This window comes from Ovis canadensis, chromosome 2 (genome assembly GCF_042477335.2).
Source record: "Ovis canadensis isolate MfBH-ARS-UI-01 breed Bighorn chromosome 2, ARS-UI_OviCan_v2, whole genome shotgun sequence".
Classification (NCBI taxonomy): domain Eukaryota; kingdom Metazoa; phylum Chordata; class Mammalia; order Artiodactyla; family Bovidae; genus Ovis; species Ovis canadensis.
Window position 1 is genome coordinate 211,372,774 of NC_091246.1, and position 144,179 is coordinate 211,516,952.

The window sequence follows — 144,179 nt, forward strand, 5'->3', positions numbered from 1 at the left end:
TCTAATCACAGGAATATATGAAATAAAATAACGTGATATATATTTTCGCTGCCAAAATATTTAATAGTAACAATCCTTAAATGAATGCGTCCTGTGTGATAGCCAGTGAAATGAGCACATTACTTACATTGCTTCATGAGACCCAAATAGAGCCCCATTTTATTTTAAAAAGAAAGTGCTCAACTTAACTCAGTTTCTCAGAATCAGGAAGCTGATGGGGAGCCAAGTATGTCAGCATCAGCTTTCTGTTTCTTCAGTTTAGTCATTAACTGAATGCTGGGGACAGTGGTGTACGGCGGCAATTCACATTTGAAATGTTTCAAGTGCTAAACGCCCTTGGACTGTTCAAGGAGTGGAAGTGAATGGGTTAAAATAGGACAGGATGGTGTAGCAGTAGGATCCCTGGGAAGTAGTAAGAACTCATGACAGCTCTTACATTAGGTGGGTTCAAGCATGGCACCACATGGCTGGTTCCTTGGTGGCCAAAGGGAAAAATTGACTAGGAAGGACTGAATTGGGCAATTGACAGCGGAAGTAGTGGAGAGGGCATTGAAAAGCTCCATGGGGTACTGACTGGTCCCAAGAGTCTAAAGAGGTCAGATGTGGTCGTGAGAAAATGACAGGCCAGGAATGTGAGAAGTCAAGGGGAAGGATCAAAAACCGGGAACAAAAAGCTCAAAAGTAAGAAGGCAAGAAGGCAGAATCCGTATGACACAAGATCAAGAGAACCCTAGATTAAAAACCTGGGCAATCAGACACTGGGATCAAGGCAAAGGGTCAGAGACTAACTATGGGGCGCCCAAATGAGAACGTAACTTGCTGGGAATTTGACTTTCTGAGGACAACCCTGCCCAGAGCCAGATTCTCAGAACACAGACACCTAATCTGATGGTGGAGGCAATTTTGTCTACCTAGCTACCTAGAAAGGGGAGAGAAGATAATTCTTTGCAGGAATAAGAAAAGACCAGCTCAATATTTCTTTGAGCCAGCTGGCTTGGCTTGTCCCTTCAGGCCCGTTCTTCCTTCTCTTCTCCATATTTCTGACAAATGCTTTTCTGAAAAATGCCTCAACTGACCAAGTTCAGTTTATTGCTTCCTAATTCTCCCTTCAGTAACCCTCAAGCTCAGCCCCCACCACCAACAAACCAGAATATCATGTGCCTTGCCCCGTGTTTCTCAAATGTCGCCAGTTCCCTATTCTGCTTTTCCTTTTCTCAGTGGCATTGTCTGGGATGGCTTTTTCCAGTTATATCACCTAGAAAAATACCTACTCATCTGCAAGTTCCAACCCAAATGTCACATCTTCTTGGTAGCTTTTCCAGACCTCCCCACCTCTCAGGAAGAATTAATTCCATCCTCTCTGTAGCCTCAGTGCTTCTTACATAGAACTTTCATAAAGGATTTATATGACTCCTCATTTACACTTAGGATAAGGACAAAACTTCTCTGTATGGCTTTCAAGTTCTTGTATAGGTCCCATCCCCCTCACCAATCTTGTACCCCACTGCCTCCCATGGCTCCCTGACCTTGATGGGGCTATTTTTTCTGCTAAGAAGGCTCTTTTCACCTCTCTTTGCCTAGTTAATCCCCAGTATTCTTTTAGATCTCACCTGGGTAGAGCATTCCCTGACTTCTGACTCAATTAAATACCCCACGGCAGGTTCTTAGAGCTCCCAGGCCTCACTTTCATTGCCCTGTAACAGAGGCAGTTCTAGAATTGCTTCTGTAATTATTTCGGTCAGCTTCCTCCCCCATGTACCACATATATCAGGACTTGAAGAAATGTATCTGTTGTTGTAGGCCTGTATTTCCTGGTGTCCAGCCCAATGCCTGGCTCAGAGTTAGCAGAGTGCAAAGTGGTCAATTAACACACTCATGTCATATTTTTTAGCTTGTGGGTCTTCCCTCTGCAGATACAGAGCTCCTGGGAGCCAGGGCTGTAACTCTCAGTCCCTCAGACCCTCAGTGTGTGTCACAGTACCTGCCACAAGGTAAATGCTCGGTTCATGTGTTTTGTTATTATATTGTATTCCATTTCAATGTCAAATCTGACCAGCAATTGTGGTTCTTTGATCATAAAGGTGGCAAGATAGGAAACCATCCATGAGGAAAGCATCTTCCCATGGCCATGTCTTTATTTATATAAATTTCTTTCAGTCATCCCACAGCCACAGTCAATCCTAAAGGAAATCAACTGTGATATTCATTGGAAGGACTGATGCTGAAGCTGAAGATCCAATACTTTGGCCACTTGATGTGAAGAGCCGACTCATTGGAAAAGACCCTGATGCTAGGAAAGATTGAGGGCAGGAAGAGAAGGGGGCAACAGAAGATGAGATGGTTGGATGGCATCACTGACTCAATGAATTTGAGTTTGAGCCAACTTTGAGATATAGCGAAGGACAGGGAAGCCTGGCATGCTGCCGTTCATGAGGTCAAAAAGAGTTGGACATGACTGAGCTACTGAACAACAACCACTATAGTTTTCCCTCACTGACAGCACTCTTCCATTCCTGATGCCCTGGTTATCCATGCAGAATTCTTGGGGGGTGGCTTTTTCTTCTTTTCTTGAACTCCAACTCTTAGACTTTCTCTCCTGGTAATTTTATTTCTGCATCTCGCACTCTTGCACCCCAGTCTTGTGCTGCACCACAAGGACCATGATTTGCTTTCTTCATTCTGCCAATTTAACTCTGCTCTCATCCTCCCACACAGATTTTCTTCCAGAAGCAAGGTGACAGCGTGAAGGGAGTACCAGAAAAGTAAAAATAAAGATAGTGTGCCTCCACTCAAAGCAAAAGAATTATGAAGGCAGGTGTAGGAGGAATCGTTTTTTTTTTTAAAGAGGAAGGTGGGCAACTTGTGATTTTATTTCTGGTCTAAAGCAAGAGGAAAGAAATGGGTGCAATTAAACTTTCTGATACTTAAGTGGTAAAATGCGACATGAATGGTTTGCCTTTTGATCTTGGTGACCTAGTTCTGAATGAAGGCATGGGCTGAGACCAGGGATCAGCTCGAGGAAAACCAAGGCTGTGGCAGGAGACGACAGGCTCAGCAGAGGAGTTGGGAGGGGCTCCTGGAACACACTTGGTTTTGCCAGGGACAGAGTTTGAGTGATCTCTGCCCTTTATTCAGTGTTTAACCTAACATCTGGAATGTAGATATTTGGTGAATAAATGACGCTGTCTTACAGGTTGGAATTTCTTGTGATACTTTTAAGGACAAAAAAGAATTTCAGAGGTTAAAAAAGAGAGTGTAAAAGTCACTGGATTAAGGGCTTTGTAACGCTCGCTGTGCTTTGAAGACAATTTCCTCTATGAAATGTAGTGCCAGTCTTTTGCATGCGGGTATGCTCAGTCATGTCTGACTCTTTGCGGCTCTGTGGACTGCAGCCCGCCAGGCGCCTCTGTCCATGGGATTCTTCAGGCAAGAGTACAGAAGTGGGTTGCCATGCTCTCCTCCAGGGGGATCTTCCTGACCCAGGGAACAAACCTATGCTTTACATCTCCTGCCTTGGAAGTGGGTTCTTTACTGCTTGAGCCATCATCAGGGAAGCTGTCAGTTATTTAAAAATAAGCAATATAACAGACTTAAGGCCAAAATATCCTATCCCATTATGCAAGATACATTTTCTCCATTTGAAAAATCATATTCTGTAAAATATTCATAAAAAACCTTAAAGTGTAAAATCACTGGGCACTTAACTTTGATACATAATCCATTGTCCTGCTTTTGCCTTCAATTCCTTTTGACTTTAACCTCTCAAGAGGTTTCAGGAACCTCATGAACCTCATAGCTGCTCTACCTGAGAAACACTTGCAAGCTCAGCATTTTGTGCTAAATCAACAGCATCTTGCTCATGCAACTCTAGAAATCTCTCTTCAGAACTTTCCGTGATGAACCAGTTTAGGTTGCTGAGGTCAGCAGTCTAGGTTTTCAGGTTTCTTTTTAAGCACAGTTGAATTACAAAGTTGTTTTAACTTCTGCTGTATAGCAAAGTGATTCAAATATATATATAAAATGTACATATGTGTGTATATATGTTCTTTTTCATATTCTTTTCCATTATGGTTTCTTACAGAATATTGCATACAGTTGCCCATGCTGTACAGTACACCTTACTGTTTATGCATTTTATATATAATAGTTTGAATCTACTAACCCCAAACTTCCAATCCATCCTTCCCCTACTCCCCTCCTCCTTGGCAATCAAATCTGTCCCCTTTGTGCTTGAGTCTGTCTCTGTTTTGTAGACAGGTTCATTTGTTTCATACTTTAGATTCCACTTATAAATGATATCATATGGTATTTCTTTTTTTTCTTTCTGACTTATTTCACTTAATATGATAATCTCTAGTTGCATCCATATTGGTGCAAATGGCAGTATTTCATTCTTTTTATGTCTGAGTTGTTATTCAGTAGTGCAGTTGTGTCCGACTCTTTGTGACCCCACGACTCTTTGTGGCTCCATGGACTGCAGCACACCAGGCTTCCCTGTCCTTCATCATTGTCTGGAGCTTGCTCAAACTCACTTCCATTGAGTCTTTGTCCTCTGTTGTCCACTTCTCCTCCTGCCTTCAATCTTTCCCAGCATCAGGGTCTTTTCTAATGAGTTAGCTCTTTGCATCAGGTGGCCAAAGTATTGGAGCTTCAGCTTCAGCAACAGTCCTTCCAATGAATAGTCAGCCTTCCAATGACTGGCTAGTAGTATTCCATTATATATACAGCATTTCTTCATATGTATATATTCCATGAAGGTAATTCCATTATATATATATATATATATATATAAAACACATTCCATTATATATATATATATATATATATATATGGGCTTCCCTGGTGGCTCAGATGGTAAAGAATCTGCCTGCAATGCAGGAGACCCAAGTTCAGTTCCTGGTTTAGAAAGAAAGATCCCCTGGAGAAGGGAATAGCTACCCACACCAATATTCTTACCTGGAGAATTCCATGGACAGAGAAGCCTGGGGAGCTATAGTCCACGGGGTCACAAAGACTTGGACATGACTGACTTACTAAACACACACATACACATGTGTGTGTATATATATACACACACACACATATATATCTTGCATCTTTATCCATTCATCTGTCAATTGACAGGTTGCTTCGTGTCCTGCAGGTTTACTGTGAATAGTGCCACTGTGAACATAGGGGTGCATGTATATTTTGAATTGTAGTTTTGTCTGGATATATACCCAGGATTGGGGTTACTGGATCATATGACAACTCATTTTTTAGTTTTTGAGAAATCCCCATACTGTTTTCCATAGGTGCTGCATCAATTTACACTCCCGCCAACAGTGTAGGAAGGTTTCCTCTTCTCCACACGTTTTCCAGCATTTGTAATCTGTGGACTTTTAAATGACAGGCATTCTGACCAGTGTGAGGTAGTATCTGATTGTTTCGATTTACATTTTTCTAGTTGTTAGCTATGTTGAGCATCTTTTCATGTGCCTGTTGGCCATCTGTATGTCTCTTTTGGAGAAACTTCTGTTTAGTCTTTCTGCCCATTTTTTGATTGGGTTGTTTGTTTGTTTTTTATTGTTGATTTGTACTAGCTGTTTGTATATTTTGGAAATTAAGCCCTTGTTGGTTGCATCATTTGCAAACATTTTCTCTCAGTCCATAGGTTATCTTTTCATTTCTTCATGATTCCCTTTGCCATACAGAAGCTTATAAGTTTGATTATGTCCCATTTGTTTATTTCTGCTTTGTTTCCTTGGAAGACTGTCTAGGTCATCAGTGAGATCATATATATGACCGGAAGAGCAGTTAATCTTATAGGCTTCTCCTGAGACAATCAATGAGCTATGGCAAGCAGGCGAAGAAATTTCTTCAGTGACTCATCTAAGCCAGTCCGCTAATACCCCTGAAAGCTCTGTCAGTGACACAGGGCAGCCACCAACTTTGCACCTGAAATTCTTTGTATCAGAGAACTGCAGCCCATTTCTAGGAGACGAGACATGGGCAAGATTGCCCATGTCTGCTTTCCCTCTCTGCCTATCGTGACTTGTTGCAGAGGTATATTCTGTTGTCAGATCCTCTACAGAACCACCTGATGGTAGATTCCACAGGACCATGGTGTTCTGTTTGCCAACAAGATTAGTGATCAACCTTCTCCAAGTCTGGACAGAGATCCACAAGCTCTCTGCTGCTGTGATAGGACTCAGGCTCTATGAGACCACAAACCTTTTTAAGATTCCAAAGTGCTCCTCTTCAGAAAGAATCTGTGTCTCACGGCTCTTTCAGCTGTTATCCACTGCTGTAATGCTAGCATGGTAGCAAGATGAGGACAACGGGGTGTATTCTACATTCTTCTAATCAAATCTCAGTCTTTCAGTGAGTTCGTGTCTTGAAATTGTGACTTTCACAAGTGTTTCTGCAGAGGTCTAGTTTTTATTTCCTGGCATCCCCCTCCTTTCCAATCCAGTGCCTTGGAGCTCTAACCTCTTTGACTTTGTGTTTTTCTTTCTTTAGGTGAAACAGGAAGGCTCCAGGGGATTGGGAGGGGAGGAATGCTTTTTCCCCAGGGGGTGGGGTGGGGGGGGGGATAAGGCTCTGGCACAGTCTTTCCCTTAGAGAGTGCCTCTGCTATGGAGAACCTTCTGGTGTGTTTCATAATGACTCTTCCCCTCCCCAAAGCCTACAGGGTATTTTTCTCAGATCTTCATTATGAGGATCTAGCACTTTTGCCTGGAAAATCCCACGGACGGAGGAACCTGGTAGGCTGCAGTCCATGGGATTGCTAAGAGTCGGGCACGATTGAGCGACTTCACTTTCACTTTTCACTTTAATGCACTGGAGAAGGAAATGGCAACCCACTCCAGTGTTCTTGCCTGGAGAATCCCAGGGACAGAGGAGCCTAGAGGGCTGCCGTCTATGAGGTCGCACAGAGTCGGGCACAACTGAAGTGACTTAGCAGTAGCAGTAGTGGGGTTCCTGGAAGAAAAACTCATCAAGGTGCAGGGCCCCCCTCTAAGACCATGACTCCTGGGAATTTCTCACTCTCACATTACTCCACACTCAGCCTCTAGCAATCCATCGTTTAAGTGTTCTACCAGTTTATGGAGGCTTCCCAGCTGGCTCAGTGGTAAAGAATCCACCTGCCAAGCAGGAGATACAGGTTCAATCCCTGGGGCGGGAAGATACCCTGAAGAAGGAAATGACACCCTATGGTGCCCGACTGGTACCCAGTATTCTTGCCTGGACAGAAGAGCCTGATGGGTTACAATCCATGGGGCTGCAAAAGAGTCAGACATGACTTAACAACTAAACACAACAACAACCAGTTTATGGCTCCAGAAGCGTCTGTTCTTGGCTGATAGAAAAGATCATGACTGTGTGTCTCTGAACGCCCCCATCTCTCCAGATTTCAGGATGGCAGTTTCCCTGCAACCTAAGCTCCCTGCAACAGCCAAGAAAAGTCACTGATTTTTAATTTGTACAGATTTTTGTCATAAGAGTAGTAGTAATGATTTCCAAACTTTGTACATGTTGAGGCCAGAAGCCACAAGTGAATTCCTATTGTGAGTTCCTTCTTGCCCCCCTCAACCCTTTGCTCCTTTCTTATTACCAAACAGAAGGAAGAAAAAGTACATGGCCAGAGCCTTCATACCCTGTGATAGTGACTTATTGGGTCGTGGAACGCTGACACTTTGGTGGAGGCAGTCAAATGTTGCTTCTCAGCTCATCATTCTGTCCTCACCAGGCATAAGTCAACTCATCAATCTCTGAAGTTCCCTTCAGCACTTGCTAAGTCACATCACTTATTAATGAGTTAAACCATTTTTTACTATAGTACCAGTTCTGTCTAATGATAATTTACCTCCAAATCACTCCTCTCTCTCCCCTTTCACCATAATCTTCAGTTTGGTAAATTTCTCTGCCATTTTTGTTAATACACAGTTGTAGGCTTATAAAGAAATACAGCAGCACAGACCACAGAAGGAGCAAATCTGAATGTTTTACCTTCATAATCGTTCAGAGAGGTATTTATGACTTGAGAGCATTTGGAAAGGATGATGTTTGGGGTGCTCTGAAATGATCTGAAAGATATGCCAATCATACTCAAAGGTTTATTCAGTCCTTAGACTATATGCAGATGCCCTCTCTCATGTTTCATTCAAATGCTTTATTAGGATGTACAGTTTTTGAAGGAGCAATCTATTGGCAATGTATTGGTGGAAAGGAAAGGTAAAATCAGATTTAAATGTACTGCAGATGAAACGCAGTCTTAATCACCGTAGACTTGTCAATTAACTACAGCAGTTGAAGTGAAACTGTGTGTGTGTGTGTGTGATTTGAGCACTATCCTATTGATGTGTTCAAAGCTCATTTGCTTGGGTGCATGGGACTTAATTTTTTTCAAATCTCTGAGGTCATGTAGTTTGATGGCTAATATAGTTTTCAACTTCTTTGAATGCTGGAAGAATGTGAAAGGAAGTGGAAGAAACCCTTTTTTTTTGGTATTTTTAAGCCTTGGCTCTTCCTGCTCCCCTCTTTTTTATTTAAAAGGTTAATTTTAATAATTTTCAAGGATTTTTTGAGGGTCTGGGTAAAAATGAAGTTTGAAATGCTAAACTATCATGAGCAGAGGAACAGGTTAAAATTATTGTGGCTGTTTCATGCTGGTATATTTCATATGGAGAAGCAAATACTGCTCAGGTTTCTTTATTTGCCACAAAGTGATAAGTTGAATTATATCCATGCTGATAATAATTTGAACTAACATACAGCTCGAGTGAGTGAGTGAAGTCGTTCAGTCGTGTCCGATTCTTTGTGATCCCAGGGACTGTAGCCTACCAGGCTCCTCCCTCCATGGGATTCTCCAGGCAAGAGTGCTGGAGTGGGTTGCCATTTCCTTCTCCAGGGGATCTTCCCGACCCAAGTATCGAACCCGGGTCTCCAGCATTCCAGGCAGATGCTTTAACCTATAATTAGAAGCCCTCTTCTAGCTTACTATATGAGAAGTAGTTACATCTTAAACTAGGATGTGAGGGTTGCCAGCTGTCCTCCTTCAAACACATGCTATAAAGTGACAGACATCATAGAACTTTTGGATTCCCCATTGCAAGCCATTGGATGGGCCTGTGAGTTATAGTGTGCTCAGTCACTCAGTCATGTCTGATTCTTTGCGGCCCCGTGGACTGTAGCCCACCAAGATCCTCTGCCCATGGAATTTTCCAGGCAAGAATACTGGAGTGGGGTGCTATTTCGTACTCCAGGGAATCTTCTCACCCAGGGATTAAACCTGTATCTCTTGCATCTCTTGCGTTGGCAGGTGGATTCTTTACCACTAGTGCCACCTGGAAAACCTCTGTGAGCTATAGTGTGACTTATGAGTAAATTGTATTATACGGATGATGCTCTTTAATTGTACCCCTATCTAACCACTGAATTTTCTGCCTTCCTGGTGAGTGTTTGCCTTTTCCATTAGACCATGAAAGTGGTTTGGGCTCAAGGATGAACAAGAACAATGGCTTGTATAGAGTTGAATTCATAAATGTTCTTGGCAAAACAAGGGAAAGATAGAGGTGATTGGATGTGATGCTCCATGTTACTCACGTTTATCATGAAAACATGAGGTTGGTAATCTTGGCTGTGGGGGTGGAAGAAGAAGCCCACCAGGGCAGAGAAGATAGACTCTACCAAGTTTCCCTCCAGAAACTACCTGTCATGATAGAAAGCATTAATTCTGATATTCAGGACTAATAGAGTCTAAGTTTAAAAATTCTTGTTGTGCTTGAACTGGGGTAAATTGCTCCTTAACTGCAGCCATACTGGAGAAGCTATGAATCTCCCATGTATATCCACTTGGAGGCATCCCATAAATGCCATAACCATTCACAGCAGACAGGCAGTGGACTCAAGTTAGGGCTTTCCTGGTGGCTCAGTGGTTAAGAAGCCACCTGCCAATGCAGGAGACACAGGTTCGATCCCTGCGTAAGGAAGATTCCCTGGAAAAGGAAATGGCAACCCACTCTAGTATTCTTGCCTGGAGAATCCCATGGATGGAGGAGCCTAGCCAGCTTACAGTCCAAGAGTTTACAAGCTTAGGTCTCAAATTGGAGGTCAGCTTGTCTCCTCTCAACTAATTAAGCTCTTCCCAAGCATATTCTGTTCTTGAGAGTGTCTGACTTCTAGCTGCTGCCAACTGTGGCAATTCCTCCAGTGACCTCATCTGAGAAAGAACATGTTTCCTCAACAGCATTAGCTTCTGACTGTCTTTGTTAATGTCTTGCATGTCTCTGGGTAAACACGTATCTCATCTCCATGCAGAAGTAGACTGGCCTTCCGCTGGGTGTGGGAGACATCTTGGTCACCCCTTCAAAATCCTCTTAGTTTCAGCCAGTGCTGTGGAGGCTTTGACCACCTTCAAGGAGTCTAGACTGGACAGCCCTGTTCTTTGGGCCTATGCCAAGTAATTCTCTCATTTTTTTTTTTCCCATTGAGGCCTCTCTGATTTTGCAGCATGGAAGTCTCAGAGACTGGCTCTGCATTCCTGAATATTTATACTGGAAATTCAGGGCATGCATGAGGTCAGTCTTGGCAACTAAGGGACAGGTGCTTTGATAGATGTTTCTCCCTTGAGCCCCTGGATAGAGTCTGTCACATTCATGAGGAACTTCATATGGTCTTGGCACGATCAAACACCAATTATCCTTAGCCAATTTAATGGCATGTCCTCACACTGGCTTTCTTTCCCTGTTTCACTCTCTCTGCCTTGCACTTCGGCTTCCTGAGGTTACATTCAGAAAGACTTACCTGCAAACAAGCCTTTCATTCAGACTTTGCGTGCGTGCATGCTAAGACACTTCAGTTGTGTCCGACTCTTTGTGACACTGTGGGCTATGGCCCTCAAGGCTTCTCTGTCCATGGGATTCTCCAGGCAAGAAGGCTGGAGTGGGTTGCCGTGCCCTCCTCCAGAGGAAACTCTACTTTCAGGGAAAGCCAAGGTCATATGCACTGATACAAGGATTTAAATTGGGGTTTTTAAGTCTCATAACAAAATGTCAGCATTGCCACTTTTGCCTCATCTATTTTCCAGAGGATAAAGATCTCCTTTCAATCTCACTGGGTTGTCTGTCATAGAACCCTTGTGAAAATCTTCTGAAAGAAATAACCTACAAGAGGTGGTTGAGAGAAAATAACCTTTATGATGACTGTATCAGGATCCTGAGGGAAAACAGATGGCACACTCACATCTCAATAATGTGAATAACTCAAGGATGGCTTATAGACAAAGGGGCTCATTCCAAAGGTGTGTTTAGGATGGAGCAAAATCAGTAGGAACCCGGGCTTAGCAGCTGACATTATCCTTGGGGTAGGGTTGCCAGATAAAATACAGGATGCTCTGTTAAATTTGAAATTCAGATAAACAATAAAGGTAGGTATGATCCCCAGTATTGCATATTGCAGTATATATTTGTTTATCTGACATTCACATTTAACTGACCAACCTATATTTGTCTTTGTTAAATATAGCATCCTTTTTTTGAACTCAAGGGAAGAGAGAACATTTGAGAGCCTGCAAGAGCCATGTAGAGCAGACTATTCTGGGAGGAGGACTAAGGTTTGATTTAGGGATTCAGGCAACTCAAGCAAGCTCACAGGAAGGAAACTGGAGAATAAACACTATGGTCTTAATCTTTCATCTTCCTCTGATCTTCGGCCAGGACTCACCACTGGCTGAACCCAACCAGTGAACCAGATAATAGGGGAGACTGACTGAGCATGGACAGGCAGGTCAACCTCTGAGGGCACTGGGCTGGGTGGAAAGGGTGGCTTGAATGTCTGGAGGGGCAAGTGGGAGAGATCCAGCTCCGTGGCCATTCCTCCTGCTCTCAGTGGACCTTCTCCAAGCGTTACCTCTCATCCAAGTGAAATCTCAGACAGCGACCTCCCTAGACCGGGAACCAAGCTGATTATAACTATTCCTTCCTCTCAGCTCCTCTTTTTCATGATTCTTCTCCCTTTGTCTCAATAGTGATGGTTTCATTAATTCTGTGCTTTTTATTATACAAAGACAAGTCTTTTTGAAGATTATGTGGGTGCATGGCCACTAAGTCGCTTCAGTCATGTCCTATCTTTGTGACCTTATAGACTGTAGCCCGCCAGGCTCTTCTGTCCATGGGATTCTCCAGGCAAGAATACTGGAGTGGATTGCCATGCCCTCCTCCAGGGGATCCTCCAGGGGATCTTCCCGACCCAGGGATTGAGCCTACATCTCTTAAGTTTACTGCATTGACGGCAGATTCTATACCCTAGTGCCACCTGGGACGCCCGAGGATGTGGTATGAATAATAAAAATAGTTTCTTCACTATTGGAACTCTTCTAACCCAAAGGATCTGCCCTGTGTCATCATTCTGCAGGTTCTATTTCCCTTTAATACTTTAACTTTAATCCTTGTTGTTGCCTGTATATTTTGATTGCAGATCATATGCAAGATCAGGTCTTGAACATTTGTAAACGATACACGGAGAGCCACCTGAAAATGTTCATGTTTGAAATGACCTTTCTAGTCTATAGCTTCCTCTGCATGGAGCATGTGGTGGTTCTACTCATGGCATGATTCAGAACCATTAGCATAAAGTTAATTTTCTAACTAGGAAATTTCACTTTGCTCCCTTATTATGCTTCTGAATATTTTCTTTATTACTGTCACAAGCACTGATATTTGCCTGTTTTTCAGGGTTGTTTTCATGAAAAAACAATGTTTTAGTCATACCGTGGGGGAGTTACTGTCTGAACAGAGGGCAGCAAAGTGGTATGGAGGCAGATGCCAGAGTCCCCACCTAGACAAATGACTCATTCCTGTTTAGAAGACATGATTCAAAATTTACACTTTAGAACATTTAAAAATAATAACAGGCTGAGGAACTTCCCAGGGCACTTTTCAATTGTTGAAATTGACTGTGAGATACTAAAATGTCAGTTATCCTTTATAAGATCGACAGTTTGTGAAGTACTTACTATGTACAGGTTTCTAGTCTGAGTACTTCGCATCTCATTTCATTTGGTGCCCACAGCAACCCCCTGAGTTAGGTGGCATTCTGACCCCCATTTCATAAGCATGGAAACTAAGATGCTGAGAAGTTAAGTAACCTGCCAAAGGCCCATAGCCAGTATAATAAGAACATTGCTCCTTGTTCCTTTTTCACATACAAGAAGCCTAACAGGAGGTAGACGTGAGTTGTCACGGTAGTTCCTCAGTGATTTCAGAGACTCCAGATCTAAAATGTCTGTATATCATCTAAGCATAGCACTTCTAGTTCATGGTCCAAAATGGCTGCTGAAGTTCCAGCCATCACATACACATACAAGACAATCCAGAAGGAGGACAAAAGCCATAGGGCAAAAAATAAGCCACCTACCTTACTTAAATCTGGGCTAAAATTTAGCCCCAGGCCACATACTATATCTATGGCTTCACATAGCTACTAAGGTGGCTTGAAGAATTAATCTTTTATTCTAGATGATGATAGGCCTAGATAAAAATTTGTAGTGTTCTATGCAAGGAGAAATAGAACAGATATGGGGGTGAGCAACCCCTCTCTTTGCCATAGTGGTTGACTGGGTATAAACCCTGATGATCTGACTGTAGAGGAGCCCCATTCCTTACAGTGCTATTTATAATACGCCAAAACTCCTTGCCCTGGTGTTTCCTTCAGTAAAGCATTCTTTTCTGCTTTCAGTGTCTTATATCAATCATAAAGACTAACTTCTCAGCTGAATAGGAGTTCAGCGAGGGCTTGGGATAGGGGCTGGGAGAATAAGAAGCTGGAAGCCTAAGCATGTGGATTAACCACAGACCTGAAAGAGCTGCCTAGATATGTCTTTGTAGGAAAATACCCTTACATCCCAGCCACAGTAGACCTTAAAGAAACCACACATATTAAGGCCTATCATCTTTCCATCTTCATTTATATTAATCGTTTCCTTAAATAAACAAATTCTCAAAAGAAAATATAACATGCAGAAATTTCACAAAACCCATGCTGGTAACAGTAATGAAAATTCTATCAGCAAAAGAACATTTGATTAATCATATACATGCATGATTTTTCTCTTATACCATCTGTTTAGAAGATGAAAAATGTATTCTGCTGGTAGTTTGGCATGAAGTATATTTATAGAAAGATTTTATTTATAGTCTGCCAGTGGATTCTGAGCCTGCCATGACATAGCTTTCAGAACTAGGTATGCTGAAATGTTCAAATATTAATGCCAACAACATTCTTATCATTAAAACATGAAAGTTAAAATGTTTTCATGTTTGGTTCATATTTTGGAGTCTGTGGCTGCAGACTGAGCAATCTATTTGGGACTCAGTTTAAAAAGTATTAAAATAGCATTCTTTAGCCTTGGTTAGTCTCTGTGATTGATGGCATTTAAATGATTCTGGTTAACCAATTTTATTTTCTGGCTATCCAGCATTAAGAAACATAAGGCTTATCTCAAAAAATATTTCCATGGAATGGAATATATACATGTAATCAGCAATTTTGAGTGATGAAGATACCACATTATAGGGACTGCAAAGTAATCAAGTCAATGGAGAGATGTTGAAAATTGAAATGTTGGATCTTTGTCTTTGTGAGAAGCAGAGAGACGATTAAAATGTAATACTGGAATCTCTTTAAAAAAAAAAAACCTGCATGAGGATGTGACATTCACATCCTCATTCACACGCATATTGCATGGGTTAAAACTGCAATTGCACTTGATTGCACTTGAAATTTCAACGATGCCTTTGTAAGCTAATGAACCCACTGAAGGCAAAAGACAACTGTGTTGATTTTGTGGGTTATGCTTATAAGAAACAGGCAGGGCAGGTAGAGGTGGGAAACGTCCACTTTTGCTATGCTTGACCTCTCACATCTCAGTATGTATTCATCTTCTGCACATCTGACTCATCCTGTGAGTTAGTACAAAAATGGGAGGTGGTGGTCCTGTTGTCTTGGGCACCTGCCTCAAGTGTCACTGATACATAGCAAAACTACCACCAAGTAGGCTTTTTGTGGTCTATATTCTTTTGAAACATTTTTATACTAACCCACAGAACATTTCTTATTATCAATAAAACCTGGTCTTTTCAAGCAATAAGCCTAAGGGACAAATAATACATTCACAAATAATAGTATGAAGGAAATATGTTTTATTTATTTATCTTTACCGAGTAATTTATTTTCAGAACACTAATGTAAATGTAATACACTGAACAATGAGGCAACATCATTTAAGTTCATTGTGAACAGGATTCAATCAAGTTTGGCTTCAATCAAAATATATTTTAGGTCTGTCTTTCTTTTCCTATTTCTTTATTTTTTTAAATTGAGGGAAATAAACTTTAAGCTGTATTCAAACTCAACCAGTTTCAACCTCCAGAAGATTTAAGGCAGATCCATATAGGCTTCTGGAAAAAAATAATAATAATAAATTTTGCCTTATTTAAAATGGGGGAAAAATCTTATTCATGGAAAGACACTTCTCTAAGAATTCTGAATTGCATTAATAAAATAATCAACATCCTGTGCCACTTGAATGGAACAACATGTACAGTTCTCCAGGTATTTATCTATATAATCTGGTAGGAAAGGAAATTCTGACAGATTTAAAGAGGGATTCCTTCTGGCCCTGTTAGGAAAAGAGCCTAATGATAGAGACAAGCATAGGAGGCGTGGCCATTGGCAATGTCAAGGACTCCTCTAGGAATCTCAGTAGCAGGACCCCGGAGCCCATGTTGCCACAGGTCCTGCCAGGACAGAGGTGGACTTGTCTTGGTGAGTGCTGTGGGAAACACTTGATCCTCTTGTCTGATCTTGTTCAGATTTAAAGGGATAAACATTTTGTCCCTGCAGGGTCCTTCCCTGGACAAATATCTCCCCATGAGCACAGTGCCCAGGAGGTCAGCTTAGGCTAAAAACTTAGTTCTTTGTTTTGCTTGCTAAGATATTTGCAAAAGAGCCAGAGATGAGATGATCAATAGAGACAGTGATAGATATCTACTGAATACAGTCATATCTGGGACCCCAGGCTGAGCATTTCATAATGTTACCTCATTTAATCCTCACAACCACTCACCGTGGGATGTTTGAGGGGAATTTTTGGTCCAAAATAGGGGCAGATGCCTTTCAGTTTCCAAGTGTTAATAAGTTCTTTTTATGTGACAGTGGGCAGGAGGTTCAGAATTTTGAGACAAATAATAGAGTCACAAGGGTTTTTCAGAGCAAGCTTCCTTTATTTTGACTTGAGGTCATATTACATAATGATCAGACACTCCATGACCTGGGTTTTCAGCTTTCTGATACAGATATCTTTCCTTAAATGATGATGGTTTCCAAGGCTCTGATTGAGATATATGTCTGTCACTACCTCCTCTACCTCTAAAACCTGTTCTCTCAGAGGTAGATGAGGCAAAAGCATGTTGGTCCACAAAAAAAGTACAGTGTATAAAACATAGTCACAGTTTCTTTTGGGCTGACCCGCTTCCCTGTGACATCTAAGACTCACACTGGTGAAATCAGGGTGTAATTTCTCATTTGGGGCGAACTGAGAGGTTGTTCCAGAGCAGCAGGGATGCAAAACCATGGCAATTCAGAACAAAGCTAAAGAATGCCCTATGCCACCCTATGGTCTATTCTAGTTCCCTTATTTTATTTTAATATTGTTTTACTGAAATGTAATGGTTCAAGCCCTGCTTTTCTCCAGATCGTTTTGTAAATTTGATGTGTCCCAGGATGTAGAAATAATTATTACATAGCAAATGACCAAAAAGTAGCCTTGACCCAGGTTCCTTAGCATAGGAAGAGCCTCTGACCATGCCTGTTTTACAGATGAGGAGATGAGGCCAGAAAGCTTAAAGCAACCTGGGTGAAATGTAAATAATTAAAAAGTGGCAGAGGAGGAAATTAGAACTCAGATTATATAATTTTAAAGCAGGTTCTTTGATCTACTAGAATATATGGTCTCTTGGAAGCCAACATGCTTGCATCTTTGTCTTGACCAGTCCTAAGATAATAAAAAATTAGTGACAAGAAATATGTACAGGTGGCTCTAAGCCTGCAATTGTGCTAAGGATTTGGGTAGAGGGAAAATTCATTCTACAGGATTAGACTAGAACCCCAGGGAGTTTGTTGCTAACACACTATTGAAACAAATCAGGTAAACGCTCTGAGTCTCTTCAATTGTCTGGAATGGTTCATTAGCCAGTTAATTTTCTTTCAAGAAAACTCCTAAAAGGATTTTTTTTTTAAAATTTGGAGGTTGAAGGTGGAGATGGTAATTAAACATATTATTCGTCCTCTATAAAAAATATTCTCTAAGCCCATGCTCCTGGAATCAAAATTAGGCAGAAAATTTGACTGTGTTCAAAGAGTTGTGAGACAAAGGATTAAGAACTTGTCAAAAGTGAGTAGCAAGGAAAGAGTAACATTACTGAATTTTCATGGTTAGATTAAACCAGAGTACGAACCAGGGAAGAAGGGCGAAATAGATGGAGACTTTTGAGATTTGTGATTCACAAGTTAGGGTAGAAGGGGATTGATGGTCAATATTCTGTCAGAGTGACGGTGTGGATTTAATCATATAAAATTGTTCTTGACCATGAACTATATGAAAGTCAGGGAAACACTGCTTCATCAAAATGGCATTACCTTGGAAAACACACGGTAGATAAAGGAGCAGCAGCAAAGCAGGCCATATTTATAAACATCAGGATATGTGAATTTGTGCTGAGAAAAACTGCAAAAAGTTTGTTGGCCACCTTCTTGGCCAAAACCCAATTGTCCTTTGAGGTAGATTCAACTTGAAGCACCAAGCTATCTAAATATTCTTTTCTCAGTTTCCCCGCCATTCCCTTCACTTCTTTATCCTCTGCCTTTTCCCTTCTTCCTCAAGAGGGCACCAACACCCCGTCCTTGGAAAAGGAGCCGCTACCTGTGGGTTTCACATTGAACCTTAAAAACATCTCTCTACAGGAAAGAACCTGGTTACAGACCAATAAACCGATAACGAGACTTCCTATTTTAGTTTCAAATATCTCTAAAAACACATTGCATTTTGTTTAAATCCAGACTGATCATTAAACACAAAAAGCTAGCATGTTTGGGAGAGGAAATCTGTGGGACTGTTCATGGTCTCAAAATGAAAGAGACAAAGTTCAGCTGAACCCCAACCGTTACACAGGCCTGTGCATTCACAGTTGCAGGATATTTTTCTTCTGTCTTAGTGGGAGCATGAAAAGAGACCTTATTTTGTATGTGAGGCTGGGGTACACACAAGCAAGCACACAGTAGCAACAAGCAGTCTTTGTTAAAATTCAGGCAGTGGACATGCCAGAGGTTTGCCAGAGAAAGCTTAATGTTCCTCTGTTAAACACACAACAGGCATTTTTATCTTGGTCAAGGAATATTCTATAGAGTGTATCACACCTGTAAACCTGGTAAATTCTTTCAATAAGCACTTTCACACATAATAACATGCTTCTTTTTTTTCCTAATGCTTATTAAATCTAGGGTTGAGTGGTAAAATCCATAAGTAGCACGATATTGTATTCTGTTTTCTGTACTTATCTGAGTGATGTGAAGCATTGTTACCTGTAGTTTTGTTTTTTTTAAAGGTTTTGGTGCCAGTGACCATGTGGTAGGAATCACTATTTATAAAGCTTATTTGCATAGAGTTTACTGCTTTGATCAAATAAAATTTACAATAATTTAAATCTAACATTTAACAATACACATAACTGTTATTGTGCTACAAGTTCATTAGGCATAAATGGTAAGCAGTTTACATAATTAATCTTCTCTTATGTAGGTTTTGTATCTTTGGATTTTGGTAGAGTCAGATTTTGATATTTTGCTCCTCATTCTGCTTTGGCTCTGGTTATTGATATAAGGTCACTACCAATGCTATCACTTTTCTCTAAAATCCTGCCTTTCTCCATATCTCCTTTCTTTTGTCTTTTTCCTCTTCTGCTTGTTCTCTTTTTCTTTATCACAGTAACAGTCAGGGTCTTTAGTGTTCCCATCATCTTTCCTTGCACACTGTCATATTCTGATATCACTCGTCGAAGAGCAAGGCTTTGGATTTGACTCTGAATATTGAGGATCCTTGGTCCCAGATCCTCCATCCTCTTGTGCCCAGGGGTGAGGTTCTCAGGAATTTGTTTGTCTGCCAGTACTTAGTCACTGGGATAATCTGTATTAATTCCCTGGGGGTACCATAATTATCACAATCTTAGCAGCTTAAAACATTCTCTTGTAGTTTCACCGGCTAGAGGTCCAAAACTGAAGTCACAGCAGGGCCATTCTCTCTCTGAAGGCCCTAGAACAGCTTCTTCCTAGCTTGCAACAAGATTGCCAGCAATCCTGATCCCCACCTTGGCTCTCATCACTCCAGTCTCCCCTCCATTGTCACATGGTGTTTTCCCTGTTTGTCTCTGTCTGACACAGTCCTATTGGATTTACAAACCCCCTAACCTAGGATGCCCCTTCATGGATCACTGCCTTGTCATGGCAAAGCTTGTCATAGCTCAATGAAGCTATGAGCCATGCCATGTAGGGCCACCCAAGATCAAACCAGTCAATCTTAAGGGAGCTCAACCCTGAATTTCACTGGAAGGACTGGTGCTGAAGCATCAGTATTTTGCTCATCTGATGTGAATAGACAACTCATTTGGAAAAGCCCCTGATGCTGGGAAAGATCAGAGGCAGGAAAAGAGGTCATCAGAGCCTGAGATGGCTGGACGGCATCACCGATGCAATGAACATGAACTTGTGCAAACTCTGGGAGTTGGTCAAGGACAGGGAGGCCTGGTGTGCTGCAGTCCAGGGGGTTGCAAAGAGTTAGACATGACTGGGTGACTGAACAACAATAGCAGCAACCCAGGATGACCTCATCTTAACTTGATTACATCGGCAAAGCCTCAGTTGCCAAATAAGGTCATATTCAGAGGTTCTGGGTAGACTTGAACTTTGGGGGGGACACTGGTTTAGCACATCACATGCCCCCATCCTATTCCACACCCTTCCTGAAGGGTCTTTGATCTGCTTTCCTCTTCTTCTCCCCATTCGATTTGCTGCCATGTTTCTACACCCAATCAGTATTTCATATGTATTAATAAAATACCTATTTATTAAAAGAATAATGTTCCAGAAGCATGCTCTCCAGGAGGCTTGAAGCTATGATAGTTTTAAGGTCTGAGACTATTGATTTCTTGAACAGGTGAGTGGATCATGATATTACCACTGCGTGGACAGAGCAGAACCTAAGCCAATGAGGAACCCCAGGAGAATGGGGGAAATGTGGGGATGGGGGATGAATAGTTGGGCATCTTAGAGCAGAAAGGTGAAAGGAAAACAGTTGACTTCAAGGAGGTGGGGAGAGAAGACAAGTCAGGGTCACAGGGACACAATTCTCAATCCAGAGATGATGGAAATTGCGCGGTAGGAGACAGCATGAGACAGAGCTCTTACCCATTTCTTCGTACTCACTGTTTTCCCCTCTGAGGAAAATCTCAACTAAATTAAAAGCAACTAACTTCTCATTTCTTTTAATAGGAAAGAAAAAACTATTAAAAGTCAAATATGACCAGGACAATTAAATCAGATGGAACTGGGTAGAAAGACATGCACTAACGGTGGTTCCTTTACATTTCTGTCTCAGAATACAATCAAACGTGCAGTGGCTAGAATAGATGGCAGACCCTGATGGAAGAACGGGGGAATGAAGAGGAAGCTGGGGGCTTTGCGGTTTCTTGAGAGTCTGCCCTGCTTATCTCTATTTCTGCAGGGGCAGGAACAGAAGAAGTGTTTCATATTTAGAGCAGCTGGGCTGACCTACACCTCAGCAGGTGTTTCCTGTGGAAAGGTCTTGCGGATAATTATTACCAAATCATACAGCCAGTGTGGCAAAACTCATGGGTGACATACTGATGATGTCACTGAATAATTATCATTTTTGTTTCTAAGGGCTTAAAACTGCATTCATGCTGGTGGTCACAGATGACCTTCAAATGACATAAGTCAGGTGATGAAAAGAAAATGCTACTAAGTCATATTTTAAGACCAGAGCAGAAATTTTAGCCAACTGGATACTCTGGGCAGGGCTCAAGGTGACATTCAGCCAGCTTTCATAGACTCAGAGGTTGTTAGAGCAGAATAAGCCTGAGATTTCTCCTGATCCAGCCCCCTCTTTAACCGCTGAGGAAACAGAGGCTTAGAGAGAGGAAGTGATTTGTCCAAAACTCCCACAGGTACTACAAGGCAAAGCCTGGACTCAGACCTGGTCTCCTGAGACAAATGCTTCTTCCACTCCACTGTGCTGCAGAATTTTCACAGCCCTCTGAAGATCAGGTTAGCTTCCATGCTGCCAGAAGGATAGAGGCCTTCGGATATATTCAAGCCAAGGCAACATATAAACTCAAAAAGAAAATGAAAATAAGAAAATTAGCTTATTTCTTTATCACACATTTACTGTGCTCTGATTCTGTGGCAGACATTACATCCAGCCGCTGCTGCTGCTGCTAAGTTGCTTCAGTCGTGTCCGACTCTGTGCAACCCCCCAGACGGCAGCCCACCAGGCTCCCCCGTCCCTGGGATTCTCCAGGCAAGAACACTGGAGTGGGTTGCCATTTCCTTCTCCAATGCATGAAAGTGAAAAGTGAAAGTGAAGTCACTCAGTCAAGTCTGACTCTTCGTGACCCCATGGACTGCAGCCTACCAGGCTCCTCCGTCCATGGGATTTTCCAGGCAAGAGTACTGGAGTGGGGTGCCATTACATCCAGCACTCAACCATTATTGGAGCTTCTGATCCAAAGACATACAGTGCACTATTGAGGACACCATTTCAATTTTGATCACCATTCTTGCTTTTAGCATTATTTTATTAAATTCAACAAAATATATTTTACAGGTCCAATTGTCCTCAAATAAATACTTTCTTATTTGATAGCAGTGAATAAAAAGAAGGCAAGGGTAGTTGGTGTTGGTAAGGACACTGATGTTAGGTTGTAAAGCCCAAGGTTGATGCGACAGATTCTAGAAGTCAAAAGTGGGATGAAAGTTACATTTGATCACTTGTTGATATGGGCACATGTGGGTACATAATCTCTGCAACACACTCCACCCTAGCCTCATGTTCCCTTAGAGAAAGATACATATATGGACTAAAAGGTAAATGCTACTCATCACCCCTTCAACTGTCTATTTCGTCTTTCTGCCTCCAGCTCTGAGTTATGGGTTTGTTGTTGAACAGGAGAACAAGTTGATCAGTTAAAACATTGATGCTGACCTAGCATAGCAGAGCTGAATTTTATGTGTTTTCTTCTCAACTTATGGCTTCATTGCTTAGAGTTTCTATCTTTCCCCAACAAGATAACAAAGTCCTGTACATTCTTCCTTTAAATTAGCTGAAAAGCTTTTCTTGGTCTCTGTGTCTACTGTTGCAACCATAGATCAAGCCATCATCTCCACGATGAAAGAGAATTTAGTGATCTCCCTGTTCCAGATTTTGTTTATGCAGGAATCTTTGGACACAGTGATGTCTTTATAAAACATCACTGTAATTATATCATTGTCTAGGCAGTCATGTCCTGAATGCCACCCCAAATTGGATTGCCTCCATGATTAGAAATGAGCTAAAAATGGGTTGAATATTTGAATCATAGTATCATTTGGTCTCAAGATTCTACAGTGGCCTTCCCTTGTTGTTTGGATCAACCAGAATCTAAGCATTCATCTAAGCATACTTCTACATAATTTTATTCTACTGTGCTCTCCTTGGAAGAAAAGCTATGACAAACCTAGACAACATATTAAAAAGCAGAGACATCATTTTACCAACAAAGTCCGTCTAGTCAAAGCAATGGTTTTTCCAGTAGTCACGTATAGATATGAGAGTTGGACCATAAAGAAGGCTGAATGCCGAAGAATTGATGCTTTTGAACTGTGGTGTTGGAGAAGACTCCTGAGAGTCCCTTTGACAGCAAGGAGATCAAACCAGTCAGTCCTAAAGGAAATCAACCCTGAATATTCATTGGAAGGATTGACACTGAAACTGAACCTCCACTACTCTCGCCACCTGATACGAAGAGCCAGCTCATTAGAAGAGACCCTGATGCTCAAGATTGAAGGCAGGAGGAGAAGGGGACGACAGAGGATGAGATGGTTGGATGGCACCACTGACTCAATGGACATGAGTTTGAGCAAGCTCTGGGAGATAATGAAGGACAGGGACATCTGGCGTGCCGCAGTCCATGGAGTTGTAGAATTGGACACGACTTAGCAACTGAACAACAACAATGCTCTCCTTAATCTTCTCTTCCTATCAGATTGGCCACCAAGTCGATTCACCTCCACCTATATGCTATTTTTTTTAATGGATTTTTGCTTTTGATTATATGGTTCTTGCCCCTCATAATACTCTGGAGAAAGAAATGGCAAACCACTCCAGTATCCTTGCCTGGAAAATCCCATGGACAGAGGAGCCTGGTGGGCTCCAGTCCATGGGGTCTCAAAGAGTCAGGCACAGCTAAGCAACTAACACTTGCCCTAATACCCAACCTCTTCCCATCCAGACATTGTTTCATCTATTCCAATCTGACCTTTACTTTAAAATACATTCTAAGCACCTGCTCCTTCATGATGTCATTTATAGTCACCTTAGTAAATAATAATTTCATCTTTTCTGGATGTTCCATACTATTTCCTAAGAATCATAAACTATAGAACCTCATGATATTCAACATAAGACTTAATTATATGCTATATTATATCATTTTCCAGTTATTTTCATGCACAATTAATTCATAAAATAGAAATTCTAGTATCTCCTTTAAAGGGTTGCCTCATTAGAACTGCGTTTGGCATATAGCTAACTCGAGTTTCCATCTTCTTCCCTTCCTCCTTATCAGTGGGTTGGAGTTAACAGCTGATAATACCACATCTTTCATAGCAGGAATTTAATCCAAGCATACAATAATTCTTGGGCTTCCCCACTGGCTCAGTAATAAAGAATCTGCCTGTGATGCAGAAAACATGGGAGACTCAGGATCAATCCCTGGGGATGGGAAGATCCCCTGCAGGAGGGCATGGCAACTCACTCCAGTATTCTTGCCTGGAGAATCCCATGGACAGAGGAGCCTGGTGGGCTACAGTCCATAAGGTCACAATGAGTTGGACACAACTGAAGTGACTGGGCCTGCATGCATGTGCATATAATAATTCTTGATCAATACTTATTGACTAGAACATGGCTGACCTGGAGACCCATTCCCATGAATTCTGACATTAAATATGTATATTTATGTACTCTTGGTTTATAATATTGTCAATTTCTAAAATCGATACTTTAAAATTATATCTAATAATCCATTGCTGCAAACTTTCATCATATCCCACTTATGTACTTAAAGTTAAAAATTATTCTGAAACATGGACAGACTATAATTCTCCCTCTTGATGATATAGCATTGCCATCATCCATTACGACCTTTTCTTTGAAACATGTGAATACTGCAAGTTGGCAAGCCTTGCTGAGAAGTGCACATTTCCTATTTTTATGTATGCCTTGCTTTTCTGTTGGCAGGGGAAAACCAGAGCTCTAGAAATGAGGAAGCTTGTCTGAATTGAGTCCAACTTTCCAATTCTCAAAACCCTTGTCTGGACAGCTGCCCTTTTGAGGGAGTGGTCAGTTTTCACTCCTGATTTCAAGAGCAGCCTTGTTCTCTTCAGCTATTCTTTCACAAACTTTTTTTAGTCACTAAAATTTAAGACATTTGTTTCTGTCTTCCCAGACATTGTTTATACTTCTCCATTGCTGGCCAGGGTGCACAATTACTCCCTGGAATAAAAGTACTCTAAATCATATTTATTTCACTTTCAGCTACTATCCAGGAAAGCTTCTTTGAGCTTTCTGTGTAGTGATAAGATTCATATGATACACAATTATCCTCAGCCATGTACATTCTGCAAATAATCCCCAGTTTGGCAATCGTTGTCTCCTCAAGTGGTATTTCTTTGCTGGGAGGTATTGTACAATAAAGCAGATCTTTTCAAAGAATTCTAATCATCTGAGTCTAAAACAACATTTTATTTATTTCAAGTGGTCAGTGGTGTCCCAAATGCCCCTGCAAATTAGATTAAAAATTATCCAGTTCATGTGTAAACATCCCACTAATTTACCTAGTGTCTGGCTCTTTTATTTGATGTTCAGGAATTTAAATAATTTAAGGTTGTTTAGCTCTCAGTTCAACTTTTGCTTTCTGGATATTTACTTGAAACTTCGCAGTATTTATTTAAGGCTATTAGAAATGCTGGGGGAGGACTTTTTTTTTTTTTAAATTTTACTGCTCGGGAGGCTGGTATAGCCTTGGTTCAGCATTTGTAAAGATAATGTGGCTGTGGGCTTACAGCAGTCTTGCCTGCTCAGTGTGTCTTGGAATTTCTCCTGTCATGAACCCACCTGAACTGCTCAGCTCTGTTGAGATTCCTACCTGTGCCATGGAACTGACAGCTCTGAACAAAACTAAGAAGACAGCCAAATTCTTTACAGCATTCCCAGTCTGTCATTTTTAAATTTAATTTTTTCTTCCATTGTTAGAAGCTATAGTGTCAAATACAGGTATATTCTTCCACTTTCTCACTGTTAGGTCTTCAGGAAATTGTTCAATTTGAGTCTCAGTTTCCTATCTGCCAAATGGAAATAAGAAATGTCTTTCTGGAAAGATGATTGTGGGGATCAAATGATATGACTTGGGAGAGCATCTGGCAAGATTTTGGGTTAATTTACTGTCAAAACAATCCCATCTTCTTGTATATTTACCAAAACTCTCTCCTTAATTCAAGATATGATGCTTTGTATACCCCCAAACATTCTCTCTTTCTCTGCTTTTAAGTGCCCTGAAACTTCATTCTTGAACTTCCTTGCCCTGTCATAACCCATTCCAAAGTTATTGAAACTCATCAGATTAAAGTATAAATTACTGATATCAACTTAAAGTCTTTAATCTATACATGGGAATTTTGACTCAATTAGGTCTCCCAGAGCTTAAGCTAAAGGAGTGCCTGAAAATTACAGAATTATAGGCATTGGGTTGTTGATTATTTTGATCAATAGTTGTTTGAGTGCCCACTATGTGCCAGGGGTTGTTTTAGTCACTGGGAACATTGCAAGGAACAAAAAGAAGAAATTCCTGCTAGTCCTTTGGCTAATCTCTTGAAGGTAAGAGCCATGATGGTTAATTTGACCTATTCAAGGTCACCAATAAAGAACTAGCAACACAATAGATTGAGGGGAAAATTTAGAACAAAGAATTCCAGTCCTGCCTGGAGATAGCTTTACACTTTCTCATGAACCACCCTTCCCACCACCCCCTCACCTCCCCACTGCACTCCTTGCAGTTTTACAAATAGTGCTTCTGCAGCCAGATGGGGTTAAGGACTACATTTATAGTTAAAATGCTCAAAATATAGCTGGTGGTGATGGGGGATTTGGTTTATTAGTTCATTTTTATGTATGAGAGAAACTGTAGTAAAAAAAAATCAGTGTTCATCTTTTTTCAATTTGTTCTAAGAGATTTTTGGCATTAAAGCTTTTTCACTTTCAAATGTTCCAACTCTAGCTGTATTTATGTGATGCCAAACCAACTAGTTGAAAAATTACAAGTGTGGGAAATTAGCCAACTCTTTGTCTACAAACCGCCAACCAACCAGGTTGCCTGATATTTTTTTCTTCACTGAATTGTCCCATCATTCAACTGAATTGACTGACAATGGCCTGGGAGATCCAAAACAAAGCACAAATTCTGTTTTGTATAATTCAAAGTATTGATTCATTGTCCTCTGGCAGAATATGCTCATTGTAGAACATACAGATAATACAGACAATATAAGAAAACAAAAATCACCAAAGCTTCACCATACACAAATATTGACCCTTGGAGGATTTTTCATGCATATATACATATATTAGAAAACTGGATGCTGCTCTAAGTACAATTTCTATCCAGATTTTTCTTTCCATTTAATGTATATTATAAACATGATTAAATATTCTTAAAAGTCATAATTTTTTGCACACTCTTCCCATATATGGATGTAGCCATAATTTTCCTAACAATCCCCTAAGGGTAGGCTTTGGGGTTATTTCCAGTTTTGGCTACTATAAAAAATTCTGCAATAAACTTTTAAAAACATAAATCTTATATGTCTCTGATTATTAATTTAGTTTAAAAATTAAGCAAGACTACCTATAAGCTGTTAATCCACATTGCTAAGACTTCTCACCAGCAAAGTTACGTAGCAAAAGATTATAGCAAATTTACATTCCTACATATAAGCTGTTTTTAAGAATGCCCTGTTCATTCTCTTGCCAGTTTTTAATCTTTACCAGTTTGATAGGTGAGAAAAACACTAGTCCCTTGTTTTAATTTATATTTCTTATACTGTTAATGAGAATTAAAAGTTAAAATTTTTCTTTACCATGTGTATTTTTTCATGATCACTCTTATTTCTAAAAGGCTTCTCTTCAAAATGAGGAAAAGCAAATAGCAATAGACTAAAATAATGTTTTTATGTTTCCATCTTCAGAAAAGTAAAAACAAAAAAGCACTTGTATCATATTTTTCTCTTCTTCAGGTGGACATGAAAAATGAAACCTCTGACTCTTTGCCCTTATAGCAATTATAATTGGATTTAATAGCTTAATTCTTGTTCATAAACTTTAATAAAGTGCTAGAGTTGAGCGGAGAAAGTTTGAACAGATAAATTTTCTGCCAAGTGGGTGCTGGTTTTGAGGCTCCCTTGAATGACATGTGGATTCAAATGGTATTCATATCTGATGGCCATGCTACTTTCTGTTACCTTCCCAGAAAGGCTGGTGGGAAGCTATTGAACTTTGAAAATTCTCTTTGGCTGCTTCCTTGAAGTCATTAGCAGAAGTTCCATCTTCTGAAAGTGGTTATTCTAGAACTTATATAAGGCAAAATTAACAGTTATGCTTAATTACTTTCACTCTTGTGTTCACTAACATTAAGTGTTGTCAGACCATTTATTATTACAGAATCATAACCCTCATATGATCATTTCCTTCAATTCTGCCTAACTTTCCTTTCCTTTCTGCCAAAATAAGCAATCCCATGCTCATCTATGAAAAGCAAAATCCTGTGACAGCTCTAAGAAACAAACTATATTGCTTTGATACAGCCTTTCTTGAGATTTCATTTTGTTTTTCAAATAGTATATTTTTCTTCTTATAAATTTTAAACAAGAAGTATCAAAATCAGCACATGGCTACTAGGTCTGGGCTGAGGTCTCATAAATAACCATTCCAGCCAGTCTTAATGTGGAAAAATGGAAAACCAGGTTCTATTAACAAAAAGAAAATTCCATTTTTTCATATATGGCTCTTACTCTGGCCCAGTGAGAAACAGCACTTTTCCTTTCCTCAGTGTTTATTACACATGGATGTGTTTACAGTGTGGCACTAGCGGTAAGGAACCTCCCTGCCAACGTGGGAAGCATAAGAAATATGGGTTTGATCCCTGGGTTGAGAAGATCCCCTGGAGGAGGGCATTGCAACCTACTCCGGTATTCTTGCCTGGAGAATCTCATGGACAGAGGAACGCAAAGAGTGACATGACTGAAGCGACTTGGCACGCACGCATATGTTTGCAATACAGCTGTTTCAGTCTTTGTAGTAAGGGCACAAATATGTCACCATGCTGATTTCGCTGAAAGGTTTGTCTCTGCAGAAGCAAGTTGGTACCATCTTCCAATTTCTCTCTCAAACTAATTTCATATTGAGATGGAGGTCTTTCTTAACAGACAAAAAGGCAAGACCCTCCTTAGTCAATAGGCACCACCAGAGCAGTAGGAAAATGAGAAGGAACTATGAAAGGGCACCCAATTTTAGCTAACTCTGTCTTTTTGAGGAGGTGTCTTTGGTCATCTCTCCTTACCTCTGAGCTACTATACATTTTATATAGTCTTCTTTTCATACACTATAGAACAGTTTCCTTTAATAGAGCAGGATCTTGTAATACAAAGGAAAGTTAAAGAATTAGTCCTCTAGGTAGGAAAGAACTTTGCCACCACTATATTTTCCCCAACACTTCAAATATTCAAAACTAGTCAAACATTCAAGAATTATTAAACATGCATTAAAGTTGAATGAATTTTACAGTGAACTTTGTACACTGATCACCTAGTTTTCCCATTAACATTTACTCTACTTTATCACTATCCATCCATCTAAACCCCTTCCATCTGTTAGTTGTGTTATTGTTTGATGATTTTTTGATGAACTTCAAAATAAATTGCAGATATCAGCGTGTGTATCTCTCCCAAAATACTGAAGCCTGAATGTAATTAGAGTTTGGCATTTGTTTAGTTTTTTTATTTGATATAAAATGTACATACAATAAAACAAACCTATCTTAAATGTACACTTGTGGAGTGTTCCAAATACATACACTTGTGCAACCCTAATTTTTACAGACAGAAAATTACATTCCAGAACATTTCCTATTCTGCTCCTGTCCCTGACAACTACTGATTTGAGACTTTTTTTTCCTATTATAGATTGGTTTCATTTGTTATAAAATGTCATATTAAAGGACTAATAGCATATATTCTGCTTTGTATAAGGCTTCTTTCACTCAGCAGTATGTTTCAGATTTATTAACAACTGGTAGTTGGCTCTATTTTATTGTTGAGTGGTAATTCATTGTATGCCACAGTTTGTTTATCTGTTCTATTGATGGATATTTGGTCTGCTTCCAGTTTTTGGCCATTATGGGTAAAATTGCTATGAACATTCTTGTCATGCATTTTGTAAACATATGGTTTTGCTTCCTTTGGGTCGATACCTAGGGGTGGCCTTGTTGGGTTACAGGGAAGATGTTTGTTTAAATGTATAAAGAAACTGCCAGATTGTGTTCCAAAGCTGTTGTACCATTTTACATTTTCACCAGTGAAGGATGAGAGGTCCAGGTGCTCCACAACTTCTCCAAAATTTGGTGTCATCATTCTTTTGTTGTTCAGCCACTCAGTCGTGTCCAACTCTTTGTGACACTGTGGACTGCAGCATGCCAGGCTTCCCTGTCCTTCACTATCTCCCACAGTTTGCTCAGACTTATGTCCTTCGTGTTGATGATGCCATCCAACTATCTCATCCTGTCACTCCCTTCTCCTCCTGCCCTCTATCTTTCCCAGCATCAAGGTCTTTTCCAGTGACTTGGCTCTTCACATCAGGTGGCCAAAATATTGGAATTTTAGCATCAGTCCTTCCAATGAATATTCAGGGTTGACTTCCTTTAGGATTGATTGGTGTGACCTCCTTGCTGTCTAAGGGACTCTCAAGAGTCTTCTCCAGCAGCACAATTTAAAAGCATTAATTCTTTGGTGCTCAGTCTTCTTTATGGTCCAACTCTTGCATATATGACTACTAGAAAAACCATGGCTTTGACTATACAGAGCTTTGTCAGCAAAGTGATGTCTCTGCTTTTTAATACACTCTCTAGGTTTGTCATAGCTTTCTTTTCAAGGAGCAAGTGTCTTGATTTCATGACTGCAGTCACTAGCCACAGTGATTTTGGAGCCCAAGAAAATAAAATCTATCACTATTTCCACTTTTCCGCCATCTATTTGCCACAAAGTGATGGGCCTGGATGCCATGATCTTAGCTTTTTGAATGTTGAGTTTTAAGCCAGCTTTTAAATTTTGGCTATTTTCTTGGGTGTGGACACCACTGTATTTTGCTGATGTCTTTCTCAGCTTATCGTCAATACTGTTGATGGTCACCATTTTTTAGCTATCCTCTTATCACCTTGGGAAACCAGTGGCCCATTAGCTTTGGGGAAACTATCTTTTTCTTGCTTTTTGGTACTGAGGTGGTGAACACAGAGAAGAATGCAAAGTGCAAAAGCAAATGACAATGTATGGTAATATTAAAAACTTGACAGAAGCCTGATAACTCTACTATCATCATGCAGAAAGCATAATATGCATTGTGTACTCTGCTAAGCCACTAAAGAGGCTTTTGTCATTTATTTTTTTATGATCTTGTGAGGTGAGTATACTATCCCCTATTACAAATGAAGAAACTGAAAATCAAAAGATTACCATTAAACAAACAAAAACCCAGTTGCCCATGGTCACACTGCTATCAAGAAGCTTGCCTAACTCATAAAGAAAGAAGAGACTTAAAAGGCCAACTAAAAATATTATTTAACTTACATAATATAGTGGAAGTGTATGTTTCCACCACTGGAAAAGACATTCATAATCTCAATGACCCTCCAAAGGGCAAGCAGAGGAAAGAAGGTGTATTTCTCAGCATTATCTGTGGCATTCACACAATGAGTTAATCCATTATCAGACCTCAGTCTAACCCCCTTAATGGGTAAGTCAGCTTTCATATAGTTCATTATCTTTTACTTTCTTTTGTTTGCTTCGCAGATGGAATACTTTAAAATGTCTATGAAGAATTTTCCATCTGGACTAGATCAACCTCAAACACAAGTCAAAGAAGAGGTATATGTTCCTGTGCCTCCACTGGGATCATCAGGATAGGAAGACTTTTCCAAAAACAACACAGGTTTGGTTTCATAAATCGGGCAGCAGGGAGAACAAATGCAAGAGTAATAATCACTTATGTGCTTTGCCTGTGGCAGCTTCAGGTCCGGTCTTCCCCAGCTTTGCATGATGAGACCTTCGTAAGATGGCTGTGGCGACAGCCAATGGGCTGTCAGTTAGATTTGGCTTTAAAGTATTTTTTCCCTTTCATCTGCTCACATTCCATGTTTATCTTGTTGTCATTCTCCTCTAAGTGATTTCTGGTGATACATTGCCTTTTAATGACACTTTTACTTACCTTCATTCATTTTACTCTCACAAGCAATGGGGAATAAGGATGGAGACTGAGATGCAGAGGCTTCATTTATTCAACATTTTAAAATCCCTATTATGTCAGGCAGCTACTGAGCTGAAAAAAATGGTCCTTTTCTTTGGAAAGCTTATGTTTATGGACAGAGACACAAGTATATTAAGAAATAATTAGCTACAGATGTAAAAATTACTGTATAAGATTTAGGTAAGGAGTATTAGGGAGGCAGGGAAGAGAGGATGACCAAGGTTAGGTTACTTTCTATGAGTTGCAAGGTCTGAATAGAGATACCAGATAGTCTGATTCTTTAATACTTCTTTCATCAATAAAAATAAAGGTTCAGTTCAGTTCAGTCGCTCAGTCATGTCTGACTCTTTGTGACTCCATGAACTGCAGCACGCCAGGCCTCCTTGTCCATCACCAACTCCCAGAGTTTACTCAGATTCATGTCCATTGAGTCAGTGATGCCTTCCAGCCATCTCATCCCCTGTCATCCCCTTCTCCTCCTGCCCCCAATCCCTCCCAGCATCAAAGCGCTTTCCAATGAGTCAACTCTTCGCATGAGGTGGCCAAAGAACTGGAGTTTCAGCTTTAGCATCATTCCTTCCAAAGAAATCCCAGGGCTGATCTCCCTCAGAATGGACTGGTTGGATCTCCTTGCAGTCCAAGGGACTCTCAGGAGTCTTCTCCAACACCACAGTTCAAAAGCATCAATTCTTCGGCGCTCAGCCTTCTTCACAGTCCAACTCTCTGAAGGTTACTTTTTATAGATTAATTTTTAAAAATATATGTGCTATTCTAAAAAATATTTAAAGAGGCCTACAAAAATGTACAATAAGACAAACTATTTGTATGTTGATTTTTAACCTTTCCAAAGTGGATTCATGATACTGTCTTCAGACAAACTTGACAAGTATTTTTCTTCTCTCCTTTTCTTATATTTTTCCCACACTAGACTGAACACAAGGATGACTAGATCTATCCCATGATGTCAAGATGCTTGGGAAAGTTTGGTACCAATTCTTACCCTCCTCCTAGCAGCTAACATGTGGAAAATTGTGGGATTCCCTATAGGCCAGACATATGTCTCATTGCCCTTCAAATTTGTCTACTCTTGAAACACACACCCCTCCACTCAATTCCAAGATTCTTCATTTTTCAAAAGTTGTCATCAAATAGCCTTTACTGTTTACTTTATTTCTAATGTCTTTCCAGGGCAGGCTAGAGGGTAGACAGGGTGAGGGGAGAGGTGATGAAGAGCAATTTCTTATAACAGTAGGACCCCAGAGACCTACTGTTATAGGTATTCATATGCAATCATTTTCATAATCCTTCACTGGAATGGCTTCAGCTACTTGGAATTTTTCTTTAAAGTTTAGTAGCACCCTAGTTTCCACTGCTTGGGATCTGGTGTCTGGAAAAGGAGCAGAATAGGGACAGGAGGGGTGGGGAGAGGAAGACAAGGAGAGAGAGGCACACTCTGAAAAACAGGAAACAAAAGTCGGGATTCGGTCTAGTAAAATCTCATGACAATTTTGTATGGGAGTTGGACATGGTACTTAATCTAGTGGACTAAATTAAACCAAATGAGGACAAGCTGTTACTGAGCTTTTAAGTACAATGTTCAATTTTTGTTATCCTTTACCACTTTCCTTAGAAGATAAATGCATTAAAAATAGCTCCTCTTCTCTTAAAGGAGGTGACTGTTTTATTTTCTGGTTTAGTCTTTCATCCATCTTCACTTCCTATCTGTCTCAGAGCTTTGAGAAATATGTTGCTGCCTGGAAAAACCCATTTCTTCAGCTTGCCATCAGTTTTCCCATTCCATTCATTTAGGCTTCAGCCCCTTGAGTTATGGGAGGCTAGTGTAGCCTTTTAACTGTTGTATCAGACAAACTCCAATTCCAGTAGTAAACTATGTGCTGGATTCACTTTTAACATTCATGGAAAATCATTTTAAAAAAATGGTGTTTGGAACACTCTGCTGGCACTTCAAGCTCCATTTCTGGTATGTTTCAACAAAAATCTATTTATGGATTCTTTTCCTCTTCTCACACCTCCCTTTTCCCTTCCCCCTTAAGAAAGTTGGAGAACCTGTAAGTTAAATTAATGCTTGATGTAATTTCCTGTAATACAAGGCATAGGCTCCAGCACTAACTATCGTTTCATGGAAAAACAGTTCATGGCTCCTGGATGTGGAGTTACACCCTTGAATTATGAGTCGTGATCATTGCTGAGTAGATCACTTTGGAGCCAGAAAACAGGGTGGTAGCAGGAGAAAGGAGTTGGCAGCTGGAGGGGAGAGAGCAGGTTTGCTGGGAGTGAGTGCCAGAAGAGTGTTTAAGAAAATCAGAAATGCAGTGGGGCCAAGGGAAGGACCAGTATGCTGCGTGGACAGAGAGAGAAGCCAGGGGAGAGCTGGACTGTTCTGGGCTAGACTTTAGCCTGCCATGTGGTGGAATATTTAATTGAACATTTAATTTCCAATGTGATTGATAAATTAAAAATCCCAGGATAATAATGCTTTTCAAGAGGTGATATAAACCAGTCTTTGAGATGTCAAAGTGGGTAAATAAGCTGATGAGGCAAAAGAATTCTGTCGGCTGGCTTAAAAGCAATCTGTATATGTTTGTAGGTCTGTGATTATACCTCTTTCTAAACTCATCTCTAATCTCTTAGGTCTGGAAATTAAGCCTACATGCCAGACTTTCCTGTACTGATTTACCTGTTTACCTTGACTTAGGTCAGGTCAAGTTGCTGTGTGAATAGGACTTATCTGGTGGTGGATTATTGTAGTTTATATTGCTTCCTGACTCAGCTTAAATACACATCCAGAAACATCCATTTAAGTTACTGTGGTTAACTCTCCTAAATTTCCAGGGACTTTGGGTTTGAGTGGATCCAATATTTGAATAAAAGGTCAAACTGGTGGGCTAGGTTTCTTTAGAAATAACCTCAAACTCCATTCTTCTGCTCTATAAGGCAAGATATAGTCATGGAATGCCTACTGTGTCCCTATTACCCAAACAGTAGAGAGTAATAAATCAGACCACACAGTGAGGTATGTGTACAGCTGCAAGACAGGGATAAGATAGTCATGGGGGATCCTTGGGATAGTAATGAATCTTTAATCCATTTGAATTTATATTCTTCTCTAGAGATTGTTTGTATAATAAAGACAAAAGTGCTGCAATAAAGGGTAAGAAGAAGAAACCATGACTTTATCATTAAGGAAAAGAGAAACTTAAGTTTCTGAAGTAATAAAGGATGGAGGAAAGCTGGGAAATAATGGGTTTCTGTACAGCAAGCACAAGAACTGGTCTGCAGCATTTCAAGTATGGAGGGCCTCCATTCATGCATACCCCCAGAGGAGTCTTTCTCAACCTCAGCACTACTGACACTTTGGACTGGATACTTCTTTGCTGTGGTGGGGCAGGGGGCGGTCTATGTACTGTAGGATGTTGAGCAGCATTCTTGACTTCTACCCACTAGTTGCTAGTAGTACTTCTTACCTTAGCTGTGACCGCTCAGACTGTCTCCAGACATTGCCAGTTTTCCCTTGGAAAGCAAAAGGACTGCTGTTTGAGAACCAGTGCATTAGGGCAATTACTAAGACTAGTCTAGAAATTCAATTAGACTTTTACTTGATGGTATTTCAAGTAAGATAAAATAACAGACAAAACATAGTGGAAAAGACACAGGTTTTAAAGTCAAGCAAATAAGGATTCTAAGCTAAGTTTATCTTATCTAAGTCACAGAGTTTATTAAATGAGAGGCACTGGAGATTAAAGAATTGAGTAGCAGAAAAAAGGGACCATGACCAATGTTCAGTATTAAAAAGTGGATACTCTTTTAAAAAAAGAGTTCCATTCTGTGTTTCCAAAAGAATGTGTGTGTGTGTGTGTGTGTGTGTGTATGTATGTATGTATGTGTATATAGCTTACCTGAGCTTCTAGAATATAAACTCATCATGAAGTGAATTGCTTAAGTCTCCTAGTTTGTTTGGATTACGAATCAATTACCTACCATGTACCATGCACTGTGATATGCCCTAGGGGTTCAATGGTTGGAAAACAGATCTGGTCCTTACCTTCCTATTAACCCTAATTACCTTCCTATTGGAAAAACCCTGGTGGCTCAGACAGTAAAGCATCTGTCTACAATGCGGGAGACCCTGGTTCGATCCCTGGGTCGAGAAGATCCCCTGGAGAAGGGAATGGCAATCCACTCCAGTACTATTGCCTGGAAAATCCCATGGACAGAGGAGCTTGGTAGGCTACAGTCCATGGGGTTGCAAAGGGTCGGACACAACTGAGCGACTTCACTCACTCACTCACCTTCCTATTAACCCTAATAACCTTCCTGTGGGCTATAGATATTGTTTAGCAAAATCTGGGAAGTTAATAGGCTGGGTGTAGCACATATGGGTGTTGGGAAAGGCAATCTACATGGGCTTTCAGTGTTCCTGCACATCCTTTTTAATTTTGCCAAGAATGCAAGACCTTGATCCATCTTCACTAGGGCCATATCTCAGGATTATGTCCGCATCAAGCAGCCTTCACAGATGAGACAGTGTGTCCCTCTAGGACAAGGAGTGGCCTTGCTTATTGTTTGCTGTAAAATAAGTTCCCAGTCTCCTGTAAAGCTACTCACTGTGCTCCTGGCATTCACCTGTGTGTCTGTATGTTGCCTCTTTGGGATTTGGGACAAGGGGACCCAGCACAACATGGTGCTCATGCTGCTTGCTGCGCTATGATTAGTACAGTCCTTTGTTTCTGACCCAGGAGTCTTCTTTCCTTCCAACAGTCATTTAAATATTCAGTTCACTTCAGTCGCTCAGTCATGTCTGACTCTTTGTGACCCTATGAATCGCAGCACGCCAGGCCTCCCTGTCCATCACCAACTCCCAGAGTTCACTCAAACTCACGTCCATCGAGTCTGTGATACCATCCAGCCATCTCATCCTCTGTCGGCCCCTTCTCCTCCTGCCCCCAATCCCTCTCAACATCAGAGTCTTTTCCAATGAGTCAACTCTTCGCATGAGGTGGCCAAAGTACTGGAGCTTCAGCTTTAGCATCTTTCCTTCCAAAGAAATCCCAGGGCTGATCTCCTTCAAAATGGACTGGTTGGATCTCCTTGCAGTCCAAGGGACTCTCAAGAGTCTTCTCCATCACAACAGTTCAAAAGCATCAATTCTTCGGCACTCAACCTTCTTCACAATCCAGCTCTCACATCCATACATGACCACTGGAAAAACCATAGCCTTGACTAGACGGACCTTTGTTGGCAAAGTAATGTCTCTGCTTTTCAATATGCTATCTAGGTTGGTCATAACTTTCCTTCCAAGGAGTAAGCGTCTTTTAATTTCATGGCTGCAATCACCATCTGCAGTGATTTTGGAGCCCCCCAAAATAAAGTCTGACACTGTTTCCTCTGTTTCCCTATCTATTTCCCATGAAGTAATGGGACCAGAGGCCATGATCTTCGTTTTCTGAATGTTGAGCTTTAAGCCAACTTTTTCACTCTCCTCTTTCACTTTCATCAAGAGTAGTTTAGGCTAACGTTAAGCATTAGTAAGACTAACTTACTGCCTTATAAGGAGAGTAAAATCAGATCCAAAACCTTGATAATGGGGTCCAGTATACAAGGGCTTTAAAACATCAGCAAGAAAAAGAAGTTTCTGGAGTGAATATGAAGAGAGATCCCCATGCTTCCTTTGGTGCAACAAGACTAAGGACTAACCAGTCCCAAATGAATCAGTACAGCATGGCTCCAGGTGTGAACTCTTTACGAAAAAACATGAAAAGAGGTTGCTTGATGTACTTACACACAAAGAAGGAGGTTTACATTTCTGATGGACTGTTTGAGGATGAAATATTCCTAGACTTCAAGAGGGTAAGAATTCTCGGTTCGCTGAAACTATTCAACCTTAGAACAAAGACCGCATTAAAGATGTTACCATGCCATCTAAGTCTCTGGGTGCAGATGGCTTCCAGTTAGTTCCTGTGAGTTGAGAGGGAGAAACGGGATATAATGAAGTCAGGATTAAGGACCATATCTAAAAAATAATTCTGAAAGTTCAGGAAAATGACTGGCAGCAAATAGATTAGAAATCTAATACATTTTTAAGGGAATTGTATTGTCAAAGACATCTAGATAAGATATCTAGATAAACCTAGCCTCAAAAGGCCTATGACTATTTAGTGAGTCTTGAAGCAACCCCCAAGCAGAAATTGTGTGTAAAACCTATGCAGTCCCCAAGGAAGACATCCATCCACACTTCACGTGTGTCAATGGAAAATAATAAAATAAGGAAGAATTTCAGAGAGGACAGAATAAAGAGGCATGGAAAACAATGGACAAAGGAATTCTTTCTGAAGAACGGAATCAGGGTCTAGGCAAAGAATATGCTAATACCCAGGACTGAAATCCCGCCCACCGGATTCCATAATTGCTATCTGCCAATGGCTGCTCTGTGCATTCTACTGTTAGCTTTCCTGCTCTTTCATTGTCTATTGAGTGTGTGTATTAGGGGAGTGAGGGCAAAAAACTACTTGCATTTTAGGTCATATGTTCTTAGACCTTGAGGAGTCATAACTGAACCCGACAGCAGACTGTGTATTATCTGAGGATCTTGTTCTTTGATGAGGAAATAGGGACTGCTAGGGCTGGTGGTTGTACCCTAGTAGAAGGACTGATGATGTTTTATTTGTGGGAAGAAGAGTGAAATACATATTGGGATGACAGAGACAGCAGTATGTTCACTAAAACCCAACTCACTTTTAAAGTGTATGCTTTGAATTCTGACAAATAGGCTATGAATGAAATTATGCATACTGCCAACTTGTCTTATAGAAATGTTTCTCTCAGTTGTCTAGGCTTATCTCAACCTAGCATGCCTGCAGATATAAAGAATCAGACAGAAAACTCTAAGACCCAGGAGATAGAGGAGCACCAAGGTGGAAGGAGCAGGAGTTCCTGATTCACGCCAGAAAGGGTCTCCCACCAATTAGGAATGCCTACACTGAATTTCTTACTGTTAAGAAATAAACTTCTGCTGTGTTAAACCACTGAGATTTGAAGTTTTCTTTGGTATGTGTGCTAAGTCGCATCAGTTGTGTCTGACTCTTTGCCAAGCTATAGACTATAGCCCACCAGGCTCCTCTGTCCATGGGATACTCCAGGCAAGAATACTTAGTGGGTTACCATTTCCTACTCCAGGGGATCTTCCTGACCCAGGGATGGAACCTGGGTCTCCTGTGGCTCCTGTACTGCAGACAGATTCTTTACTGCTGAGCTGCTAGTAAACTTAGAGGGGGAAAGTGCAGCAATTATTACTAATACCAGAGAAAAACAAAAAAGTTGTACATAAAAGAAATTATAATCTTAGTATAATATAATTTAGCATGAATAATACTTGCATACTTGTAATAATGTAAATACTAATTATGGATTTAATTAAAGTTTATGCTATAATTTCTTGAGAGGATAAGTGATAAAAGAGAAGGAAATAGGAGATGGAGAGAAGGAGTGAGAGTGTGGCAAGAGAAGAGTGAAGTGAAAATGAAAGGATTAGTCACTCGCTCAGTCATGTCTGATTTTTTGGGACCCCGTGAACTGTAGCCCTCCAGGCTCCTCTGTCCATGGAATTCTCTAGGCAAGAATACTGGAGTATATTGCCATTTCCTTCTCTAGAGGATCTGAATACAAAAGAGTTAAATACTCATCTTCCGAGTTTGGAAATCTAAAATGGAAAGATCGAGAAATAGCATGCTATTTAGAAAGATGGAGACAAATTTCAGAGCAAATATCTTTAAGAGTGGGGAGAGGAGAGCAGGGAAGGCTGCATTTTGCATTAGAAGCTTTGTAGGACTGTTTGTTAAAATTATGTGTGATACAACTTTGATAAACTTTGATAAACATCAAAAGGATATAAAAGAAAAAGAGTAGAACCTGAAAAAAAAAGTCACCATAAAGTAAAAGCCATTGAGGTTGGAGAAAAGCTGTAGACTGTGGTATTCTAGAAACCAAAAAGAGAGCATGTTTTGAGAAGAGGATGTTAACAGAGCACGAGATGCTATTGAGATGGTTCAGTTCAGTTCAGTCGCTCAGTCGTGTCTGACTGTTTGCGACCCCATGAATCGCAGCACACCAGGCCTCCCTGTCCATCACCATCTCCCGGAGTTGGTAAGAAGACTGAAAATTTAGCCTTAGTGAGACCTCAGTGAGAGAAGGTCTAGTGTGGCAGGGTGGGGGCACTGGGTCTGTTGCTTCTCCTGCATCGGCAGGCAGATTCCTTACCACTGCGCCGCGTGGGAAGCCCTAAAGTGGGGGGCAAGAGGGAGGTAAAAAAATGGGAGAGTGCCTTTGAAACTGCTTTAGAAAAAGCTAAGCTCTATGTATATAACATGATTTAGAGTATTCATTTTCTAAGATCCATGATCCATTTCTGTATTTAAACCTCACACAGATGTGTAAAAAGAGAAGAGAAAATAAATGAGCTTACTTAACATTTACAAAAAATCTTCTGCCATACTTCTGAAACACAGAATTAAGGAGTTTTCTACAGTCTTTAGGCAAAACCACAATTTGAGGCCCAAACTGCCTAGAAAACTAGGTTTGAATGTCACATGGCTTCTGGTATGAATCTTTACTAGGTCTTTCCTTCAAGCAATTATTTCTTTTATTTTCTGTTTAAAGGAAGGCAAGATAGAGTTACATGGAATGCACTCAATAAAATATGACTAGATACCAAACACATCATCCATCTTCTCAGTAATTTGTCCTTATGAGTATTAGCTCTGATTGCTTTTCTTAGTAAAAAAGATTTTCAAATCCCTTTCTAAATTTTACACATACATCTGGGAAACAGAAACTTGGAAATGGCTGCTTGACATGGAAACAAAGAAAATTAAAAAATTCAAAGAAGAAGGTTTGCATTTTTCATAAAGAATACAAAGTAGATCATAAATCCTCTTAGTACTGTTATAAAATATGAAGCATTTCTCATTGTTTTAAACACATTAAGGGGTACACTTTTTTAACTAAAATAGGGTTAGTCACCATTTTCAAGGATGGAAAAGTGTGAAGGATTTACTTTTTAAAGAAAGTAAAACACAGGTTTCTGTTAAGTGAGACTATAAAGGTAATTGCCCTGATTTAACGGTAAAATATTAAAAAGAGAGCTTTTTCAAAATGAACCGGAGAAGTAAGACAAGCAATTCTGGAGACCTAACTGGGATGAATGTCTGTCTCTCCAGGTGGCCTGTTTCCTTAAGATAAATATTCTAAATATTCTTGCTTTGGGAAACTTGTCTTTACTTAGATACCCTGAGAATCACTTTCCCATATTTACCCTCAGGAAAAGTCCTACATTAGCTATGCTCCTGGGATAACTGTCCCATAAATTCTAGTGCAATCTGAATGAGCATTCATGATGTTTCAGGAACAAAATAACATTCATATTTTCATATGTTTCAATAACATTCATATTTTCATATGTTTCAATAACAAAATAACATTCATATTTTCATTAAATTTCATTAAATTACCCCAACTAATGAGATAGGTACCACCATGCTCATTTTTGTTTTTCCAGTGGTCATGTACGGATGTGAGAGTTGGACTGTGAAGAAAGCTGAGCACCGAAGAATTGATGCTTTTGAACTGTGGTGTTGGAGAAGACTCTTGAGAGTCCCTTGGACTGCAAGGAGATCCAACCAGTCCATCCTAAAGGAAATTAGCTCTGAATATTCACTGGAAGGACTGATGCTGAAGATGAAACTCCAATACCTCGGCCACCTCATGCGAAGAGTTGGCTCATTGGAAAAAACTCTGATGCTTGGGGGGATTGGGGGCAGGAGGAGAAGGGGACGACAGAGGATGAGATGGCTGGATGGCATCACCGACTCGGTGGACATGAGTTTGAGTGAACTCTGGGAGTTGGTGATGGACAGGGAGGCCTGGCATGCTGCGATTCATGGGGTTGCAAAGAGTCAGACACAACTGAGCGACTGAACTAACTAACAAGGTAAAAGAGTTTACAAGACTCTGTGCAAGTCAGAGTGTTTGTAAATATTAGAACCGGGATTCAAATCAGGCCTGGGGTTCTGAAGCCTTGTGGGCCAGAGCATCCTCAGTGCATCCAGGCGTTGAGCCTTCCCTTCACTTCTTCAGGGTCCGTGTGTCTACAACCTTCATCCTGGAACACGGCAATCACCAACAACCATGCTTCATGTCTTTTTCTCATCTCTACTCCAACACTTGTCTCTACATCCCAAAACTCTTTTGTGAAAGTTTAACATGAGTGTATATTCTCTCTTCATCCACTGCCTAAAGGACTGTGGAGGGCCCATGTTCTTCTGGAAATATGATCTTTCCTATTCAAGTGTATGGTGTCCAGCTCTTGCTTGTCATTGTCAGTTGGATTACGTTCCTCTCAAAATTCATATGTTGAAGTTCTACCTTCCAGTACCTTTGATTGTGTTCTTATTTGGAGATAGTCTTTACAGAGGTTGCAACAAGATCAGTCTTTACAAAAGTGAAAACAATATTAGAGTGGGCCCAAATCAAATAGGACTCATGTCCTTATTCAGCCCAGTTCAGTTGCTCAGTCGTGTCTCACTCTTTGCAATCCCATGGAGTGCAGCACATCAGGCTTCCCTGTCCACCACCAACTCCGGAGCTTACTCAAACTCATGTCCATTGAGTTGGTGTGATGCCATCCAACCATCTCATCCTCTGTTGTCCCCTTCTCCTGCCCTCTATCTTTCCCAGCATCAGGGTCTTTTCAAATCAGTCAGTTCCTCGCATCAGGTAGCCAAAGAATTGGAGTTTCAGCTTCAGCATCAGTTCTTCCAATGAATATTCAGGACTGATTTCCTTTAGGATGGACTGGTTGGATCTCTTTGCAGTCCAAGGGACTCCCAAGAGTCTTCTCCAACACCACAGTTCAAAAGGATCAATTCTTTATCCCTCAGCTTTCTTTATGGTCCAGCTCTCACATCCGTATGTGACTACTGGAAAAACCATAGCTTTGACTAGATGGACCTTTGTTAGCAAAGTAATGTCTCTGCTTTTTAATATGCTGCCTAGATTTGTCATAGCTTTTCTTCTAAGGAGCAAGTGTCTTTTAATTTCATGGCTGCAGTCACCATCTGCAGTGATTTTGGAGCCCCCCAAAATAAAGTCTGTCACTGTTTCCATTGTTTCCCCATCTATTTGCCATAAAATGATGGGACCAGATGCCATGATCTTAGTTTTCTGAATGTTGAGCTTTAAGCCAACTTTTTCACTTTCATCAAGAGGCTCTTTAGTTCTTCTTTGCTTTCTGCCATAAGGGTGGTGTCATCTGCATATCTGAGGTTATTGATATTTCTCCCACCAACCTTGATTCCAGCTTGTCCTTATAGAAAGGAATAGTTGGACACAGGGCTGTATATTGTCACCCTGCTTATTTAACTTCTATGCAGAGTACATCATGAGAAACGCTGGACTGGGAGAAACAGAAGCTGGAATCAAGATTGCCAGGAGAAATATCAGTAACCTCAGATATGCAGATGACACCACCCTTATGGCAGAAAGTGAGGAGGAACTAAAAAGCTTCTTGATGAAAGTGAAAGAGGAGAGTGAAAAAGGTGGCTTAAAGCTCAACATTCAGAAAACGAAGATTATGGCATCCGGTCCCATCACTTCATGGCAAATAGATGGAGAAACAGTGTCAGAGTTTTTTTGGGGGGGGGGCTCCAAAATCACTGCAGATGGTGACTGCAGCCATGAAATTAAAAGACGCTTGCTCCTTGGAAGAAAAGTTATGACCAACCTAGATAGCATATTCAAAAGCAGAGACGTTACTTTGTCAACTAAGGTCCTTCTAGTCAAGGCTATGGTTTTTCCAGTAGTCATGTATGGATGTGAGAGTTGGACTGTGAAGAAGGCTGAGCGCTGAAGAATTGATGCTTTTGAACTGTGGTGTTGGAGAAGACTCTTGAGAGTCCCTTGGACTGCAAGGAGATCCAACCAGTCCATCCTGAAGGAGATCAACCCTAGGATTTCTTTGGAAGGAATGATGCTGGGCCTGAAACTCCAGTACTTTGGCCACCTCATGCGAAGAGTTGAGTCATTGGAAAAGACTCTGATGCTGGGAGGGATTGGGGGCAGGAGAAGAAGGGGACAACAGAGGATGAGACGGCTGGATGGCATCACCGACTCGATGGACTTGAGTCTGAGTGAACTCCGGGAGTTGGTGATGGACAGGGAGGCCTGGCATGCTGCGATTCATGGGGTCACAAAGAGTCGGACACGACTGAGCAACTGAACTGAACTGAACTGAACTGAACTGAACTGATGGACACAAGCAAGACTGTGTCAAAATGAGGGCAGAGATCAAGACAATGTGTCTCCCAGGCAAGGATGGTCAGAGATTGCCAGCAAACCACCAAATGGTAGAAGAGGATTATGAACAGATTTTTTTCAGAGCCTTCAGAAGGAACTAACCCTTGACACTTTGATCTCAGACTAAGCCACCCAATTTAAAGTATTTTGTTGCTGTGTGTGTGTGCATGCTAAATCACTTCAACCGTGTCCAACTCTCTGTGACCCTATGAGTTGTAGCCCTCTAGGCTCCTCTGTCCATGGGATTCTCCAGGAGAAAATATTGGAATGGGTTGCCATGCCCTCTTCCAGGAGATCCTCACAACCCAGGGATTGAACCTGCATCTCTTATATCTCCTGCATTGGCAGGTGAGTTCTTTACCACTGGTGCCACCTGGGGCCCTAGCAAATAAATATACCTGTCCAAATCACAGCCACTGTTGTTAAGTCCCTGATGTTAAGAGAGGAGCCACTGACTCTTCATCCAAAGGCTCTCTGCTGGTCACACTCCCTACCTTTCCCTCATCTCCTCCTCTGTGCTTCTCCTCTAGACACAAGGCATTCAAGACCCGCTATGTCTTCCACCTTGCCTGGTGCCCTGGAGAAAATCTGTCTATGCAGTTCTGGCCTTTTCCCAGAGACTGTGTTTTCTGTGTGTGTGTGTGTGTGTGTGTGTGTGTGTGTGTGTTGGGGGTGTAGGGTGGAAGGGCTAAGCAGGAAATAGCTGAGTGTTCCCTGGAGCCATGCTCACTGTACATGGCTTGCTAAGTCACTTCAGTTGTGTCTCTTTGTGCCCCCAGGGACTATAGCCCGCCAGACTCCTCTGTCCTTGGCATTCTCCGGGCAAGAATACTGGAGAGGGTTGCCATGCCCTCCTCCAGGGAAATCTTCCTGACCCAGTGTTAGAAGTTGCTTCTTTTATGTCTCCTGCATTGGCAGCGGGGTTCTTTACCACCAGCACTACTTGGGAACCTGGCATTCCCCGTCACATTCTGTAATTTCAGTGGGACTGGATTTGGTCTTAAACCCTAGTCAGCTTCACTGAGGCTCTAACTACCAATGCAGTATTAAAGATCTAGCAAGGTCATTAGGGGTCTTCCAGCCCAGGACCCTAGGATAGATGAGAAAACTGAGAACAGCAGGCCTGGGAGGAGGGATCAGACTTCCTAAGCCATAACCCTGTTCTGTTTTGGAGATTATGACTGTCTTTTGACTAGAAGCTGGGCCTACTGCTTGCGGGGCTTGGTTCCACTAATTCTCGGTCTATTCCTTTATCAGGTTTAACAGCAGTTTGGAATATCATCACCATCTCCAGGTTTCTGAAATCTTGCTGCTCTTGCAAGCTGTGGCCCATTTCACAGCTTCTGAAGGGGGAGTCATACTGAAAACCACTACCTGCGAGTCAGGGGTCGGATCATGTCCGTGCCCCTGCTCTCCTGATCTGTTCAGTTCATTATGTCAGAAGTATTCAGAGGCTCCCCTTCATTTCAGTCCATCAAGGGTTTATGTTCTCTGAGAGAGTATGAGATGGACTACTTCCCTATTACACTTAATGTGAAAAAATGCCAGTGGAAATAAAAGAGCTCATACATCTAAATGATTTAAATTAAGTAAAATAAAATTTTCTACTCTTTTGAATTAGGCCATTAAAACCATAGCTTAGTCTAAGTACAGTATTAATGAGCAATATCACAAGGAGAGTATTAATTTTGCATTTCCTGACATAAAAATTTAAAACATGCAATTTTAGCTTTACTTTAGGTAATATCTTATATTCTCTTGACTTTTATTTGGGGATACCAGAAATTAGGGTTAAAAAATGGGATAGTTCAAAATCAGATGTACTGAGTCCTTGTTTTGAGACAGGCTACCCTCTCATGTCATGGTATATTGGAGGCTTAAAATGGATTAGATCAAATGGCATTTCACATCAAAGCATCAGCAGAGGAGGTGTAAATGAAACATCTTTTAGAGCTGTTGGTTTAATAAATTCAACAACTTTAAGTTTAATGAAGAATGGCTTAACCAAGATTGTGTGGCATCTTCAAGCAACTGGGACCTCTAGCAGTTAGGTAGTGGTGGTTTAGTCTTTAAGTGTTATCCTACTCTTTGCGACCCTATGGACTATAGCCGGCCTGGCTGCTCTGTCCATGGTATTTCCCAGGTAAGAATACTGGAGTAGGTTTCTATTTCCTCTTTGGGGGATCTTCCTGACCCAGGGATCAAACCCATGTCTCCTGCACTGTAGGCAGATTCTTTACCACTGAGCTACCAGGGAAGCTGGATAGCCTATTGACATCCTAGCATTCAGTTTAGTTCAGTTGCTCAGTCGTGTCCAACTCTTTGCGACCCCATGAATCGCAGCACCTCCCTGTCCATCATCAATTTCCGGAGTTCACCAAAACTCATGTGCATCAAGTTGGTGATGCCATCCAGCCATCTCATCCTCTGTCGTCCCCTTTTCCTCCTGCCCCCAATCCCTCCTAGTATCAGAGTCTTTTCCAATGAGTCAACTCTTCACATGAGATGGCCAAAGTATTGGAGTTTCAGCCTCAGCATCAGTCCTTCCAATGAACACCCAGAACTGGTCTCCTTTAGGATGGACTGGTTGGATCTCCTTGCAGTCCAAAGGATTCTCAAGAGTCTTCTCCAACACCACAGTTCAAAAGCATCAGTTCTTTGGTGCTCATTAATGGGGTCCTAAAGTTTGTACAGTGGGGCATGCCTGCACTAGGGCAGCTCTCCTGATCCAATAAGTTATTTGTAAGACTCTGAATCTAGGCTCTACAGACCTCTGAAAAGTCCTTGAGCCTGTGGGAAGACTGTCCATACCAGTACAGTTGCTTTGAGAAGGCTCATGGTTTTCCTTTGGCTTTAGACACCACTAATCACATCAAATCAAAGGTGTATGATTACACACCAGAAGCCTTTCCAGCCACCAGAGGATCCCAGTCTGGCAATTGCTGTCTTGGAACAATAGCCATGTCCTTTAATCAGGCAACCCAATTAGCCACACACAAATGAGGAAGTCGATGTACCTAAAGCAATTTGTCTGCAAAAAATTTAAAACCTCCCATATGAATTTGCAATCAAGGAAAACCTTCTTCCTTCTCATTTATTTTTTAAACTGAAAGTTGGACACAGGACAGAATAAGGCAAACCTTTTCAACTTTGAGAATTACCTCAGAGATTCTAAAGTATCAGCTAACGTTTTGTTTGAACAAGTTGTGAGTATGAGGCTAAGATTGGTAGTTTAATTGCATCATGTTCCCTAACAAGAGATGGCAAATATTGTATTTGATAAAAAATAGAGGATGTCTTATTTCCATTGTTATCTAGTCTTGCAATGAAAGAGTGCTTGTCATAGCCTGCAGCACTGTCAGTCACAAAGGAGCAAAGATAATCCTTATTTTCCTGATCTCTGCAGTACCCAGCTTCTCTGAGAGCAGAACAGGAGCCAGAAGCCTGCAAAGCAGAGCACTGATACTTGCTTATTTTTCTGTTTAACCCATGCATTGTTCTTTACCATGCACAAATCACCTTGAATTCTCCCATATCCTGCCCTTTATCAGAAAGGAAATTCTACTGCCTTACAGAGTTTTAGAGATGGAAGGCAATGGCACCCAACTCCAGTTACTCTTGCCTGGAAAATCCCATGGATGGAGGAGCTTGGTGGGCTGCAGTCCATGGGGTCGTTAAAAGTTGGGCACGACTGAATGACTTCACTTTCACTTTTCACTTTCATGCATTGGAGAAGGAAATGGCAACCCACTCCAGTGTTCTTGCCTGGAGAATCCCAGGGACAGGGGAGCCTAGTAGGCTGCCGTCTATGGGGTCTCACAGAGTCGGACATGACTGAAGCGACTTAGCAGCAGCAGCAGAGATGGAAGAGCTCTGAGAGTCAAGTCCAAACTACTTTATAAATGAATATTCCGTAGCCCAGGAGGTAAAATGATGTGTTTAAGATTACATGGCTAGTTATTAGAAGGCTAGGGATTAAGTTTCAGAATGCCTGTCTCCATAGCCTGTGCTTTAATTGTGAACCAGATGGATAAGAAAATTCCAGGACCTGTTTTAATAGACATTTCTATGAAGTATAAAGAATGGTTTTGGAAGGTCCTAGGCAGGATGGCATCACAACCTTAGGGGGATCTTTGGAAAGCAGAGAAAGAACATGATTTCCTCACTTAGGTAATCAAGGTATAGCTTGCATGTGTCTTCCAACAGGGAAGGGAACCGTGTTCAGAAGTGTCTGGCATGGAGAAGAGGGGAGTGTGTGTAACTCTGGAAACTCTGCAAACCCTGCAAACCCATGTCAATCTTTGGATAAAAGTGTGAGACTCTTGGAGTAGACTCCATCTCCTGACAGGACTGAGCCACATATAGTGACCAGGAAGCTTTTCTGAGGCAAGCTGTGGTTTGTATGAAATATCTACATACCAAACACCCCAAAATGAAAAGATACACACCGTATAATTGTGCTGTATCAGATTTTATCAACTAGGCTAAAGCTCAGAACTATGTTTCTCACAGTTCCCATACCTGTATCATTCCAAGCTAGAGTTGATCAAGAGAAACTTGTGTGCTATTGGGAAAGCAGAAATGACACAGAAACTAATACTTTTGGAAGGTCATCATGGTCACATACTGTGACCCTCAAGCCAAAGGTGCCCAGTAAGCCTCAGCTTCTTTTTCTCATCTCTACATCCAGTTCATCATCTGACACCTGGCAATATTGACCAATAGTGACCCGGGGACTGCCATGAAGTAGTTAACTACAGACCCACAGAGGTGACCACTACACTGAGGCAGTGATTGTTTTCATGGCTCTGCCCATGTGGTCTTCCATCAAGGACACATTCTGCTGGCCAGATATCCTTTCATCTCCTCCATCTCCCCCTCTCTAGTGCAGATGTTGGAGGCTTTGAATATATTGTGGAGATGACTATGCGAACAATCTGTACTTTCCATCCAATTTTGCTGTGAGCCTAAAACTGCTGTAAGAAATAATGTCTGTATATAAAAATAAGAAAAGTTGGTCATTATGTAGATTTTAAAGTTATAAAATAGAGAATAGAAATTAGGCAGAGATAATCATTGTTGATGCATGCTAAGTCACTTCAGTCATATCCAACTCTTTGTGACTCTGTGGACTGTAGCCTGCCAGGCTCCTCTGCCATGTGATTCTCCAGGCAAGAATACTGGAGTGGGTTGCCATACCCTCCTCTAGGGGATTTGCTTGACCCAAGGATCGAGCCCAAATCTCCTATGGCTCCCGCATTGCAGTCAGGTTCTTTACCACTGAGCCACTGGAGAAGGCCAACCACTGTTGCTCTCTTGGGAAATTTCCATCAAATCTTTTTTCTATCCCTTCCTACCCCTAATTTTGTTCATGGTGTTTTTGTTTTACTTTTCACAAATTGGGGTCAGACTGTATATTCTCTTTAACATCCTTCCTTTTTAATTTAATACTGACTATTTTAATATCCTTAAACATACTTTAAAAGAGTGCTTGCTCATATGACATGGCATAATTCACTTAAGCAATTCCCTGTGGTTGGACATTTAGGCTGTTTCCTTTTCTCCTTTTGCTATTATAAACAATGTTATAATAAACATCCTTTTCCATAAATATGTCTTTTGTCATATCTTTGGATAAGTCCTGGGAAATGGAATTTCTGAGAAAAGATGTGATATTTTAAAGACTCTTCATATGTTGCCTTCTACAAAGGTTGCATCTAGCTATACTTTAATCAGCAGTGTGTACAAGAGCCACTTTTTAGCCAATTTATTGAAATTATTTGAAATTACAAATTGTTTGTTAGTGGACTATATTTACCTTAACTTTATCATGGTGGTATAAAACACTGGAAAAACAAAGCAAAAACAATTTCTCAAACTCTAGAATAAAGAAGAATCAGACATATACTAATAATGGACACTAATATTGTAAAATACTTTCATAATGGTCTTAAGCAGAGTATGTCATAGTAGGAAGATTGGCTATAACTTCAGAGGTTGGAGTTAAGGAGAGTGAGAAGGGAGGGGAATTACTGATGAGTGTTCAGAAAAATCTGGAGTATCACAAGCATTTCTGAATTCTAATTTCAGATGCAAAGGTGTCATGCTAAGGAACCCCTGTGTACCTTGAGCCTGGAAAATGAAGATGGAACAGGGATGTTATATGATCCTTAGTCATCTAAGGAGCTTTAACATGGCAGAGATATTGGAGAGATTCTGGCCAGACTACAGATCTAGGATCTGTGGAGAAAGCACAAGGAGATGGATCCATTCAAACCCAGGAGAGCCCTTTCTAACAAGCAGAATCATTTCTGAATGGAATGAACTTCCTGTGTGACTCAGAGTTCTTCGTCAGAGGAGGCTTAGTGTAGAGGACAGGTGACTAAGGGGTCTCTGGTTAGCATGGAGATTGGGCTGGTTTGGTCTATGGGTTGTCTTAGCCAAAGAAGACTAGAATATATTGGGAAGAAAAGAATATTTTATTTAGGAAAATGAACTTTGTCTCAAAGCATGAAAAGTTGGATCATCTGTACATATGAGAAAGCCTGAATTAATAATATGAACTGCTAACGGGTGTGATGACAACTAGCATTAATATTTTATGCTTATTACTTTTGAGGCACTGTTTTAAATTTACTATGAACACTGTCTCATTTTATTCTCAACCCTTGGTGATACGGCAAATAGAAATATTGCCCATTCCCCCTCCATGATGTCCTTGTCCCAAATCCTGGAACCTGACAATATGCTCATTTATGTGGCAAAGGGAGCTTTATAGCTGTGGTTAAGTTAAAGATCCTACATGGGGAGATTAACCTGGGTTATCTAGGTGAGCCAACATAATAACCAGAGACCTATAAATGAAAGAGGGAGGCAGGAGGGTCAGAGTCAGATTAGAAGATGCAACAATGAAAGCTGAAGTCAGAGTGACATGTTTGCAGTTTTGAAGATGGGAGAAGGCCAGGAACTGAGGTATCAGGCAGCTTCTTGAACAGAAGTGAGGAAATGGCCTCTTCCCTCAAACCTGCAGAGGAAATGCAGCCCTGCCGACTCTCTGTAGCCAAGTCAGACCTTTTTCTGACCTCTGACCTTGAGAACCATAAGATAATAAGTCACTAAGTTTGTGGTCATTCATGACAGCAACAAGAGAAATCTAATCCAGGTGGTTGCTACTACCTTCCAGTTTTCAGATGAAGAAAAAGAGGCACAGATAGGTTTTCAGGACCTTCAAACTAGTAAGCAGTGATAAGCTGCTGCTGCTAAGTCACTGCAGTCGTGTCCAACTCTGTGATACCCGAGAGACGGCAGCCCATCAGGCTCCCCCATCTCTGGGATTCTCCAGGCAAGAACATTGGAGTGGGTTGCCATTTCCTTCTCCAATGCATGAAAGTGAAAAGTGAAAGGGAAGTCGCTCAGTCATATCCGACTCTTAGAGACCCCATGGACTGCAACCTACCAGGCTCCTCTGTCCATGGGACTTTCCAGGCAAGAGTACTGGAGTGGGGTGCCAGTGCCTTCTCTGGTGGTAAGCTGGGTGCCTCTCAAAGTTCGCGTGTCAGGATAGTAGCATTTCTATTTATGCCTTCCTTTTGCTGAGTATTCTCAGAGCCTCAGCAACGAAGTCCTTGTTAGGTCTCTTGAATTTATTTTATAGTCAGATAAAGAATATAAACATAAGATTTTTTATGAGTCAGACCCAGATTAATCAAATCCAGCCTTTTCTCTCTCTGTGGAATATACCACAAATCACCATAGTTCCTCTTAATCCATTTATGGATCTCATATTCATGAAAAAAAAAAAAAACCACATTACTCTTGCTACATAAAATAGAACTTTCCTTTGCTATACTGAAATGTGCCCCTTACAAAGTCAATATGTGTCTCCTGGTACCCTAGAATTTAATGATCAGTGTTCAGTTTATCCAGTATTATCTTTACAGACTGAGGCCCTAATATTTAAGTCTTTCTTCATATAGTGTCCTCCCATGGCCAAATCAGCATGGCTATTCTACACTGAGATATTTCTAGCTCTGTTTCTCAAGGACGTGGGGAAAAAAATAAAACCGAGTGAAATGATGGTTTTGTAAATTTTGCTGGAATTCTCTGGCAAAGCTGAGAACAAAATCTAAGGCTTCTGATTCTCCATAAATTCCCCCAACTCCCAGTTACAAATGCTCTATTATAAAAATGTTCTTTTGGTTTAGTTGTTTGGCAATATGCTACTAGAGGAATCCGAGTCAAAAATACAAATGTCAATAAACTCAGGATTCAATGGCTGAGCGAGGACTTCTGAAATGAATGGAAATTCATTTTGATCTTGTGGTAAAATACCAATGTGTGATGAGGAGGGAGGGGAGTGTTTCAGCTGGTGAAGACTGGACAGGAAAATTCAAAGACGAGTGAAGACACTAAGTAATTGCTGTCCTGTTGTTCAGGGTGGTGTCTTAGGCCTGTAGGAACTGAGAGTCCCCAGTCTTATGAGGAAATGCAGTTTTCATTTCTCTCAATGTCTTGGCACTGCTTTTTCTTCCCTGCTGGCTGAGGGAATTGGATATCCTACAAATACAAGTGCTGAGTTAGGATGAGAAAGAACAATTTTGTTGCTGACAGGAATGTTTAAAAAATGGACACCATTTCATAAGTATTCATTGGTGCCAAATATGTGCCAAGTTAGGTTCTGGGGAAATGGAGTGAATAAACCACAGGAGTGGCAGCTGTGAGGTGCAGGAGAGGCAGAGAGGAGACACCCCACGTCCAAGGTCAGGAGCAGCGGCTGCTCTTTGCTGGAGCAGCTGTGAAGAGATACCCCATATCCAAGATAAGAGAAACCCAAGTTAGGTAGTAGGTGCTAAGAGAGGGCATCAGTGGGCAGACAGACTGAAACCACAATCACTGAAAACTAGCCAATCTGATCACATGGACCACAGCCTTGTCTAACTCAGGGAAACTAAGCCATGCCTGTGGGGCCACCCAAGACAGACGGGTCATGGGAGAGGTCTGACAGGATGTGGTCCACTGGAGAAGGGAATGGCAAACCCCTTCAGTATTCGTGCCTTGAGAAGCCCATGAACAGTATGAAAAGGCAAAAAGGATACTGAAAGATGAACTTCCTAGGTCGGTAGGTGCTACTGGAGATATGCTACTGGAGATACGCTACCCAATATGCTACTGGAGATCAATGGAGAAATAAATCCAGAAAGAATGAAGGGATGGAGCCAAAGCAAAAACAATACCCAGTTGTGGATGTGACTGATGATAGAAGTAAGGTCCAATGCTGTAAAGAGTAATATTGCATAGGAACCTGGAAAGTCAGGTCCATGAATCAAGGCTAATTGGAAGTGGTCAAACAGGGATGGCAAGAGTGAATGTTGACATTCTAGGAATCAGCTAACTAAAATGGAGTGGAATGGGTGAATTTAACTCAGATGACCATTATATCTATTACTGTGGGCAGGAATCCCTTAGAAGAAACGGAGTAGCCATTATAGTCAACAAAAGAGTCCAAAATGTAGTACTTGGATGCAGTCTCTGAAATGACAGAATGATCTCTGTTCGTTTCCAAGGCAAGCCATTCAATATCACAGTAATCCAAATCTATGCCCTGAACAGTAATGCTGAAGAAGCTGAACGATTCTATGAAGACCAACAGGACCTTTTAGAACTAACAGCCAAAAAAGATGCCCCTTTCATTATAGGGGACTGCAATGTAAAAGTATAAAGTCAAGAAACACCTGGAGTAACAGGCAAATTTGGCCTTGGAGTACAGAATGAAGCAGGGCAAAGGCCAGTAGAGTTTTGCCAAGAGAACGCACTGGTCATAGCAAACACCCACTTCCAACAACACAAGAGAAGACTCTGCACATGGACATCACCAATGGCCAACACCGAAATCAGACTGATTATATTCTTTGCAGCCAAAGATGGGGAAGCTCTATACAGTCAGCAAAAACAAGACCTGTGGCTCAGATTATGAACTCCTTATTGCCAAATTCAGACTTAAACTGAAGAAAGTGGGGAAAACCACTAGACCATTCACGTATGACCTAAATCAAATCCCTTATGATTATATACTGGAAGTGAGAAATAGATTTAAGGGAGTAGATCTGATAGAGTGCCTGATGAACCATGGACGGAGGTTTGTGACATTGTACAAGAGACAGGGATAAAGACCATCCCTAACAAAAAGAAATGCAAAAGAGCATATTGGCTGTCTGAGGAAGCCTTACAAATAGCTGTGAAAAGAAGAGAAGCAAAAAGCAAAGCGGAAAAGGAAAGATATACCCATTTGAATACAGCATTCCAAAGAATAGCAAGGAGAGATAAAAAAAAGCCTTCCTCAGCAATCAGTGCAAAGAAATAGAGGAAAACAATAGAATGGGAAAGGCTAGAGATCTCTTCAAGAAAATTAGAGATACCAAGGGAACATTTCATGAGAAGATGGGCACAATAAAGGATAGAAATTGTATGGACTTAACAGAAGCAGAAGATATTTAAAAGAATACACAGAACTGTACAAAAAAGATCTTCACAACCCAGATAATCATGATAGTGTGATCACTAATCTAGAGCCAGAATCCTGGAATGTGAAGTCAAGTGGGCCTTAGGAAGCATCACTAAGACAAAGCAAGTGGAGGTGATGGAATTCCAGTTGAGCTATTTCAAATCCTAAAAGATGATGCTGTGAAAGTGCTGCACTCAATATGCCAGCAAATTGGGAAAACCCAGCAGTGGCCACAGGACTGGAAAAAGTCAATTTTCATTCCAATCCCAAAGAAAGGCTATGCCAAAGAATGCTCAAACTACCACACAATTGCACTCATCTCACATGCTAGCAAAGTACTGCTCAAAATTCTCCAAGCCAGACTTCGGCAATATGTGAACTATGAACTTCCAGATATTCAAGCTGGTCTTAGAAAAGGCAGAGGAACCAGAGATCAAATTGACAACATCTGCTGGATCATGGAAAAAAGCAAGAAACTTCCAGAAAATCATCTATTTCTGCTTTATTGACTATGCCAAAGCCTTTGACTGTGTGGATCACAATAAACTGTGGAAAATTCTGAAAGAGATGGGAATATCAACCACCTGACCTGCCTCTTGAGAAACCTATATGCAGGTCAGGAAGCAATAGTTAGAATTGGACATGGAACAACAGACTGGTTCCAAGTAGGAAAAGGAGTACGTCAAGGCTGTATATTGTCACCCTGCTTATTTAACTTCTATGCAGAGTACATCATGAAAAACACTGGGCTGGAAGAAGCGCAAGCTGGAATCAAGATTGCCAGGAGAAATATCAATCACCTCAGATATGCAGATGACACCACCCTTATGGCAGAAAGTGAAGAGGAGCTAAAGAGCCTCTTGATGAAAGTGAAAGTGGAGAGTGAAAAAGTTGGCTTAAAGCTCAACATGATCTTAGAAAACTAAGATCAAGGCATCTGGTCCTGTCATTTCATGGCAGATAGATGAGAAAACAGTGGAAATAGTGTCAGACTTTATTTTTGGGGGGCTCCAAAATCACTGCAGATGATGATTGCAGCCATGAAATTAAAAGACACTTACTCTTTGGACAGAAAGTTATAACCAACCTAGAGAGCATATTAAAAAGCAGAGACATTACTTTGTCCACAAAGGTCCATCTAGTCAAGGCTATTGTTTTTACAGTAGTCATGTATGGATGTTAGAGTTGGACTATAAAGAAAGCTGTGCGCCAAAGAATTGATGCTTTTAAACTGTGGTATTGGAGAAGACTCTTGAGAGTCCCTTGGACAGCAAGGATATCCCACCAGTCCATTCTAAAGGAGATCATTCCTGGGTGTTCATTGGGAGGACTGATGTTGAAGCCAAAACTCCAATACTTTGGCCACCTGATGTGAAGAACTGACTCATTTGAAAAGACCCTGATGTTGGGAAAGATTGAGGGGGGGAAGCGGACGGCAGAGGTTGTGATGGTTGTATGTATTCACCGACTCAATGGACACGAGTTTGGGTAAACTCCGGGAGTGTTGGTGATGGACAGGGAGGCCTGGCATGCTGCGATTCATGGTGTCGCCAAGAGTTGGACATGACTGAGTGACTGAACTGAACTGAACTTTCTTTGTATTGGATTGACTCTCTATGGTTCACATAATAATATAAGACATTGGCTGACCTGTCTTCAGATGATGTCGATTAGATCCCAGATTTTTTTTTTTTTAAGTTCCCTGTCCCTGGATCAAATCACAGCCACCTGCAGTGGAAGCATGGAGTCCTAATCACTGGACCCCTGGGGAATTCCCTCTAGCTTCTGTCTCTATTTTTTTTTTTTTTAATCTCTTACCTCTTCTTTCCAATATGTTGACCATTTTTAAGGAAGAATCTTGTAGGGCATGATGCCTGCCACTGACCATAACCTCCAGGAAAGACGCAGAATCTCATGTATCTCATTGGCTGTCATTGGGCCATATAGTCATTCCCAGGGAATGCAAAGCTTTGATGGATTTAGTTCTAGTCCCATCCAAACAACATGGGCTCTACAGAAGGAAGTGGCTCTTTAGAAGAACATTGAAATATTGTTACCATATATATGGATATTGAATTCTATTCTACTTTCCTTGAGGAGAGTACATTCTGGTGGACACTTTGTCATTTCCACTGCCTTCCTAATAACACTGTAAAGCATACAGGAGAGCAAGAGGACAGAAGGATTCCAGTGATTAACAGCAACTTAGACATCTACCAGCGGATCACCATCTGCTGATTGGAGATTCCCCCAAGTGGATACACGAAGAGCATGATGATACTGTAATTATTTGAATCATCCCACTAAAGCAGCGTGTGCTCAGTCATGTCTGACTTTTTGCCACCCTTGGGCTATAGCCCACCAGGCTCCTCTGTCCATGAGATTTTCCCATTAAGAATACTGGAGAAGGTTGCCATTTCCTCCTCCAGGGGAATCTTCCTAAACCAGGGATTGAACTCGTGTCTCCTGCCTTGCAGGTACATTCTTTACCACTGAGCCACCAGGGAAGCCCTGAAAAACAGCACTGTATCCACTAAATAATCATTGTCGGAAAACTGAAAGTGTTAGTCACTCAGTTATGTCTGACTCTTTGCTACCCTATGGACTGTATAGCCTGCCAGGCTCCTCTGTCCATGGGGATTCTCCAGGCAAGAATACTGGAGTGGGTAGCCATTTGTTTCTCCAGGGGATTTTCCTGACTTGGGGATCTAAATCTGGGTCTCTTGCACTACAGATTCTTTACAGTCTGAGCCACCAGGGAAGACCAGTCATTGTCTAGGCTCTATTTGTATGAATATCTCTGCCTGTCTTCTCCCTCACTGACTTCCCAGTCAGTTAATTCAGCACTCAGTCGTATCTGACTCTGTGACCCCATGGACTGCAGCACACCAGGCCTCCCTTTCCATCACCTCTCCTGGAGTTTACTCAGACTCATGACCATTGAGTCAGTGATGACATCCAACCATCTCATCCTGTGTCATCCCCTTTTCCTCCTGCCTTCAATCTTTCCCAGCATCAGGGTCTTTTCTAATGAGTCCGTTCTTCGCATCAGGTGGCCAAAGTATTGGAGTTTTGGCTTCAACATCAGTCCTTCCAATGAACACCCAGGACTGATTTCCTTTAGGATGGACTGGTTGGACCTCTTGCTGTCCAAGCGACTCTCAAGAGTCTTCTCCAACACCACAGTTCAAAAGCATCAGTTCTTTGGTGTTCAGCTTTCTTTATAGTCCAACTCTCACATCTATACATGACTCCTGGAAAAATCAAAGCTTTGACTAGATGGACCTTTGTGGACAAAGTAATGTCTCTGCTTTTTAATATGCTGTTTAGGTTGGTCATAACTTCCCTTCCAAGGAGCAAGTGTCTTTTAATTTCATGGCTGCAGTCACCATCTGCAGTGATTTTGGAGCCCAGAAAAATAAAGTCTGTCACTGTTTCCATTGTTTCCCCATCTATTTGCCATTAAATGATGGGACCAGATGCCATAATCTTCATTTTCTGAATGTTGAGCTTTAAGCCAACTTTTTCACTCTCCTCTTTCACTTTCATCAAGAGCCTCTTTAGCTCTTCTTCACTTTCTGCCATAAGTGTGGTGTCATCTGCTTATCTGAGATTATTAATATTTCTCCTGGTAATCTTGATTCCAGCTTGTCCTTATAGAAAGGGATATTTGGACATAAGTATGGACACAGGCAAGACTGTGTCAATATGAGGGCAGAGATGAAGGTGATATGTCTCTCAGGGAAGAATGGTCAGAGATTGCCAGCAAACCACCAAATGGTAGGAGAGGATTATGAACAGATTTTTTTCAGAACCTTCAGAAGTAACAAACCCTTGACACCATGATCTCAGACTAAGCCACCGACTTTACAGTACTTTGTTACTGTGTGTGTGTGCATGCTAAATCACTTCAATCTTGTCCAACTCTTTATGATCCTATGGACTGCTCTCTAAGCTCCTCTGTCCATGTGAGGGGATCCTTGCAACCCAGGGATCGAACCTGCATCTCTTATACCTCCTTTATTGGCAGGAGAGTTCTTTACCACTTTAGCATTGGCTGGAATCTTGGTTCCAGCTTGTGCTTCATCCAGCCCATCATTTCTCATGATGTACCCTGCATATAAGTTAAATAAGCAGGGTGACAATGTACAGCCATGACGTACTCCATTCCTGATTTGGATCCAGTCTATTGTTGCATGTCCAGTTCTAACTGTTGCTTCTTGACCTACATACAGATTTTTCAGGAGGCAGGTCAAGTGGTCTGGTATTTCCATCTCTAAGAATTTTCCACAGTTTGTTGTGACCCACATAGTCAATGGCTTTGGCATAGTCAATAAAGCAGAAGTAGATGCTTTTCTGGAACGCTCTTGCTTTTTCGATGATCCAACGGATGTTGGCAATTTATTTCTGGCTCCTCTGCCTTTTCTAAATCCAGCTTGAACATCTGGATGTTCTCAGTACATGTACTGTTGAATCCTGGCTTGGAGAATTTTGAGCATTATTTTGCTGGTGTGTGAGATGAGTGCAATTTTGTGGTAGTTTGTGCATTCTTTGGCATTGCTTTGGGATTGAGCATTTCTTTAGGATTGGAATGAAAGCTCATCTTTTCCAGTCCTGTGGCCACTGCTGAGTTTTCCCAATTTGCTGGCATATTGAGGGCAGCACTTTCACAGAATCATCTTTTAGGATTTGAAATAGCTCAACAGGAATTCCATCACCTCCACTAGCTTTGTTCGTAGTGATGCTTCCTAAGGTCCCCTTGACTTCAAATTCTAGGATGTCTGGCTCTAGATGAGTGATCACACCATTGTGATTATCTGGGTCGTGAAGATGCTTTTTGTATAGTTCTTCAGCGTATTCTTGCCACGTCTTCTTAATACCTTCTGCTTCTGTTAGGTCCACAATAAAGGACAGGAATGGTATGGACCTAACATAAACTGTCTTCCCAACTGTTTTAAAATATCCACATTTTATTTCTTCCCCCACTGTTCTGCCTCTCCCTCCCCTCCAGCTCTTAGTCAGATTAGGGGAAGCACACTGATTGAAACTACCCACCCTGGCCAGGTACCATAGTAACCATTTGTATGAGTTGTTTTATGACAGGAGATCCTGATAAGGAATACGGAACTAATAGGCCACCACCAACAGGAAGAGGTTGGGAAAGGTAGAAAGGAGACACCGCCTGTCTGTCCACTTCCCAGAATCCCTCTCACTAGCATCCATCTTGGCTGAGCAATGCCTGTGCCACCAGGAAAGACTCTGAATTAGAATGGTTGGCCAAAGACCACCCAGAAACTAATCCCATCACCATAAAACCCAAGGCTGTGAGCCACGCAGCAGAGTTCTGGGTTCCCTTACCCTACTGCTCTCCACCTGGATGCCCTTTCCGAATAAAATCTCTTGCTTTGTCAGCACGTGCGTCTCCTCGGACAATTCATTTCCAAGTGTTAGACAAGAGCCCAGTTTCAGGCCCTGGAAGGGGTCCCCCTTTCCTGCAACAAGGTTGCATGCCTTAATTTTGTAGAGCAGAATTTTTCAACAAATTAGAGTGCATTGTTTGTTCTGTTTTAATTCTTGAGAACATTTTGGAAGACAGGCTGTACAAAAGATCTGATGTGCCTTAGAGCTGTAATATATTATCAGGCTTGAAAAGCTAATAAGAGTCTATGGAAAGAATAATTGGTTAAAAGAAATAGTGAACTTAAGTAGGGGATAAAAGGGCAAATTTTAAAGAGATGTGAAAAGTTCTTCCTCCTGATGGTTGCAGTATAATAATACTGGGACAGTCCAGTATGGAAAAGAAAGAAGTATTTAAGATTCATGTGGGAGGCTGTTGATTATTTCCTATAATCAACAACCCCATAAGGCTGTTAAACTAGGCTTGAAGAAAAGTGTCAGTGGCCTGAAAAACAATACCAAGCACAAATGTGTGAAAAGCACAGGTTGCTCACCTCAATGAGGCGTTCACTTCAAAGTGAAGAAGGAGATTGGAAACGTTATTAAACCTGTCAGGATATAGATTGGAACTCATTTTAAGGTTAACATGAACTTTTTTTGGCTGCCTTACTGTTGTTGGGTGCTTTGTGGGTTTTGGCAGCAAGTTTCAATGTGTGGCTCATTAGAAGGAATGGAATGTTGGGATTTACTGGCTAATACTGGAGAGAAATCTCTCCTGGGAAACTCTGAGCTTTGTCCAGAAAGATGGTACTTTGATAAGAATCAAAATATTAACTTGTTTCAGCACCTTCTTTCATGAAAATAATATTACCTTGATTTAAGTTGTGCTCAGTGTTCTTGCCTGGAGAATCCCAGGGACGGGGGAGCCTGGCGGGCTGCCGTCTATGGGGTTGCACAGAGTTGGACATGACTGAAGTGACTTAGCAGCAGCAGCAGCAGCAGCAGCAGCAGCATTTCTTTCTAGGAGCTCAAACTGAGTTTTATGTGGAACATTATTTCTGTTTATCATCACAAATTCCCTTTGAGGAAAGTAAGGGGTAGGTATTACTGCTGCTATTTTTAAAGTTGGGGAAACAGAAGCTCAGAGAATGACTTAAATAAATACCACTGCTTTCACATGCAGATAACAGCTTAATGCAAAGCCAAATACCTTCATCAATCTAAATAGGCTAAGCAAGCCCCCCAAAGCTATGTGATCATTCTTGAGATTGCCCTCTAAGTTTATAAGAGAACTTAGAACCACCGACTGCTTTAGAGGCAAGAAAGGAGAAATCTGTGCTAGCATCTTCCACAGCTGGATATGCTAAGATTTTAAAAATATTGTATTTATTTGGCTGCATTGAATCTTAGTTGCATCATCCGGATTGCCATTGCAGCACACAGGCTCAGCTGCTGTAGAGCACAGGCTTAGCTGCCCCTGCTAGCCTCCGGCATGTAGGATCTCATTTCCCAGATCAAACCCACATCCCCTGCATTGCAAGGCAGATTCTCAAGCACTGGACTACCAGGGAAGTCCCTGGATATGCCGAATTTGTGTCCAGTTTTTCAACTGCTTATTTACAATTTTGGTCTGGTCTTACAGGTTGGCATCTCCCCTTTGCCCCAGGCCAGTTTGAGCATTAACTCAGAACTCCAAACGCTCAGCTTCCTGATACTTTGTTTCCTATAGGAACAGGGGACCCTGAGAAAACGCTTGAGAAGAACTAAGCATTCCCTCCTATTTGCTACCACATTCTCTCAACCCTCACTGGAGCCTTGGTACCCTACACTGTGACACTCCCACTGAGAAGCTCCCCGCCTAAGATGGCAGTCAAGTGGAAAAGCATTGTCAGGAAACTCTGCCTGCATTTATATAGCCTGACAGACTTAGCAGAATCACCTGCAGCTCAGTGGCTGGTCATCACAAAGCAGCCAATTTCCATTAGGTCATAAATCACCCTTGGACTGCAAGGAGATCAAAGCAGTCAAACCAAAGGAAATCAACCCTGAATATTCATTGGCAAGACTGATGCTGAAGCTGAAATACCAATACTTTGGTCACCTGATGCAAAGAACTGACTCACTGGAAAAGACCCTGATGCTGGGAAAGATTAAGGGCAGGAGCAGAAGTGGGTGGCAGAGGATGAGATGGTTAGATAGGATCAATGGCTCAATAGACATGAATTTGAGCAGAATCCTGGAGATGGTGGAGTATAGGCGAGCCTGGCGTGCTGCAACCCATGGGGTCGCAAAGAGTTGGACATTACTTACCAGCGAACAACAACAACAACACATAAGCTACAACCAGCAGAGTCTGAAAATCAGTAGTTCTCAGCCTTGACTACCCTTAAGAATCAACCCATGGAGCTTTAAAAACATATCACAGCCTGGGCTCTCTACTCTCCAATGACTGTAATTTAGCTGGTCTGGGCGAAGACCTAGCTCTTAGTATTTTTTTTCCATTTTACTTTTTTATTACATTTTTAAGAGCAGTTTTAAGTTCACAGCAAAACTGAGAAGAAGTTGCAAAGATTTCCCATATACTCCCCCAGCATGCATAGCCTCCCCCATTATCAACATCCCCCATCAGAATGGTACATTTGTTGCAATCAGTGAACCTAAATTGACACAGCATAATCACTCAAAGTCCATACTTTACGTTAGGGTACATTCTTAGTAGTGTTAGTTGCTCAGTTGTGTCTGACTCTTTGCGACCCCATGGATTGTAGCCAGCCAGGCTCCTCTGTCCATGTAATTCTAAAGGCAAGAGTACTGGAGCAGGTGGCCATTTCCTTCTCCAGAGGATCTTCCCAACCCATGGATCAAACCCTTGTCTCCTGTATTGCAGGCAGATTATTTACTGTCTGAGCCACCAGGGAAGCCCAAATATAACGTAAGTGCTATGTAAATAATTGAAAATGAGTGGCAAATTCAAGTTTTGTTCTTTGGAATTTCATGGATCTTTTTTTCATATATTTTCCATCCTTCGATTGGATCAATGGATATGCAGATATGAAGGGCTGACTGTATTTTCTTCTCTCCAAATATCAAATTCCTAGAAAATATATAAATATTATATACCAAATATATAATTTAGTTTCAAATTAAGTTCACTGATTTTTTTATTTGTTGGATTTTGCTTTAACCTGTCATGTAACATAACTGCCATGAGTTTTTGGATGTGGCATCCAACCAAAAAAGGAGCTGCATATTTCACTCTCTGTATGAGAGGTGTAAATATGTAAGGTGACAATGTTTTTGTAGACTATTTTTACAACATGATAAATTATCAATATTATTCATGACTTAAATATTATGTATACATTATAGATCATCTCCATATCAACAATTATGTAACAGGAACACTAGAAAATAAAAATTTTATAATGTTCTTATGCAGTGCTTAAGTGATTGAATGTTTTATCTGAAGAGCTATGATGTAAAAATTAGAATCAAAGTTTTGCTTTTTGAATGCATGGGTTGTAACCCACAGAAAATGAGGAGTAAATTGATCAGGATCTTGTTAGTTTAAGATGCAAAAAATTTAAGAACCAAAATACGCACACCATTAAAAATACTAATTCTGAAAATTATGTAGCTAAAAATTAAATCACCCGGTCCAAGGTACATGCTTGGTGTTATATATTCTACAAGTTTGGACAAATGTATATATTCACTTTTATAGTATCAGAATTTTCATTGTCCTAAAAATCCTCTGTGTTCTACCTATTTATCTCTGCTTCACCTCAGCCCCTGATCTTAGTATTTTTCAAATGTTTCCTGGAGTTGAGAGCAACAGTCCCTTATGCTCTGTAATAAAATTGATAACACCATGGACCTGGCTCTATGCTAAGCCCTCTGCATGCATTCTCTTACTGCAGTCTCTCCGTATACTCTGGGACAGTTACTATCATTATCCTCATTTTATACATGAGAACCCTGAAACATATATAGTGAGGCTGAAAATGTTGCCTTTAGAAATGACCCTGGCCCCACAGCTGAAGCACATCAAGGTGACAGTGGGCTAGGTCATTGCCTAATGCAGAATAACAAAGGGGATGGAATCTTAAACCAAGAGCTTTTGAATCCATCTGCTTGCCAAGCTGTTCCTCTGGTCACTGTCAGGTAACTGCATGCTGGGAAGTTCACGTAGGGTGAGTCCTAAAGCCACTTCCACTAGGTAAGGTTTAAATCACCTGATGAACCTCCATCAACATTTGTATATGAACTTTAGTTTGAATAGACATTAAGACCAAGCTTACAGGAAACAAATGTAACCTAACACAAATAGATGAAGAATGGGGTAAGGGAACCTTCTTTTTTCCTTGGGATAAGGAGATGGCATGGCTGGAACACTGGGATAGTTCATGGTGCTGCTGCTGCTAAGTTGCTTCAGTCGTGTCCAACTCTGTGTGACCCCACAGATGGCAGCCCACTAGGCTCCTTCATGTGCTGTGAATGTGAATGTGAATGTGAATGTGAATGTGAATGTGAATGTGAAGTCACTCAGTCGTGTCCGACTCTTTGCGACCCCATGGACTGTAGCCTACCAGGCTCCTCTGTCCATGGGATTTTCCAGGCAATAGTATTGGAGTGGATTGCCATGATTGTATTTAAATAGCCCTTTGGTTTCCCTGGTGGCTCAGAAGGTAAAGAATCTGCCTGGAATTCAGGAAACCCGGGTTCAGTCCCTGGGTCCGGAAGATCTCTTGGAAAAGGAAATGGGAACCCACTCTGGTATTCTTGCCTAGAGAATTCCATGGACAGAGGATCCTGATGGGCTACAGACCATGGGATCGCAAAGAGTTGGACATGACTGAGTGACTAACAATTTGAAAAAAAAAAAAAGAAAAAAGAACAAAAACTAGTGCTTACTCTTTCTTCCCCTGGAAATACTGACAATATTCTTTTTTTATCCCAGCAGGTGAGGTTTCCACTCCTAACTCCAGTTCCCAAAAGTGGTATCTAAGAATGCTCTCACTTTCTGCACCAGAAGAGTTGCTTTGTATCTAAAAAGCCCTAACTCAGTGGACTCCGAAATACATGTAATCATAAATAGACAGTTTTTATCAGCAAATGCAGGGTGAGCAATCATCCTAGCTTGCACAAGGCTGCCAGGTTTGGCATTCTACATTCCATTTTTGGGGAAATACCTCAGTTCCAGGCAAACTGGTAGGGGTTGTGGATCATCCCACAATGAGTGTGTGCATGCTAAATCTCTTCAGTTGTGTCTGACTCTTTGCAACCTTATGGACTGTAGCCCACCAGGCTTCTCTGTCCGTGGGATTCTCCAGGCAAGAATACTTGAGTGGATCTTCCTCACCCAGGGATCGAACCCTTGTCTCCAGTGGCTCTGGCATTGCAGGCAGTTTCTTTACTGCTGAACCACCGGGGAAGCCCTATCCCACAATGGCAACCTCCTTTATTTTATTCTAGGGATGCCATCACAGAAGAGAACACTTCTGCAGTGTATTCACACATATTTGCTGCTCCCTTTTCCAGCTGTTGTGTAAATGCTCATGGAAACTTCCCCTGGTCCTGAAGGATCTCAGGGCCTGTGCCTTTCTGACACCCCTATGAATTAGGTGAGGAGAGAATGATTTCCTGCAGCTAGTTTAGAGCCAGGGCCAATTTTCAGGATAACTCACTCTCTTGCCTCCTGAGACATTTATACAATGGTGTGATTCCCATGAATGCATTTGTGTTACCCACGGGTGTAAATACCTGTTAGTTCTTGGTAAATTTGAGTTCTCTCAGAAGGTTGTGAAAACCTTAGCTGCATGGTGGTTGCAGGCAACTGCAATCTTTCCTAATGTAATACGGAAATCATTGTTGATATTTAATGACAAGGCCTTTCCTGAGGAAGAATGAAGAATGAGAAATTCTACTTTCCTCCCCAGCATCCTGCTTCCCTTTCCTTCCTAAACATGTAATTCCACAAAGGTAATTTTTTAATCTCATTTCTGAGGCAAAGAGCATTGCTATAGTTAAGAATCAAAATGTAACCAGTTGAAATCTGATATTTTCCATCAGAAGGGAAAAGAAAGTCTATGGATTGGCTAAGAAATGAAAATCCCATTTTAATAAAATTCTTTTAAAAAATCAATGCCATTAAAGGCAATTACTGAGCATATTTCGTTTTAATGTAAATCCTTTCATTTATGGCTAATTTCCTCTTGTTTTTTTGTGGTAAGGTGTAATCAGGACTTAATACTTTTGCTTTCTTCTTATGGGGCTAGACTAAGGCAACACTTTTAAGGAAAGCCATTATAAGCATCTCCACCATGATCCTTGGTGCTCAAGTTACTGATGTGAAGTGTGGCTGAATGTTAAAAGCAGATGTAAGAGCACTAAACATTAAGTTAAGGGTAAATGATAGAGTAAAGAATAGCAAAGAGAGATAAGAAAACCTTCCTAAGTGATCAATGCAAAGAAATAGAGGAAAACAATAGACTAGAAATCTCTTCGAGAAAGAGATACCAAGGGAACATTTCATAAAAAGATGGGCTCAATAAAGGACAGAATCAGTATGGCCCTAACAGAAGCAGAAGATATTAAGAAGAGGTGGCAAGAAAACACAGAATAACTATACAAAAAAAGATCTTAATAACTCAGATAACCACAATGGTGTGATCGCTCACCTAGAACCAGACACCCTGGAATGCAAAGTCAAGTGGGCCTTAAGAAGCATCACTACAAACAAAACTAGTGGAGGTGATGGAATTCCAGTTGAGCTATTTCAAATCCTAAAAGATGATTCTGTGAAAGTTCTGCATTCAGTATGCCAGCAAATTTGGAAAACTCAGCAGTGACCACAGGACTGGAAAAGGTCAGTTTTCATTCCAATCTCAAAGAAAGGCAATGCCAAAGAATGCTCAAACTACCACATAATTGCACTCATCTCACATACTAGCAAAGTAATGCTCAAAATTCTCCAAGCTAGGCTACAACAGTATATGAACCAAGAACTTCCAGATGTTCAGGCTGGATTTAGAAAAGGCAAAGGAACCAGAGATAAATTGCCAGCATCCACTGGATCATCAAAAAAGCGAGAGAGTTCCAGAAAAACATTTACTTCTGCTTCATTGACTAAGCCAAGCATTTGACTGTGTGGATTACAACAAACTGTGGAAAATTCTTCAAGAGATGGAAATACCAGACCACCTGACCTGCCTCCTGAGAAATCTGTATGCAGGTCAAGAAGCAACAGTTAGAACTGGACGTGGAAAAACAGACTGGTTCTAAACTGGGAAAGAAGTATGTCAAGGCTGTATATAGTCACTGCTTGTTTAACTTATATGCAGAGTACAATCATGTGAAAAAATTGGCTTAAAACTCAACATTCAAAAAACTAAGATCACGGCATCTGGTCCCATCAATTTATAGCAAATAGGTGGGGAAACAATGGAAACAGTGACAGACTTTATTGTTTGGGGGCTTCAAAATTACTGCAGATGGTGATTGCAGCTATGAAATTAAAAGACGTTTACTCCTTGGAAGAAAAGCTATGACCAACCTAGACAGCATATTAAAAAGCAGAGACATTACTTTGCCAACAAAGGTCCATATAATCAAAGCTGGTTTTCCCAGTAGTCATGTATGGATGTGAGAGTTGGACCATAAAGAAAACTGAGCACTGAAGAATTGATACTTTTGAACTGTGGTGTTGGAAAAGACTCTTGAGAGTCCCTTGGATTTCAAGGAGATCAAACCAGTCAATCCTAAAGCAAATCAGTCCTGAATATTCATTGGAAGGACTGATGCTGAAGCTGAAGCTCCAATACTTGGGCCATCTGATGAGAAGAACTGACTCATTGGAAGACTCTGATGCTGGGCAAGATTGAAGGCAGGAGGAGAAGAGGATGACAGAGGATGAGATGGCTGGATGGCATCACCAACTCGATGGACATGAGTTTGAGCAAGCTCTCGGAGTTGGTTCATGGACAGGGAAGCCCTGTCATGCTGCAGTCCATGGGGTCACAAAGAGTTGGACACAACTGAACAACTGACTGAAGTGATGGAGTGGGATGATTCACTGGAATTTGAGTCATTGAGTATGTGCTGGGTGCTGTGTGCTGAGCTCAGACTACACAGGATTACAAAGCTGAATAAGACACAGCTTGGCTCCAAGAAACTTAGATCATCATGAGTACGTCCATGTTTATCTAATGCAGAAATGGAAATAATACAGCAGACTTTAAAATTAAAGCCAATATTTTCTTTTATAGTATAATTGTTTTAAAATGTTGTGTTAGTCTCTCATATACAATAAATTGAATCAGCTCTATGGATACATGTATCTCCTCACTCTCGGACCTCCCTCCTACCCCTCATTCCCAAACATCTAGGTCAATCATGATTCAAAAGGACACATGGATCCCAATGTTCATTGCGGCACTATTAACAGTAGTTAATGGAAGCAACCTGAATGTCCAGCAGTAGAAGAATGGATAAAGAAGATGCGGTGCACATGTACAATGGAATATTACTCAACCAGAAACAGGGATGAATTGGGTCATTGGCAGAGATGCGGATAGACCTGGAGTCTGTCATGCATCATGTCATAAGTCAGAAAGAGAAAAGCCAGCATTTTGTTGTTGTAAAATGGTTTTATGTTTAGAAGCAATTTTACTATTGGGTATATTTTAAAATGAAGTCCCTTGAAACATCTCCCTGTTGTGAAAGTGGGTTTGGTCTGGGCTGCTGGAGTGAAGGGCTCAGCGGACTCAGGGTGCAGAAACTGCTGGCATGCCACCTGACTCTGACTCACCTCCAATTAGGCAATTAGTCCCACATTATTTGAGTACCCAATTTACTTTTACATTTTAAAGTTGTAAAATGCATAATGATTTTTTTCACTTCCTAATGATGAGTAATAAAAATTTAAGGGAATATAAAGTTTAACTTGTCTGTTAATTGAGGGGAAAGAGCCATGCTAAATCAGTCAAGAACAGAATGGTCACCGAAGAAACACAGAAGAAACTGCCCGTGAGGATCCCGTTTGCTATTTTAATTAGCGTCTGTCAATTAGAAGCGAATGACAGCGGGGAAGGCATCCTGATTAATGAAATCATCATCCCAAATTGAAAGGGAAGGTCAAAAAGAACATGATGTCTCATTCGACTTCATCTTGAGGGTCTGACACACCGAAATTTCTCAAATCCTCTTTTAGACCTCAGGAGACTAGACTGTTAATATGACCACTCAATTAACTCTGGGTATAATTAACTGCCTGCCTAGCCCTGCCTACAACCAAAACTCTTTGTCAGCAAGATTAGTGCAGCTGGCACACGTGAGGGGGCTGACATGGTTTTCTCTCCTGCACATTGATGGAGGAGGGACCAGGGAGAGGACATTACAAGTCACCACTGCATAGAGGACATGGCTGTTCCTCTTCGATTTGTCCAGAGCAGGCAGGGGACCTGTGAGCATATTAGCTGCTGTTTGAACAAATTTCACAGTGCTCTAGGCCAATTTCAGCAGCTAGTTTGGCAGCTAAACTAGTCCAAGTCATAAAAGGGGAGGCTTCTAAAGCACATTCAGTCACTGAGAAACAGCCAACTCAGGTTCCAACCAATAACCCCTCCTGTGAAGTTAGTAAGCAGGGCATCTGTCCTCCGTCTTAACAAACAAGGCACAGATGCCAGTCAGAGCTCAGCTGGGCTCCATTGAACACGGCTTGCAGGCCACTCTTGAGGCCCTCCTTTCTTCAAGCTCAGCACAAAGCAAAAAATCTTAATTTTTATCCATCAAAATTTTTGCTTATTGAAGTGATGCCCTGGTTGGAGGAATTGGTGATTTCAGTGATAAGGTTTTTATGACAAGAGCCTCACTCTGTGTCTCATGCCCCTCCATCCCCAAAATCTTTTTCTAAGAGTGTAACATGTAAGGAGAAGCGTTCACTGTAAACAACACTAAAATGGGAACCATTTGGAAATATCTAGATGAACGATGAACACTTTTGAGGTCAGAAGTAAAACTGTTTGGAAAATGTTAAGAGAATCGTAAACATACAAGTGATTAGTATTCCTGTTTGTATTATTATCTTGGTCATTTACAGATGCAGTCAAGGCCTTTTAGTTATTGTCAGGATAACTGAAAACATTCTAAAACAAAAATGGTTCAATGGTCATCTCAGTGGAAATAACTATGAAAATAGTAATGTAGGAGTCCTATTCACTGAAATGATTTTGTTTTTAAATTAATAGGAGAGAGTAAGAAGAGAAAAAGGATGAAATGAGCAATCAAATGATAGAATAAATCTATTTTAAAACATGAAGATGTGGAGAAATTTACATCATTTATCAATACCCAAACTCCACTGAGACCAACTGCTAAGGAGAATTGGTGGGGTGATGTCTAGAAGTCAGAATATGAAAAAATAAGAAAATTGAAAAGAAAACACTTCCTCACAGATACAACAAATTCTATTTTTGACTAATTTTTTTTAATGTGTTGCAATTCAATTGACCTGTAGCATGCATGGTGTTAAGGCCAAGTTCTGCAGTGTGACTGTCTCACTGCCAGTCCCTATTCCATACTAATCAGTTCTGTGACTCCAGGCAAGTTATTGAACTTCATGCTTTGCTGTTCTCACCCATAGAATGTATGTGATAATAACAGTCCCTATTTCACAGGGTTGACTCTAGAATTCCACAGGCTAATGTGTGTGAAGTACTTAGCACAGTCCTCCATTAATGTTAGCTTTTGCTATTTTATTTCTGGAACTGATGGAACCTTGTAAATCCTGAAACTCAGGAGGAAAAACAATGCATGTGGCAGTAGCTGTGCAACTCTGCGAATATAAGAAAAACATTGAATTGTACACCCTGAATGTGTGAGTTGTATGGTATGTGAAACACATTTCAGTAAAGATCTTACAGAAGGAAAATAAGGTAGGGAAAAGCTTTTCCTTCCTTTTTCTAGGAAGAGTTTTTTCATGTAAATGTAATGAAATGATGGAGTCCTATTACTTTATAGAACAAAAGTAATTTTCCTAAATCTGAATTTCATTGTCTCCTTCATCTATGAGGGATACCTGAGGTTGAAGTATTTTGAACCAGTGTTTGAGATAATGAAAATAAAGACATGTAAATAGAATTGTGGAAATAACCAAACAGAGGCTATTTAGTCAGACATCTCTATAATATTCCTGCAATGCAGGAGACCTGGGTTCAATTCCTGGGTCCGGAAGTTCCCCTAGAGAAGGAAATGGCAACCCATTCCAGTATTCTTGCCTGGAGAATCCCATGGACAGAGGAGCCTGGCAGGCTACCACCCATGGAGTCACAAAGAGTTGGACACAACTTAGCACTCTCTTTCTTTCTCTATAGTATAGCAAGGGAGTCAGTCACCATCAGCTGTGTTTTATTAGGGATTCAAAAAACAGGCAGGGAAGTGGGAAAGCTTTATAGTGAAAAAAGTGGACGGCATCAAGTACATTCTGGTTGGAGGTCTTTGACATGGAGAAGCTGGAGGTGGGCTACCTGGAAGTGGGACACGTATGTGACTGGTTTAGGAGCACATTTGGCTTTCTCTGGTTGATTCTAAATTGGAATGGTGGGGGTAAGGTGGGGTGGACAAGAAATAGGGAACAGCTTGTTTTTGTTTAGTCGCTAAGTCATGTCTGACTCTTGGTGACCCTGTGAACTGTAGCCTGCCAGTCTCCTCTGTCCAAGGGATTTCCTGGGCAAGACTCCTGGAATGGGTTGCCATTTCCTTCTCCAGGGGATTTTCCTGACCCAGGAGTCGGATCTGAATCTCCTGTTTGGCAGATGGGGATTCTTTACCACTGAGCCACCTGGGAAGCCCAGGGAGCGGGTAGTAGTCACTGACTAGTCCTTACTCTTTCCGGCCAGTTGCTACACAAGTTAATATTTAGCTGTCACAACTGATGGCTGCAGGGATTGTGGGCCAGAGTTCTCTTGGCAAATATGGTTTGGCCACTGTCCAAATGGACAACAGATCACATATTTGGCCAATGATTCCAGCTATAAAGGATGGGAAGTCTTACCAGAATTCTTTTAAGTGTAACAACTTTCTGTAGCTCCAAAGAATGGCACTAGGGAGTATATATAAAAGGTGTAGGCAGAAGAGAGGAATAAAGTGGAAAAAGAGAGAAAAGCAAATCATCTAAGTTGCAATCGAAAGTTTTAGAATTGAGTATAACCATATGATTGCAAAAGAAATTCAGTGCTCTGTTGCCAAACCTTTTCCATCTGGCTTCAAATTGTCCCACGTGGCCCCCATTTCACCTTCTTTCCTCTTCCCTTTTGGACTCTATGACTGATGCTCACAGAAACCTCCAGAAGCTTGGGCCAGGAAGTAGACTTAGTGGTCTTTGAGGATATCGCTGTGAAATTTACCCAGAGGGAATAGGCTTTACTGGCTCCTGCTCAAAGGAATCGCTACAGAGATGTGATGCTGGAGGAAAACACTTTGAGTCTGGCCTCAGTAGACTGTGTGATTCAACTTAAAGCCATGAGTCAGTTGTTTGGCAGAATATTCATGGAGAAAAAAGTCCAATAAACAGAAAATAGAAAGAATCACAAAGAACGATTAGTGATTCTCCATTTTAAGAGAAAATTGAGAATATTATTATGTCCTTGTGTTGAATTCTCAGCACAAGTACAAGGAAGATATTCAAGAAGTCATAAGTTGGAGAGCCTCTGTGAATATAATGAATGTCATCTATGTGGAAAAAACTTTAGCCACTTTCCAAATCTTACTGTGTTAAAGTGTACCTCTGTTGGAGTAAAATCCTATAAATTCAGTAAGTATGGAAATGCCTTTATGGATCATTTTTCTCTTGAGAATCATGTCAGATCTCACCTGGGTACAAAAGCTATCAGTTTAAGAAGTATGGACAAACCTGCCATTGTCTCTCATGTTTAAGGACTTCTCTGAGTATTCATAAGGAAGACGTATGTTAAATGTGGAAAAGTCTTCTATTGTCCCTCATCCTTTTGGGGTACATGTCAGAGGTCACAATGGAAAATTTCAATATATATGAAAATAAAGAATGTGGGGAGTCGTTAGTCATTCTTCATATGTGGCAGGCAGACTCTATGATGTCCCCTAAGAACCCCCGCTTCCTGGTATTCACATCTTTGGGTAATTCCCTCTCTTGAATTTGTTGTTTAGTCACAAAGTTTTGTATGACTCTTTTGTGACTCCATGGATTGTAGCCCACTGGCTCCTCTGTCCATGGGATTATCCCAGAAGGGATATAAGAGTCATTTGCCATTTCTTTCTCCAGGAGATCTTCCCAACTCAGGGACTGAAACCGGGTCTCCTGCTTGGCAGGTGAATCCTTTATCAATGAGTCACCCTCTCTTGAATTTGGGCTGATTGAAAAATTTATCAATAGAACAGAGCAAAGATAATAGAATATCATCTTTGTGTCCCGTGTTTTTGTCTATTTTGGCTACTATAACAAAATACTATAGACTAGGTAGCTTATAAACATAAAAAATTCATTTTTCATTGTTCTGGAGGCTGGAAGTCCAAGACCAGGGTGTCAGCATGGTTGGGTGAGGGCTCTCTTCTGGGTAACAGACTTCTTATTGTATCCTCACATGGTGGAAAGGGGGAAGACAGAGGGCCAGAGATCTCACTGGAGCCTTTCTTCTTATAAGGCACTAATCTCATTTATGAGGCTTCCACCTTCCTAACTTAAGCCTTTCAGACCCCATCTCCTAATACCATCACCTGTGGGGATTAGGATTTCAACATACAAATTTGGGGGTCCACGAACATTCAGACTATAGCATCTGGCTACACAAGGTTGTGACTTCTATCTTGCTAGCAGACTCTCTCCTTTGCTAACTTTAATGAAATAAGCTTGCGTGTTGAAGAGGCCAAGTTGGCCAGAAACTAAGGGCTGCCTCTAGTCAATAGTGAGCAAGAACAGAGATCTTTAGTCAAATACCCTGCAAGGAACCGAATCCTGACAACAGCCATGTGAGTTTGTTAGGAGATCCTCCCTCAGCTGAGCCTGCAGATAAGACCCCAGCCTGGCTGATACCTGATACCTGGCTGATTCCTTGCAGCTGTGAGAGACACTGAGCAGAGGACCCAGTAAATCACACCCAGATTCTCGATTCACAGAAACTATGAAAAAATAAAAGTGTACGGTTCTAAGATGCGAAGTTTATGGTTACATTTTTATACAGCAATAGAGAATTAATACATTGTTCCTCAATCAACATTTAAGAATGGGAAGAAGCCTCATGAATGGAAAAATTGAGGGAAAATGATAGTTTTTCAAAATTCACACATGAGAATATACATTGTAGAAAACTCATCCAACTGTAAGAAACAAAGGCATTGTTCTATACATTTTTTAATACTTTAAAAAATTTATTTTTAATTGGAGTATAATTGCTTTACAATGTTGTGTTGGTTTCTGCCATACAATAACTTGAATCAGCCATAATTATACATATATCCCCTCCCTCTTCAACCTCCCTCCCATCCCCTGTTTTATATACTCTAAGACACATGAGGACTCACATCAGAGACAATGTATAGAGATATGAAGTAGGGGGAAGCCTTCACTAATGGTTTACATCTTTCTGTATATGTGAGAAGTTATACTATAGATAAACCATATGAATATAAGGAATTCAAGACTGTAGGAGAAAAACTTTTTTCCTGTTACCATTTTGGGTTCCCTGGCATGGGTACTATACACTGGACTAACAAAGATAAATTAACAAAACAAAACCAAGCAGAAATGTATTAGCATGTGAGTTGTGCTTAAGCTTGGGAGCAGTCAGAGACCAGTAACTCAAAAGGGTGGTTAGAACATGTGAGCTAATGTAGCCTCTTAACAAAGTAACACTGAGCTTTTAAAGGAGTGACTGAAAGGAGAACTTTGAGTTTCTTGGGGTGGTAAATTATGAGAAGATAAATGTGCAGGGAAACTGGTGGAAGATAAGGGCTAGTTAGTCAAGGCTGTCATGTGGATTCCTCTGATGCCACCTCTGGGCTGATAAAGGTCTAAAGTGTCCAGTGATAAACTTCTGTCCTTCCTGGTAGAGAGGACAGGGGTCAAACCTTTGAAAATCTACATTCTGCTTTTAAGTAAACAGGGGAGGGGAGGACAGAGAGATTGTCTTGTATCTGCTTCTTTTCAACTGCCTTTAGCTCAAAATAATCCTCATGCCAGAGTGACATATTTTTGGATGGCATATTCTGCTACCTTACCAGACCATCTGTAAATCTTTTTCTAATCTGGCAGTGTACGAGATCTTCCACTATGGAGAGACCCTATAAATGTGGACGATGTAGGAAAGCCTTTAGCTGTCCCTTATTCCCAGGACAGATGGGAGAACAACTCTGGAGAGATAGCAGTGTGGGAAAAGCTTCATGCTGTACCACTGCACAAGAAAGTACTAGGAGGGAAATATTATAGAAGGAGATTCTTCTAAATAGGGATTTCCTTTATCAGTAACTCATCCTTTAAAAATGGATTACTAACTCATTAATTTCCACATTTTATATTCAGACATATATTACAGCAATAAATCTAAGAACCTTTTCAGCTACAGCACATACATTTTGATATATATGGTTTTGGTTATGTTTGGGTTATGTGGAGATTATTTTATTTCTCTTAGAGAGTCTTTTGGACCCATAAGTGATTCAAAAAGTATCTTCCTCATTATCTCATCTTTCATGTTTAAAAGTTTTCAGATTACAAAAGAAGTACATATTCATTGTAGAGAATTTTAATTTACATTAAAATATAAAGTAGAATTCATATAGCATCCCTCATCATTAATATTTTGGGTTATTTATTTTCCAACTTTCTGTGCAGAAGTAAGGTTTTAAATGGGTTGTGGAGAGTGAATACAGGGAGAGTTCACTGAAAGGGAGAGAAAGTTTTTTCTTTTATGAGTAAAATAAATTATTCCTTGTAGATGATGGTAGTAAATGGCAATAGAGGGCAGACACTGCACATGTGCAATGAGAAAGATTACATTTCTAGAATACTAAAAACAATAACAGGTTTTTAGTTATGTATCACTTTGTGAGAGCAGGTTTGAATTTTTTACTTATTTTCTAGGCTGGAAATACCGTGCCATTTTTCTTTCTTGTCATTGTACTTCCTGCCTCAGGATAAACAATCTACCTTTGCTTAGCCCTTCAGAAACCATATTTCGGTCAAAGAAATTGGAGTTCCAATTCTAAGTGCAGCAAACGTCTCTTATTCCTGCTTTTCAGTAAGTTTAGGACCCATTTTAGATGAATAGGCCTCTCCATGCTTTATAATTTAAAATAGATTATTTTCTCTTCATATTATAATAATGACAGAAAAATGCTAGTCTGTTGGCAGTTACTATAGTAACCAGGAACAACTTACTTCTTTTAAACAGGAAATGGACACTTACCTCTAAGTTTTTGCTTCATTTTCGGAAGCAAAAATGCAGTCATATGCTTTGTAAAGATGACACTTTTGAATAGTATATATCATACATTATGTGTGTTTGTGTGTGTGTGGTTTGTGTATGTATATGTATTCTAAATATTAATTCAAATCCAAAAGAGACACCTATCATAGCTTTTTCTTTGAATTAGTTTCTGACAGACATGTGAAATTATTTGAAATGCAAACAATATCCAAGAGATAGATTTAACACATGGCTTCTCTTTATTATAATTTTTTGAAACTTACAGGAAATGGTTGGTTCCTTCCCTTAGAGAACTAAAGGATGCTTAATAGCTCTAAGTCATGCAAAAGCATTTCTTTCAGTGAAAAAGAATGAACAGTCATTAGTGAGATGACTATCAATATTTACATTATTCAAGGCAGTCTGTACCAGAGCATGAAGGATGTAGATAGGTGGGGAAAAGTCAAGCATTTTTAATTAGGAACAAAATAAACATCAGGAGACAACCTGAAATATGAAATAATTCTGGTACCCAAGTATGCCCAACCAGAACCTGGAGATGGACAGATTAGGTTCAGGAAAGTAAACTGGTTCTTAAAATACACTTTGAAATAGATAGCTTTATTATGCAGAATGATTGAAAGACTGAGATTCCAGGCAAATTCATAAAAATATTCCTGCTCTAAAAAAAAATCATGCTCAAATCTATCATGGCATTTTAAGGAGTGCTGACTCCATAAATTCTGACTTTTATCAACAGCACTTCAATAATGTTCAGAAAATAAACTTCACAGGAAAACCTCGGGTGTTCAATTAGTGTTAAACGTTTTAGGGCAGAAACTGAGATAATGAAATTATGAGGACAATGGCAGCTTAACATTTTGAGGCTCACAAGAGATTTATGCATTCCAATATAACCTCAAGCTACGCATATGGCATCATAAAAAAGAATGGATTCCTAACAGGGCAGGGAATTTGACTGTACTTGTCTTAATACTAGTTCTTTGTCTTAATGGAAAGACTAAAATGTCCCTCACTTATTCTCAGCACAAATTCAGGCTTCACTCCCCCACCTTCCAGATCCCCACCATCATTACTCAAAAACATTTAAATGGAATATAGATTCTTTCTCAAGCATCATTTCCTCTTTAGTGCAAATTGAATGAGGCTCACTGGGGCTCCTATGGGAACTTCTGGTCTAAAAAAAGTCAGTGGAGAAATGCTGGCCCTCTTCCCAAGCTCTGCACTAACAAGAGTGAGTGGTCACCCTCACACCAGTTTTCCAGAATTTCAGCAGGAAGTAAAAGTGAAAATGACTTGTGGTACCAGTTTTCATGCCAGAGGCATCTGGCTGTACCCTCTTCCTGCTTACTGGTCCTGGCATGAACACATGTTTTTTTTGGCAGGTGAGGGGTTGTGTGGGAGGGACCTTCTTGGAGTGTCCTTATGGATTTTTCAGTATTTCTCTCAAGGCTCATTAGGGTAGAGGACAGTTGGAAAAATTGGAAAGCCTCCTGAAACATGGCCACATGGATGACTCTCCGGTCATCCCCCAGCAGTCTGTAGAAATTCAAGGACTGAATGCAAAGAGGTTGCAGTGGGCCCATTCCTCCCAGACTTTTCAAGCAATTCAACAGTTTCTAAAAAAAAATAATAATTTGGAAATATTGGGTAGCTTTTGTTTTGCCAGTTGAGGTTGACTCTTTCAAGATTAAGGGCTGTGACAATAAGGTAGGGAACAACTTGGATTTTAGAAGCCCATCCTTGGGTAGAAATTATCTCTTGGCTTCAGTGACCTTTTGAAGTTGACTCTTCTCTTTGGAATAACTGTTACTCTTCAAGGTGAAGTACATACTCATACACTGACATGATTATAGTCCATCATCCCAACACCAGCTCTTATGGGGCAGAGGAATTACAATTTACTGGCGATGCATCCTCTGAAATTCCACAAGGAATGAAGTGTAAGGAAGTTTGGAGTCATGGAGTCCTGGGTCTGGGTCTGGCCCCACTACTTGATCTTGAGAATGTTATTTAACTTTTCTGAGCTTGTGTTCTCCTCTATGAAAGGGACAGTGCCTACTTCCCATGACTGTTGTGAGGATGAAGTAAAGCAGCATAAAGGAAATGGTTGGTACAATGCTTTGCACATAGTAAAAGCTCAGTAAATGGATCTTATTTTGTGAAACTATTGAAAGATGTAATCAGCTTTTGGCAGGAAAAGAGCTCTCTGCAGGATGCCCCCTTTGTCTTGCCACCAACCTTAAACCAGGCACCCCTATGCTCTACTATTTTTGGCTCTAACATATCTTTCAAATCTTTTGATCACACAACACCTCGCCTCCTCTCTTGGTTCTTTCCATAGATCAAAGAAGTAGAAATGAAAGTAATTAACAGATGACCAGCTCTCTTCCCTAGCTTCCCCTTCAGTAATCTCATGAACAAACTCACAAGAAGTTGACAAATCTGTACTTAGTGGGGGATAGTGACGGCTCTGACCCCCATCTCAATGACTAACTGAGATTAATTCCTAGTTTTCCTTTAAAAGCTTTCATGGTTGAGCAGAATCTTGGGAGATAATTTCTAGGGAACGCTGAGTCCACCATCTCCCCAGATTGCTGGCATCCTGATTATAGGCAACTTGCCTTTCTACTAACTTCTGTGAGTATTGAGTTTTTGCAAGTGGTGAGCAGCTAGGGCAATGCTCTCTCTTGACCAGTGGCTGGCAATTGCCTTTGATGATGCCCTCATCTTTAGAATCCTTCACTTTTCCTGGGAAGTGATGGTACTGCATCTTTCACAAGCTCTCCTGGGTTCTTTTTCTTCCCAGTAGGGATGATGGCTCAGACAGTAAGGAATCTGCCTGCAATGCAGGAGACCCCTGGGTTGGGTTGGGAAGGTACACTAGAGAAGGGAATGACAACCCACTCCAGTATTCTTGCCCGGAGAACCCCAAGGACAGAAGAGGCTGGCGGGCTACAGTCCTTGGGATCACAAAGAGTCAGACACAACTGAGCAGCTAACACTTTCATACTTTCATAGGGATGAACCTGGCATTCTACTTCCAGTGTCAAGCTTTGGGAAGGATGGGAAGAGGCATAAAATTATAGACTTGAAATAACTTCAAGGGGCCATTCTGCATCTAGAAATATAAACATCAGTAATAATGGCTACCACTTATGGATTCCTTGTTATGCTTATCAACCTAAGTGCATTAAATCTCACCCAGTCTTCACAACAATGAGGTGAGATGTCTCATTTTACTCCCACTTTATAGGTTAAGAAACTGAGATACAGGGAAGGTCATGGACTCAAACCCAGGTCCATATGAAAGCACAACTCATTCTCTCAATTGTGATATAAAATTGCTCTCTAGCAATCTAGGTTGCTGTCCATTCCCTCTGGAAATGTCTTTAAGGATGAGAGAGACAGTTTCAGTGTTCAGTTACCTTTGTAATCAAGAAATCGTCTCTATATCTAGCTGTGATTTTCTTCCCAACTACTTCATTTATTTTGACTGGTAGTCTTTTGAGACTGAAATAAAATTTAAAAAAACATAGCATACTTCTGATAATAGCAACCATATTCAACTAAGATAAGGTTTAAGTCATCTGTTAGTTCTTTTTCTTACTGGTAAACTTCTCCCGGCTTCCCTGGTGGCTTGGTGGCAAAGAGTTGGACTGCGATGCAGGAGATACAGGTTTGATCCCTGGGTCAGGATGATCCCCTGGAGAAGGAAATAGCCACCCTCTCCAGTATTTTTGCCTGGGAGTTCTCATGGACAGAGGAGGCTGGCGGGCTAAGTCCATGGGGCCACAAAAGTCTGACACAACCTAGCAACTAAACAACAACAAACTTCTCCCCATACTTTAGTTACACATGGAGAAATTCAGGAGACAAGGAGAGTGGGGCTTGGAAGGAAAGGAGGCTAAACAAGGGTACACCAGTGAAGAAAGTTTCACTGGGTGATTGTGGCTCAATCCAGCAATGGGTCTGGATCAGTGTAGATCACATACTGGTGTTTTATCAGGGACTGGCCAGCTAGCTATGGGTATCTTCAGACCCATCAGTCATTGGTTAAGGGTTACCCTACTGAGGATATGCATTTCCAAGAATTTCATGCTGTCTGTGGAAACAAAGCAGGCTCCCTCAACCTAAGGGCATCCTTCAGATAAACAGTTGCAGGTGTTGGCAGCTGGGATGTTGCAGCTGTTGGGGGCTGGGATGTTGCAGGTGTTGGCAGCAACTTGTATGCTTATAAATGGAAAGAGGCCTGAGGGATTATGGGTAGAGCATAGACAGCACCTGCCATGACTACAGAGGGTCCCCAGCTTAAGCAGTCTGACTTCAAGATGATGCAAAAGCAATACACGTTCAGTAGAAACCATACTTGGAGTTTTGATTTTTCCCCCCAGACTTGTGATATGCAGCATATGATATAATCATATACTGTCTTGTGATCCTGGGCAGTGGCAACAGCCACAGTATCACAAGGGTAAACAACTGATCCACTTACAACCACTCTGTACCCAGACAACCATCTGTTTTTCACTTTCAGCACAGTCTTCAATACATTGCATGAGCTTATTCAACACTTTACTATAAAATAGGTGTTATGTTAGATGATTCGCCAACTGCAGGCTTATTTAAGTGTTCTGAGCATGGTTTAAGGCAAGCTAGGCTAAGCTACGGTGTTCAGCGAGTTCAGTGTATTGAATGTATTTTTGATTTATCATATTTTCAATTATGCAGGACTTCTAACTTAATCAGGGTGTAACCCATTGTTAAGGAGAATGAGTAATACTGAGGAAAGAAAAAGGATCTCTCCCTCGTGTGGGCATTTAACATTCCGTTAATGCTTCCCAGGACCTAATTTACTTTCTCTCCTTTCAAGCAAAGAGAGAGAATCTTTCCTCTATTGGAGAAGCAGTAGAGTAGGACTGAAAGACATGGGTTTGTGGATGAACAGTTGGGTCGAAATCTGGCACTCCCTAGCTGTGCCATCTTGGGCAAGTTGCTCAAAGCCCCCTTAAACCTCATTCTCCTCATCTGTTAGTGAGCAATCACTTGCCTCACGGGAGGGTCTCTAAGGATGGGTTGAGGTAATGTCTGTCAGGTGCTTAGCTGAGTGCCTGGCATGCATGAAGTGCAATGAAAGTGTCAGTCATTCAGCCATGTCCGATTCTTTGTGACCTCATGGACTGGGGCCCACCAGGTTCCTCTGTCCATGGAATTCTCCAGGCTAGAATACTGTAGTGGGTAATCCCTTTCCCAGTAGAAATGGTAACAGTTGTATTATTGATATTTCTTTTCCCTTCTCCTCCCCATGTGACCACAAAGACGAGCTGATGGGATGCTTCCTTTAAATAACTGCCAACTTTACCAAATTAGAGAACACCATTATTGAGACTTCCCAAGTGGCACTAGTGATAAAGAACCTGCCTGCAAATGCAGGTTAGGCATAAGAGACACCGGTTTGATCCCTGGGTTGGGAAGATCCCCTGGAGAAGGGAATGACAATCCACTCCAGTATTCTTGCCTGGAGATCCCTGTGGACAGAGAAGCCTGGCGGGCTACAGGCCATGGGGTCACAGAGCTGAACACAACTGAGTGACTATGCACAACACACTGTTGAGTCAGCTCCTGCCTGTCCCTGTCAGAATACATTTCATGACATAGAAAAAGAAAGTAACTGCTGGGCACACCTGTGTAACTTTAAAACTATATTGTTTTCTTGAATTGTATCAAGATTGATAATTGAGTTCAGAATTAAAGCCATTTCCAAAAGCTCACTTACATTTCTCAATACTGCAGACTGCTTATATTTGCAGAAGGGTACTTTCTGCAACTCGGGGCTACAGACTTGTAAGGATGCCTGTCATCAGCTGAGTAACTGTACCCTGCCATGTGCCAGGACCTCCCATAACACAGGTCTGCGCTCATCATCCTCCAAGGAGGAGCTGCTTTTTCTTTTCCTTGATAGAGCATGGATGTCAAGGCTCTTCACAAAGTGTTTTCTGATTTGAAAATTACAGCATGACCCTCCAATTGTTAGTAGCCTTATTGGTTAACGTCGTGTAGAGAAAGCACAGATGAAAATGGTACTTTGCAAGTGCCTGCCATTCTAAGAGGACCTCCCTGGTGGCTTAGATGGTAAAGAATCTGCCTGCAGTGCAGACCAAGGTTCAATCCTGGGCCGGGAAGATCCCTGGAGAAGGGAATGGCTACCCACTCCAGTATTCTTGCCTGGGAAATCTCATGGACAGAGTCCATGGGTTCACAAAGAATTGGACACGACTGAGGGACTAGGCACACATGCACACCATGCTTAGAGACATGCTTAGAGAAGGGAAGGGCTCCTACAGGCTATAGCCATTTTCAGCGGCTGTCACTCAGTGGATCAAATCTTGACCCAGGGATCCATGTGCCTACCTTGGGTAGAATCTAAAGTGCATCCTGTATTCCAACTTACCCCTTCTGGAATAGGTAAATGAGCCTTGCAAGGAACACCTCTACTTGGTCAAATCCAAGATATTTGGATTAGAACATGTTAATTGCTGTCTTTACTTTTCGTACACATGATAAACTTATAATCCTGCAGTGTATGAGAACAAACACCACACACACACACTCTTTTTTTCCCCTCAATGCACATTCATTTTCTCCTTTCTATTTTATATGTGGGTCTTCCCCTGCATTTGTCATATAAGTACATGCACGTGGGTAGCGTATAAAAGAGCCCTGCAAAGCAATCTTGGTTTCATTATTTCCTCCATGAACAGAGCCATCAGACTAGCCCCACGTTCTCAGTTCACAAGTTTCCAAGATTATGCTCTAGTACGGCTCACTGTGGGGTCTCAGCATCTTCCTCCCTGTACACGTGTTTGTCTCATTGACACTAATGAAAGTTTTGCATGTGCGTTTTGGGGCTAAAGAGCCCTCTGGATGCTCTCTCCCACATTCAGATTGAAAGGCTGGGCTGGAAAACAAAATATCGCTTTACTGTTTATTTTTATCACACCGGTTTTTATTAACCAGATCTCCCATGATGAGGGCCAGGCATCTCGGCAGCATGATTCTGCTGATGGAGAACATGTGTAGTTAATCTCCTTGTGCTCTGATCCATAGGCCAGGCTTGGGAAAGCCAGTGTGCCGACAAGGCTTCTAAGCCTTCCACCTCTGCCGTGGATGTGGAATTGTAAAAATCAGGTTTAGATTATTTGGATCACACTGGGATTTGCTCTATAACTGATGAGGATTGTAGAGACTTTTGGCTGGAAAACTGCAAAGGTCTCCAAATGTCCTCAAAAGGCCTCTCTTACTTTCACATCCTGAGAAGGATTGTTTCCAAAAGAAAAATGGTAAAGTAAATTAATTAACCTTTCCCACTGATTGAATTTTTTAAACAAAAATTCTTTTCACTTTCTTCCCTTTTCTCTCCCTATCCAAAAGCTGAAGTGACTCTCAAACAAGCCAGACTTTTTGTAGTAGAAAATCTGATCCTCAAGATGATCTCAAGGGTATAGATTATTAGCTCATTCAGCCAATTAGAGAAAATCAATAACTTCTTGATCTACCTCTAAGGCCCCTGAACACTTACATATCATAATTCTACTATTACTCAAGCTACTAGAGACACTTTGTATATTGCTTTTTGAAGAAGACCTTTAAACAGCTACACATAATATGGAAAGAGATCCCATTATAGTCAGATGGGAGTTATTTGTTTTTCCGTCTCAATGTATGATTAAATATGATTAAAGATATTGTGTTGTAATAAGGTAACCTTGGAAAGCTGCCTTGGGGGAAACCAGAGCTGATGGATTCATTAGTTTAAAGTTGGGAAATGGATGCAGCTGCTAAGCTGAATTCAATGAGTATGGAAACAGAGGGCAGGTGCCGGTCCCCATGGCAGGCTCTGCAGTTGTAGCTGAGCTGAGAGCTATTGGTATAGCAGCTTCTTAGGAAAACTAAGAAAATAGAGTCAAATGCCTAGACTTCATTGATTCAAAGTGATAAGACGGCAGCATTAACTTGACCCTATAGAAACTTGAGAAATAAATTCTACCTAGGAGCTTAGCACAAAGAAGCAGGGACAACATGGTTTCATGAGTCTTAAAATCATCTGCACATAGATATGCTGAAAGAGAGGCAGCTGTGGTGTACTAGGAGGCTGGCAGAGCTTGGAGGAGGTCAGGCTTATTCACTCTTCAGCTTGCCCAGCAGAGTGACCGGCATTGGATGCTCTTATTGGCACTTCATATAGGACATTGTGAAGCAGAGTTATGGTCTCATTAGATAGGAAGTTCTGAGTCAGACCTTGGGATATCTCAAGATTAATTAGAGGGAGTCAGAAAACAGAGGAAAGGGTTATCTTGAGAACCAGATTCAGTAGCCAGGTTAAAGAAAGAGGTAGTGCGGAGCCCACCTATGGGTTGCAGAAAGGAAGTCACCATTCTCCTTTGCAGGCAAGGGATCGAGGCAAAGTGAAGGAGACCAGCAGATTCAGACAGCAGGTTGTGGCGAATTCTAAATCCTTAGAGACCCCTCCTTCTCTTTTCTCGGGCTATACTCACTAGGTAGTTTCATTTTGTTTTATGGCTTCGATGCTATACCAATGTCTACAAGTACATACATTGAAGTCGAAACTATAACCTTGACCTCTCCCTTGCCTGTGTGATTTTCACTTATACAAAGTATACAGTACAATGCCTCACAGGCATCTCAAGAATTTCCACATCCCAAACTAAACCTTTGATTCCAACAGCCCCCATCTCAAAACCTATTCCTTACTGCTGCTGCTGCTGCTGCTTCTGCTGCTGCTAAATGGCTTCAGTTGTGTCTGACTCTTTGCGACCCCATGGACTGCAGCCCACCAGGCTCCTCCATCCATGGGGTTTTCCAGGCAAGAGTACTGGAGTGGTGTGCCATCACCTTCTCCGATTCCTTACTAGGTCTTTCCAATTTCATTTAATAGCACCAACATCCCCCCAAACTGCTTGTGAAATTGGCAGAATCATTAATATTTCTCTTTCTGCATTTCAGTATCAGTGGTTCCTAAACTTGTGTGCACATAGGAATCAGCTGGGGAGCACCAAAATTTGAGAGCTCTATCCTACCCTCAGTATTGTGATCTAATTGATCTAGGATATGATCTGAGTTTTGAAGATGCTAAATGATTTGTACCTCAGGAGATTGTAGTATAGAGATCAGTTTGGAAAGCTTGATGTCCATCTCAAATCACGTATATTGCATTGCTTCCTTTCCACCGCTTGGACAGTTGCAGTACCTCCCATTTACTTACTCCATTGTTTTACTCTTTCCCTCCATCATCTACTTTATACAGAGTAACTAGAGTGAAGATTTTTAAATTAAAAAAATAAAAAACTAAAAAAAATAAAAATAAAAATAAAAGTATAGGTCATATCAAGTCACCTCCTTGTTTAAAAGATCCCAGTGGCTTTCCACTGCAGTTAAGAGTGAGATGGAAACTCTTTACTGAGTCTTCCAGGTCTTTTGTTCCCTTCTGATCACACCACTTTTCACCTTCCTTTCTTTATTCTGTGCTATAGCCACATTGGCTTTCTTTTTGGATTCTGTAACAGGCAAGCTGTGTCCCATTTCAGAGCTTCCATATTTGTTGTTTCTCCCTCTTTCAGCCTCTTCTCCCAAATTTTTGCACTTCTGGCTTCTTTGTTATTCAGGGCACAGCTTAAATGTCATTTCTTCAGGGAACACCTAGTATCTTCCACTACAGCTATTCTCATATTGCCTTCTGTTTATTTTCTTTATAGAACCAAAATAATATATTTGTTTGCTCACTATGTGTTTATGTATATGTGTATGTACAGGCATATTTCTCTCCCTCTTAGATCAGAAGTTTCATGAAAGTGTAGCCCTTGTTTATTTTGTTCACTCCTGTATTGTCAGGATTTAGCTCCTTGACTGCCATGATTACTTATTAAATATATGTTGACTATCTGAATGAGTGAATATCTTATCCAGACAGAGGTGTGATTAGCAATAGATGGCTTTGTCCAGGAGCTTGTTTCACTCCAAATATGTGATTCAAACAACAGTGCTAGGACTTGATGCTTGAGTCCACCAGTAAAATGCACATTAAACCCAAATCTGGTTTCTATATTCTCTTTCCCTTAACTTCTTTTAAGAAATATATTTAAATCTTTCATGGGCCTTATGTGTGAAATTGAGTAGAAGACACAGTAATAGAAAGTAGTAGAATAAATTAGCCAGGATAGTCTAGTTTGTGCTGAATAACAAGCAGCAACAACAGTTTTAGTGATTTAACATGGAGCAGTGACTTAAGAAGAAGGTTTATTATTCATGTAAAGTCTGCTTTGGGTCTGAGAAACTCGTTTTCTTTCTGTGATGGCTCAATATTCCAGACTCCATTGTTCTCAAGACCTCCCCCTATCAACATAATCACAAAGGAGAAGATAGAGAATTTTACACAAATTCACACATTAAGTTAGTCACTCAATTGTGTCCAACTCTATGTGACCCATGGACTGTAGCCCACCAGATCACCTCTGTCCATGGGATTTTCTAGGCAAGAATTCTGGAGTGAGTAGCTATTCCCTTCTCCAGGGGATCTTCCCAACCCAGGGATCAAACCTGGGTCTCCTGCATTGCATGTAGATTCTTTACTGTCCGAGCCACCTTCCAGTAGTCACATACTTATGTGAGAGTTGGACCATAAAGAAGGCTGAATGCTGAAGCCTGATGCTTTTGATCTGTGGAACTGGAGATGACTCTTGAGAGTCCCTTGGACAGCAAGGAGATCAAATCAGTCAATCCTAAAGGAAATCAGTTCTGAATACTCCTTGGAAGAACTGATGCTGAAACTGAAGCTCCAATACTTTGCCACCTGAAGCAAACAGCTGACTCATTGGAAAAGACCCTGATACTGGGAAAGATTGATGCCAAGAGGAAAAGGGGATGATAGAGGATGAGACGGTCGGATGGCATCACTGAATCAATGAACATGAGTTTGAGCAAACTCTAGAAAATACTGAAGGACAGGGCGTCTTGGTGTGCTAAAGTCCATGGGGTCACAGAGAGTTGGACATGAACAACAAGACATCAAGTACTATTCTTAAGTTCACATCCACTGGCCCAAACAAACCTCATGATTTTCTCAGAGGAGAGGAAAATTGTAAACCTTGGTGAGTAGTAGGAGTGTCTACTACAGAAGGTACAGGTCAGGGTGGTACAAAGAAAAGAAACAATGAGGAAACATTTTTAATTGATGAGCCTGGTGTTAGGCTACTGTCTCCACTTCTGATAAATTTTAAGAATATAATAGTGAAATTAGGTTTCCAAAACCAGATCAATGTAACAGAAACAAGAAACTCCAGCAGAAATACTTTGGTTTGAGAATAAACATCCTACTAATTTCCCCATTATTTATCACACTTTGTGGCAAGAAGAATTGAAACACTAAAGCACTGGGAACTGTATTCATTATCTTTAATCATCTATAATGGAAAAGAATTTAAAAGAAAATACATATGTATAAACATATATATGTATATATCATGAAATCACTTTGCTACACACCTGAAACTAATACAAATATTGTAACTTGAATATACTTTTAGAAAAAAGAAAAAAAAAAAGGAAGAATTAAGACATTAAGATTTTAAGTGCTCTATCTTTAGGAGATCCAGTAAGTCATCCTTGTAATGGAAAGATATTTGAAGGCTCCTGACTTAGAAATCCACTTTGTATCCACTGGGTTACTGTGCCAAGATTTTGCTATACTGTATAGTATACAAAGCAGAAGAGCAAACCAAATGGGCTCCTGTCAGACCTCTCAAAAAAGTCCAGAACTTTGTGGCCTCAAAATTGAATTGTGACAATATTTGTTATCAGGGCCTCTCTTGATCCATCAGAGTGTAGTTTGACAGTCTCCTAATTGTATGTCTATAGAGGCTGTGTTTGAAGACTGTATTTCCTGTCATCTTGCTTTAGGTGCAATTCAACTGAATAACTTTGATCTTTCAACTTACTCAATTTTGTGGGCTACTTTCTTCTTAGGGTTTCTCTTAAATATGGAAGTAAACAAACAAACAAAAAACCTTTCACTGCAAATGCTAACCTGGAAACCCTAGGATGTACTTTAATCCAAACAGATAATATTGGAGTCATGATTTTCAAAAAGAAGTCCAAGTTTTGACCTTTCTCATGGATTGGTACAAAAATCTCTGTTCCCTTAGGCTCATGTAATGACAATATCAGAAAAAATTCACTTGGTGACTTACTTTAAAGATACTTTGTAGTTCTAGACAAAAAGGGAAGAAAATAATGCCAGGAATGGTTTCCACTCTTTGATAGTATTACTATTTGTGTTGTGTGCACAGGAATGCCATTTAGTGAATTAATTCAGCCATTCTGTCAATGCTGTCATGAGAAAGAGTGATTGCTAGCATTCAACTTTGCCCTACGAACACGTCCCTCACCCAGCAGGATGTGTTCCACCCAATATTTGTGTTGTAACTATAAAAGGTGAGGTTGAGCTATGGTGTCTAGAATATTCTGTTAGACGTCCATATCTACCTGAATGTCTCACAGTCACATCAAATGCTGCATATCTTATCACTTTTCTATTTCCTGTTGCAGCGAGCTGTAACTCATTCATCCCCAGTACCTCTTGTGCCCAGCACATTGCTCCATGCATGTTTATGGAGTACATGAATACCTATTTGGATAATATAAAAAACTCTTTGATATGTATAAGTATTTACCTTGGTAATATTAACAGTATTATTGTCATGTGCAGACTGGTAGATCAAGATGGTCAAAAGTTACTTTCCTGGACTGTTTCTCCCAACTCTTGAATATATTTCTATGTGCAATTGTTTGAATGTGTTCTGTCAATGCATAGTAAACACGTATTTCTGTATTTCTCTTACAGCTTCCTACCCCATGAGAAGAAATGAATTTTCTTGATAGAACAGATAAAATTCTCCTACTGGTGTTGTGTTGTGTAAACACAATAAGCATCAGTACCTGGTATATGTTTTTCTGCTGAATGGTATATTTTGAAATGTATTTTTAAAAATACATCCATAAATATTTATAAATATATACTTTCTGGTTTTTAGGTATATATTTACACATTTATTAATACAACTTACCTATTTTACAAAGTGTATAAGGTCATTGGACAAGATACATGTGTATATTATAATATTCAATTCATTTAAGAATAAATAGTTGAGAAAATCAGGGTAATAGAAAAATAAGGGCAGTCGTAAAAAAGGATATCCATCAAAGAATTTAGGATACAAAAATATATCATGAGTTCCTACTTACATGCTCTAAGCTCTCTAAATCAGAAAGATAAAACTAGGTCTCCACCATGGCTCAAGTATTCTTGGTACTATAGCCTGAAAAATTGTCACATAGGTCCTTATTGAGAGGACACTGGGTAATGCAGTTGATAACCTTAAACAGTGATCTGATAGGAAATGCAGTGATTTCCACAGGAGTGTTTCTGGTAATGTCCCTCATTGTAGGCTGGTGATATTGAAGTCAACGTACAAGCAATTTTATAGAGAAACAGTGTGATGAGGTCCTGGAACACAGCTCTCTGCCATCTAACTGAGTTTCAAGATATATTTTCAGAGGGTCAGGGTCATGGGTGGACATCCATAAATTGTTTCTTGCAATTAAGCCCTGGGTAACTGTTGGAACTATATATGTGAGTTCAAGATGATACAGTTATTGATAGTGGAATGGCCAAGGAGCCATGGATTTCTGAGGTCTCAGGAAATGTCATAGAGACTAATCACAGAGATTCTAGGAAACCCACTGGCTCTTGGAGATCCTCCAGCATTGAGTAAAAGCCAAGACTCAAATATAGCTCTAACTTGTTTATGTAAAAAAAAAAAATTCAATATTGTTTCCACTTAAAAACTTTTAAACTTTTTAAAAAATTGTTTAGGGACATGCATCAGTTCAGTTCAGTTCAGTCGCTCAGTCGTGTCCGACTATTTGTGACCCATGAATTGCAGCACGCCAGGTCTCCCTGTCCATCACCAACTCCCGGAGTTCACCCAAACTCATGTCCATCGAGTTGGTGATGCCATCCAGCCATCTCATGCTCTGTCATCCCCTTTTCCTCCTGCCCCCCAATCCCTCCCAGCATCAGGGTCTTTCCCAGTGAGTCAACTCTTCCCATGAGGTGGCCAAAGTACTGGAGTTTCAGCTTTGGCATCATTCCTTCCAAAGAACACCCAGGGCTGATCTCCTTTAAAATGGACTGGTTGGATCTCCTTGCAGTCCAATGGACTCTCAAGAGTCTTCTCCAACACCACAGTTCAAAAGCATCAGTTCTTCGGTGCTCAGCTTTCTTCACAGTCCAACTCTCACATCCATACATGACTATTGGAAAAATCATAGCCTTGATTAGACGGACGTTTGTTGGCAAAGTAATGTCTCTGCTTTTTAATATGCTATCTAGGTTGATCATAACTTTCCTTCCAAGGAGTATGTCCTAAGAATATGTCCTGGAAATGAAAGGGTAGTAATAAAAAAAAAATCTAAAAGTGGAAAACCTGCTTTTTAATAAATGGTAACTTCTTTTAATTAATTCTGAGATCAAAGTTTCTTACCTGAAAGGTGATTTCAGCATCTATAGATTCACAATAGAACTCCAAAGAATCATAAACAGTTAATTTCATCTCTGAAGCAATGTCCCAAAAGAAAAGTGTATTCTATCCTCAGTCAAAGTATAGATTTAGAATATACTTACAGGGCAGGTTACATGCATAAATAAGAGAGAAAAGAATTCTGGAACAGGTACTAGTGGTGTTTGGATGGCTACAAAAAGCTTTCAGCCACCACGACCTGTCCATTGTGTAAGTGGTTGGCTGAGGAAGCAGAGAGAGCAGACTGACAGGGTTCATGTCATTTCTATTGGCCTTGCTGAGTAGACACGAAGCTCTTCCTTAGTACTTGGGATTTTAAAAAGCGTCAGATGGCACCACAGCAGGCTAATGTGGTGGCATGTTCTGGAGACATTCATTTGTTTTTTTTTTCCCCCTTTTAAATAGTGGGAAAAAGTGAATTTTATTAATTAATAGGCACTTACCCTTCTTTCGTCATACTGTCAGCTTTGGTTGGTTTCTGTCTTGCCATTAACATGTCTAATGCATATGTCAAGTGGAAGGCTGACATGCTAGTGGCAAACAGAATATTATGTGAAGGCGGCAATGTGTTAAAACAATTGAGCGAACAAGCACTAAAGTTTGCTGCTCAGGCCATATGTTGCAGTGTTTAATTTCCCGTAGTGGAGAAACATGGTTGTCAGAGAAAAAGATGATGAATACATTTACTTTGGGCAACTTATTACAATGAAGAATGACTTTCCAGAGGAAGAGAACAGAAGAATTAGGCTTGCATGGAGAGCATATGGGAGGCATTCAGACCTAGGCAAGGGTAACAGGACTGTGTGCTTTCAAATGAAAGACATTTAATCAATGCATGTAGCTGGTGTTGACATATGGAAGTGAGAAATGGGTTTTGATTTGGAAGACAGGGAGAAGGTTAACGGTAGTACAGGTGGTTACAGAATGATTGATAGCTTGAGTAACTACCAGAGAAAGACTGTGTAACTCTTGCAGTTGGGCAACAGACTCCAGAGAACAATGTAATTTAGAAAAATACAGAACATGGAATGATCCAGGGCAGGTCACTTGGCTACAAGAGGAGATGACAGACACAAGAAGCTGATGATCGAATGGTAATAAAAAGGGATGCACTGGGGAAGGAGCAGTTGGCAGAGGCTCCAAGGGGGCAAATCAGAAATGGCTGAGGCTGGGGATGAACCTTGTCCACACTCAGGAAGGAAGGAGGGGGAATAATCTTCCCAGGCTTAAGTTGGTACAGCTCCAATTTGCTCCCTTATAGCTGACTTGGAGACTCAGAAATTCTGCTTAGAGAAAACCATCATCTGCCCATAGGTCTTGCTGTGTGGACGTGAAATAACCCCTAAATGTTGCTTGTAAGTTTTCTCTCCTGAAGCAAGATTTTCTGGGTGAAAAATCCATGTATTCACTTTCTTCTCTTGGTTCCAAAAGTACATAGGAGAGAGCTCTTAAATGACCTTTATCCAAGTTGTATTTAATCCTATCCTTCCAGAGGTGAAAGGTTAGCGCATGAACTTGGTGAAGCAACAGACAATTTAGTGTTAATTCCTGCAATCTCCATTCGTGTTTTGTTACTTGGTTAGGGACATGGCCCTGGAAAGCTAATCTTTTGAGAAAAGTCATTTTGAGCGCTGATGATTATTACGAAGAACACGTAATGACCAAATCCTACTCAAAATACCATGAATAACTGCACTCTAGAAATACTGTGTTTGCAAAGACATTATATAAATCAGTGCCTCATAATGGTTCATTTAAAGTGTGATTAGGGTAATGGATTTAACAGTCAAAGGCAGCGAGAGCCTTGTTCTTTTCTAAACTGAAAGCACTTGCTAGACACTTGAAGTGTTGATCTGGCTAACAAGATCTTTCTTTTCTTAAAAACTTCCACTTTTCATGGGTCAAAAAAATTAGAAGTCTCCCTTCAGATGTTTCAAGAAGAAGATATTAAAATAAAGGCTGAATACAAGCAGCGGCTGTTACACTAGTTAGGTGGAAGAGAGGACAAAAGGAATATTGAAAATGGAGGATGGGGATTTGAAAATCAAAAAATTTGAAACTTTCCTCCAAGTCAGAGAGTGACCTGATTCTGCATTTTGCCTGTTTATGCTCTTTTGGTCCCTACGTTTTTTTTCTTTTTTGGAGATTAAGCTTTAGCAAAGGACAGCCTACAAGATGCAGATGGTATTGATTAAATTTTGAGAGGGAGTCTAAATTGATCTAACATAAATTACCCTTGAAACCAAAGAGTAGGAATGAGCGATTAGGGATGGGGCCTGAAATGAAGATAATTAAATTGAACCACCAGTTAGTCCTCTTATAGAGAAGTCCGTACAGAGCAAATAGTACCTCAGCTCCCTCTATCAGAAATTGAACAAAACACTTCCCCTTCTCATCAAGTGCTGTGAGGTTCAATTACTGCCTGAAATCTACTTGGAAATCTTCACACAAAATGTGCTATGGATGTGAAACGAAATGTTAGTATCCAACAGCACATGGGTCTCACTCTCTTTACGCCTTTTCAAGTGTCGACCATTTCTGCTGCCACCCTCAGTCCCTTGACTAATTGTCTCATGTCTAAAAATTGCAGGTAAGTTGACCACAGACATGGAGCCACCTTCATTACGATCCTTCAAAATTACCTAATTCATATTTCTATCTGAGCATGTGCTGCACTCTTGGGAGTTTAATGAGTGATACAGAAAGTCAAAGGCCAAAACAATAACCAGTAAAATCATCAGAACATGAATGATTAAAAACTTGGCAAGATGAGCTTCACCAATGACATGGGTGGATCATTGTCATTGTTAAAGGTGCGTGGACTATGCACATCCAACGTGAGGAAGGGAAAATAAGAAAGTCTAGTCCCTGCAGATCTGAGGCAGGGGATTAGCCAGGGACCTTGACAAAATGGCAAATTTAGATCGGATTCTTTTTTTCAAGGAAGTCTAGAAACATGGATTTTTATGTAAACTCTCCAACATTTTAAATGTTGTTGACAATTAAAAAATAACATGATGTGTCAAGCAAAGTATGGATGGAGGCCATATATGACCTCTAGATCACCAGGGTACCACTTTTGATTTGAAAAATATTCCATGGCACAATAATGTACTTTTCAGATAAATGCTCATTTTTGGAGCAAAAGATTTCTTTTTTTAGTGACTATAGCTGAAAATTTCTGCCAGGTATAGAACTATCCTGATCCAGTTCAAAAACAATAATTCCTGGAGATCAACCATGGGTCAAACACAATCAGCCAGACAGAATGTGAGCCCCATCCTCAAAGTGCTCACAGAATAGGAGACAAGATCAGACAGACTCACTAATGCTCACAGCATAAGGAGGAGCAAAACAAGAGCCAAAACAGAAGCACCAACCCAGGGCCACAGGTTCCAAGGAGAAAGTAAGCAATGCAGTTGTGGATTCCAGGGAAGGGACTTCAGGAAATATGTGGCCTGAAATAAACTATGGACTGTGTAGCCCGCCAGGCTCTTCCATCCGTGGGATTCTCCAGGCAAGAATTCTGGAGTGGGTTGCCATTCTCTTCTCCAGGAGATCTTCCCAACTCAGGGAATCGACCTCTGGGTCTCCTGCACTACACACAGATTCTTTACCATCTGAGTCACCAGGGAACCCCTGCAATAAACCACAAGAGTGGATGGGCTTTTGACAGATGGAGATGCTAGAGGAGAGCATTTCCAGCAACAGCTTGAGTGAGGGCATGGATGGGTGAGGCTGGGGAGTGGCTAAGGAAGTATGCACAGCCAAGTTTGGCCAGAACATAGGAGAAGTGGGGGGAGCTTGTGGAGACAAAGGTTGAGCACAGCGGTGGGCTCCATATTGTGGAGAGCATTGAATGTTCAGATGGGGTAAATACACCAAGAGTGTGGGTAACAAGGAACAAATGAAGGAGACTGGGGGCTTCCCAGGTAGTGCTAGTGGTAAAGAACCTGCCTGCCCATGCAGGAGACATAAGAGACATGGGTTAGATCCCTGGGCCGGGAAGGTAACCTGCAGGAGGGCATGAAAACCCACACCAGTAATCTTGCTTGGAGAATCCTTTAGACAGAGGAGCCTGGTGGGCTGTGGCCCATAAGGTTGCAAAGAGTCAGGTATGACTGGAGCGACTTAGCACACACACACTTATGAAGGAGACTGAGGACTTCCCAGGTGGCACAGTGGTAAAGGATCTGCTTGCCAGTGCAGGAGACATAGGAGACACAGGTTTGATCCCTGAGTAGGAAGGATCCCCTGGAGTAGGAAATGGCAACCCACTCGAGTATTCTTGCCTGGAAAATTTTATGGACAGAGAAGGCTGGCAGGCTACCATTCATGGGGTCTCAAAGAGTCAGACATGACTGAGCATGCATACATAGATATAGAAGGAGATTGAACTGGATAGACTTCTAGCTTGTAAGTTTCTGCTTATCCTGAGCCCATCTACCTGCAGATACTGAAAACTCTCTATCCACTAGCACAACTATGTTCAAGTCTTGAACTAATCCTGCCCAGTTGGGCTATGTGATATGAGCCCATTCCCACCAGTGAGCAAGGTCTAAAATTAGTTGACTTTCCTAACTCTAGCCTTTCTGATGTCCTTTTGGTGTCCATCTTCCCCCAAACACAGATTGAGGTGCTCAGTCATCCATGAGATGGCATTTTCTCCCATGTTCCTGATGTGTACCAAGGACTAGAATTCAGCCTTGAACACTAATGAGCCTGCCTAGAGTTTTAACCAAATCTCTTTGATGTTTGCGGACTTCCATTTTATGACTGAACGTGAGAAGAAGGCATTGTGCTCCATTTTATCTCAGTAATTACCTGGAAACCATCTCTAATCTGTGGGGACTATTCCTTACAAAGCAAAAAGCCTTCATCATCTGATTGGCATACCTAAGACTCAGAGATTCCCATTATGGGGCCTTTCTGCTTTCAGTTCAATCAGTTCACTTGTTCAGTTGTGTCCAACTCTTTGTGACTCCATGGACTGCAGCATGCAGGCTTCCCTGTCCATCACCAACTCCTGGAGCTTGCTCAAATTCATGTCCATCCAGTCAGTGATGCCATCCAACCATCTCATCCTCTGCCGTCTCCTTCTCCTCCCACCTTCAATCTTTCCCAGCATCAGGGTCTTTTCCAAGGAGCCAGTTCTTTGAATCAGGTGACCAAAATATTGGAGTTTCAGCTTCAGCGTCAGTCCTTCCAGTGAATATCCAAGGTTGATTTTCTTTAGGATTGACTGGTTTGATTCTGCTGTTGGTGGCTGCAATTGGATGGCTGACTACTCTCTTTGGGGCCTTATACCTTGCATTTACATCTTATCTCTCTCCTGCCAGCTTTTCATATTCCAATTAATTTAAATAAAATCAAACTAAAAATACAATTCTCAGTTGCTCTAGTCACACTGGAAGTTCTCAGTAGCCATAGGTGGCTACCAGCTGCCGTATTGGACAGGACCACCAGAAAACCTTCCAGTCATCTCAGAAATTTCTATTGGACAGCCGTGAAGGCGCTGCTTTGTATCACTAACCAAATGGGCTCAGTTCTGAAGTATGCCGATGCAATTATAGATGCACACACACTCATGCACAAACACACACGGAGCTTGAATGAGCTTTACTATCATCAGCTCTTATCTGCCTGAATTGGAGTAGGAGAAAAGAAAAAAGAAGGGACTGCTGCTCAAGGCACTGGTATGAACACCCAGAAACAGATATTTGGCTTGAAAAATTAATCAAAATGGAATGTAAACTAATAAAACTAAGAAGAAAATAAAACAGAAAGGAAAGGAATGTAGTGATATGTAGTATAATACTAGAGCATTAATAAAAAGCCATCAATGTAAATCACAGGAAATGATTACAACCCTAGATAAGTTATAAGCAAGGCCCATTTTTAGAATAGAGTTTCAAATTATATTGTATTATACACAATAAAAGATATTATGGAACTTTAAAAAAAAGGTGCTGTTGAGAGAAACCAAAAATGCCTCCAGCCTGTATATATCTTGTTTGCTCATAAAAATCAAGGATATTGAATTTTTGAACTTTGTACCAATGGAGATTTAATGTGCTTGCACTTGAGAGGATATCATAATGAAGCAACACTTGTTGATATGGGTCCTAGAGTCTTTTTATGCTAACTGGGGACCCCTTGCCCTGACCCCAGATGGAAGAGACCCTGGACAAGAAAGCAGATTTCCTGAAGCAGAGATCTAGTGGGTCCTGTTCGCATGCATCTCCAGGGCCTAGTATAGCATCTCTGACACAATAAATTGTAAATAAACAATTGTTGAGTGAATGAAGGAAAGAAGGACAAGTGAGTGTTTGAAGACTCTGGGCAGCTGCATATTAATCTGGAAACCTCAACTTTCGTGCTAAAACAGAGTCCTGTTAGCATCCTCAGAATCAAACAGGGGGCTTGCCTAATTTTTCTTTGATTTGAAAGTATAGCTTTTGAAAATATATATATATTTGCATGGTTATAAAAATATAAATAAACAAACTATTTTATATAGGATGGATAAACCACAAGGTCTTACGGTACAGCACAGGGAACTATATTCAGTACCATGTGATAAGCCACAATGGAAAAGAATATGAAAAAAGAATATGTATATATATATATATGTATGTATGTATATATATGTATGTATATATGTGTGTGTGTATATATATATGTGTGTGTATATATATATATGTATGTGTGTATTGGGCTTCCCAGGTGGGGCTAGTGGTGAGGAACCCATCTGCCAATGCAGGAGATGTAAGAGACTTGGGTTCAGTCCCTGGGTTGGGAAGACCCTCTGGAGGAGGGCATGGCAATCCACTCCAGTATTCTTGCCTAGAGAATTCCATGGAAAGAGATGCCTGGTGAGCTACAGTCCATGGGGTAGCAAAGAGTTGGACACAATTGAAGCAACTTATGCACACATATATATGTATAACTGAGTCACTTTGCTGTGTAGAGGAAATTAACATAATATTGTAAATCAATTATATACTTCAATAAAAGTTTTAAAAAATAAATATAAACAGTGAGAAATTCTGCTGCTCCTATACCCCCATATTCCTAGTTCCTGTGCTTACCTCTTATTAGCAACTGCTATATTTAGTTTCTTATAAATTTTTCTAGTTACTTTATGTGTATAGTAACAAATTTAAATTTAGGTTCTTATTTCTCCTTTTTTAAATATCAAAAGCATCTTACCTTACACAGTATTCTGCATTTTGCTGGGTTTTATTCAATTAGGTCTCAAAGATCTTTCCATGTTGATCCTTTTTTGTACACAGAGTCAGCTTCACGCATTTTTTTGCTTGTTTCATAGTATTCTGTTTATTATTATTATTTTTTAATTAGTTGAAAATTGCATCACAATTTTGTGTTGATTTCAGCCACGCAATAGTGTGAATCAGTCATAATTATATACATATATACCCTTTCCCTCTTGAACCTCCCTCCCCTTCCCTGAATCCCACCCCTCTAGGACATCGCAGAGCTCCAGGCTGGGATCCCCGTTAGTTAGCAACCTCCCACTATTTCACGCATGATAGTGTATATATGTCAATGCTACTTTCTCTGTTCGCCCCACCCTCACCTTCAATTGCTGTTTCCACAAGTACGTTCTCTGCTAGGTTCATCAGTACCATTTTTCTAGAGTCCATATATATATATACATTAATATAATGTGTTATGACAAAGATAAGATACTTGTCTTTCTCTTTTTGACTTACTTCACTCTATATAAGAGGCTCTAGGTTCATTCACCTCACTACAACTGACTCAAATTTGTTCCTTTCTGTGGCCAAGTAATGTTTCATTGTATAAATGCACCACAGCTCCTTTATCTATTCATCTGTCAATGGACATCCAGGTGGCTCCCATGTCCTAGCTATTGTAAATATTGCTGCAATGAACTTTGGGGTACATGTGTCTTTTAGAATTGTGGTTTTCCCAGGGGATATTCCTAGTACTGGTATTGCTGGGTCATATGGTAGATTTATTCTTAGTATTTTTAAGGAATCTTCATAATGTTTTCCATAATGGCCATGTCCGTTTACCTTCCCACCAATAGTGCAGGAGGGTTCCCTTTTCTCCACATCCTCTCTAGCATTATTTGTTTAAATTAATAGACTTTTTGATGATGGCCATTCTGACAGATGTGAGTTGATACCTCATTGTAGCTTTGATTTGTATTTCTCAAATAATGAGCAATGTTGAGCATCTTTTCATGTGTTTATTGGTTATCTGTATGTTTTCTTTGGAGAAATGTCTGTTTAGGTCTTCTGCTCATTTTTTTGGATTGGTTTGTTTGCATTTCTGATATTGAGCTGTATGAGCTGCTTATATAGTTTGGAGATTAACCCTCTGTCAGTTGCCTTGTTTGCAATTATTTTCTCTCATTCTGAAGGTTGTCTTTTCATCTTGTTTATAGTTTCCTTTGGTATGCCAGAGCTTTTAAGTTTTATTAGATCCCACTTGTTTATTTTTGTTTTTATTTCCATTAATCTAGGAGGTGGGTCAGAGAATCTTGCTTCTATTGTATTTATATATCATGGTTTATTTAAGCAGTTTACTTGATTTAACAATTTAGGTTATTTCATTTTTTTTGGTCTTACAAATAATACTGTGATGAATATCTTAAACATATGTCCTTTCATTCATTTGCAAGTCCATTTGTAACATAAATTTCCATAAGTGAAATTGATGAGGCAAAAGATAGATGCATTTGTGAACTTTGATGGATTTTGCTAAATTGCTCTCCATATGGGGTTACGCTAACATACACTCCCACAAGCAATGTATGGGAGGGTCTGTTTCCTACAGACTCATCAATGGGGTGTGTTATCGAATCTTTGGATTTTTGCCAACCTGATAGGAGAAAAATGGTATCTCAATGTAGTTCTAATTTGCATATCTTTTATCATGAGTGAAGTTGAGCATATTTCCAAATGTTTAAGAGCTATTCTTATTTCATTTTCTGTGAACTGTTTATATCTTTTGCCCAGATTTTCCTATCAGCTTGTTGGGTTTTTATTTCTCTATTTATAGAAACTTTTTTATCTATTGGAGAAATTAGCTCTTTGTTTATACATGAGTTGCAATTTTTTTTTATAGTTTGTAGATAGCTTTGGACTTAGTTTATCTATGTGTGTGTATTTGTTATATAGAAGCTTTTATTTTTGTATGTATTAAGATTTATCAATTTTTTTTATGGCTTCTGGATTTTGGATTAGTTTTTAAAAAAATCTTTCCATACCATCGATTAAAAATTTTCCAGATTCTTTTAGTAATTTTATAGTTTTATTTCTAACATCAAAATATCTGATCCACTTGGAATTTATCATCACACAGAGTAGGAGGTAAAGACTGAATTTTATTTTTTTCCAGATACCTACCTCTTTGTACCAACATCATTTATTAAATATCCTGTCTTTTACCTTTTCCCTGCTGGTCTGAAGTGCCACTTGTAACATACACTAAATTGAGGAATGCTCATTGTTGGGTGGAATTCCAGGGATGGGGAAGCCTGGTGGGATGCCATCTGTGGGGTCGCACATAGTCGGACATGACTGAAGCAACTTAGCAGCAGCAGCAGCATTGCTGGGTGGAGATTCAAGAACACTTGAATATCTTATTTGCTCATTGTGAAATCTACTGGGTTTGACTTATGGGGTAAGGAGGAACCACTCCCAGGTCTCCTAGCCTTGTTACAGATCCCCAGTAGGCCCTCTAATGGCTCTAGGAACACTGAGTAAGGATGGCAGAGTTTTGCTCTCTTGCCATATGAACCCTTAGGATTTCAGATCTCTATAGTCAATGCTTCTGGGCTCCAGGCAGAAGCATAGGCTACACCTTCTTAAAGAGATTGCTGGGGCAGTCATTCAGGATGAGAAGAAAGAGGAAGATATATAACCTTCACAAAAATCACTTCACCTGAGTTGTTGTCTTTACCTGGGAAAGGATGGAGCTGAAGTAGGTTAACTCCAAGGTCCCTTTAAGTGCTGACATGCCATGAATCACCAGTGAGTAATGGTCTGATGGGAGCATTTCAGCTGTCATGACGAGGGGGCTGGATTGTATTCCACACTCGGTCACTGGCTCCACTACATAAACTGTGCCCTCCAGTGAGGTCAGTTCCAGGACTCTGTGTAAATCTGAGACCAAGACTGACCACTTGTGAAATGCCTGGAGAATAGGCGAAGGAACATAGAAAGATTTATGACGTAACAAAAGATTTGCAAGACTGAGGGAATGAGAGAAGGCATACTCTCTCTCTTGTGATCTCTAAGCCTCGAATAATCCATCTGCCTGCAAACTTTTGAACCTGTCCTATTGCCCTCTTAGGGCTTATATGCTTTGACATTTTCAAATATAGTATGAGTTCTTCTAGTGTGAAAGTAAAGACTCTTGCTCATCGCAAGGGCAAATTTCAAGATGACGTGATCAAAGATGGAAGAAGGAGCAAATGTTGGGAGTAGTTATTTACATCATCCTGGATAAAGAGCCCCATGGGTACCATATCAAAGCTCTGTTTGTGACATTCAAAAACCCCAGCCAACTAGCAGCAGGAGGGTATCAGATGAGCTGGCAAACAGTCTTCTTTTTAATGTAGATCCTAAAAGCATCACATATTTAAATCATAGATCAGAATAACATATCTAAAATGGCTGGAAGGCAAACATATTCAAGTTTAAACGACATGTATTAAAAATACGAATAACCATCTTCCTGTATTAATCATATCAAAATGATTTTGTTTTTCTACCATTTGCAGATGTCTCTCACTAAGCAAAGTAACACATTTCTATTTCAAAGCTATTAACAGTGGAGCAGCTGTACACTACCAGAGAATTTTTAGAAATCATAATGAAATTAAATAGCAGAGAGAACAGAAAAAAAAGAAGATAGTGACTTTAGAGCTATGCTTGGCTGAGGATATTACCATATTAAATATATATTTCAAGTACATGATACATTTCCATAGAGTGATGCTAGATCAATATATTAGAGTTAATTGGAGCCTTGAGGTTTAAAAAAATCCCACATTCAAGAGAGCAAAATGCTTGTCTCTGAAGGAGTGAGACAACCTTTTATTTATATATTATGACTCTCTACTGAATGTGAAAAGTTGTTCTGTGGGTGAAACTGCAATTGATTCTCTGTGAAGTTCCTGATAGTGTCAGCAATAAACAGCATTTTCTGAATATCCATTGTGTGCCAAATGGCATTCAGAATTCAACCCTGAATATTATTTCTGTTTTATCCATTACTTCTAGTAAGGGGGATGAAGCGTTCTTTGTTTTGTTGGGCTTTGTTTTCAGGAGAGAGAATCTTGAGTGTAGTTGTGTCTTACCGTCCTGTGTTCTAAAGTGACTCACTGACCACTGAGTTCTTAGACATTTACTCCATTTTTAGTTGCGCTTATTTTTCTCACCTCTGAGGAAACTCTTGAAGAAGTCAAAAAGTGCATCTGTGAAGCTATATCATAACATGACTAGGGGAAAATATCTCAGAGGATACGTTTTTATTAAAGAAAGTTTATATTCTTAATTAAATACTGTATGATAATAATGAGGGTATATGCTAGCAAAATAAAAATGAAAATCACATCACTATTACTACAATTTGTATACACATATATATGTGATATCTTAAGAAACAGTTGAATCTGTGAAACATATATTATACATATAGTTTTCATTTTTATTGATTATATAAATATAAATTCAATTTCACAGTTTCAATTATTTTTTAAATTAGAGTTGTATCAGGCATATAAAACCCAAATGAAATAATAGCAAATTTTGATTGTTTTGCCTTTGGAAAGCACTATTTTATGGGAAACATAGTTTCTTACTTATCATATGCTAATATCACTATCTTTATAATTTATCTTTCAGAAAAGAAAGGCAATGAGTTGCACATTCAAATACTGTAGATGAATTAAAACAGAAAAAAAAAGAAAAAAAAAGAAAAAGAAAAGAAAAAAAATTGTGTTGGTGGCTATGAGGTTATAGGTTATTTCTGTTTGTAATGAAGAAAGATTTTTAACTCTCTTATCCCTACTACCTGTATGTGCCACCATTTTGTTCTTGCAAAGCACAGCTGAAAACCTGTTCAAAAGCATTATGACATGTCATAGAATAATTTGTTATTGTTGGGCTGCTTATGAAAGTGACTTGGACTCCTATGGCAGGGATTTTATTTAAAAAAAATATTAGTCTTCTGTTTCACGTACCTGAACTGATCTTAAAATGAACTACTGATTTGCTTCCCTTATGACTATACAACATATGTTGAATATCACTAAAAATATCTCACTGGTGTTGTACACACTAATTTTACACAAAGCAAAAATAAGGTGTGTGTAACGGAATTGTGTGACAAAGCATACTGTTGGTGAGCTTCCTGGCTTTTGCAAAGTTTTGATAAAGCCAACCCACAAAGTAGACACTAATCAAAGGATCCAGTCAATAGCCTCTTTCTCTGGTAGGAGTAGAAGAGAACACATCTATACATTACATGTCAGTTTGTCCCCGTTCATAAATTATCCAAATTAAAAGCTAAGTACATAATTAATGGACTTCCCTGGTGTCTCAGTGGTAAAGAAACTGCCTGCAATGCAGGAGACTCAGGTTCGATTTCTGGGTTGGTAAGATCCCCTGGAGAAGGAAATGGCAACTCACTCCAGTATTCTTGCCTTGGAAATCCCATGGACAGAGGAAACTGGCAGGGCTACAGTCCATGGGGTTGCAAAGAGTCGGACACGACTGGATGACTAAACAACAACGTAACGAATCCGCTGGTAGACTGTACCCTTTTTACTTAGGAGGTGCTGCTGTTGAGGACAGGGCCAGTAGGAAGTCATGTGAAGCTACCATTTCAATGTGGGCCCTCCAGGGAAATCAAAACAGGACAGTGTATTTCAATGGATTCCAGATTTGCAAAAGTGTTTTAATTCTCCCAGACTGGTTTTATATTTAAATAAAAAACCTCAGGTTCCTGTCTTCTTTTCCTGCCTAGTTCCAGGAAAACTTCTAAAGAAGCAAAGCAAGAGAGGGTTCCAATTATCTCCAGCACTCTCAGGGAGCCTTTTTGAAGGCAAAATATAATTTGTTTTACAGCAAAGCACCTCCAACACACAGTCTGTAAGAGAACTTAGATGACGAGTGGTGGGTTCTTTTTGCCTATCAGAAATATTCTCTCTTCCTTTTTTCCCCGCAGAGTCAACACACAATATTAAGCAACCTGTCTGCAGTATCTAATTAACAAACTGACTGCAGAAGATCACTTACAATGTAAAATATTAAATCATCCAAAAAACTAATATTCTCCACACCTCATAAATTAAAATAAGCAAGAGACTGAAATGAAATAAAACCCTGATGCATATCATGCTGGGCCTTTGCCCCCCAAAGAGGTTCTACTCCTTGAAGCATTTAACCATTTCAAAGGAAAAAAAAAAAAAATAACAGAGACACAAGCACACCAAGCAATTTTAAAATGCTTTCTACCCCTGGTCTATACTTCATCGTAGAAAGCCCAACTTGAGACCTCAGTCTGTACTTCTCTTGATCTTATGCTTCACAAATCATTTTAAGTTCAGATATGGAACTCATCAGTTATGTGTCTTTTCATTATAATTGCAACGCAGTCTTAGAGCTCAGTTCTGTTCCCATTGGCTCAATGGTCATCATTTATCTGCTTTGTATATTTAGGGCATTATTTAACAGAAGCAGTGATCTGTTTGAAGAATGCAAGGGTTGTTTGATAGTAACACAGAGAATGATTAATCAAAGAGCCCTTGGTCCTAAAGCATCAAGAGAGAGCTGAGGTCATTAGCAGGGCAAAACTGAGAAGCAAGCTTTGACTAAGAAAATGAGACAAGCCAATACTTTGAGGATTTTAAAAAATAAATAAATAAGGGTGTTAGGTTTGTTCATTTCCAGAGCTTTCACTTTAAAGTATCACTGTGTTAGGATATCTGAAGTAATGTTATATTATTTCTAATGCTAGAAATAATTTCTTCTATAGTAAAATATGAAACTATTTGCATCTAGGTAATAGCTTGAACCCTCCAGTGTCTGCAGCAATAATTATTTCTAATTCTGGAATATTTAGATTATTTCATGTTTTAAATGAGAAATAGCAACAGATGCAGAACCAGGCTTTGGATAGGAGAGAGAGCTGGCCTAATTAAAACTGTTACCCAATTGAGACTTCTTTGGCGCTCCAAGGTAAGGGTTCCTCTGCCAAAGAAATAGAGGTTTAATGTAATTAGCCAGACATTATTCCAAATTAGCTCAATTTTCTACATTGTTTTGGCAGTCAAATCCATAAAGCATTTACCCCCATCATATATCAGGGAAAGTGGGACTGAACACCCCAAGAACAATAAGAAAAGCAATTAACATCTTAAATTTGGGTTTTCCTCAAAGCAAATCCTGAGACAAGGTGGATTAGTTTTCTACTGCTTCTGTGACAAATTACCACAAACTTAGTTGTTTAAACAACAATAATTTATTATCTTATAGTTTCATAGATCATAAGTTCTTTATGGATTTCTCTGGGCTAAGACCAAAGCACCATCAGGGTGCATTCCTTTGTGGAGATTTTAGGGAGAATCCATTTCTTTTCCTTTCCTTTTCCAACTTCTACAAGCTGTCTGAATTCCTTGGCTCATGACCCCCTTCCTGAAGCTTTAAATCTTGCAAGATCAAGCTAAGTCCTTCTCACAGTGCCATCTATTTCTTCCAATTGCCTCTTATGCTTTTAAGGATACTTGTGATTAAATTGAACCCACCTGGCTAATCCAGACTACTCTCCCTACAATATGATCAGCTAATTAACAATCTTCATTTCACTTCCTTAGTTCCTGCTTGCCTTGTAATCGAACATGTTCACAGGTTATAAGGATTAGGAGGTAGACATTTGGGGGGCAGCATGGAGTGGGGTGCCATTGCCTTCTCCATTATTCTGCCTACTACACAACAATTTGGGTATAAGCATTTTGTTTGGTTATTATGAGGGAGGAAGGGAGACACGGAAGGGAGAGAAGCAAATAGGAATTTCTGAGCAAGTTACTATTGTGGGCAATTGAGGCTCAATCTACTGGGGACTCTTTAGAGAGTGGGTAGAACGTGCCTTGGAATTATATCACTGAATGATGAGAAAGCTAAAGCATTTATTCACCTACTTCCACTGTTTATTGCTTGAGGGTTATTCCAGGGATATTATCCTCTCGTTGTATGTATCTTTCTCCATGGAGTTAGAAAAGATAGCTGCAGGTAGTTCTAATTTACAGTGTTCTCACAGCACTCAATCCCAGGGGACAGTATCCAAATATTTAAACTCATTGGATACTCCTGCACAACTTGGGTCAGGTGGTTCACCTTGAACCAATCCGTGCAGTTCAGGAGGGATAAAATGCTATGATTGGCTATCCCTGAGTGATGCACCATCAAGGACAGGATTGCCAGTTCCACCAGAACTGCAGTGGCTGAAGGAGAAGTACTGCACTAGAAAGAGGGGTCTTGTGCAGAAAAAAACATAGTTGATAGTTTCTGGAAGAATTAAGAGAATCTACAGGGTTCAGAGAGGTGAAGATCAAAGGACAGGCCTCAGGATTGACCCTCTAGCATCCAGAGGTCCCAGCTCATGACTCCATGTCTACAGAGACGAGGAGCATGGCTGCCAGGAAACAAGAAAGCAAAACTAAGACACCACAACACTCCAGGGCTGAGAGTTTCTGCAGTCCGAAAGGCAGGTTGTAGACTTGATGTGCAGCTATAGAGCTGAATCCTAGGAATTTACAGGGAGAGGCTACCCCAAACGGTGGTGGTAGAAAAGAAAGACGTGATAAAAAGCTACAAAGATTCATGGAAAAGGGAAAGGAGAATCACAAAAAAAAGATGAATAGGTACAGAAATGAAAAGGGTTGAAAATCATGGAAATTTACAGCAAATGGGTTTGGAACAATAGTGTTTCTTTTAAGAGAGTAGAGCATGAAATTAAGACAGGTGAAATGACTGTTTAGAAGTAAATTAGATAGTTGGGACCATATTTGCTAGGTCTCTTACCTATATCAATCTATCCTTTCCTTCTGTCTAACCTACTGTCTACCTTCTAGGGTTAGGATCTGTCTCTGAAAGATAATGCATCTAAAAAAAGAAACAGACTCCTAAGTGCTCTGAAAAAAACCTTTTATTTTAAAAACACTTTTTGAAAATTTAAATTAATTGGAGGATAATTGCTCTATAGTATTGTGTTGGTTTCTGCCATATATCAACATGAACTAGCCACAGGTATACATGTCTCACCCCCCATCCCCCACCCGCCCCCTCTACTAGGTTGTCACAGAGCACTGGATTTGAGCTCCCATTGTCCTACAGCACGTTTTCACTGGCTATCTAATTTTACATATGATAATGCATATGTTTCAGTGCTACTCTCTTAATTCACCCCACCCTCTCCTTCCCTGGCCTGTGTCCACAAATCTGTTCTCTCTGTGTCTCCACTGTTGCCCCGCACACAGGTTCATCACTACCATCTTTCTAGATTTCATATATATGTGTTAATACGCAATATTTTGTTTTTCTTTAAAGGTTGTAAAGGGACAATTTTAGTATCTAACACACTTAAAAGATTCCTAAACATCTTTTTATCCTCAAAGTGTCACGCTGTCTCAATGTGTCTCTGCCACTTCCCCCTACCACCTGCCCCCCAATTTCCATCCCTTACTGGTCCCCTGACTCAGGCTTCCCCTTGTTTTCCCATTTTTCAGATTTTTTTTTCTCTTAAGGGCAGCCCCTTACCTTCAATTAGCTCAGTCAAGCCAGCAGCCAATCAGCAGCATAAAGCATCCTCTCAGGAAGGCAGGGGAGAAAGGCTCTGAATTCTGCACTTGACTGTTCTTGGCTCTGCTTCTCCTGCATCATCTTGTTTAATTTTGACAATAGATTTAGGAGGTAGGACTAATGATCATCATTAGATAGATGGGAAAACTGAGATTTATACTAAGATCTGTCTGATCCTAAAGTTGATGCTCATGAATACTACACTACCATATATCAATGCTTCTCAGATTTTGGCATGAATTAAGCCACCTGGGGATATTAGTTAACTGTAAGGATCCTAAGGCTATACCCCAAGAGATTGTAACTTAGTAATTTTGCAATGAAGGTCAGGAATCTGCTTGTTTAACAAGCACTCAGGTGAATCTAATGCAGGTGATTCTAATACAAGTCAGACCCAGAACATACTTTGAGAAACACTGCTAATAAATCCTTCACTGGGGAGGATTGCTTGGGAAGTAATGTAAGACAGAGCCGTCATATACATACATGAGCGTATATTTCAAAAAAAAAAATACAGCATATGCTACTTCCCACAGATGTATGGATTTTTTGTTTGAATCCTACCTGACCATTTGTGGTCTCTCTTGGTTCTGTGAACAGTGCACTAATATTACATAATCATTTAAAACCTTGCACAATATAAGAAAAGAATTCAGTCTTTTTGCTATGATTCAGAAATAATGTGCAGACATACCCCGTGGTGTTTCAGGTTTAGAAACCATGCTAAAAAGGCATTTGTGGTCCCTGACAATGCCTTTAATTAAGAGTGCTGCTTCTCTAGTGGAAACTTTGGGGGAAGGAAAAAAAGAGAGGAAAGAAAGTTCAGCTAAATGACAACTCTTAGAGGTTAATAGCTCTGAAGAGTTTTGTCTCTAGATTGATATTCCTTTGTGGAAATTCTACATGTTTTGAAAGTAGAGTAGGGTCACCCTCCCTCAAAAGCAGAGTGTGCTGATTCAGTGGGTTCTGAGAAGCAGCTGAAATGTCTGAGGACAGGAAGATGCCCCACCATGGCAGAAGTGCAGATTGCTGGAGTAATGAGGCTCTAAAAGAAATGTCTCCCTATTCCAGTTTTGTCTTTTCTGGGCTTTGGGTGGGAGACAATTAGGGCTGTCCACAGGGCCAACTTCCTTTACACCTAAGAGCAGTTCTGCTGGGAAGGTCAGGTTATTTTTTGTTTCTCTCCAGTCTTTAGAGAATCTCCTCTCATCTCCAAGATGCTGACACTAGTGGAATGTGGTGGGGAGACTTTGATGCCAGACATGTGGAATCCTGGCCATGACCTTTACCTACCATGGGACTCGGGCAGGCAGATTTCCATTCGTCCTCTCTAAGCCGAGATGATCAGTCAGTATTTCAGTGTAGGGTGTCCAACATATAGCAAATGGCTCCATGAATGTTAGCTCTCATCAGTTATTATTTATAACATTGAACATTTACTCTATGTCATTAAATGCCACAAAACAGCCAAGTGTGCACTTTTCACCTTACTTGGCCCAACACCAGGTTCATCAGACATGGCGCTGCCCTGGGAAATGACATTCTCAGTCAGCTCAGTTCAGTCACACAGTCGTGTACGACTCTTTGGGACCCCATGGACTGCAGCACGCCAGGCCTCCCTGTCTATCACCAACTCCTGGAGTTTAGCCAAACTCCTTTGAGTTGGTGATGCCACCCAACCATCTCATCCTTTGTCATCCCCTTCTCCTCCCTCCTTCAATCTTTCCCAACATCAAGGTCTTTTCCAATGAGTCAGTTCTTCACATTAGGTGGCCAAAGTATTAGAGTTTAAGCTTCAACATCAGTCCTTCCAATGAACACCCAGGACCGATCTCCTTTAGGATGGACTGGTTGGATCTCCTTGCAGTCCAAGGGACTCTCAAAAGTCTTCTCCAGAACCTCAGTTCAAAAACATCAATTCTTTGACACTCAGCTTTCTTTATAGTTCAGCTCCCACATCCATACATAACTTCTGGAAAAATCAAAGCTTTGACTAGACGAAACTTTGTTGGCAAAGTAATGTCTCTGCTTTCAAATATGCTGTCTAGGTTTGTCAAAACTTTTCTTCCAAGGAGTAAGCATCTTTTAATTTCATGGCTGCAATCACTACCTGCAGTGATTTTGGAGCCCCCCCCCCCACAAAATAAAGTCAGCCATTGTTTCCACTGTCTCCCCATCTATTTGCCATTAAGTGATGGGACCGTATGCCATGATCTTAGTTTTCTGAATGTTGAGCTTTAAGCCAACATTTTCACTCTCCTCTTTCACTTTCATCAAGAGGCTCTTTAGTTCCTCTTCACTTTCTGCCATAAGGGTGGTGTCATCTGCATATCTGAGGTGATTGATATTTCTCCTGACAATCTTGATTCCAGCTTCTGATTCATCCAGACCAGCATTTCTCATGATGTACTCTGCATAGAAGTTAAATAAGCAGGGTGACAATATACAGCCTTGATGTACTCCTTTCCCTATTTGGAACCACTCTGTTGTTCTATGTCCAGTTCTAACTGTTGCTTCCTGACCTGCATACAGATTTCTCAAGAGGCAGGTTAGGTGGTCTGGTATTCCCATCTCTTTCAGAATTTTCCACAGTTTATTGTGATCCACACAGTCAAAGGCTTTGGCATAGTCAATAAAGCAGAAATAGACGATTTTCTGGAACTCTCTTGCTTTTTTGATGATCCAATGGATGTTGGCAATTTATCTCTGGTTCCTCTGCCTTTTCTAAAACCAGCTTGAACATCTGGAAATTCATGGTTCACGTATTGCTGAAGCCTGGCTTGGTGAATTTTGAGCATTACTTTCCTAGCATGTGAGATGAGTGCAATTGTGCAGTAGTTTGAGCACTCTTTGGCATTGGCTTTCTTTGGGATTGGAATGAAAACTGACCTTTTCCAGTCCTGTGGCCACTGCTGAGCTTTCCAAATTAGCTGGCATATTGAGTGCAGCACTTTCACAGCATTATCTTTTAGGATTCAAAATAACTCAACTGGAATTCCATCATCTCCACTAGCTTTGTTTGTAGTGATGCTTCCAAAGGCCCACTTGACTTCACATTCTAGGATGTTTGGCTCTAGGTTACTGACAACATCATCGTGATTATCTGGGTCATGAAGATATGTATAGTTTTTGTATAGTTTTGTATAGTTTTTTGTGTATTCTTGCCACCTCTTCTTAATATTTTCTGCTTCTCTTAGGTTCATACCATTTCTGTTCTTTATCGAGCCCATCTTTGCATGAAATGTTCCCTTGGTATCTCTAGTTTTCTTGAAGAGATCTCTAGTCTTTCCCATTCTATTGTTTTCCTCCATTTCTTTGCACTGATCACTGAGGAAGGCTTTCTTATCTCTCCTTGCTATTCTCTGGAACTCTGCGTTCAAATGGGTATATTTTTCCTTTCCTCCTTTGCTTTTCACTTTTCGTCTTTTCACAGCTATTTGTAAGGCCTCCTCAGACAGCCACTTTGCTTTTTTGCATTTCTTTTTCTTGGGGATGGTCTTGATCCCTGTCTCCTGTACAGTGTCACAAACCTCTGTCCATAGCTCATCAGGCACTCTATCAGGTCTAATCCCTTGAATCTATTTGTCATTTCCACTGTATAATCTTAAGGGATTTGATTTATGTCATACCTGAATGGTCTAGTGGTTTTCCCTACTTTCTTCAATTTAAGTCTGAATTTGGCAAAAAGGACTTCATGATCTGAGCCACAGTCAGCTCTCGGTCTTGTTTTTGCTAACTGTATAGAGCTTCTCCATCTTTGGCTACAAATAATATAATCAATCTGATTTCGGTATCAACCATCTGATGATGTCCATGTGTAGAGTCTTCTCTTGTGTTGTTAGAAGAGGGTGTTTGATATGACCAGTGTGTTCTCTTGGCAAAACTCTATTAGCCTTTGCCCTGCTTCATTCTGTATTCCAAGGCCAAATTTGCCTGTTACTTCAGGTGTTTCTTAACTTCCTACTTTTGCATTCCAGTCTCCTATAATGAAAAGGACATCTTTTCTGGGTGTTAGTTCTAGAAGGTCTTGTAGGTCTTTATAGGACCATTCAACTTCAGCTTCTTCAGCATTATTAGTTGGGGCATAGACGTGGGTTACTGTGATATTGAATGGTTTGTCTTGGAAATGAACAGATATCATTCTGTTGTTTTTGAGATTGTATCCAAGTACTGCACGTTGGACTCTTTTGTTGACTATGATAGCTACTCCATTTCTTCTTAGGGATTCTTGACCACAGTAGTAGATATAATGGTCATCTGAGTTAAATTCACCCATTCCAGTCCATTTTAGTTCACTGATTCTTAGAATGTCGACGTTCATTCTTGCCATCTCCTGTTTGACCGTTTCCAATTTGCCTTGATTCATGGACCTGACATTCCAGGTTCCTATGCAATATTGCTCTTTACAGCACTGGACCTTGTTTCTATCACCAGTAACATCCACAGCTCAGTGTTATTTTTGCTTTGGCTCCACCCCTTTATTCTTTCTGGAGTTATTTCTCCACTGATCTCCAGTAGCATATTGGGCACCTACCGACCTGGGGAGTTCATCTTTCAGTGTCCTACCTTTTTGCCTTTTCATACTATTCATGGGGTTCTCAAGTCATGGGGTTCTCATGACTTTTTCCAGAAGTCATGTATGGATGTGAGATTTGAACTATAAAGAAACCTGAGTGCCAAAGAATTGATGGCAAGAATACTGAAGTGGTTTGCCATTCCCTTCTCCAGTGGGCCACATTCTGCATTCAAATGGATATAGCTTTCCTTTTTTCCTTTGCCTTTCGTGTCTCTTCTATTCATAGCATTTTGTAAGGCCTCCTCAGACCATCATTTTGGCTTTTTGCATTTATTTTCCTTGGGGATGGTCTTGATCCCTGCCTCCTGTACAGTGTCTTGAACCTCCATCCATAGTTCTTCAGGCACCCTGTCTTTCTGATCTAATTCCTTGAGTCTATTTGTCATTTCCACTGTATAATTATAAGGGATTTGATTTAGGTCATACCTGAATGGTCTAGTGGTTTTCCCTACTTTCTCCAATTTAAGTCTGAATTTGGCAATAAGGAGTTCATGGTCTAGAATGACATTCTAGGGAGGAAAATAAGACATTGAATTCTGAGCACATTTGGATAATTCTTATATCTTAGATATGACACTTTGATAATGTGATTCTTCCACCAACTGATAAGGAGACAGAAATTCAAAAGCAGTTAGAGAACTTGGCAAAAAGTCAAGACCTGCATGCACCATATTAGAAATTGGAATACGATTCTGCTTTACTTCCCAGTGCACATTCCACTCACTGCCATGTGGTTTCAGCACAGATGATTTATCTTTTGTCGATTTCTAACCACCTTCTCACTGAAGGGCCTGATTGCATTCCTCATGCTGTGTGTGTGAGCATTTCTAACTGACAGGAAACTTGGATGATTATGATTTATTTAATGTTTGGGAAATGTAGAGGAGAGGAGAAACTTTTAATTCATGGGATTATTTTGTGTGTGACACCCCGAATAAACAAATCAGACTGGGGAAGAGCAAAGGGCTTAACACATGTATCAGTTATTTTTGGTCATACCTCAGGAAGCAATTAGTAGAAAACTATAAATAAAGTGCTTGATTCTGAAAAGTACCCATCTCTGAACAGGGGACCACACTACGTAAACATGGCCAAATGTCATAGAATAGATGGAAACAAGCTTTAATATATGTCATGGTTTATGGCTAGATCTGGCAGAGCAAACTCTCACTGAATTGCTAAACCAATGAAAGAAAATATTTATTCAATTTTCTTAATGTAAGCTTTATAATTGTTTCTGTGGCGTGGATAACTTTTGCATATCTAAACAAAATCGGAGGAGAAGCTCACTTCAATATCCATCACAAATGTGGATGTACAATGAAACCTAAAAATAATGGAAAGATTTTTTACCATACTATTGGTTCAACCTTTTTCAGCATCCAGTGCTGTCTAAGGAAGCTGAGGATTTCTTCTTTCTGCTCCCCATCATCCTCTAGTGATAACATAGAGACCAAAAGTACGGCAGTAAAAAGGAAGTGAGAAGAGAGTAGGAAGAATAGAATCTAACTAGACCAAACGCACCAACTAGATTGAAGTGCAGGAATGAAAACACTTCCATTCACAAAAGTCTTTGTGTATTTTTCTGCTGTCAACTACTATCACTGCAATGAAGAATTTAGCAAAGAGGATCAGAATATAGTAGCCAAATCTATAATTATTTTAAAAAATACTAGTCATGAAAACAAAAGATCATATTGGGGAAGACTTGGTAAAGGTCAGCTGGACCCATTGGAAGATGTGTTAATTCTTTCCAGGCACCAGAGCAGAGTTAATTAAATGTCACCCTACAGGGTCACCCAGAGCTTTACCAGGCTCACACCCAGCTCCACATCCCAGACGTACGACAAACATCCCTTGATTAGTTAAAATGAATCATTTTAATTTTATATAGATTTTTCTACTTCAATAATAAACTCCTTTTTGGCATTGTTGTTGGTGCAGATAGTGACCCTCTTCAGAGAGGGAGACCCAAAGGTCATGGGTCTCCCCAGTGCCTGTCAAAGTCCCAGAGTAACTCACAGTCAAAAGGACATATTTTGAAGAGGCTATTCATTCTGCATAAATCTTGAGTGCTTTTGGTTTCAGCAGTTTTCTGTTTAAAAATAAAATATCTTGACATCTAAATAGGCAATGGTACATTTTAAGTTTTATCTGAATTCCTTCTCCTTCATTGTGGATGGATTGCAGACTTTCTCAGCTTTTTTTTTTTTCTTTAGAGAAGCAGTTCTCAATCTGGACTTTATAGATTGGCCTAAGGGATCTGTGAGCATCTACAACTGTGTGTGCACTTAGGTACCTTTTTTTTTCCCCCTGTGAAGTGGATCCAATAACTTTATCAGATTCTTAGAGAGATCTGGGAACAAAATATGATTAAGGGAGCTGGCTTCCCAGTCTCTAATTCTTATCTGCTACCCGGAAGTCCACTTACTGTCATGATCCTTAACCCCTTGGCAGCTTCTTTGGTTCTTGAAGATCAGTACAGGTCTTTTCTGGATTCCTGATCACCATTCAGAAAAATACTTACAAACTATAGGCTAAAAGATCTGCAGAATCTTGCAAGCTTCAGAAAGCTACAAATTAAAATGCTTGACTCTTGGGTTCTGTCCCCATTTCTGATTAAGATGTCTGTGTCATACATTAAAAAAGAAAAGAAAAGATATAAAGCTGCAGGTTTACATCAGCCTGGTGGGCTGCCGTCTATGGAGTCGCACAGAGTCAGACACGACTGAAGCAACTTAGCAGCAGCAGCAGCAGCCACATTCCCTGGTACAAACAAAACTTGCATTGAAGTCAAAGGCTCTTCTTAATGCACTTTAAAACAATCTTACAGAGAATAAAGCACTGACTGAAGTCCTCCTCTTTCTCCATAAGGCCTCTAGGAGCCTCACTATTGCCTGGGAGGACAGCCCAAATGCCCTCTCCTTCCCTGGACGTTGCGGGTGGCAGCCAACCCCCCGAGAAATTCCTTCCTCATCCTGCAGGTGTCAGTAGAGGCTCACACATCTTTCTTCCCTCCCTGCCCCCTCCCTGTCCATTCATAAAGTGGCGGGTGATTTGTGATGGCCTCACTGTGACTGTAGAGGGAAACAGCCATCTTTGCTTGTCTCCATCCTAGATTTGTTTTTCTAATTTCTTTTTACTTGAAGGTTTACCAGCTGCTTTATTACCAGAGTGCTGCTTCCTTGCAGTCTCTTTTCTTCTTCCTCTCCCCCTCTGTTCCCCTCCTTTTTGTTCCTAGAGACAATCAGTGTCTCTGGTCCCAGCTGCCACTGCTGATTTTTCATTACAGTTTAATTTAAAACTGGGATTGGAATGGAAATGTCTTTTTGCCATTTGGGGTTTGCGAGGCCTGTGGTTTTATTGCCAAAGGCACAAATGTTACTTACTACTGTTTTTCCAGAGTTTGCAGGGGAGGGTAAGGGGGAGACTGGGAGGGAAAGACAGACAGACTGACTGAGCAGAGTGGGAGGGAAAGGAGAGAAAATCCCTCTCAGGGGCAACATCATTCTGCATATTACTTTGTTTGATGTTCTGAAGAATATGAGTTGGGTCAGGAGGCAGGGAAAATAGTGTCTCGTCTCCTTAAATGAATGTTTATGTGGGTCAAATATCTGTCAACATCACACACAGGATTTGGGACTTTTCAGAAAGCTTTTTTTTTTTGAAAGAAAGAGTAACACCTCCAGCCCTTCAGTTGACCACAGCTTTAAATGGGAACACTTGTGAAGAGGGACTAAATTGTATACAACCTCAGAGGGAGCAAACTATTTATATACTCTCACTTAAGAGGCAACATCAGCCATCTTTCTCCACCAGCTTCTGTTTTCTCTCTCCTGTTACACTCACGGGCTCAAGTCCTATGCTTTATTTATGAGTCTCCCTGCAGTCATGAAACCCAGTCCAGCTACACAATTAACGTTTCCCATAATCTCTCGGCAACTTATGGTTTTGATCAGATTAAAGCCAAACAGTCCTCTACAATTATGCTTTTACCTATCATAGAGTAAAATTAAGAAGGCAGGGTCTTCTTATTTAAGAGTGATCTTGAAGGAGGAAGTGGAGAGAAGCTAGAAACTTTGCATGCCTTCATTTAAATATTTAGCTGGTTTCCCAGATGTGGGGGATCAGGGAAGCAGGAATGTCTTATCTGTCATGCTAAAAGCAATTACTGTCTCCCCTCCCAGCAAGAATCCTGCTCCACCTGGAGACTCAAGGCTCAGATGTCAAGCTGAAGGCTCCATTATCTCTGCAGATCATGTGGCCTCCTCCTCCCCGGGTGAACCTTTCCACCTCCTCCCCAAGTGGCCCCAGTTGGCTCCCCGCTCCCATGAACCTGTCCTGGGGTAGCCCCCTCTCACTATCAGGGAGCAGCTCCAAGACTCGCCAGCTGCTTGGGACCCTGCTGCCAGTGTGCTCTGTGCTGTGCACCCTTGGTTAACGGGGACGTTATTTTACCCCAAAGCATAGTAAGTTTCTTGTGGCTGGACAGCTCAGCTAGTTGCCCTCTCCTCCTGATTTGCTCCCATCCACTCCTCTCCCACCTGTCGTGTGGCTGTTATTTCCACTTGGAATGGAGGAGGGACGTGGCAAGGGGGCCCCAGCCATCACTCCGCAGACAAATTTCCAAGACTCTTGCGGTTGTCTTTGCAGCTCACGGAACATTCCAGTGGTTGGAATTTCCTCATAGAAGCCACTCCACTAACAAAAGTGAGGATCTCATTTCTGCAGTTCAGAGTTCAGGACACACAAAGGGGGAAAGAAAACAATAACAATGGAAACCGTGTTTAACCCCAGCAGCTGCCCTGCCTCGACTCCGACAACGACAACAAAAACAATAACAACAACAAGAAATCTTCTCCCTAACCCGGGCCCTGATGTGGTTAAGGCTAAGCTAACCATTGTAGCCACAGTCACTGGGCCAGAAACCACACACTGCTGAACGAAAATATGTGCAGAGGAAATACCTCCGCGACCGCTGAATGAAGTCTGAACCGTCAAGGAGCCGACTGACACTTGGTTCTCTGCACTGGGGGCAGTCTTGCCGGATGAAGAAAATTCCACAGTTATCACCTTTGGTTGATCGGCCCTCCCCTCTGGGATGAGTTTGGTACCAGGCAGGAGGCTCGCAGGGCTGGTGCCCTGGTGCTGTGAGGAAGCAGACTCTATCTTGCGATGTTTTCCTGCTCTGGGGTAGCACACAAGGCCCTCAGCTCCTTGCAAAGCAGACACTGCCGCCAAAGTTTCTTCCCGTGTTTACTGAGGTAAATGCAGGGGTAACTATGGATTGAACATTCCTTGTCCTGTTTGACAGGAAAAGTGGGTGTTTGATCTTGTTTTGTGCTCCAGGAATTTCTTCAGAAATCTCTTGGAAAATCTCATAAAGCTAGGTTAGTGATCACATATGGAATCCATTAACTCCTCATTTCTGCTTGTTCTTAGCAAATTTTTGTCTGGTGACAACACATGAACTTAGGGGGTGTTTTTGTTTTGCTTCACACCACGGAACTCTGACTTGCTTCAGTTTTTAGAAAAATTGGGGAAAAAAAGCAAGCTGTGGTTGGGGTGAAATATAGCTAATTGCAAGTAAAACTGGGTGGGATGTTTGGTTTGTGAGAAAGCAGGAGGACACTCTTCAGATTTCAGGGGGATTCCAGAGTTGCCAGTGTTCTGGGAAGAATGTTCCTTCAATTTCCTGATGAAATTGAATAAGAAATCTGGATTCTCTAGCTCTCTTCACCCACACCTCATGATATAATGCTGGTTGAATGGATTGCTCGCCCTTACTTTCTAAATTTTTGTTTTCTAAATATAGGAGAAAACAGCAATGTGCCTTTGCAAGACAGCCACATATCTCCAGCTTAAAAGGCGTTACATAATTATATCACACCAATATTTGGAACTAAAGTTACTGGTGTATGACTGAAAAAAAAACACACCAAGATTGGAGGATGTTAAAGGAAGACGGGCTGAGAAATTTATTTAGAAGATAATTATCTTTTATTTTTCTGTTTAAAGTAATTAATAAACTAAACATAACAATAAGCCTTTTCACCCACAGTCAGCATCAGGGGACTTCAAACATTGCCTTTGAAGTGGGCCCCCAGTTGGGAAGACCCCACTGTTCAGGCTACTTTATAGTGGTAATATACTGCCTGGAAAAAACAGATGCCAAGAAAATGCACAGATTGAATCTCTGAGCACCTGAAAACCTAAAACTTCAGGGGGCCAAGGAAGGTCCTAGTCTTTTGATTTTTTTTTTTCTTTTAAAAAGGCCCAAAGTATTAAATTGAAACAGGCACTTCATTTCTTTCCTTCATTTCTCCCTTCACCTCAGGAGACCTATGTTAAATTCCACTTAGATCACAGCTAGACGTGGGTTTGATGGTCTCAAGCCACCTTTTAACTACGTTCATCCCATAAATAGGAGATGAATAAAGACGTCAAACTTCATCCATATACTATTCTGACACACGTGGCTCCCTGTCAAAGAGGAGCCAGGATGAAGGTGGATTGCAGTGGCTTCTAGAGAGCGGAGAACTTCAGCATAACGTGGTCAATCTACACATGTAAACAAGAATGTGTGGGCTAGGAGCCCATAGCAGGTGGGGCTGCAGCTGCCAACATCGTCCTAAATGGACGTTTGTGGAAGGACAGAGATTGTGCTGATACGGTATGAGTTCAGTGTGGGCCACTCTCCCAAAGCCATCGTTGTCAAACTTTGTGCTTAAATGGCTCTTTTCCAGGCAAGCAAACTAAAGCCTATGCTCGAAGCAAGGTGTCCTGAGACCAGATTCAGCTCTTTATCTTCTCAGTTAAAAAAAAAAAAGATATGGGGATTATACTACTAAGATTTATTCATCTCTCTGTGTCCTAAATAGGCAAGGAACCAAATCTAACAACCGGAAAGCAAGGAATACACTGCCAAATATTGATAATTCCTTCCCTGGAATACTCAGGGCTATTTTTAGTTTCTTAATGTAAAAAGCCAGTGAGATGAAAAGTGAAGTGATCCGTTTCCAGAAGAAAAACCAGTCGAATCTTCATTAATAATTCCTTGTAGAACGCTCCACGGGCCTTTATCTGACAGCCTGACAAGCTGAACTAAACAACAGAGACTGTAGGAATGTAAAAGACATAATCTTAACACCAAACCTTCTGAAGATGTGGCTGTCATTTTACATTAAAGGCGAGGAGTAAAAAACCTCCATTGAAACAGAAAGAGCTTGCAGCATGATTACAGTGCCAGAATTTACTGGGGGAAGAAAAGACAGGCATCAGAGTTAGCAAAGGCAGGTATGAAGGGTACTGAATAACAAGCTTCCTTTCCACATTTGGTTTGGGAGTTTTGAGAGCAAAAGATGAGGCAGGTAATGATGAGAGTCTGTTAACTGCTCCTAGGCCTAGTGGCAAATCTTCATTATCAATAAAGACTAGCAAGGATTGGGCTAACCATTGTATAAAAACTAACACAAATCAAGATTCTTCTTATGTTTCTATAGCAATGTACACTTTCCAATGTCTCTTCCTATGAAAGAGTATCACTGGACTGTCAAAACACCATGGGGTAATCAGGATAAACATTGCTGTCCTATTGTACACCTGAGAAACCCATCATTCAGAAATATTAAGGGACTTGTCCAGGGTTAAGTATTGGGGTTGAGACCAGATCCAGCTTTCCTTGCTTTTATGTCTGTGCTCCCAGTACATTTTTAAAATAAGAAATAAGTGCACACAGCAAACCTTGGGTGATCTGCACAACTTACCGACTGAACAATAACAGCTACCATGCATCAGAGGCCCAAGGTCTGCAGCAAAGAACTGAAATCAGTGAGAACAGAATAAGGTCAGAGAGCAAGGGACTATGGGAACATATAGATGTTGTTGCCTTCCTGCCCTGAGGGTCTTATTGCCCATGGATTGAGCAAAATCAAAGTGAGAAACTGTGTTATTGTTGTATGGTTTCTTTCCCCCAATCATGTTATAATTAGTATTAAAATATAGTAATGCACTCCTATAAAGTATTTAGTTTATGTCAGGCAGTATTCTAAGCTATTTTTGTTGATTGGTTAATTTATTCCCTATGAAAGCAGTTTTAATGTTATCTCCATTTTACAGGTAAGAAACACATGACTTTTTCAGATGGGTTTTTTTTTAAGATTTTTTTTTGAATGTGGATCATTTTTAAAAGTTTTTGTTCAATTTGTAACAATATTTCTTCTGTTTTATATTTTGGTTTTTTGGCCACAAGGCATCTTAGCTCCCCAACCAAGGATTGAACCCATACCCCCTGCATTGGAAAGCAAAGTCTCAGCCACTGGGACCTGTAGGGAAATCCCCAGAATTCATCCCTGGGAGCAATTCTGCAATTGGATAAGATGCATTTCAAAAGTCTGTTAGAGCCAGACTTTAAAAGAATACACATTCCTCAACCTACAGGAGAGTGTGCAGGTAGGTGTCCTCGGGGCTGGTGTGGGGAGGCGTCTTTCTCTCCTCATTCTCTCTCTCACTTTATCAATATTTCCTGAGCACACCCTGTCCTGTGCCCCCTTTTGTTAACCACCTTCCAGTGCTCCCGGAGCAAAGGTTGGCTTGCAGCTTTCTCCCCTTCCTGCTGCCTGTCAGGAAAGGAAATCACAACTTTCAGAGGGCCCTGCCCCAGGGAGACTGGATTGCACCAACGGGTCAAGGGTAAGAATGCAGGGGAACAGTGAGAAACCCCTAGAGCGGCCAGCCGGCGCTCAGCAGGAAGGCCTCCTTCCCATGCGTTTCTCCTGTTTTCTGTCTGGTTCCTGCAGGAAAAGAAAACCACAGTGGATTTCACTGTGATGGTGCTCACACACGGCCGTCCACACTGCTGGAGAAATGCTGAGGGCTTCAGAAGAGGTGTGACCCTAGACTGTGGGCTTGCCAATCTCCTGGTTCAAATAAGCTGGGAAATTTAACGAAATTATATAGTGTTGGTTAAGGAATGGGCTTCCCTGGTGGTTCAGCAGTTTAGAATCTGTCTGCATTGCAGGGGTCATAGGAGATGCAGGTTTGATCCCTAGGTTGGGAAGATCCCCTTGAGGTGGGCACGGCAACCCATTCCAGTATTCTTGCCTGAAGAATCCCATGGACAGGGAAGCCTGGCAGGCTACAGTCCATAGAGTCTCAAAGAATTGGACATGACTGAAGTGGCTTAGCATTCACAGCACATGGCCAATTGAATGTGTAATTCATCACCAGGTCCTGTTGCTGTGATAACCTAGATGGCTAATCACCCTGTGCTGGTAACAACGGTGCATGGTGGAAAGGCTTCATGACAAGAGCACATGGGGAAACCTTCCTGTGGATTCATGAGAAGGATTTTCCCTTCCTGGCATCCGATTCCAGACCAGGCTACTGACACAGTTAAGGATGGGGTGCGAGTCTGCCATGAACACCTGGCCTGGATGAGAACACATCTTCCCCATAAAGCTCAGTGTGTCCTGACGTGATCGCCTCTGGGCCCATGCTCCTCAGGGTTAAAGCCTCCCTAGTTAGGAAAGATGACCAGATACAGGCAATGAAATGACACACCAAGAGGTCACGGGTTAAAGGTTTGGACATCAATTGTTTGGCTAGTGATCTTTCTAATTCCCAATAACTTTCATTGAGAATTATGTGTGTGGAGCAGGAGGAGAAGGCATGCTTATTAACTGAGTCCTTCTCTCTGACGAGTAATAAATGCTGCTATTTATTAATGAAGCTGCGTGTTCCTAAGGCAAGGAATGGTATAAAGATCATCGAATTTTGAACCTAGAATGGGCGTTAGAGATCATTTAGTCTAACTCTTTCATTTTAAAGAAGAGGAAACAGGTCCTGCGAGGCTCATCACTCGCTTGAGGAAGGCCACTTAGTGAGAGAGTCAGGGCTACACACACTGTTTCTTACTCCCATCCCTACCTCTGCCACGCTAACAAATTAACAAGTATTAAATCGCTCCTAACACCTCAGGAACCAGAGGGTAATGTTAAATCTGTATGGCTTCCAGCGTGTGTGGAACTGAAGGCATATTTAGTGGCCAGAGGCTATGGGCAAGATATCTTTTTAAAATGCAAATTGCTGTCCTCTAAATAAAATGAGTGTAAGTTTGAGGAAGTTAGTTCAGCTGGAGCTAATAGGCAACAGTGTTAATTAGTCCAAGGGCATGGGTCCAATTTCCATAAGGGCCAATTAGCTTCACACAACGGAAAAAAAAGACTATTTCCTAGAGTTGGTCTAGACCCCAAACTCCGCCAGCCAGGCCCCTGGGGGAAGCCAGGTAAGACAGTGAGGATGACACAGCACAATCCTCCCCACCCCAACTCCACGACTAGAGAAACAGCTCAGGGCATTTCTCAGTGGAATCACCTCACCACCTTCAGGGCAGAGGTTTTATAAAAAGTTTTATTGAGGTTGAAAGATGAGGATTCCTTGGAGCATATTTTCACATCCGTTCTCTTCACATCTTTGGATAATGATCGCAAAAGGGATTTTTATTCCAGTTTTGCAGATTAGTACCTAAAACCCAGAGAGGTACATTTATCTTAAAATATATATATATATATATATTTTAACCCAATATCAGGAAATGAGAAAACATTGGATTGAAGTCCTAAACCTAGGTCTCCTGGACTTTGCACTGCAGACATAGATGCCACAGCTTCGTACAAGCCCAGAGTTACTGCTTTGATGATAAAAAGAGAAAAACAAAGGCATTTTGAGTTGCATCCATGTGTTAGGTCATTACTCAGTTGGAAAGCCAGCTGCGCTCCATGATTGGGCCAAAGACCAAAAAGAAACATGTAGTTACAATTCAACCGCAATTTTCTTTGGCAAAATATAAACAGGCACCAATGAGAGGTCTCCTGTTATCCTACCTGAAGGGCCCCAGCCCTGTTTCACAAGTCAAAATCCAAGACAGGTGGATGAGGACAGAGGCAAGGCAGGAGGGGTCTCAGCTGAGAAAATAAACAAGGGCAGGCACATCACATAACTCATACATATCTGTGTGGCCCCTTTAGTCCTTCATTGTCTTATTTCAGGCCATGAAAGTTTGGGCAATAATGACCTGGTTAACCGGACAGACTTTGTCCTTTTTAGAAATAACTAAGACGTTGGCAATATCAAGCATAGGCCGAGTCAAAAAGAGGCACTAGGGGGTTGAAGATATGAAACGGAGCCAAGCAATTCAAATAGTAACTTAGACCTCCCAAGGGAATATAGCCAGGCCACCACACACTATCCCCCTCAATGAAACAGATTTTAAGCCAACATAACAGAGAGGGGATCTGATTTTTCACTCCAATGTCTTTTGACAACTTGGGCAAGTCAGCCATTGTTCAAAAAGATTTGTACACATTACTGCTCAATTCAGCCAGCACTTGGATTAAATTCTGTTTAATCCAAGAATCCCTGATGATGATGCAGAGCTTTGGCAGCTTCTCTTTTATTCCTACGTAAGGTATTTTATTAAGTGCTTATGGTTTCCTTGAGACTTATATTCGCAAGTGAACAGAAAGCAGCCAAGACAAGTAGTAACAGCTTCTTGTGGCTTCCCAGGTGGCTCAGTGGTAAAGAATCCGCCTGACAATGCAGGAGATGCAGGAGACACAGGTTTGATCCCTAGGTCAGGAAGATCCCCTGGAGGAGGATATGGCAACCCACTCCAGTATTCTTGCCTGGAAAGTCCCATGGACAGAGGAGCCTGGCGGGCTACAGTCCATGGGGTTGCAGAGTCAGAAACGACTGAGCAACTGAGCATGTACGTGAGAGCTTCTCAATGGACAGGGTGAGGCAACCTCACCCATTCTTTTTCCCAGTGTCGCACATCCATTTGGATGGGGGTTGTTCTCAGATAGGCTAGCAAGTGTCTCTGTGCTCATACCAGAGGCCTAGTTGTTCAAGTGCTAAGTTGGTTAAGGTCAGGAATTACAATGAAGAACCTACTGATAGTCAGGTTTCTGCGATCTGAGCTGAGGGGGAAACAGAAAGGTAAAAATGGTTGAGGGAATTTCAGGTGTCACCTAGTCCAGGCCTTAGTTCTAACCTTCCAGTCTCTCTTCCACATCGCTGACCGTGGGAAATTCATTCCCTCCCAAGGAAGCCCATTCCAGTTGGGTCAGTTCTAGTCGTGATCAAGTTGTTTCTTAAACCAGCGATACATCTGCTTCTCAGGTAACTTTGAAGCACTAGCCCTGGTTCTGCCCTCTAGAGTCAAAAAGAATAAATTTACTCTCTCTTACCTATAGCTGTATGGAAAGCCAGTTGTCTTCAATTTATGCATTTACTTCTTAATCCACTCACGTTGCATTTAGAGTCTCTATTGTATTGTACACAGAGTTGAATAGACCTACATTCTCACTTAAGGAATCTTCAGCCCATTTGGACACATCCTTCTTCTTTAATGGGGCTTCCCTTGTAGCTCAGCTGGTAAAGAAACCACCTACAATGCAGGAGACCTGGGTTCGATCCCTGGGTTGGGAAGATCTTCTGGAGAAGGGAAAGGCTACCCACTCCAGTATTCTGGCCTGGAGAATTCCATGGACTGCAGTCCATGGGGTCACATAGCGTTGGACATGACTGAGCGACTTTCACTTCTTTAATCTAAAAATCACTGTGTTCTCTCAACTTTTCGTAAAACATAGAGGCTTCCACAATGGATATTTCTTCCTCCAGACTTTACAGTTGAAACACTGTTACTGAGAATAGCTTGTTGAGGATCTACAATGTCATAGGTTTTGAGCTAGCTCCTGTAATATTCTTAACTACCCTCTAGGTGTTATCAATTCTCTATTAGCCGTGAGGAACTGGCTCATAAAGTAACTTACCTTGGTTCATATGGTGAGCCATTATATGGTAGGTAGTATGTTTGACAGAGTCTAACTCCAGTTTGAGGGTGTTCTTTTTATGAGTAGCTCCTAGAATTGAAGACTGTTCTGGTATGTACCTTGCCCATGGCAGAGAAAACCATATCTTCCCTTGTGTGATAGCAAACAGCATAGAGGTCTCCCTTTCTTTTGGAACTCCCTACGGTAAAGAATCCACCTGCAATGCAGGGGACACAGGAGACACCAGTTCGATCCCTGGGGTGGGAAGAATCCCTGCAGGAAGGCAGGGCAACCCTCTCCAGCATTCTGGCCTGGAAAACCCCATGGACAGAGGAGCCTGATGGGCTATAGTCCATGGGGTCACAGAGAGCTGGACGTGACTGAGCACACAGGCATACACACACCATATAAAACATAATAAACTACATTGCTAGCCCACATGAAATGTATTTTTTGTTGCAAAATTTCTGAAGGGATTTAAAAAATCATTTCCTTCTGAAATAAAAATTTTAATCCAAGAGTAGCCCGTTTAATTTATGATTGGCAATGATTTCTTGGCAGGCATCAGGCATACTTAGGAATTCTTTTAAAATGAGAGAATCTAACCTACAAATTGTTTTCAAATGTAATGAAGTTTTTATGAACAATAAATGTAACAAATAATGAAGTTGACATCATATTTCATTTTGTAGATGTTTAATTAAACATTTATTTCAGTTTATCAATTTTGTATTTTGGAAGTAGTAAATCTCTTGAGATCTTAGAGCATTTTTATAGCTGTTTGAAAGAAACAAGGTTATGAGTTCTGTGTTTTTAGTGACTGAATGATGCTGGGTCTTTGACATTTTTTGGTGAAGATAGAAGAGCCAGTACTACCATGTTTGTGGCAAAATGGCAAGAGCTTCTTTTGGAGACCCCGTTGTTGGTTTTTCTAGCCCACTGTGGCTTCTTCTGGTTGCCCTATATGCCTACCTTTTACATGCTAGAAACCAGATAATAAGGTATTCTTTTGGGCAGCTTTGTGTATCTTTCAATTTTCCTTGACCAACTTCATCTTTCTTGGTCTGCACCCTATCCACAGTGTGTTGGTCCTTTTCTCCCAATCTTAGATGAAAAGGGACACTGATGCATTTGGTTTCATGATCTAGTTTCAACTGAGGGGCCAGAAAACACAATCTGAAAGTAAGGGGTGTTCACTTGGCTCTTGCCCAATAGGAAACAGGAAAAAGGAAGGAAGCAGATGCTTCTCCCATCCTTTTCCCCTTTTAGCATCCCTCCTAGGAATGTCCTCTTGGCCAAACAGACATGTCTGCTGTGCTTCAAGACTGGTGAAGCAAGGCCAGCATGCATGTGTTGATCTACATGTTTCTTTATCTTATATCTCTTTTACTTTCACTCCCAACATCCCGGATTTGCACTTTTCTTCTTGCTCCTGGCATCACATTCTAGGGAACCCGGTCAAGGGAGTGCCAAGCCCCAGGTTGTCACCCATGGACCTAGTGCCAAGCAACTTTACTTGATCTGTTCTTTAAACTGTATCCTAGATACCTTTCCAGCTTCTGACTGTTGCTTTTTGTTTTTTTTTTTCGTAGGTTTTACTCCCAGTTCAACCTTGAATATCACATTTTGTAGGGTAGATGAAGAAAATATTGAACTTCCTATTGACTAAATGTCAAAGCTAGGTCTCTCTTATCTTGCCTATATACAGTTATTTTTTTTCAGCCCAGTTACAAGACCTTTTATTTTTCTCTGTTAAATCTGATCATTTTAGTCAGCTCATTATTGCTCTCATATGTCAAAAACATTTAGAATCTTGATACAGTCAGGATATTCCATATTCCTCATGATTTTGTGTCATCTGTATTTGAACTCTTTTTTTTTTTTTTTTGCCTTCAACATAGATTATACAATCCATGGTGGATGGAAAAGCCTGTAGATAGGACAACCTGCAGAAAACTTCCTAGCCCTAATCCTCACCATTTAGGATTTGTTTATTCACCTACTAAGTTAATTATCCTTTGCCTTCAGGCAAAGTAACTCACGGAGAAGGCAATGGCACCCCACTCCAGTACTCTTGCCTGGAAAACCCCATGGATGGAGGAGCCTGGTAGGCTGCAGTCCATGAGGTTGCTACTAGTTGGACACGACTGAGTGACTTCACTTTCACTTTTCACTTTCATGCATTGGAGAAGGACATGGCAACCCACTCCAGTGTTCTTGCCTGGAGAATCCCAGGGATGGGGGAGCCTGGTGGGCTGCCGTCCATGGGGTCGCACAGAGTCGGACACGACTGAAGCGACTTAGCAGCAGCAGCAAAGTAACTCAATTCCATTTCACAAACATACATTCAATGATTGCCTAATTCGGGCATACCACAGTGTGGAGTTTTCTTGCTGGGTCACAGAGATAAATAAGAAGCTAGAGAATTTTTATTGGTGGGAATTTCTCTTCTTTAAAGGAAGATAGGGGAATTCCCTAGAGGTCTAGTGGTAAGGACTCAGAACTTCTGTCAAGGGTGGGGGTTCAGTCCCTGGTTAGGGAACTAAGATTCCTTAAGTTGTATGGCCAAAAGAAAAGAAAAAAAAGATAGGCCTGTGATAGAGATATTGCAGAAGAGGCCAGCCTTATTTTGGACACCTCTCAAATCACACAGGATAGTTGCTACCTATTTCTTCTCCATGAATACTGGCTCTGATGAAAGAGAAAAGAAATGCAGTTTAATAATGCTCTAAGAAACTAGATAAACTAGGAGAATCACTTTCTTCCACTGAAAATTCAGTTTACCAAGAAGGTGTGAATTTAGAAACTAAAATAGCCTCCTTCCTAAGCACCTACCCATGTCGATAAAAACTCTTTGCCAAGTCACAAAGTCCTATCATGGTTGTAAATTCCTCTGTCACAATAATTGTTGCCTGTTAACTTTTAAGGCAAGAGTGAGAGGTTTATTGAATGGCAAGACGAGCATCTGGCATTTCTGGTTTAGTATCTGGAATTTCAGTAAATGTCAAACACATTTCTGAGAAGGAAAAAGGGAAAAAGTCACTGGGAAAAGAAAACTAAGAGATAGCAAAAGTATTGGAACATTGCATATGAAATTTCAAAAGTATATAAGAACTTAAACTCATCATTACCATTTAAAAATGAGCTTTCACTGTAGTTTGAGGAAGATGCTACTTCAAAGTAATTAGTATAAATGGCCCTAAGGAGTAGAAACAGGAAAACATGGAAATCTCTGAAAATAACCTAATAAAAACCACAGATTGAATAATCTGGATTTTAGTAGTTACCACAGTGAAAGCCATGGAGAGAAACAGAACCAAAACAGAATTCAATATATGAGTCTAAGGCTTTCAGAGAAAGCCATTGATAAACCAGAATGTCAACTAAACATGAGGGGAGTAGTACATTATCTTTTGTGACGTTAAGAGCTTGAAACTCAGACAGTACCTTTCTCCCCTTTTACTTGCCTCTTTCCTTTTATTTTAATGGCTTGAAATAAGGCTATTTCATATGGATAACTGATTCTCATCCTTGTTAGAGAAGGCAAGCAATAACTACATAAACACATACATCGATAATACACACACACTTGGAAAGGACAGTTCATTAACAATCTGTTAGATATTGAAAGCCCAGACTCCCCTGATGATGTCTAGACCGTGACAGAACTGAGATGGAGAGACAAGCCTACATCGGACACGGGGAAGGTGGTAGGGTATTTGGTCTCGGCTGCTGCCCCCATCACTTCCTGGCAGTGGCCTCATGGGTGGCAGCTAAGCATCGTGTTCCCCTACAGGGAACTGAAGAGGAGGAAAACAGGAAAAATCTCGCGGTTTGCAACTCAAATAAATCCCTAAGGATTTATGACTTAATCTTCGTGCATCATCGCTGAAAGAAACACAAGCCAGTTAACTGAAAGTAATTTAAAAAGCAATTTTAATCTTTTACTTGTTCTCTCAAGGAACATTAAAGGGGAGCCAATTCATAATCCCCAGCAATACATGGAAAAATCCCCTCTTTTCTCTTTTCCTTTTACACACACAACACCCCATGCATGGGGTCTCTGGAACTTCTCTTTCCCTAAACCTCCCTCTCTCAGTCCTCTACCTTTCTGACTCCCAGACACACACCTGCACAGTCCTCTTTTTCCCTGGGGCCACCCAGACACAGCTGTCTTGGTCTAAGAATGCTGGAGACTGCAATTCCTTGCTGAAGGGAGCTCAAAGACCACCCCACTTCACTGACTCCCCTTCATTGTTCTAGTTCCTTCTGTGGCATTGCCAGATAAAACACAGGGCACTCAGTTAAATTAGAAGCTCAGGCCAACAACAAATAATCTTTCAGTGTAGGTCCCAGGCAGTATGTGGGGCATATTTACGCTGAAAAAAATGATTTTTACCCTATCTGATACTCAAGTTCAAATGAGTGCCCTGTGCTTTTATTTTCTAAATCCAGCAGTCATATAGTTTTGTAGAGAGTGTGTTACTCATTCAGTCGTATCTGACTCTTTGCAACCCGGTGAAGTATAGCCCCCCAGGCTCCTCCCTCCATGGGATTTTCCAGGCAAGAGTACTGGAGTGGATTGCCATTTCCTCCTCCAAAGGATCCTCCCCACCCAGGGATCGAACCTGGGTCTCCTGCATTGGCAGGTGGATTCTTTACCATTTGAGCTACCAGGGAAGCTTCACCAGAAATTCTTGTTCATGTGAGGGAAACAAACAAAACACCTTTTTAGATTCTTTCAGAGCTATTTGAGAGGAAATTGAAGTGGTCTTGAATTTCCACCGAATGTGACAGACAGAACACCATTTTGTTATCAGAAACATGAGTCATTTTGTCCAGCTTCACCCATAAGAAAATGCATGGCCAAAATTAATTTACATGTAAATTTTTTTTTTCTACTCTCTATCTAGAAGCTTAGGATCTGCCTAGCATAGCACTTGGTATACAATAAATGATTCAAAAGATCTTTTGAGCACAATTAAAAGATTCTTGTGTTACCTAAAAATGTTGTGTCCAGTGTACATATCAATAGTATTAAATAAATGTGAAATTTCATGAGACTGAATTTGATCTTCATATAAAAGCATTTGATTGCTGATTGGTGAACATAGACTCTCTTTTGCCAAGGAGTCAGCTTGGAAGGCGAGGGATTTTCTCTAACAATGTTGCGTCCGTGTTGGATCCTCTGTAGCCACTCTTGGTGCCTGTTTCTGGTCCATGCAGAAGAATCACTCTTCTTGTTTTATGGTCTCCCTTTGTTTTGTCCTCAGACCATATTTCCCCAGCTGGTCTCCTGCCTGCCCCACACTGCTTGGTTTTAAATGACTTCTGGCTATTTCCAAAAGGTCATAGCTAGCCTCTAAGGATGAAGATTCACAACCACTGGGAGCCCAGTGACACCTCAATTAACAAACCCCCTGGGAGCAAAGCTCTTCAATAATAAAGTGCATGTATTAAAAATGAGATTAACTCCTTGTAAATCAAACACAACAGAGCGCCCTGTGTGTGTACCCTGGACAAAAATGCTTTCTCAAAGAGCTTCAGTTTGTCCCTGTCCTGTTCAAAGCAAAAAGATTGATTCCACTCCAAAAGGCAAGTCAGGGTGGGGGTCATTCTGCCCACTCACTCTTGTAGTGGGTTGCCCTCCCCCTCACCCCCTACCCTAAAAGGGAATCTCCTCCTGCCTTCATAACCCATCCCCTAGTTCAGGTCCCCAGGACCCTCTCCACACTAACAAGCGTGGAGAATTTACACTGACTGATTCATTGGTTGGTTTTAGGTTTTAGTCACTACGTCATGTCCAACTCTTTACGACCCCATGGACTATAGCCTGCCAGGCTCCTCTGTCCTTGGGATTCTTCAGGCAAGACTACTGGAGTGGGTTGCCATTTCCTTTTCCAGGGGATCTTCCCAACCCAGGAATTGAACTCCAGTCTCCTGCATTGCAGACAGATTCTTCACCAATTGATCTATTCATCATCTAATTATATTTCATGGGAAATTCACTTACTCAGAAATATTTATTTAGATTGAGTTTTAGTTCCTCTAAATGGCACTAAATATGATTTAGTTCCTAATCACACTAGGACCACAGCCTTGTCTAACTCAATGAAACTAAACCATGCCCTGTGGGGCCACACAAGGTGGGCGGGCATGGTGGAAAGGTCTGACACAATGTGGTCCACTGGAGAAGGGAATGGCAAACCACTTCAGTATTTTTGCCTTGAGAACCCCATGAACAGTATGAAAAGGCAAAATGATAGGATACTGAAAGAGGAACTCCCCAGGTCTTTAGGTGCCCAATATGCTGCTGGAGATCAGTGGAGAAATAACTACAGAAAGAATGAAGGGATGGAGCTGAAGCAAAAACGATACCCAGTTGTGGATGTGACTGGTGATAGAAGCAAGGTCTGATGCTGTAAAGAGCAATATTGCATAGGAACCTGGAATGTCAGGTCCATGAATCAAGGCAAATTGGAAGTGGTCAAACAGGAGATGGCAAGAGTGAACGTCGACATTCTAGGAATCAGTGAACTAAAATGGACTGGAATGGGTGAATTTAACTCAGATGACCATTGTATCTACTATTGTGGGCAGGAATCCCTTAGAAGAAATGCAGTAGCCATCATGGTCAACAAAAGAGTCCAAAATGCAGTACTTGGATGCAATCTCAAAAACGACAGAATGATCTCTGTTCGTTTCCAAGGCAAACCATTCAATATCACAGTTATCCAAGTCTATGCCCCAACCAGTAATGCTGAAGAAGCTGATGTTGAATGGTTCTATGAAGACCTACAAGACCTCTTAGAACTAACACCCGAAAAAGATGTCCTTTTCATTATAGGGGACTGGAATGCAAAAGTAGGAAGTCAAGAAACACCTGGAGTAACAGGCAAATTTGGCCTTGGAATATGGAATGAAGCAGAGCAAAGACTAATAGAGTTTTCCTGAGAGAACACACTGGTCATAGCAAACACCCTCTTCCAACAACACAAGAGAAGACTCAGCACATGGACATCACCGGATGGTCAACACCAAAATCCGATTGATTATATTCTTTGCAGCCAAAGATGGAGAAGCTGTATACAGTCAACAAAAACGAGACCAGGAGCTGACTGTGGCTCAGATCATGAACTCCTTATTGTCAAATTCAGACTTAAATTGAAGAAAATAGGGAAAACCACTAGACCATTCAGGTATGACCTAATTCAAATCCCTTATGATTATACAGTGGAAGTGAGAAATAGATTTAAGGGACTATATCTGATAGATAGAGTGCCTGATGAGCTATGGAATGAGGTTTGTGACACTGTACAGGAGACAGGGATCAAGAACATCCCCATGGAAAAGAAATGCAAAAAAGCAAAATGGCTGTCTGAGGAGGCCTTACAAATAGCTGTGAAAAGAAGAGAAGCAAAAAGCAAAGAAGAAAAGGAAAGATATAAGCATCTGACTGCAGAGTTCCAAAGAATAGCAAGGAGATATAAGAAAGCCTTCCTCAGCAATCAATGCAAAGAAATAGAGGAAAACAGAATGGCAAAGACTAGAGATCTCTTCAAGAAAATTAGAGATACCAGGGAACATTTCATGCAAAGATGGGCAAAATAAAAGACAGAAATGGTATGGACCTAAGAGAAGCAGAAGATGTTAAGAAGAGGTGGCAAGAATACACAGAAGAACTGTACAAAAAAGATCTTCACCACCCAGATAATCACAATGGTGGGATCACTCACCTAGAGCTAGACATCCTGGAATGTGAACTCAAGTGGGCCTTAGAAAGCATCACTAAAAACAAAGCTAGTGGAGGTGATGGAATTCCAGTTGAGCTATTTCACATCCTGAAAGATGATGCTGTGAAAGTGCTGCACTTAATATGCCAGCAAATTTGGAAAGCTCAGCAGTGGGCACAGGACTGGAAAAGGTCAGTTTTCATTCCAATCCCAAAGAAAGGCAATGCCAAAGAGTACCCAAACTACCGCACAATTGCACTCATTTCACACGCTAGTAAAGTAATGCTCAAAATTCTCCAAGCCAGGATTCAGCAGTATGTGAACTGTGAACTTCCAGATGTTCAGGCTGGTTTCAGAAAAGGCAGAGGAACCAGAGATAAATTGCCAACATCCGTTGGATCATCAAAAAAGCAAGAGAGTTCCAGAAAATCATCTATTTCTGCTTTATTGACTATGCCAAAGCCTTTGACTGTGTGGTTCACAATAAAATGTGGAAAATCCTGAAAGAGATGGGAATACCAGACCACCTGACCTGCCTCTTGAGAAACCTATATGCTGGTCAGGAAACAACAGTTCGAACTGGACATAGAACAACAGACTGGTTCCAAATAGGAAAAGGGGTACGTCAAGGCTGTATATTGTCACCCTGCTTATTTAACTTACATGCAGAGTACATCATGAGAAACGCTGAGCTGGCAGAAGCACAAGCTGGAATCAAGATTGCCGGGAGAAATATCAAGAGCCTCATATATGCAGATGACACCATCCTTATGGCAGAAAGCGAAGAGGAACTAAAAAGCCTCTTACTGAAAGTGAAAGTGGAGAGTGAAAAAGTTGGTTTAAAGCTCAACATTCAGAAAACAAAGATCATGGCATCTGGTCCTATCACTTCATGGGAAATAGATGGGAAAACAGTGGAATCAGTGGTGTCAGACTTTATTTTTTGGGGACTCCAAAATCACTGCAGATGGTGACTGCAGCCATGAAATTAAAAGAAGCTTACTCCTTGGAAGAAAAGTTATGACCAGCCTAGATAGCATATTGAAAAGCAGAGACATTACTTTGTCAACAAAGGTCTGTCTAGTCAAGGCTATGGTTTTTCCTGTGGTCATGTATGGATGTGTGAATTGGACTGTGAAGAAAGCTGAGCACTGAAGAACTGATGCTTTTGAACTGTGGTGTTGGAGAAGACTCTTGAGAGTCCCTTGGACTGCAAGGAGATCCAACCAGTCCATTCTAAAGGAGATCAGCCCTGGGATTTCTTTGGAGGGAATGATGCTACAGCTGAAACTCCAGTACTTTGGCCACCTCATGCGAAGAGTTGACTCATTGGAAAAGTCTCTGATGCTGGGAGGGATTGGGAGCAGGCAGAGAAGGGGACGACAGAGGATGAGATGGCTGGATGGCATCACTGACTCAATGGACATGAGTCTGAGTGAACTCCGGGAGTTGGTGATGGACCGGGAGGCCTTGTGTGCTCGATTCATGGGGTCAGAAAGAGTTGGACACGACTGAGCGACTGAACTGGATTGAACTTATTCAATGTGCATATTTTAACCAGCAACTTGAATGATAATTGGCATTAAAATCTTTGTCCCTATTAGAGGAGAGCTAAGAGTCATCAGGTAGATGTGGATATATTTTAGGAAATGAGAATGCATCTGAAATTAATGCCTGCTCCTGAGTGATCAGCCTGATTGGTGAGGGAGTGGAGAGAGGATTGTAAGTGTTATATTTGCTAGTTACATGGATCCCTATCTTTTGTCTTAGAAGGAGGAAGACAGGCTGAGTTTAGGTTTCTAAAATCCCTATTTCTCAGAGCAGCCAGGAGTATTGAGAGAGACTTTATAACTGTCTTTTCTGAGAAACTCCCTTGACACCCTATTGTGTCTGAGGAAACAAATGCCCCAAAGTGTTGGAGGGCAACATGAGAAAATCATGTGGATTTCGGTGAAAGTGTCTTCTCCTTGGTAAGAAGGACAAGGCAATAGATGGTCCATCCCAAACCCAGTGAAAGTTCCCTTTTTGCATCACCAGTGACATCATTGTAATTAGGAAAAACCACACGACGTCCTAATTTGCATCACTGACATCATTAAAACCAACCATGTAGTCAGCCTTAATATCCTCACAATTCTTAAATATTTCTTAACCAAATTTTGGTTGACCATCTGTAAGATTGTACATAATTGCCTTAATTCTTTGTCTTAAAGTAAACTTCTAACTTAGTACATCACTGAGAACATCTAGCATTTAAAGGTTCAGGAAAGTGACATGAGGGGGTGATGGTGAATACTTAATATCATTCATTCATCTATATTCAGGGAGAAGTGGAGGTGTTCCTCCCCTATTCATCTCTCTCTCTAGACCATAAAAGCAGGAATAAGCAAAATCATGATGCATCAGTATGATGAATAATAATGCAAAATAGCAATACCTGTCGTCAGATTGTGATGGCAATTTCTTAGCCTTTTTGTATGCAGATGAAAGGGTGGGTTTTTGCAGCAAATCTGCCTTCAACCCAATGCCTTCCTACATCTCACACCCACTCCCAAACACACACTCACACTTCACTTCGGGGGTTGGAAAAGTGACTTTCAAATTAGGATGTCAGAAATGATACAAAGTTGGTTTGTACTCCTCAAAAGTTAACCTGCTCATTTTAGTTGGACATATTTATATAATTTGTTATTAACAGGCATTTGTCAGCTGTCAAAAATGATCTACATTGACACTGAGGAAAATGTAGACCAAATGGTTGTGACTTATTTCCTGATTAATGTATCTTCCAAAAACTTAATAGAAATGGGGAAAAAAAACAAAAACCACAAGAACAGAACCTATGATGACAATTTTTTTCTATCTAAAGGTAAGAAAGAAATGAAAATGCTCAAATATATCATTATATACCATGGGTTTTCACAAAAACTTAATTTTAATTTAATCCCAAACCACTTGTTAATTCAAGTCTCTTCAGAACCTCTAAAAGATATATTCTGTGCTGACTTCTCCAAAAGGTCTCTCAAATTAATGTGTTGAAGTAGTTTGAGGGAGGCTGAGAAAAATATCTTAACCTTTCTAGTCATTGGTTCAAAATTCTTTTCTCTGAGTGTCTTTTCTAAAGGGTTCCTAATTTTTGCCTCTCTGGAATTTGCAATCAACACAAACCATTTCCTTTATGATTTTTATGTTTAGTAAACAGAACACCCTAGGAAATCCCAGCATGTTTGAAAGTTATCATCAAGTAGACAGGATCCACTTTTTTTTTTTTTTTTTGGCTTCACCACTGTGCATTTGGGATCTTAGTTCCCCAACCAGGTTTCAAACCCAAAACAGATTCAGGGAGATATGAGAACTGAGGCCATTGACACATCCACTCTATCTTGGGAAACCACAAGCCTTAGATTCCAAAATGGCCAAATAGAGATGCAGAAACGAGGTTAGTCATTGATCAGAATATCTGATGGTAGCTTGGTGTATCAGAAAAGAAAAATTTCCAGGAAGCATTTAAGCAGGTGACTGTAAGAATATGAAAGAAATTCCTCTTCTAATGAACCAAAAAACTTTCATTTTTCTCTAAAGTGAAAAGTGAAAGTGTTAGTTGCTCAGTCAAGTCTGATTCTTTGGGACCCCATGGACTGTAGCCTGCCAGGCTCCTTCATCCATGGAATTCTCCAGGCAAGAATACTGGAGTGGGTAGCCATACCCTTCTCCAGGGGATCTTCCCAAACTGAGTCTCCTACATGGCAGGTCGATCCTTTACCCATCTGACCCACCAGGGGAGATTTTCTTGATGTGACTTGTGAGGTCACATCATTCATTTAGTGTTAAGAAATCAAATGTGCATGCAAAGCATAAAGGAAGTGAAGCATTTCAGTTGTTCAACAGAATACAGCCCCTTCCACTCATGGGTGCGTGGTCTGAGCATGAGATGGGACCTTCTTAGTTGCTTTGTGTCCCTCAGAGTGTATAATGGCAGCCAACAAAATACAAGCTCACTGAGTTAGCTTATAGCTTATACTAAACCAAAGAAGTGGTGGCCTGTACTAATAAAGGGAAAAAAAAACTATGCATATTTGAATGGTAATTTCAATCATGCCCACTTTTGGCTTAACCTCCTGAATTTAGAATCTTGTTTAAAATAAAATTCTATCAAGCACCCTTTATAGAAACAGCAAACTTTCTGGTTGTAGTTTGGAAGCCCTGCAGACACATCACAGGCCATCCATCTGATGGGCTAGTCTGGAAGCACTAGCTCTCTGGGAACCCTGCCCCACCCATGAAGGAGAAGTCAGGACTTTCAAGCTGAACCTGCGTGTGGGTCTAGGCTGAGCCAGTGGTTCAGTGGGTGACACTGAATGACTTTTCACAAGATTAAAAACAAAAACAAAACCCTACACCAAACTGTTCACCTGGATACTAACTCCAACCTGAATAATTGAACAAATTCATCTGGGCTCACTGTCAGAAGTGGCTCAAGAGCAGTATCACAAAGTTCTTCAAACTCTTCTCTTCAAGAACTCATGTACTGCTCAAGTATTGTTTAGGTGGTACATAAACAGGTCGTTATTTCTCTAGATGCGTGTCTGTCAAGCTTTCTCCCCCAAAAGGTGTAATTCAGGGTGTCACATCCAATTTTAAGGCTGTCAGTTAACAGCCTGTAAAATGTTCCTGGGATAACCCCTCCCAGTAAGAAAAGCATGTCCTGGGCACTGACAAGTGTGACCTTGACCTGGACACACACCCAGACAGCCACTCAAAGGACGGCAGCCGTTTCTGCTCCTCTCTAAGAGTTCTGAGTGACAACTGTGGTCAGATGAAGGTGGAAAGGGAACAAAAACATGAAACACAATGATTTCCAGTACATCTTGTTCCTTGTCTTCGGGCAAAAAATTTACACCATTATGTCATTTTCGTGATGTGCTCATCAATGAGCGTGAAAACCTCATTTGTCATCTTTTGGTCTGATAGACAATCAGAGTTTAGGGAATTCAGCTGGGCTGTCAGCAGTCTTTGCTGTCAAGTAGAGCAACTGAAGGAAGGCAGCAAAAATCACAGGGCCAATGAGGCCGCTGGGCACTGATGCCAAGGCTGATCGTAGAAATCTTCAGGAAGATCTTCTTTTCCTCCGCATTCCCATCCAATTTGCTGGAGCTGTTTATCAAGTTCCCATGCGGACAGGATGTAAATATGCCACTTAAATCTGCAAATACAATAATGAAAACTGATATTTGTAATTGTATCTGTGTGGTCCCACTGCCTCAACAGTAAATGGATTTCCAACCTAATATTGCTAAATGAATCCTTGAAATATGCGAGCTCCATTACAGCGGAAGCGTGGCATCACTTCTCACATCCTGACATGACGGGGACATCTCCTCATTTCACATGATTGAAATATTTTTATCTGTCTCCTGAAATTGCCTTTCCACAGTTTTAACCCCATCTTTTGTGCTGGGGAAGTAGGTGCCACGGAAGCCTTCTCTCCCTTCATTCTAGTCTATGGAATAGCTATGGTGCCGTGACAAAGGAGAAAGTTCCAGATGCTGGAGAGAGACTTCTAGACCCTCTATCTCCCATCTGCATTTCAATCATCCCCCCACGGGCGGCCTCCACAAAATTCTTACTGTAAAAGTTTTGAAGCCAGATTCTGTCCTTTACCATCAACGTGTGTAGAGAATGACGAATGTTTGTACCTCCCTGTGTCAACCCACTCCAGTACTCTTGCCTGGCAAATCCCATGGACGGAGGAGCCTGGTGGGCTGCAGTCCATGGGGTGGCTAGGAGTCGGACACGACTGAGCGACTTCACTTTCACTTTTCACTGTCATGCATTGGAGAAGGAAATGGCAACCCACTGTACTGTTCTTGCCTGGAGAATCCCAGGGACGGGGGAGCCTGGTGGGCTGCTGTCTCTGGGGTCACACAGAGTCGGACACGACTGAAGCGACTTAACAGCAGCAGCAGCAGCCTCCTCCCAGCCCTGCAATCTCAGAAATGTTATTTCAGCAGTAAAAGTCATCAAAGGGTTAAATCTTTACTATGTACTCTCAAATAGGTAGAGGGGAGAATACCTTCTTTTTTTGTGATGTGAACCATTTTTAACATCTTTATTGAATTTGTTACAATATTGCTTCTGTTATATATATATGTATATATATGTTTTGTTTTGTTTTGCTTTTTGGCCATGAGGCATGTGGGATCTTAGCTTCCAAACCAGGGATGGAACCCGCACTCCCTGCAATGGAAGGCAAAGTCCTAACCACTGGACCACCAAAGAAGTGCCGAGAATATGTTCTTAATGAATGTCATCTTCATGTTTACCAGACACTGTTCCTTTCTTTCCCTTTCGATGTTTCTATCACAAGATTTCTTTAGCCATTGCAAACTCCTCAGAACTCTTCTGAGTCTCAGTCTCATGGGTTGAGACTGGGTTGAGACTCACCTCTTTATAGGCAAGTCTCCTATCTTCTTTCCTTTCATGCTCTGCTCTTTATTTGGTAGAAGGTCTTGGCTTCTCACTCCCCAGCCCTCCAGTTCTGTGACACAGAAGACCCTGAATACCCGAGTAAGCGGCAGCTCCTTTCCCCTCAGGCTGAGAGAAGAGGAGGAATGGGAGAGTCACACACATTTTCGACTTCCTTTCTTTTCTGAAATCTCGTTTATACCACCGAGCCTCAGCTTCATCTGTTCAGTGGGTATAACAGCAGAAGGCCCCATGGTATGAGGCACCTACACAGCTGCTCAGTAAAAGTTATCTTCTTCCCTTGCTGCCAGTGATGTTTCAAAAATGTTCACCTTTTATTACGAAGACTCTTCTTTTGTAGATGCTTTCTTTTTATAGCTGCACTCACTTAGGATTATTCCCTGATGCAGTAACTGTTGTTAAAGCATGGTACAGGCTATACTATTCCATATTTTTAACCTTTTGAAGGAAAGAATCATTTTGCTATTCCCTGTACCGGGCATGCTAAGTCACTTCAGTTGTGTCCAACTCTTTGTGACCCTATAGATAATAGCCTGCCAGGCTCCTCTGTCCATAGGATTCTCCAGGCAAGAATATTGGAGTGGAATGCCATGCCCTCCTCCAGGGGATTGTCCAGACCTAGGGATCGAGCCTGCATCTCCCATGTCTCTTGCATGGGCAAGCGAGCACTTTACCAGTAGCACCACCTGGGAATCCCTATATCCATTAAAATGCTTTAAATATATTTAGTGCTCAATAAATATCGGACCCAACTTCAACACTGGATTAGAGTGTAGACTGAATCTCAGCCCATTTCCAAGGCATACATGCCGCATCTGGCCGGACACAGCGTCACTACAGAAATCCCAGGAAGTGACTAGGTGTAGACGGTGCAGAAACTGCTTGAAATGACAACAGAGCCTGTTGATTGAGACTTATATCATTCCTTTGAGGAAGAAGATTTCACTTTGGTTATTTTTCTGGCAACTAATGAACCTATTGTCTCGATGCTGTAGTGAATTTGGCGAAGCCCTCTGTGAAAACTGATAAAATATAAATTACTCAGACAAGAGGAAACTTTTCATTCTTTTTAGAAGTTTCTATCCAGCATAGTTACATGTTCCTTTTTGGGAAAGTTAAACTTGGACATTTATTTTACCTGTACAGCTCTCTTCTCTCTTCCTGTTAAAGCCTCACAGTCCCCAGGCAAAAAAGAATCTGATTCACAAGTCTTGTTTGAGAGTAGCATAGGCTTTCGGAATTTTGCGAAATGAATTGTTTCAGTGCCCCAATCTATGATGTGGTGGTTTTTCTTGTTCTTTGTGAAAACCTGTGTGTGCTCTGGTAAACTTTATCAAAACTTCAATGTATAATTATTCTGTAGTGGTTCTTCTTGTGTCCTTCACCTTCTAACTCCCTCATAGAGGAAAAGTTTTCAATGTTCAGAATCTGCCCTACACTTCTCACTTCCTGTATTTGCAAGCAGTTACTATATAGAGAGGGTTTACCAGGTGGTGCTAGTGGTAAAGAGCCTGCCTGCCAATGTAGGAGACGTAAGAGACACAGGTTTGATCCCTGGGTCGGGTAGATCCCCTGGAGGAGGGCATGGCAACCCACTCTAGTATTCTTGCCTGAAGAATCCCATGAACTGAGGTGCCTGGCAGGCCACAGTCCACAGGGTTGCACAGAGTCAGACACGACTGGCGATTTCACACGCATGCATTGTAGAGAGAAGATATATATCTTAAAGGAATTAAATGGTGAATCCTTAGAACGTGCACCACTCACATTTTGGGACTCATATGTAGCCATCACAGGAAAATTCCATTTCCCTGGAGTGATTTTTGCCTCTCTTGTTAGAGAGAGTGCAAGTCTACCAGCAGACAGAGAAATGAGAGGAAAATGACTTGCCACCCTTCCATTCTCCATCTCAGTCTGTGTCCCTGAAAGTGACTTTGAAATGGATCAATGGTAAGTCTCTAAAACAAGACGGCAGATGTTTCTAGAAATACAAGTAAGAATTAATTTTCTCATGGACTTTCTCTGCTACTTCACTTACCCGTACCAAAAATAGAAGAGAATATTAATACTTCTTTTTTCTATGATAATCTTTCTCTAGAAAAATGATTCATGTAAATGAAACATTATTTAACATCATTGTATTTTTTGATTATATTAGTGATACATGATCAAGATAAAATGATATATGAATATGTATAACTAAATCACTTTGCTGTAACCTGAAACTAACACATTGTAAATTAACTTATATTCCAATCTAAAATAAATAGGAAATACAGAAAAAAATCTTTCAAATTACAGTATCTTTTAATAAAGTCAGTTATTAACTACAACATCTAGCCTTACAAATGGTGTGCGCACACATGCCTGTATTTTGCAATCACGCTAACTTGCTTAAATGATCACTTTAATATAAACAAACGTGAAAACTGCTTTAAATTACATTGCCATTCTCCCCCTACTTCTCCTAACTGTGCTTTAAGAGAAACATTTTTATAAACTGGATGCAAAGTGAGCTTGGAAGGCATATTTTCAGAGAACTAGTAATTTTGGAGCTTCTAACAGCCAGATTTTTTGAATGGTAAGAACCAAAAAAAGCACAGAAGGCAGCAAAGGGTAGAGAAAATGGTTGAATAATCAGCTGTGTTGTTGAAACTGTCAGAGGAGGGAAAGTGTCGGCTTATCGCATCTCAGCCTTATTCAAAGAGAAGTGGGCTCCTCGCGATGGGCAGGATGCCAGAATGCGATAATAAAGGAGCTCTGTAGGACTGCAACATGGTACTCTAGAAATACATTTTCCAATTAGTCATAAGTGTTTATTCATCAAGGCATACCACAATGCTTTTGGTAACTGAGTTGTACAAGCAGCTGTAATTGGCAATTGAGAAACATCAATGCAAATGTTTTCATGTCTAATCCTGAAATTGTTCACGCTCCACATTGCCACTGAATGGTTCCTCTGTCCTGGAGTGGTGTGGATAGCATGCCTGTGACGACAGGTTTAGGGCCTTTCTAATCATCAAGCACTAAATTAGATCCTTCTTGCAGATTTAGTCTTTTTTCCTGATTGGTTTGAAGAAGAGAAGCTGAAGTGGATTGAAAAATGTTCTTTCAGCAACATTTGGGGAAATTTTTGTTGTTGTCCAGTCGCTCAGTTGTGTCCGACTCTTTGCGACCCCATGGACTGCAGCACGCCAGGCTTCCCTATCCTTCACCACCGCCCAGAGTTTGCTCAAACTCATGGTCCATTGAGCTGATGCCATCCAACCATCTCAACCTCTGTTGCCGTCTTCTCCTCCTGTCCTCAATCTTTCCCAGCATCATTTTGGTTAAGCCTAAAGGGAAGCTTGAGAGGATGGTCAGCTTAAAGATTTTTTCCAGATCTTTAGAGGATAAGAGTCCATTCCAGAAACCTTCACTCTCTGTAAATTCCAACAATGAACTCAGTTGGACATGCCACAGATACCTGCCGACCCTCCTGAGTGACAGCTCCTGATACCTGTTTGGGCGATGTCTCACTTTTGCCTTCTGGCTGTTAATCTGGAACAGTTTTTAAACTAGATAAGAAGCCCTGGTGAAAAGAAGAATCCCACAGGATGTTTTGTGACCTTTAAAAAGAAAACCATCAGGAATGACAGGCTTTCAAATTTAAAAAAATTTCTTTTTGCACTCCTTAGTAGCAGAGAGCTGCAAATGATTACTTAAAAGGCTCTTCTTTGTTTTATTCTCCAAAGTTTTCAGATACTTAGTCTGAGAGGCTTGTGACAATTAAATCAATTTCCACCGGAGTCCCCAGAGGCGGGCCTTGTCCCAGCTCCCTCAAGGAGACTTACACTAATAAGGAGCTGGCAACTTACCTGGGAGGAAGGTGCAAAGTAGAAAAATGGAATTTCAGGTCAAAGAAAATCTTTGCCATGGAATACCAGTTCTTGCAGACTGAAAGATCAACCCTATAATAGAAGATGAGTCTCATTTAAAATGAGGAGAAGAGTGCAACCAAAATTAGGCTTTGAAAATAGCTTTCTGATAATACTATTTGACTCTTGAAAAAAAGAGCTGTTATTAAAAAGAAATTTACTTCACACTCCCTCCAAGTTTAAAATGTACTTTTCGTTTCCAGAGGTAAAACGTAACCCACTGATTTTGGTGCAAGTGGCGAGTTATAGGAGTGTTCTGTTTACGGTTACAGAACCTGAGAAAATCACCACCTGATTGCCCTTTGCCTATGTTTAGTCCAGGTAATAAAGCATGAAACTGTTTCGAGACCACAAACCGCTGTCCTCTTCTTTACATGGCTCGGCACAGCCCAACCAAGGGCCCCAGCGCACACCTTCACCAACAGGCTGCCTAATCTGACAGACAGCAATCCCACCCCTTC